The sequence below is a fragment of the Xyrauchen texanus genome, chromosome 1 (genome assembly GCF_025860055.1).
Source record: "Xyrauchen texanus isolate HMW12.3.18 chromosome 1, RBS_HiC_50CHRs, whole genome shotgun sequence".
In the NCBI taxonomy this organism is placed as follows: Eukaryota; Metazoa; Chordata; class Actinopteri; order Cypriniformes; family Catostomidae; genus Xyrauchen; species Xyrauchen texanus.
Genome location: NC_068276.1, coordinates 15,855,187 through 15,999,365, shown reverse-complemented (window position 1 = coordinate 15,999,365; position 144,179 = coordinate 15,855,187). Strand labels below are relative to the sequence as shown.

Below are 144,179 nucleotides of genomic sequence, written 5' to 3'. Positions count from 1 at the left end.
CTGACAATAGTGAAATAAACATTTTTCGAGTGTAATTGAGGGTCAAGTGACTGACAAACCTGGTTCTATCGACTATAAGCAATGCAAAAACATTCAGGGTCTTTTTTGGAAAATTTAGTGCTGACCCAAATAAAACTCCTGTGATCCCATATTTTCTTATGATCTTGCAGGAAATCGCAGTATTAGATCCTAATTTTTTTCCACCCATATTCGGACCCAATGTGCTCAATTCCAGGCAAGTGCTACCATTTAGCAAATGTTCAAGCCCTGAAAATTGGCAGCACAAAATCCACTCTTTTTCTTTATATTCAGCAACACTACATGCATTTATACCAAAAAGAATTGCACCCATTATATAATTAAGGAGCAACATTTATTATCACATATCATTATTACACAGATTCTGATTAGTCAATCGCAGCATTCTACGGTCAATTATTTTTGCATAAGCACAAGAATTTCCTACATAGCTGTACTAGTTTTATGTCCTTTGTATCACTCTTCTCATATAAAAACATTATAATATTTCAACTTAAATCAATATTGCATGTCCATTTATTTATTTATTGGTAGCCTCTGTAGGTGTAGTGGGGTCCCGCATCAGGGTCCTGATGATCTTATTACACATTATTTTAAATTTATAACAAGGCTGACCAAACATTATCCCTGTTCATAGCCTTGACTAAGTCCCAAACTGACTGTCAACACTGCCTCTGGTTCAGCCTAACTGGACAGTAAATGACTGAAGACCAAAATAGGAGTATATGACCTCATTGCAGAGTAAGAGGTGGAGCTTGTGAAGTGTTTCAGTCTGTTGAAGTCAGACTGGCAGAGGAGGGAGGCAGAGCCATCAGTGCTGGGCACAGATTGTGACTCACCATCTTACACTCTACGCATCTGCTCCCTCACTCCATGTCGTTACTCTGAAGAACAACATGTGAAGCAGCAATTATGTATAAAAATAAAAACAAAACGAGCACGCCATCTAAGATTATATCTTCATTTGAATACGTTTACTGTACTTTAAGTCAAGGAGGTATACTGAAAATGGGGTATAAAAATATGATAAATACTGTTGCTATTTCTCTTTTTTCAACATATTAATAATATGATAAATATTATTAAATATTTATAAATATATATTATGTACATTTATTTATAATGAAGATTATAAATTAATTAATTAAGCGCTACACCACTCTGTCCAATCAAATTGTCAGTAATATAATTAGCAAAGACTGCCACCTAGTTGCAGCCAATCTGTTACATCAAGTTCTTTTTTACAGTATATGTCTATTTTTGGAGGCACGCAATAACATATTTGTTTAGATGTAATTTATTCATCTCACACTTTACCATTCTATTTTTCCTATGCTGTGGAAGTGGACTGACATAAATCAGGGCTGGGGTCTGGATTTTCCTCTGTGCTTGGGTAAAGGTCTGGTAGCAATTCTATTGTTGGGGTGGCAGGTGAGTTTGAAAATGCAGGGGAGATGGTGGATATAGGAAGGGTGTATTGAGGTTCCTCCTCTGGGTCTGCCAGATCTCCACTGAGCACAAGCTCATCCAAACCCGCTCCCAGCAGCTCACCCTCCCTCGGTCCAGTGAAAAACCGCAAAACAGCTTGAACCTGCTGCAGCTCCCAGAAACTTTCCAGAACAACAAGCAAGACAACCAGCCCCAGCATCAGGTAACCTGCAAAGATAAATAAATATTCATGTCATTTCTATAGTGTTCCTCAAACATTGATTGATGATGGAAAATTCATCCAGCAACATGTGATTATCACTGTAGTCTTATTATAAACATAGGCAGGGGTGCTTTGTCCCAAACATATTTTACATATCATAACATATCTTGTCCCTGACCTTAGAGGAAAGTGTGAAAGTTGAATCAAAACATTAGAATTGTTCACAGTCTTGAGCGAGTGTTTTACTGCCATTTTGAACATATAGTGCTGTGTTATGCTGGTCAATCTTTGAAAGATTCCCAGAGTAGCATACTATATGGCAGCACTACACTGATCAGCCACAACATTAAAAACACCTGCCTAATATTGTGTAGGTCCCACTCGTACCCGAATCTCAGAACAGCATTCTGAGATACTATTCATCTCAACACAATTATACAGGGCGGTTAGCTGAATTACCGTAGACTTTGTTCGTTTGAACCAGTCTGGCCATTCTCTGTTGACCTCTCAAATCAACAAGTGTTTCCATCCACAGAACTGCCACTCACTGGATGTTTTTTTGTTTTTGGCAGCATTCAGAGTAAATTCTAGTGACTGTTGTGTATGAAAATAAATGAGAATTGTTTCACCAACACTCCACAAAATATTTCTGTCTATTTTTAAACAAATAGTTCACCCAATAATGTAAATTCTTTCATCATTTACTCACCCTCATGCCATCCCAGATGTATATGAATTTCTTTTCTCTGCTGAGTAAATCCATGTCTTCAGAATGTAGGTGTGGGTGAGAAACAGATCAATATTTAAGTCCTTTTTTACAATAAATTCTCCTCCCTGCCCAGAAGGTGGCGATATGCACGAAGAATGTAAATTGCCAAAAACAAAAAAAGAATGTGAAAGTGAAGATTCATAGTAAAAAAGGACTTGTATATTGATCTGTTTCTCACCCACACCTATCGCTTCTGAAGACATGGATTAAACCACTGGAGTCGTATAGATTACTTCTATGCTGCCTTTGCATGCTTTTTTAAGCTTTAACATGTTGGTAGCCATTCACTTGTATTGTATGGACCTACAGAGCTGAGATATTTTTCTAAAAATCTTTGTTTGGGTTCAGCAGAAGAAAGTCATACACATCTGGGATGCCACGAGGGTGAGTAAATGATGAGAGAATTTTCATGTTTGTGTGAACTATTCCTTTAAGATCTACGCATTTCAATTAACACATTTTCAACAAGCTGAAGTGAATATCTTTAAAAAGTTTGCATTAAATCAGAATAAATGTGAAGCATTTAATTAAAATTAATATGGAATTTGAACTTCACAAATGTGGTAAACTAAAGTTGTATGTTTTATACATTACAGTTTGGTAAATGGTAGAGTAACTATATTTTTAACTATGCTTTGGCATTAATTGAACTTATTTTGACTTTTGCAAAGTTCTTGCAATTCCAAAAATTATAAAACAATAATTTTAATATTTACACATTTCAATTTCATTACAAAATTCCATCAAATTTAATTGAGTTATCTTTAACAAAATAAAACAAAACAAAAGTTTTTTTTAATTACATTTTGAATAGAATTTTGTTATGAAATTGAAATAAGTACATCTTAAATACAGGCAAATATATATATATATATACAGTGTATGTATGTGTTTTTTTCTGGAGTGCAGCAATTCTCCGAGTTTCCTCCTGAAAATGTGTCACCTCGAGAACAATCTCTAAGTAACAAGTAAAATGTGCTTAGATTTGCCAAAATACTAAAATCTGAAAAAGATAAATAAGAACTCATTTAAATACATTCAGATTTATAACTTTTTACATTATTTGTGTATATTTTAGGAAATTTTAGGATTTCGGTATTTTAGGAGAAACATCTGAGGCAAAGTTGATGTTTAAATGAGACACAAATGAGAACTCCCTTATGTCTCCTGAGCTCTGAAAAACAACTTCTAATCAAAACAAATTTCCTCTGGGCTAACACTGACACAGGTTGAGCGCCACACCAATACCGAAGGCACTCACAGGAAGTGGCAAACTCCAGTCCCTGATGTGCTGCTTGGCTTTGGGTCCTTCCAGGTAGGTAGTCGCCAAATCCAATTGTGCTAAGAGAGATAAAACAAAAATACAGCGACTCCAAGTAACTCCAGTCATTCTCCAGCAGGCAGACGGCACCAGCAGGTAGAAGAAAAAACAGTGTTGCTGTACAAAAGCCGAGTACGCTGCAGTGCAGCAAAGCAGCGTGGTTATGAGACAGTCCCCAGTAGACTTGAAGGTTCTGAATAGGGGTGTGTGTTACCCAGGGCAGAAGGGCATGTGTAAGACAGGACAGCAACAGCATGGTGAGAGGGATGCCCACGAGGCAGTACAACACACAAAACAAACGACCCTCATCTGAAAGGGGTACGGTGGTACCATAGCCTGCAAAATAAACCAAAAGACCAGTAAAGATAAAGTACCTATCTTTCCCCTTAAAACTGAAGTGTGTTATTTCTGCGCCACTAGTGCCACTGAATGGAACTGCAAAAAGAAACAGCTTCCAAACAGTTTTCCGAATACGCCCCCTGTCTGCTGTTGATCACAAACCAATAGTCCCGCCCCAAACTCAATCCATCAATGCTGATGTGTCGGGCTGGACGTGTTGCTCAAACAAGCAGAACTACATTTTATAGCACCACAGAGACACAGTTTTTACAGTTTTCGAGAAAATTAACATAAATTTTGCTTACTTATAGTTATGTCTGCACATAAAAAAGTTGTTTTACTCTTCATGGAGAGGGTCCCCTCATGGGGCAGCTGCCGAATTTTACTCGCTTAATCTCAGTAACTGCCCTGTTATTGGACACTTTTACTCTTGGATTTAATTCATCATGGCTGATTGTGATAAGAGAAATTCTATAGTGGCATCTTTAACAAAAAACTATTGGGGTTGAATGATGCTGCATCTGAGTTAAAGATGACAAACATTACTGAGTGCACCTTTAAGGACATTGTGGCAAGGAGGAGGGTGAGGGGTGGGGCCGGGCCGTGATTACGCACATCCTGCCCCTAATCAGGCTAATCAAGCTGATGAGAGGGATAAAGGCGGCCAGAGGTGGCAGTTCGGCAGAGAGAGAGCTACAGGCAGCTGCCCTGTATGCGTTTGTGTTGTAAGTCTTTTGCTTTAAGTTAATCATGAAATTATTATTTATATTGTCAAGCCTGTTCTCGCCTCCTCCTTTCCCGTTCACCCTATTACAGACATCAATAGCTTACCAATATAAGTTTCTCCAAAAAGATTTTGGACACTTAAGTTACATTTAAAAATGTTCACACAGGTGCCCTAGCAGAGAAACCACAGATGTAGACACATTAATTATGGACATGTTCAAGGTTTGACAACCAAAAAGTGTCCAAATACTTCGTTTTAATTTTAAATAATAAGCTACACTGTTTTTATGTTGTTGTTTTTTTTTTTTAACCACAATAAAATTTCTTTTTTTTTTTTAATTATTTTGTTCTAATGTAAAAATATCAAAAGATTTTCATGTTTGGATTTTTTTTTAATCTTAAGTATGTAATTGGTAAACACCACAACTGAACTGCATAAATAAACATATATTTTCATATATGCATTAAAATATACAATTATGTTAAAACAGCCTTCTGATTATGACCGTCTACTGTGTTGATCCAACAAATAGTCCCGCCCCCAACTCATGCCATTGGCCTGTACTGTGTCATTATCGCTCACATATTTTAGTATATAGTTGCTTCTTAAGTTAAGAAATTATAACTTGAGCATTTATCATGCTTGACTTATTTTCTTTGTGCGTTCACAAACTTCAACCGCACAGCGTTTTTCGATCCGAGACATGCACCGGTGTTTGATTAATGTCTGACAGCTCACCTGTAGTTGTAAGAAAGGTAGTGGCGAAAAACAGCGACGAGGTGAAGTCGAAGTTACATTCATCGCTGTCTGATTTCAATGCGGCCACACCGCGCTTACTCGCCTCGATCACCTTCAGTAACAATCGATCCAACCTGCTTTCATCAACACACGGGTTATCTGCCAAAAAACGCGCTTTAAGGTCACGCACCTCTTCAACCAGCAAATTCACTTCGGGTTGCTCCAGTATCATAAGAACAGCAGCACCGACGATAATATATAGACAATAATTGATTATCATGAAGGTGAAAGCGTGAGCACGTAAAAAGTTATGCGCTTTATCGCCAAACTGAGTCATTATTGAACTGCTTTTGTTTCTGAGTCGCTCCAGTGTGGCAGAGCTTCCCTGTGTAACCAGACCTGGGCTCTGACACGATGTTAAAAGTTTAATGCAACAGGTCAGCAGACATCTGTGACACCAGCCTCAGCTTCTTGCGGCTAATTAAGATGCAGCTGCAAACTAAAACCTATATGAAAAAACTTGTTTATTTATCGTGATTTGATCATTCATAATTATGACAAATTCATCTTTTTGAGGAATAAATGCATTCCTTTTGAGAGAAAAGTTATAATTGGTAAGTTATTATAAGATCAAAAGTCATAATTATGAGATTAGATTATTATTACGTCAAGTAAATGACGTAATATCTCATCATTTTGACTTTCTATATCATAATTCTAAATTATGAATTTCTGTCATCTGACTTAATATAACATAAATATGACTTCCTATTTTAATTCTGAATTAATATCTTATAATTTTGACTTTCTATCATAATTCTGACTTAATACCTAAATTATGAATTTCTATCATCTGACTTAATATCTCATAATTATGACTTTCTATTATAATCTTAATGAATACCTAAATTATGACTTGCTATCATAATTCTGACTTAATATCTCACAATTGTGACTTTATATAATAATTGTCCTTTTATCTGATTATTTTCTCATAATTTTGACTTTTTTCATAATTCTGACTTAGAACGTCAAAATTATGAGATATCTCATAATTCTGATTTAATATATCATAATTATGACTTTCTATCATAATTCTGACTTAATACCTCACAATTGTGACTTTTTATCTAATAATTGTCCTTTTATCTTATAATTTTGTCTTTTTATCATAACTCTGACTTAATATCTCATAATTCTGATTTAATATATCATAATTTTGACTTGCTATCACAATTCTGACTTAATATCTCACAATTGTGACTTTTTATCTAATAATTGTCCTTTTATCTTATAATTTTTACTTTATATCATAAGTCTTTTTTTTTTAAGATAAAAATATTAACTTTTTATCTTAAAATTATGAATTTTTCTCTAATCTTTTTTTTTTATTATTATTAATTACCTTTTATCTCAAAAGTATACATTTCTATCTTATAATTACAACTTACACACAATTACGCACAATTTCTTTTCTGGCAGAAAATGGGCTTCCAAAACCAAATATTGACCTGTTAAATAATAAGTTTGCAGAATGAGCTCTCCTCAATGATGTCGTAAACATATTCACTTTTTAAATGTTATTTTTGGTTATATTTTCCTTATTAGAATCTAGCAAAATATCTAAAAGAGAACGCTTAACATTCATTTAAAATGATACAGATTCAGGATTTTGCTCCAAAATTATACAAATGTGTTGATTTAAACGTATTTATTAAGTAACATTTTTGAGTAATATATAAAACATAAACGTGCAATGGACATCAAAATCTTTACAGCAAAATTACTTTTGTCTGGCTGTTTCTCAGCAAAACCTATCATGCCAGCAGACTTGAAATATGACACATGAACTACTTAAAACTTTTGGGCCCCTATTAATAATAAAGAGAAGCACTATCCACTCCCATTGAAAATACAGGATTTGACATTCATTACAATGTACAGGAAAATCATACGAGTGTGAGTAATTGAATTTTTGAAAATGACAGGAGTATTAATAGGTCTACATAATTATCATAGAAAACAATACAAATACCATGTAACTACATTTCATAATGTATTTGTTTTACAGGCCCACATTACAAAAAATTATTAAATTACCAAAACAAAACTGAGATAGTCCTTTGTGGCTAGTCACTCATACACACACATAATGCAGTTGTATAGAATTAGCTTTTCAGCTTCACCCAGCTATAAATATAACACAGTAAATATAAACTGGGATCTATGGGACATTTTGGCAGCAGGTTCTATTATACTCTCTGGGATCTATTATACTACCGGCCGTAGATGCTGACATAACTGTTTTTATACCAAGCCTGAATGAATATGACTCAGAAGGGTTACAGTAAATAAGCCTTAGAGTAAAAAAATTGCTGGGGTTAGCCATTATTTCCTAGAAATAAACACCTTGAATGTCTAGATCAAAGAATTTGTTCATTAATTTCATCATTTTTAATGGTGGCACGTCACTGGGGTCAAGTTAAATGTCTCGGGATTGGCTTGATGAACGGCCTTGATGTGATGAAGAGGATCTGGAATGTGAGACAGAGGATGAGGAGGAAGATCGGGCAAGAGATCTGCAGACAGGGACAAAAGAGGCCACGTTGAGAAAGGTGCGGTTAAAATGCATTCGATCAACATAACGTGAATTGACCCTTCACATTTCAGTGGTTTAATTCCTAATTAATACCTCCCAGGAGCGGTAGCAGCCAGACTGGGTGGATGCAGTTCTGTGCGTGGGCTTACATCTTGCAGATGTTCATTTTGGCAGTGAGTTGGGGCATCTTGCGTGTACTCTCCAGATTGGTGGCACCACTCGCTGGCTCCTTCCTGCCATTTAGTGGTTGGCAAGAACCCGTAGGTGGAGCGCCACCTAGTGGTGGGTCAGTGCTGAAAAGTACAGCCAGACTGTCTCCAAAAAAGTAGTACAGCTCACAGTACATGGCAGGAAGAGAGATAGGGGTCCAGTCTTCCCATGGGCAACCAGCTCCGCCAGCTTGTAGATTGCTCGCAGTGCCGAGAGGGGGTTCAGAGAGGGGTTCAGGAGGGGGACTGAGACCAGGTGAGTGTTCTCCACTGGTTGCTTTCAAACGCTTGGTCTGTCACTTCTTTCATGGTGCTTTTTGTCTTGCTGAGTAGGCGATCGACCGGAGGAACTGAGAAGCAATCAGAAGATGAGCGCTCGTGCCTTGCAGTAAATGCGGTCATGCGGATGTGCTGCATGGTTAAAATGGCTGTCAGACAAGGTTTTTATGTAAAAGCAGTTGAGTGCTTGCAAACAGGTGTATAAAAGGGGGTATTTACACTTGGTCACCTCTTGCACCTCAGAAAGTGGTTTGAGAGGCATTCAAGGCAAAAACGTGGTCTAGTGTAAAGCCCCATTCACATCGGCAGTGACACTATCTCATTCATTTTCAATGAGAGCACAGCGGCTTCCGGCGACACAAGCTCTCGTGACCGTTGGCAACAGAGATCGCCGTGGGGAGCTACAAGACAAGTTGAGAAAATGTCAACTTTATGCAAATGACGAGTGACATTCGCAAGCGACTACCAATGAGAGTGAACTACCAACTTACGTCATCCGTCTCCAGGCAGGGTGAGTGTGCGATACTGGATTCAACACGAGTGCAGGCAAGACGGAAAAGTTCAAAGTTTCTGTGAGCAGTTTCACTGTTCTATATAATTTGTGTTTAACCACATACATAGAAATGGCCTTATAAAATGATGCATGGAAAACAGTTTCGGCATTCTGAGTGAGTTTGATTCATATAACGTTCGTGTTGTTTAATGAAATGATGCATTAAGCACTGCTGCAGGTTATATAAAACGCTCTTTTATATAAGATTCCTTGTCAAATTAGTATGATATTTTAGTTTTATTGGCAGTATCATCTGTAAACAGCATTTCAAACGCTACTATGGCCAATTGTGCAGTCCACCAGTAACGTTAGAATGGTGGCAGTAGTAGGAACGCCCACCAGCGATACAGATCGCAAAGTCTAGTGACATGCCGTCTGTGGTGTGAACAGGGCTTAAATGCATCTGAATGTGCCAGCCACATATGTAAACTTTACAATGCCCAAACAGCACTATGTCAGCTGCCGACTCATTGAGTTCTGGGAAGGACGGCTGCCTGTTCGCTTTCGCGCAGCAGCTCCATGACGCCTGCCGGAAATGGCTGTTGGTGGGGGGGAACCCGCGAAGTCGTGGAAGTGGTCGACATGGTGGTACAAGAGCAGTTCATCTCCCAACATCCCCGAGGCATGTCTGAGTGGGTCCAGTGCCACCGCCTGGTGTCGTTGGATGGAGCCGTCCAGCTGGCAGGGGACTACATGGCGCCGTTCCCAGGAGGCGGAGAAGCAGTATCTCTACCTCTCTCTCTCCACCCCCTGTGTCGTGCCCACCCCACCCCCCGTTCCCCTCACTCCCGCCCAATTCCGGCTTCTCAGAGGCCCGCCTCTGAAAACCAATCAGACCCAACCCCGGTCTAGAGGACCCTTCCCTTGTCTGCCCCTTCAAACCCCCATGTCTCCGCTATCCCCCCCAGGTTGGCGAGCCCGCCCCCACGAGTGCGGAAGGACCTGGGCCGGTCTTCTTGAGCTGCGGGGAAACCGGACACAGCCAGGAGCGGTATCCAGTGATGAAGGTGGGGTCACTGGTTCGGATCCCCGACACTCCACAGGCTGCCCCCGATCGGGCAGGAATGTATCGTATACCGGTAAGGGTGAAGGGGGTAACACATCAAGTTTTGGTAGATACAGGTTGTTCTCAAACCTCGATCCACCAACGCTTTGTGCATGGTCCCTTGCGGAGACCACCTTTCACTGTCGCAGCTGACAGATGTTGCGAGACTGCAAGCGGAGTTCGCAGACGTATTTTCTCCCCTGCCCGGTCGCACTAACCTCATAGAACACCATATCGAGACCACCCCTGGTGTGGTCGTTCGTAGCCGCCCCATCGTCTTCCTGAGCACAAGAAAAAAGTTGTTAGGGAAGAATTAGAGGCAATGCTCAAATGGGCGTAATACAAGAGTCGTACAGGGATTGGGCCAGCCCGGTAGTTCTGGTACCGAAGAGCGATGGCTCGGTCGGTTTATGTGTTGACTACCGGAAAGTGAACGCGGTGTCCAAATTTGCCGCTTATCCAATGCCGTGAATTGATGAGTTACTCGATCAGTTGGGCGCGGCTCAATTTTACTCGACCCTGGACTTAGCAAAGGGATATTGGCAGATCCCAATAAACTCCAATGTCCCGAGAAAAAAACGTTTTTTCCACACCATTCGGATTACACCAGTTTGTGACACTTCCGTTCGGTTTGTTTGGAGCCCCAGCCACATTTCAGCACCTCATAGACAAGATCCTCAGACCACACATGGCGTATGGCGGCATATGCAACATCTGAGGACCGTCCTGAGAGCGCTGAGGCGGGAGGGACTCACGGCCAACCCGAAGAAGTGTGCAATTGGGTGGGTGGAAGTTAGGTATCTGGGGTACCACTTGGGTCACGGGCAGGTGCGTCCACAGGTTGACAAAACGCAGCGATCACAGCCTGCCTGGGACCCAAGACCAAAACGGGGGTAAGGCAGTTTTTGGGGCTGGCTGGCTACTACCGAAGGTTTGTGCCTAGTTATTCTTTTTTTATTCTTACTAAAAAGGAGGCTCCCGATCCGGTCCAGTGGACAGAGTCATGCCAACAGGCCTTCCTTAAGGTAAATTCCGCACTGTGTTGGGGGCCACTTTTACATGCACCTGATTTCTCTCTCCCCTTTATTTTGCAGACTGATGCATCTGACAGGGGGCAGGGCACAGTGCTTTCACAGGAGGTCGAGGGGAGGAACGGCCAGTGCTTTTTATTATTCACAAGCTCTCCTTCAGGGAGACAAAATATAGCACCATCGAGAAGGAGTGTCTGGCTGTTCTGACGCTCTGCTACTACCTGCTGTGGCGTGCCTTCACCCTCTGCTCCGATCACGCCCCTCTGCAGTGGCTCCACCGCATGAAGGATACTAACGCGCGGATATCTGGTATCTGGCTCTCTAGCCCTTTAAATTCAAGGTGGTCCACAGGCCGGGGGCGCAGATTGTTGTGGCTGACTTTCTGTCCAGAAATGGGGGGGGGGGGGGGGTGGAGTAGGCAGGCCGGATGTTGCCCTGGCCTGAGTCAGCGGTGGGGGCATGTGGCGTGGGGACATGGTCATGTGTCGGTCTGCGGCAGAGAGAGAGAGCCTGCTTCGCTGTCTCCTGACTCCTCCATTGCCGAACAAAGTATTTGGTCAAAATACCAAATCTCAGCACTAGACCTTGCAGTGTCTGTCTGTTATGTTGTTAATATTAATCAAACAACATTATTAAATAGAAAAACACTCAATGCTTTATTATAAAGAAAACCAATCAAATGTTCTTAATTTATTTCTTGATTATTTTTTTTATTAACATTCTTACTTGAGTTTATTTTGAGTTCTTAGTTATTATAACTGTTTACCTAAATAGTTGAAAAAACTTGAACCTTGTTACTTCAGATTTACTTCACTTTGTTGGCTGATTCAGCCTGGCCAATATTTAAGGGAATATTCAGGGTTCAATACATGTTAAGCTCAATCGACAGCATTTGTGGCATTATGTTGATTACCACAATTTATTTGGACTTGCTCCTCGTTTTCTTATATATATATATATATATATATATATATATATATATATATATATATATATATATATAAATAAATACATGCATATCTGGTTTACAGTGCTTTTACAAAATTATAAGCTTCACATTTCTGCCTTAGATCCCTCCACAAATTGGCCCAATTCATTTCCATTGTAAGTGCCACACTGTAATCTCGATTTCTCGTATTCTTTTTTTTAAAGAACAGAAGGGATGAGACAAAATACTTTTTTGTGGTAAACAACATTATGCCACAAATGCTGTCGATTGAGCTTAACTTGTATTGAACCGCTGCTCTCAATACTCTGTTTTGAACCTTTCAAATCAGTGTTTTTAAAACAAATCTTTTAAGTGAACAAATCATACACTTGCTCAATTCCATTGTTTCAATGGTGAATGACTTTAGCGAATCAGTTGAGCCAATGACTAAATGACAGGATTTACCTTCCAGCCGAGAGGATGCAGGCCCACCACAACTCCATAGTGGGAACACAGAGGCCTAAACGTATCAGAGAGAACTTTTTGCAGGTACAGAAGGATCTGGTGGTACAACTCACTCACAAGATCACCATGTGTCCTACAAGAAGAATAGCAACTCTCAGATAAACAGTCACAAAATAATAAGAGCATGCTAAAGGGATAGTTCACCCAAAAATAAAAATTCTCTCATCATTTACTCCCTCATGCCAACCCAGATGTGTATGACTTTCTCTCTAAAGCAGAACACAAGTTGTGATTTTTAGAAGAATATTTCAGCTCTGTAGGTCCATACAATACAAGTGAATGGTGGTCAGAACTTTGAAGCTCCAAAGAAGAAAATAAATGCAGCATAAAAGTAATCCATGCGACTCCAGTGGTTAAATCCATGTCTTCAGAAGCGATATGATAGATGTGGGTGAGAAACAGACCAATATATAAGTTATTTTTTTACGATAAATTTTCTTCCCTGCCCAGTATGTGGTTATATGCAAAAAAATGCGAACTGCCAAAAGAAGAATGTGAAAGTGGAGATTCATAGTGAAAAAAATGACTTAAATATTGATCTGTTGCTCACTCACACCTATCATATCGCTTCATACGTCATGGATTTAAACACTAGAGTCAAATGGATTACTTTTATGCTGCCTTTCTATCCTTTTTATAGCTTCAAAGTTCTGTCAACCATTCACTTGCATTGTATGGACCTACAGAGCTGAAATATTCTTTTAGAAGTCTTCATTTGTGTTCTGCTGAAGAAAGAAAATCATACACATCTGGGTGTATCCATGAGAGTATTCTCATTTTTGGGTAATTATGAAATAATTATTTCAGTAAACATTTACACTGAGTAAAGCTATTGAATTTATTTCAAATATCTATAAATCGAGTCATTTCGAGTCACTTTGACCCAGAAGCACATGCACTAAAGTAAGAAGGAAAGTCCCAGGTGACATGTAAATGATTGTTATATCTTACCAATGCCGAGATAAGAAAGCTGAGACTTTCCCTTTTACTTTAGTGCATTAAACTCAAATTGTGTTTCTTGGTCGAATGGACTTAAAACGATGAAGCAGAACACGCATGTACATTTTGTACAAAAGTGGCATACCCCACTGATGACATAAACAAAATAAGGCAAAAGGGCAGCAATCTTCGAATTGGATTGAATGTCTAACAAAGCCACCTGTTGGGAAAAGAAGAAGAATTAAAAATATTAGCAAGAGAACACATTGTGCAGTAGTGTTTACTCTATAGAAGATTTACATGAATGATTTAGTGAAACAAAGAATACCTTCATGAGATGTGGGTCCTCTCCTAAAATTGCTCTGGTTATGTGTTGGTAATACTTCAGCAGATCATCTGATAGAGACTGAACAGCAGTGGCTACTAAAAAGAATAGACATTTTTGGTACATAAGAGAAATCATAACTTTTGCCAACATGTGATTATATAGAATCACTTGGGCCATGTTCACACAGGCAGAAGAAAAAAAAAAATCTAAATAGTTTTGGCCTGTCTGGCTCAAATCCGTTTAGGCTATTGTAGTCTTAACGGGACTAAAAAAGGCATTAAATCCAGGTAGATCAGAGTTAATGTGCTTTTTTCATCATTTGTTGTGCACTATGGGTATTTCGTCAGGTGTTGCAATGAAAAGACATAGACTGCGTAAGTGTAAACAATAATGATGGCTACACTGTTGGAACTTTACATGAGAATTTTAAATAAATAAAAGTGAGTTCACAATGACTATTTTATTACACCTTTCAGCCCCCCAACAGAGGATGGGTAAAGTCTATGAGGGGAATAGAGCATAGGGATGGTCACTTCTGAATGGAATGCACCCATATGTCATGTATATGTTACAGGGCAGCAAAAGCAGAGCAAACCGCTTTTAAAATAATACAGATATTGGCTTTACCCACCTGCAAAATAAGGAATAATTGACAAAGGACCTTGGAATTACTGAAAAATAATGCACACCTTGAAGTGGTAATGCAGCCACGAGAAGGGGCTATGACACACACCGGCTGAGAGCCAACGCAACGCAATATGGTATTGAATGTCTCATTTTGAGCAGTTCAATAGAGGACAGGGGTCCTCTTCAAGAGTCTCAATGTCTGACCCTTTTATGCTTTAATACAGGACAAAAAGCCTTCAATCCAGGACATTTTGCTGCCTGCTAAAATACAGGACAATAGGCATTCCAAATGGAACACCATAATTTCTGTCAAAATACAGGATGTCCCGGCTAAAACGGGACAGCTGTAAACTCTAGAAGCAACAAAAACTGCACATGCCATCTAACCCCTTTTTTAAGTCATTGTCTGTGACGAATGTATTAAATGAGAGTGAATAGTGGCCAGAACTTTGAAGCTCCAAAAATCACATAAAGAAAACAAAAATCCACATCTTCAGAAGGAATATAATAGGTGTGGGTGAGAAACAGATCAATATTTAAGTCCTTTTTTTACTATAAATCTCCACTTCCACATCTGAAATTCACATGTGGTTTAGTTTCACTTCCAGATCTGAAAGTGAAAGTTAAAGTGGAGATTTAGAGTAAATCTATTATATTGCTTCAGAAGATGTGGATTTAAACACTGGAGTCATATTGTTCACTTTTATGTTTCCTTTATGTCCTTTTTAGAGCTACAAAAGGTCTGATCACCATTCACTTGCACTGTATGGACCTACAGATCTAAGATATGTTTCTAAAAATCCTCATGTGTGTTCTACTGAAGAAAGAAAGTCATACACATCTAGAATGGCTTGAGGGTGAGTAAACGATGAGAGAATGTACATTTTTGGGTGAACTTTTCCTTTAATATTTGATGATATTCATGAGGGCAGTAAACAAATCGCAAAACATTAAATGTGGCAAACACTCAAGCATAGTAAACATATGCAAATTTGCATTGTTACTCTGACAACTAATGTGGATGCAAAAGCTGGCACAGAAAAAATCTGTCAACATATAACCTGCAGTTTCAAAAGTCAGTCAGTCAGTCCAAAAAAAAAAAAAAAATTAAGAGGAAGAAAACCCCCTCAAAATTCAGATAGTTGGAAATCACCTGTTCCTTCAGGTTCCATCAAGGTATGATACATTCACTGCAGAATAGATCAAATAGACAACATAGAGTTACAAAATTATGAAACTTCACAAATTCATATACATATGTATATATATATATATATATATATATACACACACACACACACACACACACAGATCAGTCACAACATTAAAACCACCTGCCAAATACTGTGTATGTCCCTCTCATGCTGTCAAACAGCGCCAACCCACATCTCAGAACAGCATTCTGAGATTATATTTTTCTTCCACAATTGTACAGTGTGGTTATCAGAGTTACTGTAGACTTTGTCAGTTCGAAACAGTCTGGCCATTCTCTGTTGACCTCTCTCATCAACAAGGAATTTCCGTCCACAGAACTGCTGCTCAGTGGATGCTTTTTGGTTTTGGCACCATTAATCCTAGAGCCTGTTGTAAGTGTAAATCCCAGGAGATCAGCAGTTACAGAAATATTCAGACCAGCCCATCTGGCACAAACAATCATCCCATGCTCCAAAACACTGAGAACACATTTTTTTCCTATTCTGATGGTTGATGTGAACATTAACTGAAGCTCCTGACCCGTATCTGCAAGATTGTATGCACTGCTTCCATACGATTGGCTGATTAGATAATCACAAGGATGATTGTTGGTGCCAGATGTTCACATCAACCATCAGTATGGGGAAAAAATGTATCCAGGCCAATGTACATGTACAATGTACATGTTCCAGGCCAATTGAACTTGGGGGCGGATCTCCTGTCAAGACAGGGTCTGACGCCTGGAGAGTGGACGTTACATCCTCAGATTATGGAACAAATCTGGAGGAGGTTCAGCAGAGAAGAATTGGACCTGTTCGCACTGTCCCCCTCTGGTTTTCTCTCTCGCCCCCATGCACCATTGGGCATCGATGCACTGATGCATCAGTGGCCGAGAGCACATCTTTACGCATTTCCAACAATCGGTCTGCTTCGTGCAGTTCTGCAGAGGGTTCGGGAAGATCGGGTTCGACTTCTGTTAGTGGTGCCGTATTAGCAATCTCAAGTATGGTTTTCGCCTTTGATCTCTGTCCTGGAAAAGATGCCTTGGGAGGTTCCAGTCAGAGCGAACATGTTGTCTCAGGCAAGTGTCTCAGGCACTTTTGAATAATGGGTTATCCCCCACTGTGGTTGATAACATTCTAAATGCTAGAGCGCCATCAACAAGGAGGCTATATACATTTAAATGGCATAGTTTTTCTTCTTGATATACAGTGCAAAGTGAAAAATCTAGTTCACTGCCCTGTCGGTACAGTGCTGAATTTTTGCAGAAGTATTTCGGGTCCGTGGTTGCCCCGGCAACGCTTAAGTTCATGTTGCCACTATAGCGGCTGAACATGCGCTTATCAATGGAGTCTCTGTCAGTAAACATTCTCTTGTTTCTCACTTTATGCGCAGGCTTAGACCTTTTTGTTCTGTCCGCGTTCCATGATAGGATTTATTCGTTGTATTAGAGGTGCTCTTGGGTGATCCGTTCCAGCCCTTGACAACAGTTATTGATACGTTTTGACTCCGAAGAAGGCACTGCTAGTGGCATTGGCATTGTTTAACCCTTTCCCCGCCAAACACGGAATTTTCCGTGTTTTATGAAAAAACGCTTCCCCGCCAAACCCGGAATTTTCCGGGTTTCCGTGTTTTAGGTGTTATACGGTAAGGAAGACCCCTCCGCATGTTTTGAAAGAGTACGGAACTCTTTGATCAAAGAAACAGACTGCGATCGTCTCAAACATGAAGAAGTGGAGTATGAGAAGCTCAAAATATCAGACATAAACATGCCTTTTTATCAGCTTTTTGTCTGAAATGTTGTTTTTTGACAAAACCTACCTCTGTTCAAGTCGCAATAAAAAAAGAACAAATGAAGATAAAATAAAATCGTTTTTTTTTTTTTTGCCTAAAAGCAGAGGCCCAGATCTTTATTTTGATATATATAGCATCTTCATATATTCATGGAAGAAAATATTCTGCGGGCCATTAAAATTTAGCGAAAATCGTCAAAAACCCTGGCGGTGGCTGGCAACTTTTTTTTTAAAACGCTGGCGGGGAAAGAGTTAAGGGAGTCAATGATTGGATTTTGTGCCAAGATATTCAAAGTTTGTGTTAAGACATCGTTTGAGTCATTTCTACATCTATAATTTTCAGGCTCTCTCATTCCCTCTTTGAGGAGCATGAATGGTTACATATGCTTTGCCTTGTTCTGGCACTGCGAGTTTGTTGACTTCACTAATTGGACCTGAATTGGGTGTCAGAATAGGGAGATATACAAGATGTGCAGTGTTGGGGGGCTCCAGGACAGGGTTTAGAACCACTGGTATAAAGGTTTCTGATGACGTGACACTCGGACGGTGTCCCATAGCGATTATATGCACTGTTTCGTTCTCCTCTGGGAACCAAGCCTACATAAGATGATTTCAGACCAATAGTGATACTTCTTTGAATGGCCAATTTTTCAATATATAAAATATTGTATTTTGATAAATGTATTGTTTTGATACATTTAAACGGAGGTACTTTTAAATGCATTTTCATGTATTTGTGCCCATCACTGACAGTGCCTCACCGGAGTGTGTAGATGACAAACTATGGTCAGAGGTTAGTTAAATACCACAGAGTTATGAAAGCCAGCAACTGCACAAGTTGAGCCTGAGCTTCATTCCACAGTAACTTGAATTGTTGTTCTCTAGATCTCTCGTTTGGAAAGTTAACTTTCGTCTCGAGACCAGAAATAGACAACAGGCAATTAGAATCATGTCACTGCCCAGCAGTTGTTCAGGAAAACTGAATAAATTAATTGTATCATATTAATAGCAGTATATTTAGCACACTCCAGCATAGCATAAAAAAAAATCTAGTCGTTAATTTGTGCATTAGGTATTTCTTTTAATACAGCTTATTAAATTAAGTCTACAACCAGAACCTTATTTTAAAGTGTCACCCATTTGATTTGAGCCAAACCGAATAATTGCGGAATTGTTAAAAGGCGTTCCTCCAAAATAACTAAAATTGCATCCCTTCTACACAGCCTTTAAAATAACTAATTTAGCATGAAAAATTCAGGACCAAACAGGTAAACACAGGAACTTAATTTTACAATATGGTTGGCATCACAACTAGAGAACTCAAGGTTCTGTATTAGTTCTAATAAAAACAGAACACACAGTTTCTTTTTTTGGTTTTATTGAGAGCAAAGAATGCTGAAGTTTTCAAATAATTTAAAATGGTTAAAATTTAAAAAGTCATACGTTAAAAACATTCATATCATAACACACACACACACACACACACACACACACACACACACACACACACACACACACACACACACACACACACAAAAAAAAGTGGCATCTCTTAAGTACATGACAGACTTGGAGAATAAACAGTAATTTGATACTAAACTCTCAAAAAGGCAGGTAAAAGCAAAGGGACCCTATACAAAATTTATAAAAAAATAAAAACCAGTTCAGCACAGTCACACGTTAACACCAACTCCGGGCACCATGTCTGGTATTTTGTCACCCCACAGGCCTCACAATAGCAGGGGTCAGTCCAGAACACCTTGAGGGACAGAACTGGCAGCTTTCTCCAGCTGCTGGAGTCTGAAGGCCAGAGGTAGCAGAAGGTCATTCAGATGCTGGCTGCTGAACATGAAGGCATTATTGGCCACCGCTCCCACTGATGAAGGTGTGGTCGGACCGGAGCCATCAGGATAAACCGGAGAGGCCAACGCAGATGCTGGTGATAAGGAAGGTGGAGACGGTGAAGAGCATGAGTCCGAAGCAGGTGAAAGGGATCCACCATTTTGCATTAGGGGAGGCCAGGGTGTGTGGTTCAAGTCTAAACCTTTGATCGAATTGGGGAGCCCATGCTGGAACTGGCAACGGGTGCCATAGAGACAGAAACCAAAAGCACTGAAGGTATGACACAAGGCACCACGAGGCTTCCACTCTTGCGTGCGTGATTGAGGTTGCCAGGCTCTCTCTTTGTCTGCGCTGTCAGATGATACAGAGCCACCCTCAATGTGCAGGAAATGGCATCTAGTGCCAAAGGGGCAAACCCCGTAGGCACGATATGTACGGCATGGCACATTCCTGCGGCGTGGGCGCACATTCCTCTGCTCTTCGAGGTTGTGCACAAACAGACAACGTGTGCCATAGACACAGTAACTGGCAGTATGGAAGGTATAACACAGCTCGGTTTTGTACTTAGGATGGCGGGAAGGGACATGAAGATCATGCAGGCCATGAGCAAACTGGCAGCGTTCGGCATACTTGCAGGTACCGGCCTCAGCGTAGCGGCTGCACAGTTCGGTCTTGTAGCGGGTGGAGCACAGCCAGGGGTTCTCAGGGGTAGATGGAGACTCAACCAGGGGAAGCAAGGCCTCAGCAAGGGAGTGACTAACAGTGCCCAAACCCTCAGGGAGGAGAGGCTCATTCTGGCCTTCAGTGGGGAACAGCAGCAGGTTATCTTGACTGGTCTAGAAGAAAAAAAAAAAAAGTAGGCCACTTAAAAACAGAGAATGATGCAGTGCTAAATAAACTGCCAGCAAGAAGAGTTCTCTTGTACAATAAACGTGGAAACGTATTATTTGGGAAATTGTAAGTGTTAAAATTAACCTTATTGTGCAGCACAACTCAGTTTTATTTCAAGAGTGCTACATAAATAACGCAACTTTGACAATTACCCGTACAAGACAAGCTCCGCATTAAAACACCATGAACGTTTAAACTAGCTTTTAGTGTGGAGCCAAAATAAATAAATGGGAATAATAGTCCAAAATATGAAAAAAAAAAAAGTGGCACTTCAAAGCAAACAAAATATAAACACGTTAACTTACCTCAAACATCCTTGTGGGCTTTTTGGTCTCCTTTATACCATTAAACAACAGTTGATCAAAACTCTGCGGTCGTTCAGCAACATAAACACCTAACACCGTTGCTCTAGGCTGTTGAACGACGCGGACACTACCGAATGACTGGCAAGTCCAGCGTACAGACAGATGCTCGCCCGGTTGTTTTAAAGCTCAGCCAGTTCCCATTCCCGCGCTCCCTTTCAAATATGAATCAGCTGTGAAGCGTCAACGTCAGCGCGTTTCTCGAACCAGCCAATCAGGATTCGGAGGCGGCGGAGCGTCAATCCCATTTGAGAGCAGACTGTCTGTGACAGTCCGCTTCTGTGACAATTTGTCTTCTGTGGGTGTTTTGAATTTGATCGAATGCGTTTAGCATTCACAATGTATCCTTGGGGGAATAAACATTGCTGAAGTAGTTTGATGGGCGACTTCAAAGGGCAAAGTCTGAATATACACCAAATACAGACCTGTCCCGTACCTCGATGTGCTTAATTGAGCGTTTGTCTGTGAAGTGCAGATTGAGGTCTTTGTGTTATGTTTATTGTGAGGCTTGGGATGAGGATATACATTTACTTGGTGCACAATAAGCCATGGACATTAAATATCTTAAAAAGATGTTACCCGACTGATTTTGACAAGGAAACGACTTGATTCATCCTATTTATCTAGAAACGCAATAAGGAGCAGTGAGGCACTAACAATGTTAGTGAATGTGGTGAGTCTGTAAACATTAAAATACTCACTATTTCGAAAGTATAACCACAAGACATAAACATTATTTGTGTTAATATTATATTAGTGTTATCAAATCTGTTCTACGTGATTTTAGTGAGATTAAAAATCTCTTATAATGTTTACCAGCGTTGCGTCATTACAGCAGCGAAATTACAATGGGATATAAGTGCTGTCGATTGAGTTTAACTTGTATTGAACCCAGAAGATTCCTTTAAATTAACACGGCGTCTGAAAAACAACAGCCCTGGCTTCAAAATAATTGTTTAAAACATTGTCCACCAGATGGCGCAGTTTTTCTCATGTTTAGCCCATGGAGCAAACACGTGTTATTTTCCTATTCTCCGTTTGCTGTATTATAGAGCGCTGCAGGCTTCACGTGACGTCACGCTGCTGCATCGCGAGAGCGCGCAATTCAGATGGAGGGCAGGAAGTGAAATAGCTGAGGATCTGCCGTCTGGCAAAATGCCAATGTTTTGTGTAGTTTACGGCTGCTCCAATTGTTCTAATCGAGAAAAGGGAAAGGGTTTTTATAGAGTACCGAAGATTGTCACTCATAAAGGTGAGAAATGTAAAAAGCTCACAGAACAACGCCGTAAAAAGTGGATTTGTAACGTACGTCTGCGGTCGGGAGGAGCAGAGTCTGTTAATGCCCGTGTCTGCAGCGACCACTTCGTCGGAGGTATGTTAGCTAGCCAACGTGTTTTTTGTGTCTGTGATATATAGCATTAGGTTGTCATTAAATGCTCATTTACTTAGTAATGCTTATTAAGTTACCGGTAGTCTAATATGGACTTCATTGGGGCTTTTTATGTTGCCCTAGCGCTCTGGGTGACGTTGAGTCGGTAGATTGGGCTAGGTTACCAAAAAACTAAGCCCAAATCAGAGGCGTCTCTTAAACGAGAGCAAAGGATGAAGATCAAGGAAGACCAACAAAGACGGTCGGAATGTGCAGATGCTATGTTGGATCTCCAACAGACAGATGAGAGCCCGGATCTGACGCAGACAGCCGAAAGCTCAGAACCGAAGCAGCCAGCTGACAACAAACCCACAATCAGAGGGGATCAGTGGGAATGGGACATTAAATGATAAAGGTAAATTATTGTACTAAGATGTGTAACCAGCATTATTATTCATTGTTATTAATAATTATTCATTGTTACACATGTTGACCAGAAAACTTGTATGTTTGTAAAAAAGATTACTTCACAACAATTCACATAATTCATATTAACTAAAATCACTCTGTATAATTGGACCAGAGAACTTGCATGTTTGTAAAAAGGTTGTCAAAATGATAACTTCACAACAATTCACATAATTCATATTCATGAATTAACTAATTATGCTCCCCACTGATATGTTGCAGGCTATGTAGATGCCGGATGCCAGACTGAGCTAACAATGGATGACATTGAGAAGATGGAGGATGTTCTGAGACAAAACACAACAGAGCTGGGAGATCTTTGAGCCAAAGCACTGGACACACAGTTCAACAAGGAGTCCTTTGAAAAAAACGAAGACAAGACAATGTTCTACACGGGGCTTCCCAACTTCTTAGTTTTAATTCAGATTTTTGAGCTATGCAAACCCTACATCAGCTGTGGTCCTATGTCTGTGCTGTCTAAATTTGAACAGTTCAGTTTAGTTTTGATGAAGCTGAGACTAAATCTCCTGCTGAAAGATTTAGCTTTCAGGTTCAAGATCTCTCTGCCAACTGCTTCTAGAATTTGGCATAAAGTAATTGACATACTTCATGAAAGTTTGGAATTTCAAATTGAGTGGCCAGAGCGACATGTTCTTCAAGCTACAATGCCAATGGGATTCAGACAGGCATTTGGATGTAAAGTTGCTGTGATAGTTGACTGTTTCGAAGTTTTTATTGAGAAGCCCTCTAATTTACTAGCCCAAGCACAAACGTGGTCAAACTACAAGCATCACCATACTGTAAAATTTCTGATTGGTGTTGCACCCCAAGGCTATGTCACATTACATATCTTGTGCCTGGGGAGGGAGAGTCAGCGATAAACAGATCACAATAGAGAGTGGCCTCCTAAAAAACCTGTTACCTGGAGATATTGTCCTAGCAGACCATGGGTTCAATATTGGTGATAGTGTGGGATTTTACTGTGCTTCACTACAGATACCTGCATTTACCAAGGGGAGAAAACAGCTGTCAGCGTATGAGGTGGCAGACACAAGAAAAATAGCGAATTTGCGTATTCATGTTGAGAGAGTTATCGGTTTAGTCAGAAGAAAATATCAGATTCTGCAAAGCAGGGCTATGCCCATAGAGCACATGGCAACAAAACAAGGTGAGGCACTAGCATTGATTGACAAGATTGGGGTTATTTGCTGTGTCTTGTCTAATCTTTCGGAGTCTATTGTCCCATTGGAGTAAGGAGGAGGGAGGGATAGGGATAATAATCAGTCAGTCCAGTACCTGAGCCCTCACACATGTAGTGTCCAATACCTGATCCCTGCTTCTTGGCTCTGATGATAAGTAAGAGGACATGGAGTAGTAGTACCTGAGCCCCGACACATATCAGTCTGTTAATATGTTTTCAACAAGTGTAATACTTTTATCCACTAGTCCAATTGTACTGGCTATATGTATTATATGTAATGAAATGGATTCTAATCTGTTATTGCACACCATGTTCTTGTTGTTATAACAATTGTTGAAAAATCTAATCTTGTAAATAAACCACCATGTATAATTCTGTCTTCTCCATGGCATTTAATCTTTTCATTTAAATTATACAACAGCCAGAACTCACAAAGACCACACTCATAACAATAGACAAAATGTAATCTTGTCTCATACAACCGTATTGATATAAAAGTAATATCACACAGCCCACTTTCAAGAGTGCCTGGATCCTTTCATTACATTACACATGTGAGTTTGTAACTTGCTGTCCCAGTATTTCTGGAAGTATACCGTTTCTAAAAAAGCACTCAACTTTAGGGATAACATCATCACAAAGTTCAAGATCGGGCAAAATCCTTTCAACAAAAATGTCATTGTGGTTCCACACAACAAAATCACAGTACTCAGCGTCTACAATGTGAAGCCGTTTGGTACCGAGGTTGTGGACCCACCCGCTGACAAAAAACTTGTACGCCTCCAGACTTTTATATGCCTTCATTTGCTGTCTGGTGTAGTACGATGTCTGAAGGACCAGATAGTTGGTGATGTCAACAGCCTCCACTGTCGGCAAATCTTCAAGTTCGACCGAGAACTCACTCATCTTCATGAGGAACGGGTCACGTCCAACATATGCGCTTACTAACTCCTTGTATCTATTTCTTGAAACAGGTTCTATATTCGTACAATACGGACTCTCCGCATAGACGTATTCTCCATGTTTACTTCCTGCCCTCCATCTGAAATCGCTCCGCCTTCGCGCGTCATCATAATCACGTGACTGAAACCCAAGAATTGAATAAATGCAGCTAAAATGGTGTTGTTATGGATGTTACAGTGTTGTTATGATCAAGACTGATGTTGGTTAAAAAAAATTAACTAATTGAAATAATATTTTTTTAGACAGACATTTTTGTCCTTTAAAAGGACCCCTAAGTAACTTTTTTTTTTTTTTTAATTGACACACAAGGGTTAAATTTGAATTGGGTGAGAATGGCCCTTTTGTCATGATGCACAAAGTGGAATACAACCTCAAAAAAAGCTCATGACATCTGAGTCATACTGTTGTTGAAACAGTAAAAGAAAAAGCACAATCTTTTAAATAATCTAAAAAGGTAAAAAAAAAATAAAAAGGCTTTTTTTTAGGACCACAAACAAAATCTTTATTCATTTTCTTATCACAAGATACAATAAAGGATACAGAGACACTGGAATTAAAAAAAAAAAAAAAAAAAGTTTGAAAAAGTTGAAACCAATTTCTTCCTTCACATCCGTGAACCAAGCCTTAAAATCAACCGGTCTTCCCTCTCCTGACCCACCACCCCACCCCACACACACCCCAATTTAGAACAATGTTAACATGTGTTTTTTCCCCACATTGTTTTTTTTACACAAACCCCCTTCATAAAAAAACTGGTGACACTTAAAAGGGGACAGGGTAACATTTATTTGTTTAGTGTGCAGTGCACGCTCCATTTGTTTAAGAAACATTACAAAACAATTTACAATGAATTTTGTGTTGACGAATCTCAACAAGCAAACAAATCTGTCAAAAAACTGTTCAGCTATTCACATCGTCCAATGTTTACAAAACAAACAAAAAAAAAACCAACTCAAATCAAGGGATTATGCATCAGTATCAGCCTGCAATTGGACCATTAGCCTACTAAATAACCTAATCAAAAACATTTCCCCCTCTCACTGCATCCTTATTGTCATTATCTATAACCGCTAACATATTCCTAGTAGCCCCCAGGATGCCATTTAGATTTTTCCCAAAACCTTTGTGAAGCCATTGCAAGCGTAGCAACATATGCATGGAAAAAGAGCAGAAGTGGTATGCTTATGGCTTTGTTCATAATGTCTTTTGTGGAAAAGGGTAAATATTGAGGTACCAAACAGGCCAAACTGATTGTAACATCTAACTTCTAAAACCTCTAGGAGGGGCATTCTTGAGAAGCTATGGGAGACCACAGGGCTCTTCAAACCTAGGTCTGCCTTACATTCAAATGAACATACTTGACACTTTACTAAATCAGAAACCTTCCTAACTCATCAAAAGTTTGTACAAAGCTAGAATCCTACAATATCTCCACATATCACTGCCTGAAGTAGATCAATTGCAGGATTTTGCAATAAAATAGTCTGCAAAACCAGGTGACTTTCAATAAAAAAAAAACAACAACATCCCAATTGCAGATCTGTTGTATAGAGAAAAATGCAGATTGTATTGCAGTCCATGATGAGTGTGTTGCTACAGGGCCTGAAAAATTTGAACCACTTGTAATGGTTTAAATAAACGGCACATCAAAATAAGTCAGATGCACCCTAATCAATTCGTCTATATAGTACAAAACCAATAAAGGAAGCAACTCGTACTCTGGTTTTTATACACAAGCGACCCAAGACGTTATGAAACAGATGGTAAAAAGACTGTATTCCCTCACACAATTTACACATTCAAACGCACAATAACACACTTTTGAAAAATGCTATTAATATTAATACAAAGACAGCTGGAGAAAAATAAAGTGTGCTTTTACACCATTTTAGAATTAACATGATTTGCTTTAAATTACACAGTTAAAAGTATTTGCAGTTAAAAAAAGCAATGGGAAATGAGGGAATTTAACCCTTAAACTGTAACACTGGGAGTAAAACACTATGGAGTCAGGTGTATGCTGGTGTAAGGATATGGGGGTTTGTCATCGGTGCATGAGTGTGTTTGCGGGTATAGGATTTGGGGGACGACAGAAGACGAGGAAGAGAGAAGAACAGCTGATGGTGGCTGGATTTAACATGCTCTGGCAAATTATGTGGTCTGTTGGAACATCGCTCAGTCCTCCAACACAATAGGCTCACTGGTGCTGGAGGGTAAGATGGGTACAGGAAGTGGCCGGGGTGGCATGGGAAGCTTGATTCTGACTGGGAGGTGTGGTTTTCTGGCTGCCCGCCTCATCTCTGCCTGAGTGAGGTGTTTCCTCAGAGCCCTGTTTCCCCCAGACACAGAATTAGTCTCAGGAAAAAGCAAAAGTTTAAGTGCAAGTTCCTGAAAAATACCTGGTGTCTTTTGTAGCCACAAACACCACTGGATTCGGTGCATCTCCTTGGCTGACCTTCTGCCTCTTAATGACTGACTGGTTGGCTGCTCTCATTCCAGATGTGAACGGTCTTCCATTGGTGGAGAAAGAATTACCTCCAACCTGCTGCCATCGAGAATGATTAGGTGAGGATACAGCATACCGTATGTGTGTACCGGTACATTATTTTCTATCACAATAGGAGTTGTGATACTCACATTTTCAAATGGCCTCTTGCCCAGTAGGGCGGATGCGCTCCGTGGCTGGTTGCCTTGGTTACGGTTGATAGGGGTTGGAGCACCTCGAGGAGCTTTAAGTTTCAAAGGAGCTTGAACAGCTGAAAAACAAGCAATATGAATATTTTCACTCCATCCATTTAATACATTAACACTGTCTTTTTGGTTATATTTTACTTTATTTCCCAGTAAAAACATAAAGCTATCAAAGATTTTTTTAAAGGAATTATTAATTCACATTCTTTGAAACAAGAAAACCTTTTTAAATAGTAATTGACCCTTCGCTAAGCTCCGCCCCTCTTGGCTACCATTACTTGCTCGGACAAGCTTTGCAAATCTCCCCATAGTAATGAAAGGGAGATTGCCATGAACAATGTTTTTTTTTATATTCTCAAATGGAATTTCTAATATTATTATGTGGGCTGGAATGAAGAGTGACATTGTAATGCATATTTATCTGATGTTTTTTGTAAAATAAATGGTTAAATTGGGGGCCCGAGTAGCTCAGCGAGTATTGATGCTGACTCCCACCCTTGGAGTCATGAGTTCGAGTAACTCCAGCCAGGTCTCCTTAGCAACCAAATTGGCCCGGTTGCTTGGGAGGGTAGAGTTACTTGGGGTAACCTCCTCATGGTCTCTGCGGTAACGCGCTCAACAAGACACGTGATAAAATGCACAGATTGACGGTCTCAGACAAAGAGGCAACTGAAATTAGTCCTCCTAGATTAATTACTACACCACCACAAGGACTTAGAGCACATTGGGGATTGGGCATTCCAAATTGGGGAGAAAAGTGGGAAACTTTTTTTTTTTTTTTTTTTTTAAAGGTGCTATATGTAATATTTTTAATGTACTAAATCATAAAATTACCATAATATGTCATTAGAGAATTAGGAAACACGCCATGTTGAAATACTGGCTTTTCCGATAACAATGCTATTGCTAGTATATTCTACTTTGAAGTTTCAATTCCAGGCCGGAATTTCTGTTTATGTTTTGGCCTGTGTGATCCCGCCCACTGCCCACTCACCAATAGCATTTCGACACCACTGTGTTGCCAGATTTGAACAAGATTACAGGCAAACAACACTGCGGGCTGCAGCAATGGAAGCCAGCAAACAACCTAAAATGCCTCGCCATCCATCTAAAAACAACCATAACCAGAGGCGTAGTAAAACAAGGATACATTTTGGAGATGCCTTTGGAAGATGGAGACAGCTTAAAGCCCAGAAATCCTTTAAAACAGATACTGAGTTGGCTAATTTGCATGTCAACATTCTGGCAACCCGCATGAGCTTCAAGTCTGGGGTGGGGCAGACAACTCTCCAATATTTTGGACTGCAGTACCCATTTCAAACACTTGTTGTCAATCTTAAATATAGCACCTTTAAATTACATTGTAATTTGATTGAAAAAAATCTGGGGACTGTGAATCAGAACAGAGGCAAATCATCATCAGTTACATAAAGAGAAAAGAGTCATTTGATAGCGTAAATGAACAGAACTGCTTGTAATGTGTCATAACACACTCACTACGATGCTGTGAACTATTTACTATTGCCTTTATTAAGACCTGAATCAATGTGAAAATTAATTAATGATAAGTTATTAGCTTTAATTTACTTGGATCAAATGTTGGTGTCCTTGCTGAAACATGTTCATTTGGGAAGGCTGACACAGTTTTGTCCATAGCATGCTCTTCTTGAGATTTAAAGATTCTTTTTAAAAAAAAAAAGGCATCTCATGTCACTATTACAAGTGACCCAGCAACAACATTTTTTGGATAATTTCTATAAAATGCCCCTTAAAACTGCTCAAACACACATCACTCCCATAGACTCGTTGGGGGGAAAAGCAAGCGCTTATCAAAGAAATGGGGCATGGCAACACTTGCCAAGATATGATTGGTCTGAAATGCTTTTAAGGTGGGGTTTAGCCAAGGGTCAATTTGGGCCTGTGCCCTGCAGCACATTGTACATCTTATCAGGGATGCAAACTCATGAGAGGTGAAAAGGTGAGTCATAGCAGGTGTTCCAGATGTATATTTTGAGTTGATTTATTAGTTGTATTTAAAATATAGCATTTTGTTTGTTATCCAAAAACAATCCTTTTTTTTATTTATCTTTTAGATTTAAAAGATTGTGCTTTTTTCTTTTACTATTATTAAAACAGCATGACTCAGATGTCATGATCTTTTTTGAGGTTATATTCCACTTGTGTCATGACAAAAGGGCCATTCACACCCAATTCAAATTTAACCCTTGTGTGGCCAAATCATTTGGGCAAATTAGCTTCAGAAAAGGTGACAAAAGCTGAAAGGTGAGTAGTGAGTATCCCTGGTGGTCTTATAAACCAGTAAAAACTGGTGATAGACAATATACATTTCTTAATTTTGAGTTCGACATCGCCCAATCTCATGTGCAACTGGCCACTTACAGAAGTGTTCTAACACACAACTAACAGAAGTGTTAGCTCCCCTTTGTATAATTTCTAAAATATTATAGCAAAAAAAATAAATACAAAATTATGTCTTCAAAAGTTTAAGCATGGACATAAGTCAAAGTAGCAATTTGGGGGCCAAAATGAAAACAGGGCTCTAAGGAATAGTAGTAGTCTGTTTAATGGGTCAGGAGGTGTTGATTGTTTCGCTTACAAAACACTGAATAATCATCTTTTCAAAAACTTAACAGTAGAAAAACTCCAGAAAACACAACTTATGAAAATCAGATGTGATCTTGCACCTTTAAGCCCAAAGTCTACTCGAGTCATCCGGGTTGCTGATCGGAACGAGTGCAGTGTGTGGTGGAAATTTCATCATCGGTAGTCTGCATACATACAGCCTAGATTTTCTCGACATGCAGACAGTCCTCATCTGTGTGTATCATCTGCGAATGTGCTTGTTGTTGACTATTAACTGAGTGTCAAAAAGCAGTCATAGTGTGCATGCGTCAAACGTGTTCATATTCACTAATGGTCCAAAGACAGGGTTCCCACTCAAAGCTAAGTTCCATGCCCAAAGTATAATTTGAATGGCTGAACGCTTGACCGACCATGTGTGAGATGACCCTGAACGCAGAAAACGACGTATACCTGAGCCTTTACACGGTACATGCCATTATACAGACTGCAAGTCCATCACAGCCTTGTTTACATGAAAGTAAAATAAAATATAGCATCTACCCTGACTAAGGTCTATATGAGAGTACATTTTGTGTAATAAGTATTCATTAGAATTTAAGCTTTTTTGTCCTATTTGCATGGCATTTTAATTTATAATATATCTGCATTATATCGACCACAGAAAAACAAATATTGGTCATTTTATAGTGAAAAAATATTAAACAATTATGAGTCTTTCAAAACATTTATCTATTTTGGTCTTAATGCTGAAGACTTACCCAATTCTTTAACTATATTGATGAGGGACGGTCGTGGAATAAGGCGGTTCATCACACCACTCTTCGCCGCTTTAGGAAGCCTTATCATACCTAAAAGAGAAGAGGAAGTCAACCAAAAACTTGAGATAAACCACACAGTTTCAGGTTACTGCATAGAAAGACCTCTACAATTTCAGAACATGTCCCCTCCACTAGATGGCACTATGACCAAGAATGGTAAAAAAAACAAAACAAAACAACAACAACAACACAGTATGACTGTAATTTTCAAAGATTGCTCACACTCTGCTTTGACAGCATTGCTGTTAATAGATGCGTAGGGGCGACGGGCTGCTCGACGAGACTGCAAGATGTCTTGGCACACCCGACGAGCGATTCGAGTGAGTTTGGTTGTCTGCAGGATGAAGGTCTGGCGGTTCTTTGCTAGAAGTTTTGCTCTTCCGGCACTGCTGGTGAACGGGGACATGCCCTGTACTTCCTGGCGGGTCATGTGACCACGTGGAGCTGCATCCTATTGGAAGAAAATGGTCAGTTCACCAATTTTCTATCCAGTGTCCAGTCTCTTGGAAATAATTTATGTCTGATGCATGAACTAACCAACAAAATTAAAATGCACCATGACTGTAAAACATTGTCAATATGAACTTCAAAATCTCAAAAGACAACATGGTTTGCATACCGAGCCAGTTCTTGTGGTACCCTCTAGTTGGGTGGGGGTTTTCAGACCACCGTACTTCTTCCAGTATGTCCAGCAGGATGCGCAGAGTCTGCACTGCATGTTGGGAGGGCCCCATGCGTACCACTGCTGAGACTGGGTAGCTGGAAGAGCAACAAGCCAAATAGATGGATGTAATGATTGTAATGCACAGGAATATTTGAGCTTGTATCCTAACATGGGGCATGATTGGGTAAAATGACTTGAGGGCACTCACTGTGGCAGCTTTCACAGCTGAGGCCTTTCTGGTAGCCAGTGGCCCCGTTCATGCCGGGCTTGTTTCCAGGAGCCATGATCTGGTTGGGGTTTGGCTTGGTGCTGATGGAGGAAGTATTGAGACTCTCAAGCAGCAGGTAAAGATTACAAAAAGCATTTGCCTGTTCAAGTTACAAAACTGCACATAGATAAAACAAGAAACCATTTTTTGTTTTTATCTGATTGTTGCAGATACAAATTAATAAAAGGTACTTCTGATATCCTAATGAAAATATGATTTTCTAAAATATTGTGTGTATTGCGGTCTATTAAACAACAGACCTGATACAAGAATAGGGTACAAAATAGGGCTTAAACTCTTAAAAATTAGGGGTGCTTAACCTTAAGAAAATGTTGTTCATCCACCTAAAAATGTTGTACCAAATATTTCATGAAGCAGCTTTAGTTTCTATGAGGTTTGCTAATTTTGCAACCCAGAATACAGTTTAAAACCCTGATTTTATTTTCTAGCAATAAACATCAGATAAAAATAAAACATGACATTGTGGGTAACAGGGACCAACTAAAGACTTTAGTTAATTTTATGTTAAGATTATTTAGATGTTAAATGTTTCACTCTCTAAAGAACATGAGATTCTTGATTAAAAAAAAGAAGAAAAATGTAATAGAACACCAAGGGTGCTTCTCAATAACCTAATTGATGCTTTCTTGTTTCCTCGCGCCTCCATCCTCGAAGCCTGTGACCCGGAAAACTACCATTCCGCCATCATTAAAAGGACGTATCTATTCTCGCACCACGAGCAGGTGAACAAGGAGGACAGAAGAAGCTCATCGAAGTGGATGCACAGGTTCATACTATGTTAAAGATTTTTTTTTGTCAAAACACCTGAAGCATGCATAAATTCTCCCCCTTTACATCTGATACAACAGTTTTATTTCATGTTTCACCTTTGCGGTATAAATGATCCATATTTCAACAGTACATCTTGAATTATTAGGATTTATTAGGAATACAATATATTCATTAATCAAGTTTCAGCAACATAACAGCAAGCGCTCCGAGGTAATGCATCTGTGTTACTAGGTTTTCACTCTTTTCAAGCCACACTTTCCCAGGACATTTTATGCACCCAACAATTTAAGTAATTTCAAATCGAGATTTATTTCGGCATTTCTGTGTTTTTGATGCTAGTTTCTCACCTCCAGATAAGCAGTTCACTATGTGGCCCGGTGTGATTATTAATCCCCAAAAAGCTGTGATTTAATGACAAACACACAGATTGAATTTTTGTCTAAATGTGTCATACTTCATGAAGTTCTGTGTTTTATAGCTCATGCCAGTTTTATGACAAGAATCAGTAATTTATTTTTGTACTAAATCAATACTTGGGCAAAGCAGAGATGACAGCAGATGTACAGAGAATGTATGTGGCAGGGATTCGTTCATGTAAGATAGCCTAAACATTGATGTTGTTTCATAATGTTCAGCCACCGGCAGTGACAAAACAATACGAATTTGTATATTTGACTCCTACGCCAAATCCTGATCGTTAAGTTGTACATCAACAAAAACCTTGTCAGCAACACAGTCAAACAGTTTTACTATATTTAAATATTTTCCAGGACAAATAATATATTTTTTGGTATTTTTAACCATTTTAGGTATTTTTCAAATTTTCCATGTCTTTTCTATGATTGGAAAACTGCATTGCAAAATTATAGGTTTTCCAGGATGTGAGGGAACCTGGCAAAGATAGTCCCTTTAAAGTGATACTCAAGTGAGCGGGACATTCTATTTTACAAATACATCTTGCTTATACACCGATCAGCCATAACATTAAAACCACCTGATATTGTGTCCCTCTTGTGCCGCCAAAACCGCATCTCAGAATAGCATTCTGAGATAATTTTCTTATGACCATATTTGTACAGAGGGGTTATCAGAGTTACTGTAGACTTTGTCAGTTTGAAACATTCTGGCCATTCTCTGTTGAGCTCTCTCATCAACAAGGCATTTACATCCACAGAACTGCCCCTCACAGGACTTTTTTTTGTTTTTGGCACCATTCGGAGTAAATTCTAAAACCTGTTGTGTGTGAAAATCCCAGGAGATCAGCAGTTACAGAAATACTCAAACCAGCCCATCTGCCACCAACAATCATGCCACGCTCCAAATCACAGAGATCAAAATGTTTCCCCATTCTGAAGATTGATGAGAAAATTATCTGAAACTCCTGACCCGTATCTGCATGATTTTATGCACTGCAGCCATATGATTGGCTAATTAGGTAATCGCATGGATGATTGTTGGTGCCAAATGGGCTGGATTATTTCTGTAACTGCTGATCTCCTGGGATTTTCACACACAACAGTATCTAGAATTTATTCTGAATGCTGCCAAAAACAAAAAACATATCCAATGAGTGGCAGTTCTGTGGACGGAGTTCAACAGAGAATGGCCAGACTGTTTTGAACTGACAGTAACTCAGATAACCCCTCTGTACAATTGTGTTGAGATTAGTATCTCAGAATGCTATTTTGAGATGCAGGTTGGCACTGTTTTGGTGGCACAAGGGGGACCTACACAATATTAGGCAGGTGGTTTTAATGTTGTGGCTGATCGGTGTATTCCCTAGTCCTCATTTCCTTGCATCCTTTCCTCATGTCCTAAGAGGGACAAGATAGGCTGAAAGGAATGGAAACAAGGAAAGGAAATAAAGATGCGCAAGTTTAGAAATCAGAAGCACCCCAATTTGCACCTTATTCATGGGAAATGCCCCATCTATAGGCAGAAAATATTTATGCCCAAAAAGTGCAGTGACACTAAATACTCACTAGGTGGGGATGTACACTTGTTTCAGTTTGCTGTCGGCCTCCGCTGCCTTCAGTCTTTTCTGGGAAGAAAACATTTAGGTTTTTTTTTTTTTACAGTTAACTGCATGCAGGAAAACACAGGGAATGAATATATATATATATATATATATTTTTTTATCGGTCCTTACTTGCTGGATGTAACGATCAGTAGTCTTCCACATGTAGTAGAACTGGACCACACTAGCCAATGACTTCCAGGGCAACTGCAGGACAAAAATAAATAATAATCAAAAACACAAAACCTTGAATATATTACACAACTGTTTTAATTTACATCAGTAGCAATTCAATTGATGTCTTTAAACTCACAAAGTCTTGGCGGATGTCATTAAAGTCTTTGCCATATTTCTCCAGAGCCTCCTCAAACAGCATGGCTTCTGAGGCGCTCCACTCCTCCATCTCATCTCTGCACAGCACTGGCCCACCCAGTGGCACCAGTGTGGACATGGCCTTGGCCAGGTCATAGCCATTCTTTTGCAAAGTGTCCATGGCATGGAACTGCACACAGATTGAACAATGTAGATGACAGACATGAAGGTTAACTGAAGCAGAGTGAGTTGGCAGTGAATAAATGGGGAATGTGTTGGTGGGTATGGGTGCTTAAGGAAGTTTCCCCATGTCGCCTTCCTCACCAGTGTGATGTCTCTAGATGCTGCAGCTGCACTCATGTGAAGACTGGGCTGGCGTATAGAACTGCTACAGTCTAGCGCACGTGCGAACGTGCCAACGGCTCTAAAAAACACATCAAATGTACACTTTAACATTATTAGTCATATTGCTACACAACAATATTTAAAGAACCCCCCCTTTGGCAAAACTATGGTTAAACAAATCCTAAATTAGTCCTAATTTTGGGTCAATTAACCTTTAAATCAGCCAAGTTAGGACATTAGTTCGAGTCATTTTTTGCTAAATATGTTTAAAATGTATAGATCAATCTAAACTGATAATTGAATTTAACACGGACTGTTTGTTTCATAACTGGCCATCCACCCCCCAGGACAGCTACATAACACTCATGTTGCAAACTACTTTATTTTACATTCGCAAATTAGACAAATTACTATGGCAATATACACCGATCAACCTCAACATTAAAACCACCTGCCTAATATCGTGTAGGTCTCCCTCGTGCACCAAAACAGCGGCAACCCGCATCTCAGAACAGCATTCTGAGACAACATTAAGCAGGTGGTTTTAATTTTGTGACTGATCGATGTATGTATCTAAAGACAGTCTCCATTACATCCTCTGCAAGATATGACATAAACCTGTGCTCATAAAAATGTTAACAGTAGAAATGCTGAACAAAGGTCAGAGTCCTCTATAGCAATCTTAATCTTATGAACAAAACCTGCATTAGTACATCTTAAGGTAACACGCTTTTACAAATACTGTCATTAAAAGATATGGATTGAGCCTGGAAGCAATTAATTATGCCTAAATTGCTACAGAAAGTTTCTAAAATTAGCTCCAATTCAGCATTCAGGATAAAAGGGAAATACTAACCGTGCCACCACCAGGAACTGGTCTATCTGAGGATCCTTCAGCTGGTTAATAGGATCCCAAACCTTTGTCTCAAGCTTCTCTTGCACTCGATTATCTGATTCACCTGCAAAAGACAAGAAAACAATGCCTTTAATTATGTAGAATTATCCCTTCAATGATCAACATGCAGCAGGACGATTTGATACTGAATCAGTTGTTTAACACTTTGTCCTAACTAGGCAACACATCAAGTTTCATTTGTCACATGAAATACTGTAAGAAGCAACAAAAATTACAGCCAATCAGCTCACATTTTGTATTTAAAATACAGTTTTGTGAAGCAGGATTTTGGACCAGTGACCACTGTTCCCCCTTGCTGAAGCACATCCAGATCATCATCGATCCTTCACCTGGTCATCTAATGGTTAAACCTAGAGAGGAGAGGCCTTCAAGCCACAGTAACTCGCACCCACTGTGAAATTTGGTGGTGGATCGGTGATGATCTGGGGTGCTTCAGCAAGGTTGCAATCGGGCAGATTGGTCTTTGTGAAGGATGCATGAATCAAGCCACGTACAAGGTTATCCTGGAAGAAAACTTGCTTCCTTCTTCTCTGACAATATTACCCAACTCTGAGGATTAGTTTTTCCAGCAGGACAATGCTCCATGCCACACAGCAAGGTCAGTCAAGGTGTGGATGGAGGACCATCAGATCAAGACCCTGTCATGGCCAGACCAATCTCTAGACCTGAACTCCATTGAAAACCTCTAGAATGTGATCAAGAGGAAGATGAATGGCCACAAGCCATCAAACAAAGCCGAGCTGCTTGAATTTTTGCGCTACGAATGGCATAAAAGTTACCCAACAGCAATGTCAAAGACTGGTAGAGAGCATGCCAAGATGCATGAAAGCTGTGATTGAAAATGAGGGTTATTCCACCAAATATAGATTTCTGAACTCTTCCAAAGTTAAAACATTCGTATTGTGTTGTTCAGAAATTAATATGAACATGTTTTGTTTGCATTATTCAAGATCTGAAAACACTGCATATTTTGTTATTTTGACCAGTTGTCATTTTCTGCAAATAAATGCTCTAAATGCCAATATTTTTATTTGGAATGTGAGATAATTGTTAGTAATAAACCAAAACTGTTAATTTTACTCAAACAAATACCTATAAATAGCAAATCCAGAGAAACTGATAATTTTCCAGAGCTCTGTGTGTGTGTGTGTGTGTGTGTGTATTATATATATATATAAATACACACACACACACACACACACACACACACACACAGATCAGCCAGAACATTAAAACCACTTGACTAATATCCCATCAAGGCATGGACTCCACAAGACCTCTGAAGGTGTCCTGTGGTATCTGGCACCAAGACGTTAGCTGTAGGTCCTGTTACTTGTGAGGTAGGGCCTCCATGGATCAGACTTGTTGGTCTATCACATCCCTTAGATGCTCAGTCAGATTGACATCTGGGAAATTTTGTCATGTTCCACAAACCATTCCTGAAAATGTTTTGCAGTGTGGCAGGGCGCATTATCCTGCTTAAAGAGGCCACTGCCATCAGGGAATACAGTTGCCATGAAGGGGTGTATGTGGTCTGCAACAATTTTAGGTAGGCGGTACGTGTCAAAGTAACATCAACATGAATGCCAGGACCCAAGATTTCCCAGCAGAACATTACCCAGAGCATCATTGCCTTCGCCAGCCTGCCTTCTTCCCATAGTGCATCCTCCTGCCATCTCTTCCCCAGGTAAACAACGCACACAGCAGTCCACATGATCTAAAAGAAAACGTGATTCATCAGACCAGGTCACCTTCTTTCATTGCTCCTTGGTCCAGTTCTGAAGCTCACGTGCCCATTGTAGGTGTTTTCGGCAGTGGACAGGGGTCAGCATAGGCACTCTTTTGCGACACAGCCTCATACGCAGCAAGCTGCGGTGCACTGTGTTCTGACACCTTTCATTCATAGCCAGCATTAAGTTTTTCAGCAATTTGTGCTACAGTAGCTCTTCTGTGGGATCGGACCAGATAGGCAAGCCTTTGCTCACCACGTGCCATTGTAATGAAATAATAAATGTTATTCACTTCACTTGTAAGTGGTTTTAATGTTGTGGCTGATCTGTGTGTGTGTGTAATATATATATATGTACACACACACATACACACACACATACATACAATATATATTTACATATAAATAAATATTTCATTTATATGTAATATAAAATATTCTGCACAGGTGGCCAAAGGTTCTGTTCAACAGAAATAGGATTTGTTCAGCAAGAACAAAAATTAGAGGTGGGCAGGGCAAATTGTGTATTCATGTGATGCTGTTGATGGTCACGGTTGGTTAGGACTTGGTGTTTAACAGTCGATTCCACTGAAGAGCATTCAATGTCAAAAAGGAACAAGGAGTTTTTAGGACACCAAGACAATAAAACCTTCTGACCTTCAGCCAGTTTGTCAGGGATCTCTGCCTGGTATTTGGATCCCACTCTGATCTCTCCCTGGTCTGCCAGCAGAGTCTTCTGCACTGGGTCAAACACCAGAGAGTAGAAGAAACAATCCTGCAGAAAACACACATTCAAAAAAACAAACACATTATATTAGTCCATTTGAAACCACAAATTTCTTTGGTGTTCACTTGGCTATCAAGCATTTTAAATGGTCTTAACCATTTTCTTTAATGTTTTAATTGTATTTTAAAAACGTTTTGCATAAAGAAAAGTTTTTTGTATCGTGTTTTTAAAATTACATTACATTTGTTATGCAAACAATTTTAAGAAAAATCTCCTTCTGTATAAGTAATTATTGAAATAAGCATATATTCAGTATGACAAATACTACCATGACATACAGTACACTGTAAATACATTACAATTCAAAACCAAAATTCAAACCCTTTTTCACATTACAGTAATGAGAATTGGGTGGAAATTAATTGAAATTAAAAGTCACATTGCAAAAAAATAAAAAATAAATCCTGATCTTAAAAATAAATCTTTTCTTTATGCAAAATAGATTTAATTCTCTATTGATTTTGGTGTGAAATAACACCCAACATTCAGTATACTTGACAGGTTACGTGAGATTTACCCAAACAGGGTTGTCATGTTTTGGCCCGTCTCTCAATGGCTTGCAAATTATAGAATTTGTAAACAGAGTGCTCTCGAACAAGCAGATGGACACTTACCTCTCTCTCTAGGTAACCTGTTAAAACATCAGTCTCATTCAAAAGTGTGACGTTGCATTTTCCTCTGTAGAAAAACAATAAGCCAAAACATATGACTTTTAACATAAAAGATGTGCGCTCACCAATATAAAGCCTTAAGCCTGGAATCTAATATGATTATGCACTTCAGTTTTTCTAAAGTGGCATGAGCGTACAGACCGTATGTGTGTGGCAGGAAGAGACTCAAACTGTCGAGACAGAAACAGTTCTCTGTGCTTGAGCTGGTGTTTCTGCTGTTCTGACATTGAAGGCTGCTTGGACTCATCTTCAAAGTCTCCTGAAACACAAACAAACACACACGAGTGCTACGGCATTGGCCTCAATTAGTTCTCCTGATTTTAACCAGATTCCTCTAAAAACACACACAGACATCCAGCCAAAGGCACAAGCATATCAATTTATGGATCATTTTAGATTATGGGCTATGGATCAATTTCACCCCCATTCAAAATATGTTATTTAAAAACACTTCATGATGTTGATTGGTCTGTATTTTTTGGAAAGGAAGGAAATCATTATGCTGCAAGTGACATCACAATTATTTGAATTGACTGCATTCCGAAACATGTACCACAAATATAAGACTTCAGTATTTGTATTATCATTAATTTAAAATGATACGGGAAAAAAATAAGATATTTCTTAAGTAGATGCTCATGTGAGGTGAGGAGATTTGGCAGGACTTTATCAGCCGATCTGTCTGTACTCCACCCCTGCACGGAGCCTAAGGAAACCCTGTCAATGAAAGGGACGGGATCTCAGACCACACCCCTTTCCATTAACCCCTCCTGCCACCCCATTGGCCCTGCCCCCTCCTTTTTCTCCCCTTGGCCAACATGTCCCTGCCAGCTTTACTGGGAAACCCTGTGCAACAAACCTGAGGCACCCATCCCCCATCGAGCAACAACCCCCCCCCATGCACAAGTACGCATTAAAAAAAAAAATAGCTCTCTTCACAGGGCAGACGTGCATTCAAGACACGAATGACAAATCCATCACACACACACACACACACACACACACACACACACACACACACACACACACACACACACACACACACACACACACACACACACACACACACGGCCTCCTCCACTCAAACACACATAACACTTTCACTTTATAACAAAGACACCAGCCAGACAGTGATAACCTAGTGTTAACCCATTGAGTACCGTGGCCTGGTGGGTCCCATGAAGGCTCTTTTGTTCTGAGAGCACGGGCCGGATGGCAGCTGAGGATAAGCACAGAGGACCCGTTCAGGAGGAGGGGGGATTGAAGGAGGAGGAAGGGCAGACGACAGAGAGAGGAGGAGGTGATGTAAATGGTACTAAGAGAGTGGAAGCCCTGATCTTGTGCAACCAGACCGTGCTGGTTTGAAGAGGTTAAGTACAGTGTTAAATGGATGGCCAAGCAGACTTTGACCTCTCCAACCACAACCAATTTGAACACGAACGCCTGCCCATTTCAATCCAATAATTTACTCAACCCTAAGCTAACTTTACACATGAATGACTCACTTAAATGTTAGTTTGCTCACAAGATATATATAGATATTAACCATTGCCGCATGAATTTAAGAAGAAACACCAGTATCAAATATAAAGAAAGCACTCTTGCCATCTTGTGTAGATAATCGTTGATTATAATGGCAACAATCTAGTATTGTTGTTCCCCGCAATGTAGATTGGGCGCAAGTCATACAGTTATGACTTGTGTAAGCCTACAGAACTTGGCAGTTTCCCACAGAACTGTAACACCTGTCATTCATAAACAGTCAACAAATCCCTCATCCCTTGAATTAGGGATGTCAATTTTCAGACATTTTCCTAAACCATCATCATAAAAATTAACAATCTATTAATGGTTAACGTTAATAACGCAAAACGCACATGAAGGACTCATATTTCACACATGCATATTTGATTTCATTAAAATTTGTGGATCGTGGGATATTTCAGACCTTTGCAATAGTATCCAGCTGCAGACCCGCAGCACCACCAGTTTCAGAACCCCAGCGCCAGAACCGGAAGTGAGGGGCTGAGCTTAGGTTCTAACTCCAGCACCATAACCGGAAGTGAGGGGCAGAGCTTACATTCTAAACAGAGTAGCGCCACCTAACGTTTTGGAGCGTAGTTTGCTTTTATTACACACGAAACATCATACTTTATACGTATGTTATAATGATACATTAAGGTACAGTACAATAAGCATCTTAAAACATTGATCTTGTGTATTATAATTGTACATAGTTATCCGTTTCATTGTATTATGAGAGTTACTTCCTGATCATAATGGTGAAAAATAATGCTTGAAACTTATGGGCATTTTATATAAATTATTAATTATTTCACAAGAACATGTGCAGCATGCATTTTTCTTTATGTAAAATAAAACATGTAAAAAAACTAAAAAAAAAGAGAGAAAATTCAGCATCGTTTTAAAAGAAACAATAAAAATGTATACAACAAATGACCAATTCACCCCTAGGCCCATTTTATCATGACAATCCTGCAGCTCAGGTAATGAGTCACCTCACTGAATCATTATATGTCTCTACAAGAGATGAAAGCGCCACACAATAATCTCAACGTAAAAAAAAACCTCAACTATAAGGTAACATTAACTCACAAACAATGCATATAACAGAGGAATTTGGAACAAACACTTTAACACCTTCACAAGATGTCTTCAAAACGTCACTGCAAGGCCCATTTACAACACGCAAAAATGTATCGAACGTAGAATTTTTTTTTAATACAATAAAGTATGACAACATATTCAAGCTTCAATAAGATGATAAAGTTAAGCACAAATTAAATATTTAGCAGATAAACGCTGAACTTAATATATGCGATAATTTTTCACCACATGATGTCAAAAACGTTAGACAACGTTACACAACTCACCATGCTCTCCGCCATGCTTGTCTCATTGTCAATAACTCCGCCCCTCACTTCTGGTTCTGGCGCTGGGGTTCTGAAACTGGGGTTCTGAAACTGGTGGTGCTGCGGGTCTGCAGCTGGATATATCTTGACCTTTGGGCTTATTTTTTTATTTTAATCTTAACATTTTAAGATGTCAGCTGAATGTACCTTTGTGCTTTCCCAGCGATTGCTGACGTAATTGTAGGTTAGGATGAAACAAGGAGAACAACATTGCTTGTTGTCATGTACTTTAACACACTATAATGGTGTGTGCGGAAATCATTAATGTTCATTTAAGGGGGCTATATTTAAGATTGACAACAAGTGTTTGAAATGGGTACTGCAGTCAAAATTCAAAATATTGGAGAGTTGTCTGCCCTGCCCCAGACTTGAAGCTCATGCGGGTTGCCAGAATGTTGACAAGCAAATTAGCCAACTCAGCATCTGTTTTAAAGGATTTCTGGGCTTTAAGCTGTCTCCATCTTCCAAAGGCATCTCCAATATTTATCCTTGTTTTACTACGCCTCTGGTTATGGTGGTTTTTAGATGGATGGCGAGGCATTTTAGGTTGGGTGGAATCGGTTATCTCTGATCCAGTTAGTTTGCTGGCTTCAATGGCTGCAGCACACAGTGTTGTTTGCCTGCAAACCTGTTCAAATCTAGCAACCCGGCGTTGTCGAAATACTATTGGTGAGTGGGCAGTGGGTGGGATCCCACAGGCCAAAACATAAATTGCAGCCCAGAATGGAAACTTCAAAGTAGAATATACTGGCTGAGTAGCCAGTAAAAATTATTTGATCAATCATTAACATCCCTACCTTGATTGTTCTTTAGTTAAATATTTTGGCTGATGAGTTTTATAATTTCAACTACCAATAAAAGTACTCTTAGCTTCATGTAACACATTCTACAATGTTAAATTCTATTCTGCAGATCTTTCCTCGAAATCAGCATAGACAATGAGCTTGTTTACATGCACACCAAGAAAACGGTGTTTACATAAGATTTGAATTAATTGCGTTATTCTCTGCTTTTGACATCAAAATGTGAAGCAGCATGCATTCAACACTAAAAAGCACTGGATAAGCCAGTAAATGTGTTCACATATAAAGTGAAAACATGGAGTCCTGAAAAAGGGAATAATCTTTATAAACAGATTCAGGCAGCAGAATGTGGCATCACTTTCTTTGCTTCTACCTTCAAGTTAAATACTTCAAATGCATAAAAAGTGATGCTTTAATACAGGGTATGATTTGAAAAAGGTTTTGGCTTGTTTATACTTTGGAAAACTAATTGACACTCATTGGTGCTTACACGCCTGTTAAAACGTTAAAAACTAGTTGATGTTTCAGTGCAAATGATAGCTCTACATAATGAAACTTTAGCTCAAGTGTCATGAAGAGATGTGGAAATTAAGGGGAGAATTGAATTGAAAAATTGGGGTACTTACTTGCATTGCTATCTGCCAGTGTGTTCAGGTTGGTAGATATATCTCTCCGCCTGAAGAGACAGACGACCTTGGCTTCTACATTTCCATTGGCCGTCTGGAGGGAGAAACAGTTCAACAAAATTAAGAACCAGCATGATCTCACTATACAGTGAGTGGACTCCCTTAAATACACTTCTGGCCACCTGTATAAAACCTGTGAATCAAGAGCCAAGCTATAACAGTCTTAATGCCCTGGATTTGGAGATGACAGTATGGTAAAACTGGACAGATTTCTATTAAATCAGAGTGGGCTTGGATGATATTGCCTATGATTTACCTGAAACTGCATCAATATTTGTGTGATATACCGGTAGTTAAAGGTTTTAGCACTCCGTTATAAGCCAAGTCTCTATTTGTTAGCTCTCAAAATGCTTTATCTGAAAATAAATAACTAGCATATACAAGTGCATGAAATGTCTATGCACAGATTTATACTTGAACGCAGACATCACTTCCATTAGTTTATCATTCCGCTGAGCTCCACAGCCCCTCAAAATAAGGTTATATAAAAGTGTTTTAATCCCTGCTCCGGGAAACAAGCCTGTGTCATTCTCTGCATTATATAAGTCTCTCATGGCTGGATCTTCATCCCAAACAGCCCAGCATGTATCGACAGACAACAGCATGATTGTTGAGCATTAACAATGCACATCAAAGGGGGCAGGTGACAGAGACAGTCTGTTATACTGCTAGGAGTGAAAAAAGCATTTGCAGATCACTGGCATATGTCAGTCATTTCACCTCCCATCTCTGTGTGGTTTAAATCTCTGCACATGCAATTGATGATGTATGACATGATCAATGATTGGTGGATGTCGAAATCCCCAACCAATCACAGGCATTATGACTCTCGGCAGTAAAGAATGGCGACATTAGATTCATCATGTTGGTCAAAAATAGCTCAAGACCAAATGAAAGCAACTGAATATAATATATTTGCATGCATTATGCAAAATTGTTTATACACCAAACATTTTACTTCTCATTATGATAGAGGGATGTTCCGAAACTCACCTTGTTAAGTTCTTCTATTCTGCGGATCAGATATGGGTTGCTGGAGGAGTTTTCAAAATACACATAATCTGTGGTAGACAAAGAAACAGTCTATAAAGCCAGAGAACTGAGCTTTATATCTAAACATATAGGTTAGTTTATGTTAAATGCACAAATAACTGCAAGCTGTAACAGAATAATGAGTGGAATGGCCGAATTTGCATACATTTGTGAGATTGTAATTTTTGCATTGTAAGTTTACTAGTGCTGGGTAAAAATTTAGAGTTTCTATCTTTATTTGAACAATTTTGAAATCTATCTTTACAATCTAAAAAGATATACTTTTGAAAGAGAGAGTATTTTAACGTTCAAAATTGGCCTCCATTCACTTTCATTATAAGTGCCTCACAGTAACCCAGATTTTTGCTTTTTTTAAAGAAGGGGCAATTAAAAATAAATTGTGATAATCAAAATTTTCATATGCTGTCGATTGAGCTTAACTCGTATTGAACCCGGAATATTCCTTAAACAAATAGCAACTGAACAGCATTGTTTGGGCCCGGTTGTACATTTTGTTAATTACTTTTTTCATAAAAGTACAAAGTTAGAAGGTTCCCTATATAATATACAACAGCTGCAAGAGAATGTCTTTCATATGTTAACAAAATGGACATTATAACTGAAATAAACCCAAAATGAGTAACAATCAAATCGGAATTTAATAAAATCTGGATCGATTTCCAGTCCTACTGAGTAGTGTTAAATGAGAGCATGTGACATAACTGCATGTTGAAATCTATTTATATTTCAGCATTGTTCATGTGATTTGTGACTCATCAATTGCAATGAATGTAATGTAAATGTAACATCATATCTGATGATTTTCCCACAAACAGCTTTCACTCTATTCTCAAACACTGGCTATTCAGTTGAAAATGATCGTTCATGGGCTTTAATACACATGAATAAGATAAATAATTTGTAGAGTCTAAAATAATTTGTGTCATTATGCAGGTGACATGAGCTTCGGTATGGGTCAATACTGAGAGAACATACGATAAGACACTGTCAACAGTGTGTGTACAGAACACATGACACCACTTCAGTTATGAAATCATTTACTCTTCTTTTTTGAGCTGGTCGGCTCTGGAAGTTCTCTGATCTTTGATCAGCCTAACGCTTTCTTTTCTCACCCCGGCTCAGCCTTGTTCTTAAACCTTACCGCAAGGGATAAATCTAAATGGAGGGTTCTCTCCCAAGTCCATGATCTTCATCAATCAGGGAGACAGTGAGGAGAGGCTGGGCCACATGGATCAATAATTTCCTTCAAGAAGAAAGAGGGTCTTGCCATCTGCTCTTCAAGCAGGGTTATGCTGTTTAGTTAGCATATTGCATCTGGTGTTCAGAGCCACCTAAATATCCTCTGAATCTTGAAGATACTGGAAGGAACAGAAACCGCAGACTAACTCAGCTTAAGGTACTTAACATGGGGGCTGAATTATGTTGCCACTTCTTGAGCTCTTTGTCTATCAATCGTACATCAAGTGCACTGCGAAGGAAAGGTATGAGTGACCCATGTCAAAACATGTGAACAGGTGATCAAATTCTTGGTTGTATAAAAGCTTCAACCACAGATTCAAACATCTGTTTCACCACTCATATGCCCTTGTAACAGATCAAATTCTGTCAATACTGCCATAGTGTGTTGTGGAGTAATGATTAGTGGTCGACCGATATGCGTTTTCCGATGCTAAATCTGATTTCTATACAGAACAGTGTGGGTGATATAAATGCTGATATACAGTGCATACAGAAAGTATTCAGAGCCCTTCATTTTTTATGTTGCAGTCGCACCAATCAAAAATAATTTTCTTTTCCACATCAATCTACTACCCCATAATGACAGCAAAAAACAGATTTTTGATAACTTTGAAAATGTATTAAAAAGAAAAAACTGAAATATCAAATAAGTATTCAAACCCATAACTCAGTACTTAGTTGAAGCACCTTTGGTCATTTTAAAAAGGACAAGCTTTCAACTGTAGATGATTCACACAAATGTAAGTTCCTCCTCAAAGCCATTTCCAAAATCTACCGACAACCTTGTAAATAGATTGTGCACATTTTCCATGTAATTTTTGCTAATTTTGAGGTTTGTATGGGTCACTGACAAACTCCCAATCAAATGCAGCCAGTCTGAGCTTTGACACAAGAAAAACATTAATCTGACAGTATGTACACATTCAGAACAGGATCCTCTTCTACCAGACGTCACCCGATATGCACATGACCAGAACTGTCTGTCTGCATCTCTAGACAAGTAGCCTCTTCTCTTTGCATTATAGGTTTCAATTAACACTCTGTGATAAACAATGTAATATTCACCAAACCAAAATGGTCTTAATTATAGTGCGGGTTTAAACCACACTTCAGCTCTCTCTTGCTGACAAAATGTGCAGCTACATATTGCCTTGTTTGAACTTAAAGCCCTACATTATGGGGGGGCCTGGGTAGCTCAGTGGTAAAGATGCTAACTACCACCCCTAGAGTTCGCTAGTTTGAATCCCAGGGTGTGCTGAGTGACTCCAGCCAGGTCTCCGAAGCAACCAAATTGGCCCGGTTGCTAGAGAGGGTAGAGTCACATGGGGTAACCTCCTTGTTGTCGCTATAATGTGGTTCGTTTTCCGTGGGAGTGTGATGAGTTGAGCGTGGATGCTGCGGTAGATTGCATGAAGCCTCCACACGCGCCATGTCTCTTTGGCAACACCTATAACAAGCCACGTGATAAGATGTGTGGGTGGACGTCTCAGATGCGCAGGCAACTGGGATTCGTCCTCCGCCACCCGGATTGAGGCGAATCACTACGCGCCAAAGAGGAATTAAAGTGCATTGGGCATTCCAAATTGGGTGAAGAAAAAAAAAAGAAAGAAAAGCCCCACATTATGGGGAGGGGACAGGCCCTCTTCTTTTGGCAAAAATGTATAAAATTTGCTTAGTCAAGTTTCTGGTGACAAACATATTATTTGAAACAAATGAAAATCGTGCTACATTACAGTGAGCAGTTCAGTTACATCATTACCCATTTTGATCCAAAACAACCCATTTGGCCAAACAGGTGCCAACAGAGGGTCAACAGTCAAGCTAAAAAGGTTCACCCCCCCGTCTCTGTCATAATTTTGGGTTCCACTTGCATTTGTCTCCAGTGGATGCATTGAATGTGCAATGATACCATGTTAGCATTTGCCTGTCGCGAACCCACAGATGCATTGTAAGAGATGGGAAGAATGTGAGCTGCTCTCTGAAGGCATTGTATTTGGACACAACAGGTAGGAGAAATGCATTACACCATAAAAATTGGGACCGCGAGCCTGCAAAGCCGCAAATTCATGTCATCACAAGCTTCCACGATTTCATATCAGTAGCGAACTGTACTTGAGTTCACATGAACCATACCCCCTTTTCATGCGGAACCGTGCGCGCATCAGAGTTTGGAAAACAGCATTCACACTATCCAAACTAACCAAACTTTTACATAATTTGACCAAGGGTGCACACCAAATGTGCTAGTGTGAAAGCTACCTTATTCTCTTGATTCATTAAATCGATCCAGCTCTCATTTCGATGCCTGATGACATAGCATTATTTACTGCTAAAAATTTGTCTGTGAGCATTCTCTGACATGGCACATTTATTGCATGAGAGGGTTGAATGAACATTACATTTATATAGTGCTTTTCTGACACTACACTCAAAGCACTTTACACAGTGAACAGGGGACTCTCTTTAACCACCACAAGTGTGCTGCATCCACCTGGATGATGTGACGGCAGCCATAGTGCGCCAGTACGTTCACCACACACCAGCTACTGGTGGAGAGGAGAGAGTGGAGTTTTAGAGCCAAATCATGGATGGGGACTATTAGGAGGTCATGATTGAGAAGGGCCAATGGGGGGGAATTTAGCCAAGACACCAGGGTTACACCCTACACTTTACGAGAAGTGCTTTAGGAATTGAATGACCACAGAGAGTCAGGACCTCAATTTAAATTCTCATCCGAAGGACGATGCCTTTACTGGGGCATTAGGACCCACACAAAGCACAGGGTGAGCACCCCCTGATGCCCTCCCTAATACCTCTTCCAGCAGCAACCTTAGTTTTCCCCAGGAGATTTCCCATCTAGGTACTGACCAGGCTCAACCCTGCTTAGCTTCAGTGGGCAACCGGTCTTGAGCTAAAGGGTGATGTCTGCTGGTTCAACACTCACTTGTATTTAACATCTGGTTACCATAATTTTTTTGTACAATTAACCACGGACCAGTGCTTCATGCAGGACGCCATGTTTGCATAGTAGGAGAGCAATGTTGAAAATGAGAGTTCAGCTACAGCATTGAAAATGTATCACAATTTTTCAAAGAAAATATATTGATAAATAAGATCAATGTGTATTAAAATCTCAATCTGTATTCAAGGACGCTCCGTGACCAACATCTGAGTCGAACCACAGTTGTTACGGTTTCTGACCATAGAGCTGGATTTGGATGAAGTGGGATATTACAGAGCTTGAGGTCAAGCTCAACAACCTACCTGTCTAAACCTGCAAAACACTAGTATAGTAAAAAAGTGGGACTGTTTAAGACTATTTGGCAAAATCTGAATGGCCATCCTTAAATTACAATCCTTTTGAGAAATGATAACCATACTCTTAAAAACACATAGATATATCAATATAAGCTCAGTGAGAAGAGGCATACTTTTCTTTTCAACTGAGTCCTGACTCATAAACTGTTATCCATTTTGACAAGCAGACTAAGTGAGCTTTTCCTTCCAGAACTCCAATAAAGTAATAAACAGCAGCATCCGTTATCGCAACACAGACTGATTGCCATGACCCATTTATGGCCGATTCCTGGATTTATGAGTATAAAAACACAATGATGTGCATGATTTCCATCTCTCGTTGTCAAAGATGTCAACACATATGTAATGCATAAAGGTAAAATGAAAGACACAGTGAGAAGCAGACAAAGCATCACTGCATCTGTCTGGCAGCAGCAAATCAAACATGAATGTACAGCAGTACATCTTATGCAAAGTATAATGCATGCTGTAATAGCCTAACATCCACCTGACAGGTATCTCCACTGACTAAAAGCAGCAGCTGTAAAAGATGTAGGGATGTGCAAAATTACCAATTTTCATAATCAACTAGTTATGTTAAAGTAATATTCTGGTTTCAATGCAAGCTAACCTCAATCAACAGCATTTATGGCATAATTATCACAAAATTATTTAGACTCGTCCCTCCTTTTCTTAAAAAAAATAATAATAAAGATTTTGGTTACAGTGTGGCACTTACAATGGAAGTGAAAGGGGCCAATTTCTGGAGGGTTTAAAAGGCAGAAATGTGAAGATTTAATAATTTTATAAAAGCCCTTAAATAAATTTTTCCGTTAAACTAATGTATTGTTTGAGCTGTAAAGTTGTTTAACTCGTAATTTTTACAGTCATTTTAGGGTTTGTTGACATTACATCATCATGGCAATGAAGTTGCAAAATTTGCAATAACTTTACACAGAAATGGTTAGTAAGTATCACACTAAAATTCTTTTAACACATATTTTTTATGTCTTGTGGCTATACATTTGAAACAGAGTATTTTAATGTTTACAGACTGGCCCCCATTCACTTCCATTGTAAGTGCCTCACTGGAACCCAGATTTGTTTTTTGTTTTTCTAAGAAAAGGGCAAGTCAAAAGAATTTTTTGTGATAAACAACATTATACCACGAATGCTGTTGATTGAGCTTAACTTATATTGAACCCAGAATATTCCTTTAAGGATAATAATGTAGGCTATAATTAGGCTTCGTTACGTTCACGTGAGCCCGTTCAGACACATTTCAGTGGGACACACGGAGGCTAAATGCAGCACTTCTACATGCTAACTAATGGATATTCAACTAAATGTTGGCTAAATATCTACAACATATCACAGCACAAAACTATCAAAGTAATAGAGGTAAGACATAAGAAAGCTTCCAAGACAGAGTGGCACAAAACCACTTATGCAAATACTGAACGCAGAATGACATGCTTCAATGTAACCAGAGTGCTTCGGGGCGATCCTCGCTGCACATTCAAAACACATAACTGCAAGATCACAATGTTGTTACACATCTACTGTAGTTCAGACATCAAGCCATTTAAACCTTATTTATGGCAACTATTTATTCAAGCAGTGTCAGACAGAATCAGCAAAAGACTTCAATCTCTCCAAAACACCTCGCAAAGTAGAAAATGAGTTACAGCAGAGGATTTAATGTCCGACAGTGATCGTCTTGTGTAGTGTTGCTGGACGATTACTTGACCACTGTCACTATGGCACATCCCTAATTAGATGCAGCGATATTAACAGATCACACCACAGATGTAACTTCAACAAAATAATGCACAATCTATATGCGAAAGTCAGTTGTACAAGTGTAAGTGTACACTTGTATTCCCAACAGCACCACGCTTCATGGAGGCTTTCAGTTTTAGATCTTTCACTGAACACTAAATCTAGTACTACTAAAAATCTACTAAATTGCATGTACACAAGGGCATAGATTTGGCTTGAACATTGCAGTGTGAAGATTTGACATGTTTCCATTGATCAAGGTATAAACATGGGGGGGGTTACTTGCTTGTTCGTTTACCTCCCCTCTACCCCCCTGGAATCTACGCCCCTGCATGTACAGCAAGTTCAAAACGTCACATTAAAGGTGCCTTTTTGCTACGTGAACTGTTAAAATAACATACTGCATCTCTATTTCTGCATCTCTATTTCCTTATACCCCCCAACATATGACAAAGATGAAAGCATTTGCATATTCCATATGCACTCCATATATGAAAGTTGTTATAAGCAGTGTTGGGTAAGTTACTCTAAATAAGTAATTACTAACACTCTTCTACATCAGATTACTGTACTAAAGTGTAATTAGATTACTGTACTAAATACTGTCTGACAAGTAATTGCATTACTTATTACTAATTATTTTCTAAAACACTGATCAACCTTGACCAGATGAAAAATACAAGGATATACATTAAACTGTTCTTTTAATTCTTTCAAATAAATCCTATTATTCATTAACTGAATCCAAAGAATTTAAGGGGGCTGCGTTAAATTAAAAAACATACATTTTAACATTAAACTTTACATTTCGATTTTAAATTCACTGTTTTATATAGAATTGTTCTAGAGTCTATACAGTATTTAACGCAATTACATAAGTAGTAACTAATTAAATGACTGAAAAATTAAGAGTAATCCCTTACTTTCACCCCAATGAAAAAAAGTAATTTACAGTAATTAATTAATAATGCATTACACCTAACACTGGTTATAAGTTTGACAGAATGGCTCACGCCTGGGAACGTACATAGAAGTAAAAATCATCAAAAGTAAATTAACACGTTTTAAAGTGACAGACATGTCAGGCTGATTTGCTTGTGACGGCTGGTCATTTTACAACGTGTCTAAAACTTATAAGCTACAACAAAAACTGTACAAGAGGACGTGTTTATTACCCAATGAAAGTTTGAACAGCTACATGTTGCGAAAAGTAAACTTAAACACACACACAAACGTATATACATAAAAAATAGTTAACCCGAAAGCAGCCGTAACGAAACTAGCCTAGCTCGCTTAGCAACGGGACTGCGCTCATTGTAACCAATGTAATGCTAATGCTAATCCAGCTGCTAATGTTAGCTGCAACAATAATACTCACCTCCAACTCGGTACATGTTGGCCGCCATTCTCTTACTCCCCTAAACAAACACAATAACGAAGGCTTCCCTTGTTGTTTGGGCAAAATGTGAATCCAAAAAGCGGCGCAGTTTATTTATATTCTCGCATGCATTGGCGTACTTCCCCCCCGTAGCGAGACAAAGCCGGGACCCGGCACGGCGCTGCCGTTGTGGCGGGTAAAAGTTTAAAGTTTCCGCTACAGTGTTTCTTCGGATGGTAGAAAAAAAACTCGCGTCTTCGTTTCGGCGCTCTCAGGCATTGACGCATTCACACAGGCATGCACACACGAGCCCTTGATAGCCAGCCTGTCTATCTCTTTCTCTTCCTCTCTCACGCCACTCTTCCTCCCATCCTCCGCTCCCTGCTTCATCCTCCTCTTCTTCACCTCCGCTCTGTTTCACTCTCACACACGCTCGCCGACGTCATCTTCGGAAGCTCATAACGTCACTTCTAATTCGAGTGACTCCCGCGAAACTTGAGCGCCTGCCTATGCAATAAAACTGTTACAGTGTAAAGTACCTCGCAAACATTCTGGGAATTCATATAGTGCACTTGTTGGTGCATCTAATAGAATCAGAATCAGCTTTATTGTATGCTTACACATACAAGGAATTTGTCTTGGTGACAGGAGCTTCCAGTGTACAACAATACAAGAACAGAAGCAAGACATAGATAATTAAAAACAAAAAAAGAATAATAAAAATAAATAATTATACATATACATACATACACTCAGACACACACCTTCATACCGACTTACACACATGTAGTGCAAATCTATTACAAATCCGTTATATAAAGAACAAAAATACAGTATATTATGTACAGTGCAATGTATGTAATGGCAGATGTGGATATGTTGGATAATATAAATAGACTTAACTGTGTATTGCACATAATTATTGCTCAATGGGGCAGTTTTAACTGTTCATGAGATGGATAGCCTGAGGGAAAAAACTGTGCCTGATGGTTCTGGTTCTCAGAGCTCTGAAGTGTCGGCCAGAAGGCAACAGTTCAAAAAGGTAGTGGGCAGGGTGAGTGGGGTCCTCAATGTCAGACTCAGTGACTGCTGAGTAGAACTGTATCAGCAGCGCCTGTGGCAGGTTGAACTTCCTCAGCTGGTGAAGGAAGTACAACCTCTGCTGGACCTTTTTCACAATGGAGTCAATGTGTGTCTCCCACTTCAGGTCCTGTGAGATGGTAGTGCCCAGGAACCTGAATGACTCCACTGCTGCCACAATCCTGTTCAGAATGGTGAAGGGGGACAATGTTGGGGTGAGACTCATCATCATCTCGGATAAGGCCGATAACAGTGGTGTCCTCTGCAAACTTCAGAAGCTTGACAGAGATCCCTCTGGTAGTGACCTTGGTGGTGCAGTCATTGGTGTAGAGGGAGAAGAATAGTGTAATTTTCTCTGCCTCACAAGCTGCTGCCTGTCCGTCAGAAACCTGGTAATCCACTGACAGATAGACGTGGGAACAGGGAGAGTTGGTGTAATTTGTTCTGGAGTATAGCTGGGAGGATGGTGTTGAAAGCCGAGCTGAAGTCCACAAAAATGATCCTTGCATATGTCTCCGGTCTGTCCAGATGTTGCAGGACATGATGCAATCCCATGTTGACTGCATCATCCACAGACCTGTTTGCTCGATAAGCAAATTGAAGGGGATCTAGAAAGGGTCCAGTGATGTCCTTCAGGCGGGCCAACACCAGTCTCTCAAATGACTTCATGACCACAGATGTCAGTGCGACAGGTCTGTAGTCATTAAGTCCTGTGATTTTTGGTTTCTTAGGGACAGGGATAATAATTGAGCGTTTGAAGCAGCATGGGACTACACACTGCTCCAGTGACCTATTGAAGATCTGTGTGAAGATGGGGGCCAGTTGGTTAGCACCGGAACGAAGGCACGCTGGTGAGACACCATCTGGGCCTGAAGCCTTGTTTGACCTTTGCTTCCGAAAGACACGGCACACATCATCTTCACAGATCTTGAGTGCAGGTTGTGTAGCAGGAGGGGGGTTGCAGGAGGTGTTAATGTTTGTGTGAAGTGAAGGTCCGAGTGCGTGTGGGGTGTGAGATTGGGCCTTTCGAATCTGCAGTAGAACACAATCAGGTCGTCAGCCTGTCGTTGGTCTACCACAGGGTTGGGGGTAGGAGTCCTGTAATTAGTAAGTTGTTTCAGGCCACTCCACACTGATGCAGGGTCGTTAGCTGAAAACGTGTTTTTCAGCTTCTCAGAGTAGCTTCTTTTAGCCACTCTGATTTCCTTATTCAGTGTGTTCCTGGCCTGATTGTACAAGGCTCTATCCCCACCCCTGTAAGCATCCTCTTTGGCATGACGAAGCTGTCTGAGTTTTCCTGTGAACCATGGTTTATCATTGTTGAATGATAAAACTGTCCTAGTAGGGATGTACATGCCCTCACAGAAACTGATGTATGATGTAACAGTGCCTGTGAGCTCGTCCAGGTCTGTAGTGAGCTGGGTCTGTAGCTGCAGCTTCAATAGGGACGGTTTCTAAGGATATCTTTACTGATGGGTTGATCTGAAGAAAGAATTGAAGAGGAAAGAACAATATAGGAATTTCAAGTACAAAGTTTTCCAAAGGAAAAATAAAACCACGGTTGTATGTTCGTTAGGAGCCAGTGAGTACAACAGTGTGTTCGATTATTTCAATAATACTCCAAAAAGCCTCAGAGGTGGAAAATAGGAAAATAAGAAAAACGAAACACGCACGCGCGCGCACACACACACACACACACACACACACACACACACACACATATGTCGTGTAACATTCGTGTTGGATCATGAAAAACTCCATGGGCGAACCAGGTTAGAACAGCGAAAATTGGTACAATATTGCCCCCTATAGATTTAAAGACCGCTTTACAGTCCCACGTTTTTAATGCATTATTTTTATTGCCCACTAGGTGATGCTAAGATATGTTGTGACGCTAAAGCTAAATGTAATGATTTTTGGAGCACATCTAGACAAAAATATGGTAACTTCAAGACATATTTATTGATTAAACAATAACATAAATGTTCACATTGTTCAAACAAGCTGTGAAAAGCTGACTTTATCTAAAAAATAAAGACGAAAAAAAAAAAAAAAAGCAATTAGGATGTTTTGGGACAGTAGACACATTCCTGAAAGAAATTAAAGTGCTGATTATCCTAGAATCTGTAACAGCAAGCTTCACAGAGACAAATGACTTTATAATGTAATTAATGACACATGTAGTAGGGTACAACGGGGCTAAATGCTCCTCTGATTTTCTCTTAAAACACTAAATAGCGTAAATAATACCACAAGACCTTCCTAAACACCTGTTTGTCTCTAAGCACTGCATTAGTTTCCTGATCCATGAATCATCATGGAGTGAAATGTCTTGATTGATTTTAAGGTCATTTGATCTAATGTTTATTAATTTTTACAATTTTTACAATTTCTGTAGCTAATGAATATCATGGAAATCATCACATTTATTTTGAGACAAAATACTTATTTGTCATTTTCAATTTTGATTATATCAAACATTTTTCAATAACCATCCAATAGGTGAAAGGATGGTTTTGGGGTAAAAAGCCCTCCAGTTGCAGTAGCTAAAGGCACCCATTAAACACATAGTTTTCTTCACTGGGGGCAGGGATTGATTATGACTTGCAAAGGCCAGAGGGCCAATTATCTCCAAAATGTGTTGACCGGGGAGGGGGTTGTTGTTTCTTTTTCATTGTTGATGGGTAATCGAGCGGGGGGATCACCAAACTGGATCGCGCAACCTTAAAGTCTAGGGCCCCCCCAGGGAGTCATAGGCCCCTGGACACTGGCCCCATTGGTCTGGTCGGTAATCCATCTCTGAGTGGGGGGAATAGATTTGATATGAAAAATTTTCAAAGTGGGCTCACATTGACTGATCCAATAACAATGGAGATTCATTTGTTTGTAGAATACATAAAATGTCAAATGTCTTGACAAATTGTGCCCTATAACTACTGGCCCTGTTATCTACACTATATATCAATATAAACTCCCTGGGGGCCTTTTTTCCCAAGTAAGGGAGACTTTTTCCCAGGTGTGAGGTAAAAGGCTCCCTCACCACCTTTTTTTAAATTCAAAACAACCTTCTGTTGTTATTTCTTTTCACACAAATTATGTTCCTCCATCATTATTCAATCAAAAGAAGTGGATTTTCCTGAATATTACAACATTTTGTGGCCAGAAAAAAAGTAGATTTTCCTTAGGGTGTGCCTGTAGCCAGAGGCCGGTTATCACGGTTAACACGAGGACGGTTATAGAATAGGCAGTAAAAAATGCTTCTCAATGACGTAACCTTATTGAATTAAGGAAGGCATGATAAATGTATTTTTTTCCAAAACATTCTCATGATACTTTTGAAATTACAAAACAATCAAATTTTTGAGACCGAATTCACAAACATTTCAAATTGAACTGCAGTTTGCTCAAATACATGTGTGAATCTTTCAAGAAATATCTGGGTCTTGTTTCCCCAAAAATTTAAATAAATAAGAAATTACATTTATTATTCTGCATAAAGAAAACAAAGCCTATTTTAGGGCCATTTAGAATTTAGGCAATGTGACATTATTTTCACGCAAAATCAGTTCTCAACAGCCTACTGTACATTTGTAAAGTAAAATATTGTGCATATATGGTATTATTTGTTGTACTGAATTTGCTGATTTCAATAAAAATAAAATTGCATCTAGATAGGATGATTTTCATTACTGTGTTGCAGAATTAAGAATACATTTCCGTAATACAGTTATTTGGAGGGAAATTGTTCTTAATTGTCATAAAAATAATGTCACTCACAATAATAAAAAAAAAATAATAATGGACCAAAAACTTCTACTTCATAAGAAGAAATCTTTCACCAGAAAAACTTCACAACATCCACAGGATTTATTCTTTCAAATTTGGCTATTTTGGTCATGTTCTCCACCCATACACTTGGATAATCACTACTTAGGTCTATATTGAAATATATAATTTCTAATGACTGATTTTGAGATAAACAATAACATGTATCTGACACAAATGTTTAAATGTCTAAAGGTGCAACACAGCATCATGGTACATTGTAACATGTCAGGTTATACAGGAATGTAGGTAGTGAATAGCTATGCATTAGTTATTAGTTCTCAATGGTAAAAGAACGTGTTACATATTTCACAAAATCTGGCAGAACCTTCCAAATGCTTAATGTCACAACACATTGTGCAGTAAAATATTTCACCCTTGCTTCATTTCCTACAATATCTTCTTGCATTTCTTGTTTTCTCTCTTTCTGGTTCTTGATTCACATTGTGTCTGTCTATGTTCCATTTTCTGGAGAGCCAGAAGAAGAGCAGACAGGAGAGAATGAGGGCACATGTTCCTTATTGTCTCCAGTCCCCGTCCTTTTAACTCGCCATTGGAGGATGCAGGTGTCTTTCCCGCCCAATGACACGAGATAACTGTCGTTAAGCGTGAAGCGTACGTTGGTCACATGACTCCCGTGGCCTTCGTACTTATAACTGGGTGCCTGAGACAGAAGTGGGGAAACTTTTAGTGTTCATTGCAGTAAACCAACAATTGTTTCCCCTGACGTACTACAGGTGCAATATAATAAATGTGAATTATTAATCTGCGTTTTTAACTCAGCATAACATAAACCACTACTTTGCAAATTTCCTCAAACTTTAATCCATTTTTGAGCAGTCTCGGTCTAATAAGATTCATTAGATATCCATTCTAAAACTCACACAAGCAGTGACTAACCTTTGGTTTAGGACAGGGATACTGGAACAGATGAACTTTACAGAAGTCATCAGCAACTGCCACCATGCTCTCACTGTGCGAGCGACACAAGGCATTGATGTCTGTCCCATCTGACCCTTCAAGCCACACACCTACAGAGCATTTACAGGGTGTTTACAAAGACTGATTGGATAGGATAACATGTACAATTGAAACACAGGACTGTAGGACCCTTGGCGGATAACATGTACAATTGAAACACAGGACTGTAGGACCCTTAGCGGATAACATGTACAATTGAAACACAGGACTGTAGGACCCTTAGCGGATAACATGTACAATAGAAACACAGGACTGTAGGACCCTTAGCGGATAACATGTACAATAGAAACACAGGACTGTAGGACCCTTAGTGGATAACATGTACAATTGAAACACAGGACTGTAGGACCCTTAGCGGATAACATGTACAATTGAATCACAGGACTGTAGGACCCTTGGCGGATAACATGTACAATTGAAACACAGGACTGTAGGACCCTTAGCGGATAACATGTACAATTGAAACACAGGACTGTAGGACCCTTAGCGGATAACATGTACAATTGAATCACAGGACTGTAGGACCCTTAGCGGATAACATGTACAATTGAATCACAGGACTGTAGGACCCTTGGCAGAGCATCAGGATTGTACGTGAGAGAATTCTATTTAAAATTCCAATTCAATTCCAATAAATTTCAATGAAGGTAACAAACAGTGCAGAATTGTAACTCAAATTGCAATTGTAATGCAAAATGAGCAAATAATTCATGTTTAAAAGCCAGGTACATTAAAAAATCAGCCTAAAAACTAGACCTGTTTTAGGTCTAATTCCCCTTCTTCAACTACGGAGGCCAGAGTTTCTTTGCATTCAAGCAGTGTACGCAAACTGTACCCATGTGCTCCAAAAACACTTGTCATCCATCTTGTTTCCCCCCCAGTGGCAGCTGGCTTAAATAGGGACATTTTCCCACTTTTCCCAATTGGAACATACCATTCTTTTAAATAAAATGAACCCTCACATCTCCATTCTTGAATAGAATATTATGGAATAAATGCAACAATTTGCTTATTGGTAAGAGATAAATGAGAGTTAAAAACAAAACCAATAAATAGGACAGATAAAAAAATTTGCACAATAAAACCACAATAAATATTGAAAATGGGCGAGTAAAACAAGAAATAAGCCCTTTAGACACATTCAAATCCTGTGATGGAGACCGAGTCACAGGCTATATGTGATGATATCAATGTTTGAAATGCCACCAATAGAAATGTGTAATGCACATACAGGTGAAACTCGAAAAATTAGAATATCGTGCAAAAGTTCATTAATTTCAGTAATTCAACTTAAAAGGTGAAACTAATATATTATATAGACTCATTACAAGCAAAGTAAGATATTTCAAGCCTTTATTTGATATAATTTTGATGATTATGGCTTACAGCTTATGAAAACCCCAAATTCAGAATCTCAGAAAATTAGAATATTACATGAAATCAATAAAAAAAAGGATTTTAAATACAGAAATGTCGGCCCTCTGAAAAGTATAATCATGCATATGTACTCAGTACTTGGTTTGGGCCCCTTTTGCATTAATTACTGCCTCAATGCGGCGTGGCATGGATGCTATCAGCCTGTGGCACTGCTGAGGTGTTATGGAAGACCAAGATGCTTCAAAAGCGACCTTCAGCTCTTCTGCATTGTTTGGTCTCATGTCTCTCATCTTTCTCTTGGCAATGCCCCATAGATTCTCTATGGGGTTCAGGTCAGGCGAGTTTGCTGGCCAATCAAGCACAGTAATACCATGGTCATTGAACCAGGTTTTGGTACTTTTGGCAGTGTGGGCAGGTGCCAAGTCCTGCTGGAAAATGAAGTCAGCATCTCCATAAAGCTTGTCTGCTGAAGGAAGCATGAAGTGCTCTAAAATGTCCCGGTAGACGGCTGCGTTGACTCTGGACTTAATAAAGCACAGTGGACCAACACCAGCCGATGACATGGCTCCCCAAACCAACACAGACTGTGGAAACTTCACACTGGACTTCAAGCATCTTGGATTGTGTGCCTCTCCATTCTTCCTCCAGACTCTGGGACCTTGGTTTCCAAATGAGATGCAAAATTTGCTCTCATCAGAAAAGAGGACTTTGGACCACTGAGCAACAGACCAGTTCTTTTTTTCTTTAGCCCAGGTAAGACGTTTGAGATTTGAAGCCCATGTCCAGGACCCGTCTGTGTGTGGTGGCTCTTGATGCAGTAACTCCAGCCTCAGTCCACTCCTTGTGAAGCTCCCCCACACATTTGAATGGCCTTTTCCTGACAATCCTCTCCAGGCTACGGTCATCCCTGCTGCTTGTGCACCTTTTTCTTCCACACTTTTCCCTTCCACTTAACTTTCTATTAATGTGCTTTGATACAGCACTTTGAGAACATCCAACTTCTTTTGCAATTACCTTTTGAGGCTTTCCCTCCTTGTAGAGGGTGTCAATGATGGTTTTCATGCTCAACTGTCAGGTCAGCAGTCTTCCCCATGATTGTGAATTCAACTGAACCAGACTGACAGACCATTTAAAGGCTCAGGAACCCTTTGCAGGTGTTTAGCTGATTAGAGTGTGACACTTTGAGCCTACAATACTGAACCTTTTCACAATATTCTAATTTTCTGAGATTCTGAATTTGGGGTTTTCATAAGCTGTAAGCCATAATCATCAAAATGATATCTTGAAATATCTTACTTTGCTTGTAATGAGTCTATATAATATATTAGTTTCACCTTTTAAGTTGAATTACTGAAATTATTGAACTTTTGCACGATATTCTAATTTTTCGAATTTCACCTGTATATTTCAGTATATTTAATACATTAACCTTCATTGTATGGAAGCCATAGAAGAAAATACAATTTTCCAGAATTAATTTTTTTGTTACAGTACATATTCACAAGAAAATGTGAGAGGTGTTTGCCTTTACAAAAGTCTCTGTCATGATGCTAAGGTGTTCTGGGAGGTTGCTTATTGGTAATATAGAGTATTTGAAAAATCGTGCATACTATTTTTATGAAAAAAGTACATATTCCACTATATGGGAGATTTGTGTGAATTTCATTCCAGGATAGCAAACTTTCAGGCGCAGGTGACCTTCCTCAGTGCTATTGGCCCAAGTCAAAAGAGCCCACCCTGAACTCTCTTTTATATTCAGCGTATCTACATACGACTCCGGTCCCACCTTCAATTTAATCTATGAGATATTATTGCTCCTTTTATAGTCCACCAGACAAATTTCTTAGAAAAGCAATAGCGCAGCTCTTTTCAACAAGCAGCGTGATTTAAGGTATAATATATGTCCATAGCACAAACAGTGCAGGACACGGCAAAAGTGAAATAGTTAGCATGCAGGTGTTCAAATCCCTAACCTTAAGTATCAGCAATACCATTAATAACTAAAAACAGTTTCTTACCCATGACATGGAAGCCAAGCACACAGGTATAGGATGCCCACTCTCGATCTTTACTCTCAAACCGGTTCCTCAACAGCTTGCAGCCGCCTGCGATATCCCCTTTCCCCAAAAAACATAACAGTTTAAATGCTTCATTTATTCCACTCATTGACTCCTATGCATTAGTGGGACCATACACATGCATACTGGCTTACAGTAGAGAATTTCATAATCGCCAGAGTTGGACATGATATATTTCCCATCTTTGGACCAGTCAAGGTGAGTAATGAAACTGGAGTGTCCCTGTAATGTTACACACAGTGAACAGTTATATCCACACAATGTAACATGCTCCTTAACACAAATAGACTGCCTTAAACTACACAAAGCTATTAATACCACAAAAAAGCACATCAAAATGCCACCTCAAACCACCATCAAAGTTTTACATAATTTTGGATACTTGACCCGCATCAGACCCAGCATGCTTTGCTTACTGTGCACTTTCCAAATCGCATGTAGCGCCGGCCTCCTTCTGTGACGTTGTAAATGTAGATGAAGTTGTCATGGGAACCAACTGCCAAAAAGCAGCCATCTGTGTTAAAGGAAGTAGTAAAATATAAGGTGCTGATTGTAAAAAGGCTTACGAGCACTGTAGGCATTAAAAATAGATACATGCAGTAAATGGTGCCATATTGAAAACCTTCTAAATGCCCAATAATGAACATCAGAACGAGTGAGGCCATAGTTTGTTTTTAAAGTAGTACATTTTATTATATTTTAAAAAAAGAGCCATTTTATGAAACTCACCATGAGTAAATGGAAACATTTCTACCAAATAATATAACTTTTTCAATACTATTTCAGTTGTTTTTAATACTGTACCGTTATTATTCTACAATTAATTTGTTGACCTCTGACCTGGAGAGTATCTCATTACGGATAACTGCTCATTGCCATCAGTCATGTCTGATACCACTTCTTTGGTTTGTAGATCCAGTACAACCCATCTATATAGATGAGGGGATAAAAACCATAATAAATCCTTTAAAAAAGGTAAACTTTCACAAGCCTACTGTAAAACTGAAGAGGTAATTGTTCTCGGCTGTGCTGTAAATGAAAGTTTTACCTTCCAGTACTTAGTCCAACAGAGACAACAGCACCATTGGGACAGAAATCAGCACACAGACCAGACTCCTAAAATATAAAAAGATTTAAGTCAAATGCATCTTCCTGTTGCAATATACAGTATATAGGATAATATTACTTTAATGTCAGTGGCATAGAAAAACCTATTTTATTCTAGATAAAGGCCCTGGCACACTCAATGAGAAGTTCTTCTTCGTTCTTCGCTCAGAGCTAAAAAGAAGTTTGAAACAGCTGAGCAACAATATACTGTTTACAAACAATCAGACATCGGCCACAGCACTTAAAGAAGCTGTTTTAACTACTTGTTGGTGATTTAAATGAATATAAAATCAGTAGATAATGTGTCATTTGTTATGTTTATATTCTGTATTCATGGCACTATGACGCTACATGTGGCCATACTATGCACCGATTATACTTTGTTATTGTTATTTAGACACTAATACTACTACTAAGACAGGGGGAATAAAAGAGAGTTAATGGGTAGAATACAGACAAAAGAATGATGATAGGCATATCTTTGGGCAGATATGTGAATGGCTTTCAGCTGCAGACAGCACATAAGTGAAGCAGCATATCAACATTTTGTAGACTAATTAAACAAAAAAAATAACATATTCTTGGGAAATGTCTTGCTAATAATTTGTGTTTTTGCTGACTGTTCACTTAATTGAGCCACTTACCGATGACATGGACCAATGGCAGTAAGAAGGTATTTAGCGAGAGTAAGGAGAGCTGCTACGAATCACCAGTACAAACTCAAAAACACCTTTGTTTTGGCCTAAATGTTGTTCCATATTATACTGATTTCGTATGAAGTATGCAGGGGCCTTTAGAGTGGTGATCCTTTATCGTGGCTGCCATGTTGAGATCAAATGACCAGCCAAATATTACTGCACCGTGATGTATCGATGCATTTTTCCACCCCTATCCAAAACCACTGTTGCAGCAGCCAGCAGAAAAAAGTTGTGCACATTTAAATACAGTTTCAAGTTTTTTGTAACCTCTCTGACCTCTAGTGTGGTGCACCAGTCCAGTTTGTGGTCCTCTGCATTCCACACATATACTTGACGATCGTTTCCACAGGTGAGAAAGATGTTCTGAGATGGGTGAGTGGCCAGACCCCACATTTCATCCACATGTCCCTGACAATTGGATCAAAAATGCTCGTAAAGTTAGATTCACTTTTACAGTTCACTGTAAGATTTAATCATGACTTCTTTACTAAAGTGTAAAACACTTTATAAATAATTTATCATTTTAGTGTTAATTGTCAACCTCTACATTTAAATCAATGACAACTAATGGCAACTCAATGTAAGTGAAAAAATATTCATATGTATATTCGCATTTGAATCCCAAACAATCTACCTGTACAATGGCCACAAATCCGTCTGAAAAAGTTCCTCTCAAGATTGCGTTTCGTGTTGTACCAACAAGCAATTCCTCACCATCTACATCAGCAATGGTGCGAACTGCCCCAAATTTCTCTGGAATCTAGAAAACCAGACATTCAAGAAGCACAACACAATGCTTTCATACATTTCTTATCCAGCTGTAAACACACAGGTCTAATATCTCATCGAGACTCATGTTTCACCTCACACTCTCTTTCAGGCGCCAGATCTGCGCTCCAGCGGATAATCTTGCGGTCCTTACCGCCACCGCTCAGTATAGCGCCGCCCTGCAGGACACACATAGTAAAAACACTGCCCTCGTGAGCGCGCGTCTGCTTCATGATCTGAAATGTTTCTGCCAGGAAGAGAGGGAAGAAAAAGCAGGAAAGTGAATTTAACGAGACAAAGAAGTACTTTATCATACCAATGTTAAAGTGATGGTATCAGATGATAATACCATGGTGCTTTGAAATACAGTATATTCCATGATTCTGAATAATTACTATGTTCATGTACAATGGTATAAACATGGCAGGCCTATTATCATGGAATAAGTCAAAACAACAAGGTAGTACCATGGTCCTGTTTTGTTAGTAATAAATGGGTATCACCTTACAAAAACGTTCTATTTTGATCATATTAGTTAATGCATTAGGAATCATGAACTCACAAAGAACAATATTTTCTACAGTATAGTATTAATCTTGGTTAACGAGAATTTATGAATAAATTACATTGTTAGTTCATAATGCATTTAATGTTAATGTATGCAATTTATGGTAAAAATTAATTAGTATATGTGGAAATTAACATTAACCAAGATAAATAAACACATTCCATACAACCATATTGTAAGGTTTTACTGATATACGTATGTTGTACCAGTGGATTAACGCATATTGAAATTTTAACTGCATCAGTTCTTAACAAAGAGTGAGAATTGTTATTGACATAAATATGGTTAACTCTTAAAAGGTGCACTCAGTAATTTTTTCCCCATTAAAAAATATTTACTCCTAAAGAAATGAATTGTAATTTTGGAGCATATGTATAAAATCATGAGCACTCATGAGATGGAGACTTCAGTCATATCAGTAACATTATAAAAGCTGTTTTATTCTACACGGGGGGGGGGCGCCCTCATGGAAGCTGCCATGTTGAGATCATATGACAGCGGAATACTACTCGCTTAATCTCAGTCACCGCCCTGTTACTGGACACTTTCACTCAAGGATTAAATGAATCATGGCTGACTTTAAATAGTGAATATCTACAATGATATCGGTAACTGAAAACTATTGCATTTGAATGATGCTGCATCCACAGTGTAAATTCAAGATGACCCATTAAAAAAAATACTGAGTGTACCTTTAATTATACAAATAAATAAAGATTGACACAGATTATCCCATTTGACCATGCCACATTTAGTGTTCTTGTGAAAAACAAAAACAAAAAACTAGAAAAAGATTCTAGAACAATCTTAGCATTTTTGAAAGATTTAATACCAAAATTGGAACGCCCAACCAAGAAGCTCTAGCGCCCAACATTCAATGAAGTCCTGCTTTAATGGTAAATGAGCTAATCAATGAGCTAATGATACAGACATTGACTGTCAATCATCTCGAGAACGTGCATGCGCATTAGCTATACAAGCCGGGAAAATTTAGTTTTTTTTGCGTAATCTGAGGTAAAGCACAATTTATGTGTTGTCAGATTTTACTGCTGATTTGAAATTTGTTCTTTGATTGTAATCTAGACCAACCGTTTTTGAGATTTGGTCTTTCCCCATTCAAGTAGACAGGAGCTGCACAGTCATGGCAGGAAATAGTGTCCTGGGAGCGTTCCAAAGATGGCCGACAGTGGACTGACTTGCTAGAAAGACGTTGATGATACTCACCGTAATGACAAATATCAATAAAAGGAAATTATGCTGCATACCCTTTGCTCCTTTTCCCAATGTTTTGATATCAGCGGCTGATTTTCCCCAAGTGAGAATGTTTCCCTCGGAGTCTCCCGTCAACACATCACCCGTGAGACTGAACACGAAGCACAGGATGAACTTGGGCTTTTTGTATTTCTATGAATAAAGCAATTACCATATCACAAATACTATACAACACATGTGAGAATTCCTTATTTTTCTCCGAGCATTTAAATCGTACAAATGAATCGTAAATTAGCACTCAACATGTATCCAAAAGAAGTACAGTGGCAGTAGCATAGTACAGCGATGATATCAGATGGACCATAGAACTTCGTCACATACTGTACAATGGTACTGAATGCTTACCATGCATACTTGGTAATATTGTGGTACTTTTTTCTTAATTAAATATCCCAGTTAAGTATCCCAGTCATTTCTTTCTAGTTTTCTAGCACGGAAAACACATGGTACTGAATTTACAGGGGAACACATATAACTTGGGGGCCAAATAAGGACTCACTCCAAAGATGCCCTGTTTCTTGGTCAAAGTCCCAGCACTCATGGTCCAGAAGTACACATGGGACTTGCCACAAGTGATGATGTTGTTGGTGTCTGTAGGGCTGAAGTCCACTGCCAAAACTGCCTCATTAGTGCTCTGAAACCAACACACATACAAGTCATGAAGAAGACACGTATGGGCTGGCACAGTGTATACTGTATGACCATGTGCCACTGCCTCCATATTATTACTGGACAACAAGCTGTAATTCAACTTCAAACATCCAGTCAATCTTCAACTGCAATAACAGCTTATGTCAGTTTCATGACAAAATGTATTATTAAAGGTGTCATATAGAAACTGTAAATAAAGAATCTTCAAAGTTATGCAGAAGATCACTTCATTTCCTATGATTTACAGATGACTCAGGGTCTAAATATTTCTTGTATAAATTGACAGCACAAATTGACTTTAAAAAATAAACCAGCTCATTAATTTCTGGCTCTCTAGATTAACTCACTCAGCAAACAGAAGTCCCTTGACAAATTGCTATGATGCTCTAAGTCCAACTACTTCCTAAACCCATTACTACTCGCACAACCCAAAAATAAAACAAGAGGAAGAAAAACTACCTTGTACAAATGCCCACTCCATAAAAATCTCACTATCAATCACATAAATCTACTGTAAAATATTTAGCTGCTCCCATAGCAACGCCCGCTCAAACCGTTCACGGAGAAGTTGGAAGAATTATTTGGGACAAACAGTCATGCAGAGCTAGACAAAGCGTTTCCCTCTGAGATCCACAATAAAACTGATATTTTCACAGTAGACAGGGCTGTATTTTTATTCAAGAACTGCTGAAATAATCACTGGATATTATTTCTTAAAATACAAAAACCATTGGGCAACAATTTACGACTCTTGGCGAGTTTGACATGATGGAAGGAACTGGGAGTTCTTGTTAAGAAATGCAAATTGGAAATATTGCTAGGCCATTATATCAAGAGAATTCAGACTAGATCTATGCTGTCGTTACTTTATAATGGGATATTTTAATGGAATCCAATGTAAATTGAGCATGCATGTGAACATACCTTGACCTCAGTATGCTTTGTGTTCTTATTCCAGTCCCACACAGAAAACATGTGTTCCTGGGAATCATCAATCACACATAGAAATGTGCCTGCATCCTATGGCAAGATAAAAACAAATTGACTCCAATCAATGACCTCATTCATGAAACACGAGCAGAATGAACTTCTGTGTAAATCAAAAAACTCAAATGCAAAATGGATTTTGCAGACCCAATGTCAAATTAGAAATTTAAAGAAACATGATGCTTTAAGTACAAGTTCCAAGATCAATACAATTTTACGGGACAAAAATTGGAATTATGTTTCAAATAAACAACAACCAAAATAAATCAAATCCTTTGCCTAGAAATGCACTCTTGAGGAATCACCCTGGAATGATTTTTAAAAAGTATTGAAGGAGTTCCCATCTATGTTGGGCACTTATTGGCTGCTTTTCTGTATTATTTGGTCCATGTCATCAATTTCAAAAACTTTTTTTAAATAAAATTTTAGTTTTATACTTAAATAAATTAATATGGTGGCACAATTATATTTTTGTCTACAAAACTCATTTCAAACATTTAAGCATACGCCTTCAGATCAAAAGATTAAGATCATGAGAAGTGTTTCAACACTTTTGACTGGTAGTATATGTACTTTTTGAATCATTCATGAAAACTTAACATTTCTGAAAGACTGCTGCATATGAAAAGTAATCTGTCAAATGTTGCATTTTGATTATGGATTTGTTAAATATTAATGAGTTTTTTCACATGGCATCTATAGTCCATCACGTTCCACATGGTAAGAATCAAAACCAGTAGACAAAACTTACTGAATTGGAAAATGCTACAGCTCCAACACCTCGCTCGAATGTGCCAAGGCCAATCTGCTGCAGTGTCACTAGCGTTTTGGAGTCCCAAATGTGCACAAATGGCTGAAGGGGCTGATACATGCATATACATACACACATTTCAGTTAAAACATGCACTAATCAGTTCATTTACAACTAAAAATCATATCTTAACTTGCTAATCAGTGGAATGGCGTCTACTCATATATTTACAGTATCTCACCTTGCCATCTTTGTCTACTCCAGCTGTCTGTCCCGATGCTATGCGCACCTTGTCTGGATGAATGGCAAGACTAAAAGCCAAGAACAAAATATATCATAAGCACATAATAATATTATAAAAAAAAGGTTCCCATTTGAGTACTCACCAACGTACGCAGTCTGTGTGTTTGCGATAATGTCGTTGCGTTCGTTTGCCTATGTGGTACAAAACCACCACACACGCAATAAAATACACAGCCTCCCCAGATGGCAAGAGGTAAAGATTAGCACGACAATCTCGCCCCCGGTAACCATAGCTGAAATAAAGGGTCAAGGAACGTGCTAATGAATCTTATCATTTATATTAACTTAACTGTATTGTCATAACTGTGGTAATAGTCTTTTGATTTAGGATACACCCAGTCCAAATCCAGTCTCTGTGAGGGAAGATCCATTTTCAGCTCCTCATAGTTTACAATGTTTGAGGGAATGTACATGGTGATTGGTCGCCCGCGAATAAACATCTTGATTGACTGACCTATAAGCAAGTGAAATGAGATTTATACAAACAAGATTTAAGGGACATAAGATAGTTTTGAGTATGCATAACATTCACATCAGAGTGTGTGAACAATGACTGAATGATTATGATATGCTGCTTAAAGCTGGTTACAATGTTTTTTTAACACTTGGTTTGTCAAGAAAGCTTCAAACCATGTCAAAGCTCTTTCAAGTTAAAATATAATCTCCGACAATAGAGCTACACTGCGCTTTGCTATTAAGTTTTCACATCTCAGCGAGTGGATCACTTACTGTGTTGTGCGTCAAAAGACTTTGCCGTTGATATGGCACTTCACCAGTAAGCAAATAACTTTCCACTTACCTGTGCTCTGGCAGACATCAATGTATCCTTTTCATACTATATTGTGTTGTTGTAATAAATATTATTACTGTGTATAGAAGCACTACAAGAGCCGTTTGCTTAACGAGGTCTTTATAAAATGGTGAGCGGCACACAGCCCCTAGTGGCACAAGCAAACCCTTGTGCGACCAGGCTCGTTGTGCGTTTAGGTGATGAACACAGTCGAACACAGCTGTTCTTCAGTTTATGAGGCGAAGGGCTCGCTTCAATGGAGTTCTGTCCACCACCGTAGCTGTGCCAGTTTTGCGTTCAGAGGTCCAAAGTCTCCTTGCCAAAGATGCAATAGAGTCTGCTCCACTGTGCATCATTCAGGATGGTTTCTACAGCCAGCATTTTCTGGTCGCTAATAAGGACGGTGGGCATCAGCCCATTTTGGACTTGAGACGCTTGAATCAGATACAGACTAGTCTGTATTCAGGATGGATCCTCAGAGACTAATTTTGTCTCATGTCTCTCCTCTGGACTGGTTTGTTATAATCAACCTGTAAGATGTGTACAGTCATGTGCAGACAGCCCTCATCATGGGCCATTCTTGAGATTCACCTTCGAGGACACTGCTTAACCAGTTCAAAGTCCTACCCGTCGGCTAGTCCCTAACTCCTTGCACATTCACAAAATGTCTCGATGTGGTGCAACACTGAGGCTGAGCAAGCAACTGGCCTGTGAGCACAGGGATCTGTTACTTGCTCACTTGGAGTTGTGACTCAATGTCAATTAGACCAAGAGTGTTTTGGTGGCCAGTCGACAGGTCTCCTTCTTGACCATGAGACTTGATGGCAATGTTGGCGCCTCTGTCCGATGAGCACAATCACTCTATTCTCCATTGCTTGACAGGTTTCAAGCTGGGGAGAGCTGGGCTCTGGGGTGGATGGCTGTGGTTGCCACAGTCACTCCGATGGGTCTGATCTAATTCCTATCTAATTCTGGGTCAAGGTGAGAATGCCTAATCACGTTGGTGACATGGTCACCAGTCTCTCATGGTGACATACCACTGCTTGGCCATGCTAGATATTTGGAAAACATCTGCATTTTATCAGGCGGGTACTGCACTAGGTCAGGTGACCAGACACAAAGTTGTGACCACGAATTCATCTGGTATGGGCTGGGGAGCCCATTGTGACGGTCATCCAGCCTTTGGCACTTGGAAAGGTGCACAGTCGACAAGGCACATATAATGCCTAGAGCTGCTAGCAGTCTTTCTGGCTCTCAAGTTTTTTCGTTCAGCCATGCAGGTTTTTCACATGCTGATTTGAACAGACAATACGGCAGTTATGGTGTACATGAACCACAAGGGGAGGAGTAAGGTTGCATCCAATGTTGAACTTGGCGCACTGGCTTCATTTTCATGTCAGAAGCCTCTCCTGACAATCCATGCATATGTCCATGTGTACATCCCTGGTCACCTGAACTGCAGGGATTTGCTCTCACGGCAGGACATCAGACAAGGGGAATGGAGAGTGCATCCTCAGACTGTTCTGAGAATTTGTGAGGTCCACCATGAAGTCCATGCATTGTCACCACAGGTACTCCATGACTCAGGCTTCGCTGGGCTTGGACACCAATGCAATTATGTGTTCTCTCCTGTTTATTTGCTGCACCAGGTGTTGTTAAAAGTTTGGGAGGACAATAAACATTGGTGCTGGTTGCGCTGGATTGCCCAACCACCCGTGGTTTCCACAGCTGGTGGTGCAGTTGGATGCCCCGAACCAACCCTACCCTGGAATATTCTACTGAGTATGACATTGCTATCATAAGCGCAGGGCATGATTTGACACCCATTTCTAGAACTGTCAAGGCTACCTGTATGGCCCCTGAATGAGGCCCGTCAGATGTAGCTGGGTTGTCACAGCCAGTGCTTGGCACCATGTTACAGGCTAGAACCCCCTCTACGAAGCGGCTGTGTACCTTAAAGTTGTGCCTTCCCTCTGATTGGTTTTCCAATGCTGCCCTTTTTACAGCAAAGCTGCACTTTTTACAAGAGAGTTTAGACGCAGGTCTGACTCCCTCCAAGCTTAATGTGTATGTGGCTGCCATACTGGTGGAACACATTACTTTGGATGGTTTGTTGCTAGGAAATCATCCTTTGCATATGATTCTTGCGAGGTGCGAGATGGCTCAGGCCCTCTCGTCCCGCTATTGTCCCAGTCTGGGACTTGTCACTTTTTTAAAGCACGCTAACGAGTTCCACAGTCACAAAATTTAAATGGACCCAAATGAGATCTGAGCTCATATTTTGGGCCAGGCACAGTATAAATGAAAAGATAATGGTGCACATTTTTTTGCATTATTCATATTTTGCTCCACTAAAAGGATCTGAATTTGATTTTTAAAAAGAAATAACTCTTGCTCATAGTTCCCCATAAATATAAAGTAAATAATACAACATTTTTTACACAAGAATTGTTTTAGGCAACAGTTACTATAGATAAGTTGAATCTACTGTATTCAAAAACCTACTTTGAGTTCCTCTCCTGGCCCCCTGAGAACCTGTTAATGGATAAAACACAAAAAAACATTATTTATGCAGCCTATCTGTGCTCCAACTGCCTCTAAAGGGAGATCACATGAGAACACCTTTCTGACTCATCGCTGTTATTGCTTGGTTATGGTTCTGGTTTGCAATGAAGTGGTAAATTAGGTTTTTAACAGGGCTTTTGTAAGGCAGGAAAACATATAAATGACAAATAAGCAAAAGCCAGAAACTCACAAGCAAGCTTGTGAGTTTGTGTCACAACTGTGCTGACCTATGAAACCTGTTATATAAAAGGGTTGCTTTGATACAAGAGGAAATGGGAATACATTGTATTCCTCGGAAGCATCATAAGCTTTTGTGTTTAATCTACACACGCCTCCAGCTGGACTCTTATGTCAATGTTATCGGACAGATGTTGCCCAGGTGACGCCAAAACAATATTCCATAAATGTGTCAGTTTTATCCCCAAGGGAAAAGACATATGTTTGATGCTGAGTGCTGTCATAATATTTAAAATAAAAAGCCTCATTTACTTTTCCCAACCATTAAAGTGTACAGTTGATTAAAATCGCACACACACACACACACACACACACACACACACACACACACACACACACACACACACAAACACACACAAACCAGGGCCAAGGCAGTTCTGTAAAAAAGTACTTTTAGCTGTGAATTTCTGGCACTCAGAGAAAGGGAAACAGACATCCATCATTCTGGTCAGAAAACTCTACCCTGGTAGCTCAGGGGTGGCAAAACCACAGAGAGCAACTTTCCAGCATAAGCACAAGCTCTGCTGTGTCTCCTGCTGGAGCAAGTAAGGCATCTATACATGTATAATTATTAAATAATAATAATAATAAAAAAAAAAATAAGAACTAAACATGAGGCCACTAAAAGCTTGTTGCTGTAATTATGATTAACCCATGCATAATTATGCAGTTCATGAATGCTTTCATGCACGGCAATATTATGCCTAATCTAAATATTATTAGATTTAAAATAAAAAATAATTATGTCATTTGACTGAATCTACCCAACTTCACCAATGAAAGTATTTTTTATGAGTCAGATGACTCACATGTTTACTTTTCACAGTGCATTTTGAACGGTGTTCTCTAATTTATGGGACTTTAAATCTTTAGAAGAACAAAAGGCTATTTAGCAGGTGAAAAATACAATGTTAAGTGTTTCATCAATATATCTCAACATTCTTGGACATTTGTTTTAGACATTATTTTTGCTGCTATGCCATTCAACTGAAGATCAAGCAATAATTAAATGATGCGTTGGTGTAAATCTTTCAACATACAATTTTGTAGTAATTAAATACACAACAATTTACACTGTAAAAGGTTATAACATTAAGGATCTATTTCTGTATTATCTATTTCAAATTGTACACTTAAAATTACTTTAGCTGGAGTAGCCTTATATAAATAAGATTTAGTTCATATTATAAATATCAAATAATATTTTACAGTTAATTTAGATGTTACCACATCCTAAGTTTGAAGATGATAGCGAGACAGACAGACATGATGTCATATTACCTGTACTGGAAATAAGGTCCTTTGCCCGGCTATGGAGACAAACACACCAACAAATGAATGAATGAATGAATGAATGAATGAATGAACAAACGAATGAACGAACGAACAAATATAAGTGTAAATGCCAAATCAAACAATATTAAAACACTCAAAAATTAACTGAAATGAAATGCACTCAAAGTCTAAAAAGGAATATTCAGTGTTAAAATACAACGTAATCAGACTGGACCTGATTCTACCAGTAAACATTTGCATTATATTTGTGAAACAGTTCCAGAAAAATATGTTTTTGCAGTTTTTAAAAAGTTTATGTACCTATATAAATAGTCCCATTTAAAAACATTTTTTGTGAAAAATGAAAACTTTACAGCTGAAATATCACACGTTTTTACTGAAGAGTTAATGTAAATACTTAAAAAAAAAAATACAAGCTTTACATTTCTGCTTTAAAGGGGTCATGTCACGAGGAAACATATTAGATATTTTGAAATATAGGAGGTCATTGTACTATAAAAACATACTGTGAATTTCAGAACTCAAACCTTAATCCCCAATGCAATACCAATATTTATTGAAACCAAGCTGCAAAAACACCTCAATCTCTACTTCCATGACTTCCATTAATTACTTTTGTATATAAACATGCACTAGACATGTCATGTTTCTCGCACCACTTTTAAAACACTGTGTCAAGTTACAACTCTGAAAAGGAAGCCCCATTCTGTTTCATTCAGCTGAGCTGCTTCTTGTTGTTTTGACCACAAATGCATCCTGGACTAGTTCTTATGCCCATCTGTGCTTTTTTAATTGTTGGTGTATGAAAACATGCACTAGATGGACATCTTTGATGGTTTTGATGCATTTCCAGCGATGTTCGCATCATTGCAGGATGATACTATATGTTTGCGTGTTTTCTTTCAGTGTGCTTTGGACTATTTTTCGGCTCACATCAGAGTGGATAATCAGTCATAACTCGATTCAAGCAACTGTTATTGAAGGATGGGGCAGTTAAAAACACTTGGACCCAATCGCAAAACCGTGAGTAAATGGTTTCATTCATGAATGTTTATATGTCTTGAATGCCTGATAGTTTATGTTGCTGATGTGCTTGAGTAACAGTTTAATATATTCAGATGCAAAGTGTTGGATGTGTGTTATGTGTAAACCCTGAAATGTAGTTTTTCTAATGTTGTGGAACTTATTCATTCTCTTCAGATTGTGTTTCAAATATGTCTGTATTTGAGGGGTTGCACAATGTTAGCCCATCATAACAGAAGGCAATACGTGGTTTAAAGTTGATAAAGTTTAAAGGAGGCACTTAGGCCAAAATCAAGCAATTCAGACCCAGAATTTAACCCAGAATATTCCTTTAAATTAAGATGATGAATGAACAGCTTAAACTGAGAGAGGCTGGACTCACTTCTCAAGACTTGGAGATCGAGAAAGTAAGTTTGTAGAGGAGGCTGCTTTCTTAGAAAGCCGCTGTTTGGTCTTGTCTTGGGGGTCTCTACTTAGTTTCTCACTGTTCCTCCTGACCCTGATATCAAAAAGACACATAGACAACAGTTTGTCACTGCATGAGGCGTGTGGTCAGATTTACAGGGTATTTGCAAACAGCTATTATTGCAGATAGGTGCACGCTACAGTAACATGCTGTCACAGAACTGACCAAATATATTTAGCGTGTTTTGATTTAGTTAAGTGCACCATCATGTCTGGACTAGTGCAGCATGCAAATGCACCCACATTATCAAACCCAACACCCACAATCACACAAACATGCAGACACATACACAAAAGAATATAAGTATACATTTTTCTTGTTATGCTCAGCTAAAAAATATTTAATAAAAATAGCTTTTTTGTGAGTGCAATATAAAACAAAGATAATAATTTAATCCCATTATGTGGTTACCCTGAATCAGTGGAGGGTTATGAGCATTATTGTGACATATGAGCTACAATTAATCTGCCCTAAAATGCTTCTATTGTGTGTGGGAGTATAAGTCTGTGCTCAGCGAAGGACTGTTTCCTCCGAAACATGGCCTATTTCCTGTTCTACTGAACACTCTTAGAGGCATCCAATAAAAGCTACATGAAACAGGAAATAACTGTGGTCATGTGATCAGTGATGATATTTGTAGTGACAGACCGAGAAGCGAAACTCAGATGATGGGGGAAGTCCATCACAATTTCAGCTGAACCCTCACCCTGTCACACTTATAGTACATTATTTACAGCTGTCAAATTTTGTGATATAATCTCATATATGGGCCAGGTTAATAAAATGCTAATATTTGACCATTTAGATATTATCAGCATTTGTGCCTGCTTGGCCGATAAAATGGTAGTTTTCAGTAAGTATTGTGTATATGTTAATTTTATATCACCAGTGGTGTCTTATTTGCAATCTACATAACTACCTACCTACCTACCTACCAATCCATCCACCCATCCATCCATACACCCACCCACCCGCCCATCCATCCATACATCCATTCACCCATCGTACGTAAAACAAGTCGCCAGAGGCAATATGAGTTACATGCAATAAAAAGTTAAAGAAGTTACGAAGATATCTGTTCCTGCAAGAAGACCACCCAAAGCATGCATGCAGATAAACCAGTAAATTAATCAAAACAGATTTATTTGTTTATGTAAATTGAGATTATTTGATTGGGTGAGTATGATTTCAAGTCCCAGGATAAGCTTTTACATTTCTGCCAAACCAAGTTACAGACAAGATTCCAAGAAGTATTTTGTCGTAGACGCTGTGTGCTGAAATTTAGAATGCCTGACTTTCCTCTCACACTAAAAGCTTTTCGGCTTTAGCAGTAATCTATTTTTCCGAATTCACCTGAAGGGCATTCAACGGGTCCTGTTGACACATTATTATTGCTGCCTTTATTTACTGCAGAATGATGCACCATATTTCTCGCAACCGTAACAATGGCCGTGCATACCAAGCTCAGCCAACACAGCAACTGTGCAAACACTAGAAACTCAAAACTTTTTTCCACAACACTGGCATCTGCCTCAACGACAAATTGCACTCTCAAGCCATTTCATGGGGTCATTCAACAACAAAAAAGAACTACCGATTTAAATAGCAATTTACATTTTTTATCCACTTCCCAGCTAGTCCTTTCTAGTCTAATATAAAAAAGAATAACATGCTCCATTCTGAAACTAACAATCTAGTCTCTAGGACCCCGAGTGAAATCTGCACTTTCTAAACGATTCCTTGACATTCCACTTTAAATAAAATTTAATATTTTTTATATAAATCTATAAATTGGTGTCAAGAACAAGTTGTAACTTTGGTTTTAGCAGCAATTGCAAGCATTAGTGTTAGGATTAGCACTAAGACCAGAGGCAGAGAATTCAAGCAGCCAGCCAATGCTTGAATATACTTGTTGAGGTCAACGCACAGTGCTTTCTCTCCCTCCTGGATGGACGAGAGGGGTCCTCCATGCAGGCTGGAGGCTGGCTCTTTCGTGGGTGCTGGGGAGGAGGACGTTGGGGTTTGAGGGCATGATCCCTGGCTGTCCTCACTGCCTTTGCTCTGTTGCTGCTGGAGTGTCCTGATAGTGGTGGGCTGGATGATGTCTTCTACTACAGAGCTCCAGGTGTGGTCCTTGTATCTCTCATCAATGTCTTCGTCCTCTCCATGGAATTTGGTCAAGGTGTCTTCCGTGAAGGGGACGCCTTCAGGTAAAGCATCCTCCAGGGACAGACTATGGACACCCTGCGTCAAGTCCAGCGGGACAGTCTCGTAATTTGGGATCCACGGATCTGTCTGTGTACACCTGTCACTAGCGCTTGATTTGTGGCTGGGAATTGTATTAGCCCCGCCCTCCCCATTTTCAGCTGTGTTTGAGATATGGCTAAAAGCACACAAACAAAACAGACCATCTGAGATAAAGGATTTCTTAACGCTAATACTAATTTCTTAATGTAATTTATATTGACAGTTACTAATTCATTAGTACTTTGACATTTCGCTCATGCTTTTATTCAAAGTGACATAAAGTTCATTATTAAAGGGACAATCCTCCTGGAGAAACCTGTGATTAGGTGCCTGTCTCAAGGGCACAATAGTAGTGGTTTATGGTTAAATAGTAAAAAGCCCTTATGGCGTTTGAACCTAAAAAATTTGGGCTACCAGCCCAGATATTTAAGTTACACCAACTCGGTTCAAAGACACAGACCTGTAGTAAACTTCAAAGAGGATTTGTAATTTTAACAAGATTTTTGTCATTTTCAAAAGAAAAAGTGAGTGGTACCTGTGCAAAATTAATAAATTGCTAAGGTGCTCTGAGAAGGGCAAATTTCTTAATACAAACAATCTAAATATCGATTCTTAAATCTCAAGAAGAAGCCATTCGAGACATCTCTCGTTAAAATGCGAGACAGTACTGATTTTTAGCATGTGTTCTACAAATCAATTTAAGTACTTTAAAATAGTATAAATTATACATTAAACAATAAACATGTAAAAATATATATATATATACTGTAGACTACCGTTCAAAACTTTGGGTCACTTACTCATTCTTTATTTAATTTTTTCCACATTTTAGAATAATAGTAAAGTCATCACCACTATGGAATAACATAAATGGAAATATGGGAATTATTTTGTGACTAAAAATCCAAAATACATCAAAACTGTTTTATATTTGAGCATCTTCAATGTAGTCACCCTTTGCCTAGATTTTGCAGACATGTACTCATGACATTTTCTCAACCAACTTCTTGAGGTATCACCCTGGGATGCTTTTTAAACAGTATTGAAGGAGTTCCTATCTATGTTGGGCACTTATTAGCTGCTTTTCTTTATTATTCGGTCCAAGTCATCCATTTCAAAAGCAATTTTTTTAAATAACATTTTAGTTTTGTAATTAAATAAATTATTATATTGGTGAAATGTTTTTTACGACCATGAGAAACATTTCAGGCAAGTGATACCAAACATTTGAATGGTAGTGTATGTTCAATATAATACCATATATAAATGGTATACATTGACTTGTACATTTTTTTCACCAAAATATAAACAAAAAATGAATACAATATTCAAATGAATATTTTCATAATGTACTGTACCTAGTTAGAAGGTCCCCTGTATAATTAACAGCATTAGCTGGGAAAGAATGCCTTTCATATGTAAGCAAATGGGACGGTATAAATTAAATATACCTATATGAATATCAAATCAAACTGAATCGAGATCGATTCGCATCAAGAGCTTGTGAATCGAAATTTGAATAAATACTGTATAAATACATATCTGTATAAGTGTTTTTGAGTGCATTGCCCACCCCCATGCTATATGATATTCTGGGCCCTAGATGTGGCTTGTCTCCCTCCTTCAATATACAACATCTACTCTATGGGTTTTTATTTACGGCTGTTTTATTGTATGTCATGCTATACTGTAATTGTTAAGCCTGATTGCTTAAAAAACCCTCTTCACATTAAGATGCATGATTTGAGGTATCAACATAAGGGTAATAATGGCTTGTTCAAATCCAAAACCTTTTGACCAATAATAATATAGACAGCATCACTAATTTAGCAACATAATAATAAGAAAGTCAGATTGGGGTAACATAATGATGAACACACATATCTAGGGGTGGACTGGGAAGAGAAATTGGCCCGGGATTTTACATAGAAACTGGCCAAAAAGTTGTAGTCGCTGTCCCTTTCTGCATATCGCGGCCCGGTTTGTGGCCCGTTTTGAATAACACACTGCTCATGTCAGCTTATCGCGGCCCATTCGGCACGTTCCGAGGCCGGCCCGGTTCTCCCGATGCCCAGTCCACCCCTGATCGGCCCCAAAGTGCGTCGGCCCACTGGGAAAATGCCTGGTATGCCAGATTACCAATCCATCCCTGCACATATCACAGTTTTCTCTCTCTGTTCCCCTTTTCCCTGGATGCTGTTCAGAATGTTCCAAACTTGCAGTCTGCCAAGGAATGCTGCACTGCCTCATTGTTTTAAACATGTGTGGGCACAAAACATTTTTATGTTGTTCATCAGCCTTTAAACATGCATTACAACTCTACATACTGTACTTTTTTTAACAGGAAATTGCAGTATTATGCTTTAAGCAAATTCTTAACAATTAGACAAAACTACCCAGGACCATATGTACCTGTTGGGTGGGTGGTGAAGTCCATCAAGAGAGCTTGTAGACATTCTGCAAGGTTTAAAGAATCCATCCACATAATAGGGCTGATTTAACACTCGAGCAGCAGCGGGGTTCACTGATGTTGTACACACAAGCACACGTTTGAGTATATAATATCCATGAAAAGGCTGACCGAAGATCATTTTCAAACACAAGATGAAACAGATGTAAAAAAAATTACATTAAACTGCATTGTTGAATGTGCTTCATGTGGTAACATCTAAATTAATTGGTAAAAAAAATAAATGGTATAGTAAAAAAACGTATTATGTTTGAATCAACCTGACTGCATCAAGTCATTTTTAAGGATCATATCAAGTAGAAATATCTCTTTAAGGTATTTCATGTTTTTATTTTTCACAGTGTGAGATCAAAGTTATGTTACACTACTCAATGTTAGCCAAAAAACAATAAAACATGTAATTAAATATTTTACAATATCTTTACAGCAGCACTCTAAAATCATTAACCTCTCACCAGCAATCAGCTGCTGTTTAAGCAAGGGTATCTGTTGGTCATGAAGGCGGAGCTTGCGTAAGGCATCGGCCAATGAGGACTTCAGTAGAGTTATTTCATCTTCCTGTGCTTGGAGGCGTACCTCCATTAAAGACAGCTTGTCAGGAAACTCTGTGCTGCTTTCTGCCGACACATCATCTACACAAAGAGAGTAAATCAGAACTGAACACCATTGTGATATAATCACTGATCAGAGAAATGCATAAGTACCAAAGACCATGTCCAGGTCAAATATAACCTCAAAATCCATAGAAAAACAAAACAAGAAAACATATTTCCTTATACAAAGAACAGCTATTTTTTTTACTCTTAAGAATGTTTTTGCATTGTGAGATTATTTTCATAAAAATTAGCACAATACCCCCCAAAAATTCTCATTATTATAATGCCAAAATTAAGTATTTATTATTTAAACAGTACAGTATGGGTAAATTATGGTAGCATTTGTTGCATTACAATTTTTTATATAATAATAATAATAATAATAAATGTGCAATGCCAATGGTATGCAGCTTCTTAAGTCTTGGAACGTAATGGAAACTGCAGGAGTGAAAACAGGACAACATAACATTCATTAGATTTAAGAGGCCTAGCAAAGGTTCTTGCTCTTTACAGAATGAGTACTCAAGTTTTGCCCTTTAGGCTTAAATATGTTTAACAAATGGGTTGTTTGTTTAATTTGTACAGTGATATAGGTCAGTTGAGGACACTTCTCTAGGTGGAAATAGACCTCACCACACACACACACACGCACGCACGCACGCACACACACATCTTTAAAGATTACTCAATTGACTACATGTTGCACTTGAGCATAGAAGATAACAATTATGATTTATGACAGACAATTTAAAGATGAAGCGTTTAATTTCTGTGGCACTAGCGACACAAAACGGTGGAATTCTAAAAGCCCAACAGTGTTCCCTACTGAAAAAAAGAAGAAAAAAGCAAAGACTGTGTCGTGAATGCTGGTTCACAACACAGGATGCTTGTGTGCTGGCTTTTGGGCGTTTTGACCAGCTTAACCAGCAATACTTGCTTGATTAACCAGCATTGCATTAGTAAGCAGGTCTTTTCAGAAGGGATTACACTTTTTCCCGAAATCAAACTCTCTGCATAATAAACAGAGTGTGACAGTGCGGAGGGCGGGGCCAGGTCATGATTCTACACACCCACCCCTTATCAGGCTAATCAAGCCTTCGAGAGGGATAAAGGCTGACTGCGGAAGGTGGTGTGACAGAGAGAGAGCGTTTACGGGCAGCTGTCCATCATATGTGTGTGTTTGTGTCTTTTGGTTTAAGTTCTTAATTAAATATAATTTATATTGTCAAGCCGGTTCTCGCCTCCTCCTTTCCATTAGTCCTGTGACACAGAGATATTAGAATGTATTTTAACATCAAAATAATACACAAAGCAGCTTTAATTTAAAGGAAAATTATCATAATACACCTCAAAACGTATCAATCCACCATGAACAGAATTCCATGTAGGTTCATGAACTCCCACACTCATTAGCAAGTAAGGTTATGTTTATGCTAAGACTTTTGTTGAGACATTTTTGCTTTGATGTCAGTTAGAGCTAAATATTTACAACAGATACTTGTTTGTGTTGGCAATTTATCTTTTTTTTCCCATCATAATCTTGACTTGAATTTTCCCTCAAATTACGTTTTTACTCCACTGATGGTTAGGTTTAGGGTTTGCATTAGGGAGTTCAGTAAATAAAATATGCATTCCTGTTGAGTGTAGTAAACCATTTACAACTAACATTACAACTCACTTTTGGCGCCACTCTGTGGACATTTCATCCAGAAACTGGAACTCACACGTGCCCTTCAGCACTTCTAGCTTCGACCAGTGGGGGGCAGTGATTCAAATTTCTTTGAGCACAGCTCGATTTCAGCAGCAAAACTTTTGACCTACTATTGCTGAATTTACTGTACAATCATGGGCATCAGCCATTTAAAACAAAATCTGGGATCATTTTTTTTTTTAAATGAGAATAAAATATAGAAAGATAATGGCACACTACACTTTCAACCATTTTAACAAAGTCAAGGCAAATTTCATACTGGTGCTGCAGGGCTCACAAATTGAAACAAAATAATGTAGTTAATACTCCAGAATTCCAGATATCCGCTCCCACACTGGACTCTCCCCTACACACCCGTTGTATTCTCTTAGTGCTTTGATCACCTGAAATTATTGACCAATCCATTTCTGGTGAAGTTTCAACCCTGAAACACTTCCTCTAATGATAACACTTTATTGACCAAGGTACACAAAACTGCTTTAGGGACAGAAGTGAGCTACAGCATGGACTAAAAGTTCAGTTTAGACACAGTAAATGGTTTAATGATGTTCGAAAAAATAAGGACATTTCTAAAATTGCATGCATACTAACGCTTTCCTTCTTTTTGTGTCTCTCTACTTTCTCTTTCTCAGTCTTTCTCTCTCACAAACACACACATAGACTCATAAACAGGACTATTTACTGCCTCTGGACCAGAACCACAACTCCTCTGCTGTCTTCCCACAATGGGTTCATTGAAGATGTGGGACGCTGCTCAGTCTGCTCTCAGCGAACTAGCATGTTTTTCTGTTTCACAAGCGCAAACCAGTGTCCAAAACCACAATCAGACTAAATACACTTAAACAGGGTTAAAGTGTTATGAATGCACAGAGCCCACAACTATGGGCCAATAGTGAATCTATAGCTCCACTGAATCATATATTTATATTTATGCATTTGGCAGACGCTTTTAACCAAAGCGGCTAACAGTGCACTTATTACAGGGACAATCCGCCCGGAGCAACATGGTGTTAAGTGCCTTGCTCAAGGACACAATGGTGGTGGCTGTGGGGATCGAACCAGCGACCTTCTGATTAACAGTTATGTGCTTTAGCCCACTACGCCACCACCACTCCAATCATAACATAAACATAAAGGTACAGTTTGTTACATGCTTTCATTTTGTTTTATTTCATTACTCTCAATTTTGGACAAGCAGCACTATGTGGAGAATGTTTAAGCTCTGAAAATCCCATGTGCTGTGCCTTTGACATCACATCCCTTTTGATATCCACCTAGCGAGTAAGTTAAAGAACAATGTTTTGGTCTGAGTGCTGTTAGGGTTTAGGGTGTGGGTTAGGTGTAGATTAATGTAGTTACTACTCAAATGTTTCCAAAAATTAGAAGAGCTGTGCCTGTGCCTTTCACGTCACATCCATTCCAAGAAGTAAGTTAAAGAAAACAGTTGCATGGATGTGCATGCGCATATATGCAGGGGTTGCGTTACCCGAACATTTTCCGTCATTTGCCTTTTTTTTTTTACAACAGTAGCGTTCCTTTTGTTACTGTTTACATCCTTGAAATGGTCTAAGTGTATATGCCCTGTTCATTGCTTGGTAATAACATGTGTTTAGGGCAATCCGATCACAAGAGGACAGGCGCCATCTTCATTTACACTTGATCGTAAAATTGATTGTCTCTTTTGACAATTTTTTTGACCACAGTGTGTTATTACATAATCATAAAGCAAAAAAGGAACAAAAAGAAAGAGTGAAAAAATCAGCTCACCATTTTTGGCAATTATATTTGCATTTAGTCTTAGCACAAACATGACATTTAGAGCAAAATTCTGTGTTACGTTAGTGGAATAACTGTTTTAAACCGGTTTGAGTATTTATATAACTGCTGAACTCCTGGGATTTTCACGCACAACAGTCTCTAGAATTTACTCAGAATGCTGCCAAAAACCAAAAACATCCAGTGAGCGCAGATCTGCAGATGGAAATGTGTTGTTGATGAGAAAGGTCAATGGAGAATGGCCTATACAATTGTAGTGAGCAGAACAGCATCTCAGAATGCACAACATGTCAAACCTTGAGGCAGATGGGCTACAACAGCAGAAGCCCATGTCGGGTCCCACTTCTGTCGGACAAAAAGAGAAAGCCGAGGCTGCAGTGGGCACAGGCTCACCAAAACAAGACAACTGAAGACTGGATAAAGTAGCCGGGTTTGATGCATCTCAATTTCTGCAGAACTGCCGCTCACTGGATTTGTTTTGATTTTGGCACCATTCTGTACTCATAAGAGATGATTTTAATTAATTTGCACATGCCTATAATTATGGTTGTTTCTGTCATTTAAGTTAGTTTGAGTTTAGATCCTCAACTTATTTTCTCTTTCTGTTTTCTGCCAATGGAAATATGGAGAACTTTGTCTTCAGTAAAAACTCTCTCTCAATTGATTGAAATTTCAACTTTGACTCCAGGTCATCATTGTAACATACTGGTCTCTCTCAAGGGTATAACTGTATTTCCTTACACACTGCTGCCACACGATTGGCTGATAATACAATCGCATGAATAAGTAGTTGTACAGGTGTACATAATAAAGTGGTCAGTGAAGTGTATGTAGTTCCAGCTTCAGTCACATAGAACAATGTAAGCTGACAAAACATTCAACCTCCTGTTACTTGTGATCAGTCGGTTATGGTTGCAGAAGGTGATAGGAAGGTCCAGATGGTATCTGCAGACTTTTCTCAAAATTTCTGTGCTTATTTTGAGGGACAATCTGCAGAACGAACTTAAAAACTCCCTTAGAATGTTCTATCCACATACCACAAAGTACGGTGGCATATTTCCACTGTTTTTTAACATCCTTAATCTACAAGGACCAAGACCGGGAATAAACTTAATAACACAAAGACTTCTAATGAACTAAGTAAGTAAAACAGAAAAAAAAAGTTAAGTACAGAGAGTCAAGATGAGGCCTCAAAGTTGGGAGATCAGATACGAAGAGCTATAGTGTTGAAATGTTATTCTAACACCCAGATAATTGTTAAGGTCTTTATACCCTCTTGGGACTGTGCCAGCAGTAATTTCCTTTCTAGGTGCAGAAAGTTCTGCACAATGATTTAATGACCCTAAGTGACAGGTCAGGCTGTTATGGCTTATAGAAGTGTGAGTGGTTTGAAGGATTTTATTTGATGACAGATGAAATGTAAAACCTTAGGCTAGTTGCTCTGCAGAACAGAGCTGCTCGTGATAACCTCTTAGCTAAAGAAGCAGGAGTTTGTGTTATAGTTGGAGAACAGTGCTGTACAATTTGTTCCTGACTATACTTATAATATGACTGATGATCTACAACACATGATTGCCCTCAGAAATGAAATTGACCCCCACATGAAGGGTTCCTCTAGTGATAATGACCTTGATTTCTTTTCCTGGGTGGGTAAGATGTTGAAATGCTGCCTGTAATACTTTAAAACAAACTGGGTCAGCAATTACTTTAATTTTAGATTTTAGATTTCTCCTGTATGCCGGTGCTCCCTTTGGTATGTATCTATGCGCTAAGATGTTCATAAAAAGGTGTGGTATATATGGACTTCCTGGAAATAGAATTCCTGATGGCCAAGAAGGGATAGTTTAATATGAGTAAGATAACATTGATGTGAGTAGTAAAGAAATAATCAATTGGGGAACTGATGCAAGTGGCTAGAGTCTTTACCATAATTTATACTTTTTGCGTATTGATATTATGCTTGAAATCAACTATAATCAGAAGCTATATAATCATATTCATATATTGATTTTTATTCATTTATAATTTTTTACAAATTAATAGTTGTTATTCCTTATACAAATCATCTGATTTATTGAAGTCATCTGCTGGATCTCACTGCATCACATGGTAACATGTGTTAAAATGAGAACTAAACTTTTAATGGGTTCCTGAAAGCATTATCAGATTGGCCAAAATATTAAACAAATGAACATACAAAGGGTGAGGGATATGTAGAACTTTGTGAATGGCAGGCATTCACAAAGAGATTTGGTGATGATTTGCATTTGTGGGCCAAGAAAAATTTTTTGTTAACAAAAGGGTCCAAAGTGAGTGATGTCAAAAATACGTATGCAAAGAAATAGCTGGGCTGCACAGGCGGTTTAGTCTGCCTTTTCAACAAATTTCAAGCAGATCAAATGCAAATAAACTATGATTTGACAACAGATCTATGGTACATTAACACAAAACCATCTAGCCTCTGGCTGAACTCCCTGTCCCCCAACATTTTCTGAACAGATTGAAGGCAGGCACATACATGCTCAAGAAAGAATAAGAAGACCTTAAAGATCTACAATATATCATCCTATTTTCACCTTAAACCAATAGAATAATTTTAGTTTTAAACTAAAGGAATTATTGTCATCTACATTTAATAGGAACCAAAGTTAAGACCACATTGTGTGTCACGTTGTCTCTCTGTGGTAGATTCAATGTGGTTACAAAACAAAAGATCTGAGTTGCCAAGAGCATGGCATGTCAGTACTAATATTGTGGTGTAATACAATACAGCTCCACCGGTTTGGACAGTAATCAAAAGAAAAGAACAAAGAAATTGCCTATTTTTGCATGGTAGGTTCTTTATTTCTCTTTGAGTTTGTGTGCGTGCATGAATGCAATAGTACTGTATTAGAGAATTTGTAGTCAAAGTATGGTATAAAACAGAGCCTCTTCCTAGAATAAGAATGCACGCATACCATCCCCATACACAGATCCAAAGTTATAACTCACCATATTGTCTAAACACCTGTTTAAGTGAGTAAAACTAAAGAGCTAATAATAAGAGACAGATGTCTTAGGAATCTGAGCTTTCTGCATTTACTTAATCCAATATCTTATTTATCCTGTGTAGCTCCCACATACTCTTATTTAATGCTCTTCTGGTGTAAATATCTTGATATTGTGTCGTATGGTTTGGCTGATGTCCAGGATTAGATTATTGCTAATGCTTTAGGATTAGCTAGGATTAGATTAAAGATATAGCTTTATTTTAATAAGAAACATTATATGATGTTTTACCTTGTGAATTTTACCTTGGTCCAAAGAGTACAGATTTCAAAATGTTTTTGGAAAAACACAGCTATTATCCGGGCCAAAGAAGACCATCCAAGCTGTTATTAGCATCAGGTCAAGAAAGCCAGTGTCTGTTTATGCCAAGGGTGTGTCAGTGCCCATGGCATGGGTAACTCGCACATCTGTCAGGACACCATTAACACAGACAGATATGTAAAAAATTTGGAGCAACATATACTGCCATCCAGCATCGTCTTTTCCAGGGATGTCCCTGCATTTTCCAGCAGGACACCTTATAACTAGATTTCAAGTGCATGGCTGTGTAAGCAGAGAGTGTGGGTGCTAGATTGGCCTGCCTGCCGTTCTGACCTGTCTCCAATTGAGAATGTGTGGCACTGTATGGTGAGCATTATGAAGCTCACCATACAGCAATGAAGACCCAGTACAATTGTGCAGCTTAAGACCTATAAAATGGATGAAAATTCAGTTTTGTAAATAGGACTTCGGGTTTGGGTTTGAAATTAATGAAAAACTAAACAGGCTTACTGAACTTGTTTCGCATACGCGCGCTCTCTCTCATAGACGCGCGAACGGAGTTGAGGTTGTTCACGCTGAACGTGTTTTTGCGTGCATTTGTTCTGTTTCCCCATTATTTTCCTGTGTGAACACAAGCAGGACGAATGTCTTTGATGTTTCCACCACGTCTCGTTTTTTCTTCAGCACCTCACGCAGGACCGGCACATTTTAAACACCATGCCAATTTAAAAAGTTTCAAATTTTCAAAAGCGCATGTTGAGACACCTGCACTATGTTTCATTCTTTATGCTGCATCTAGATAGATTTTTGCGCAGTTGTCACAAAGATTCAACATTCTAAATAAGTTCAGGCTGCATATAGGGGACTGTTGCATTGTTTCATATTATTCCAGATTGTTCTGCACCAATTTGTTTCATTTTATTCCAGATTGTTCTGCACCAACTGAAGCTTCAGCAAATAAACAGTAAGTCAATGCTTTTTTCACCTTCTGCTCTAGTGTACTAAGGGGCTGCTGTGCCTTGTTAAAACTGTATGTTTACAGTTTCAGTACTGTTATGAATGTTGCCTTTATGCTTTCATAAAATATAGCCTATTGCAATAGTACTTGCTAGGAGAAGAAATTAGATATTAAGCGATTTTGGGTTCGGGTCTGGGCTTAAAATCTGATAGTATTGTTTGGGCCACACGGTCTCACGTACAGGTTTCATTTTAAGACCCATGCAGACCTCTAGTTTTCAGTGCCCAAATTATATTAATTAATAATTGTTTTTAGATCAAATGATGATGTTTTACAGAGGAAAATGCTCGAATGTTCCAACTTTTTAGGAGCGTGTTGCAATCATCTGATTTGAAATTACTGTACATAAAAAACAAAAAAAATATGAAATTCACAGTGTAATGTGTAACTGTAGTGCTTTCAATATTATTTGTTTTAATTAGCATTTTTCATACAACTCTTTCAGAATTGGGGTTGTATTATAAATGGGGTAAATCAATCATGTCCATAGTAAACTGCTTAGTGGTTTGGTTAATCATCAATTGCCTTGTTTCAACAGCATTTACAGTTCAACTTGGTAGCCATACATGTAAAAGGCTCAAGAAATTTCAAGTCCTCCAAGTATCCTTAAAGTAGGCTACAGCCTTGCTGCTATGGTGGTCAGGAAGCACTTGTAAAATAAATTAAGGGTTTGTGTTTTGATTACACCTATTTAAATAAAATCAGGGCAGCTAGAACACAGAAATGCAAAAAATGCCAGTGACCTGGCATGGCTAGAACTAACAAGGCCACGATTATGTTGCACAGTCCGTCTGCATCTGAGAAAAAGTGGGCAAGAAAGACTGAGAAAACTTGAATTGGTCTCCATGAATTTAAACTGCTGCAACTTTAGAAACCATGAAGCATAAGAACATTTAATTTAAAGGATAGAGGTCAAAGCATCTTAACGGAGTGGTCAAAGAACGTTTGGTTTCATTAACACAAAGTCAAGATTTTGTGTGTAGAGTTTCTGTCCAAGAGTTTCAGAAAGTCAGTTGATTGTTGGTTGCTCTAAGCCACATCTATCATGGGGCGCTGTGAGTTGGCCAATTGCACTCCTGTGCACATGAGGAACCAATTAGTGGTTTGTGTTCATCTGGGGTTTCTTTCCCTACAGTTTTTTTCTTTCTCTTTGCATATGAGAGATGGGAAAACAAACTTTGTAGATGAGGATGAATGTCTGAGATAATTTTCACTCACATTTACACTATGCTAAACTTTTTCAGATGTCATTCTCCCCCAATTTAGAATGGCCAATTCCCAATGCGCTCTAAGTCCTTGTGGCGTAGTGAATCGCCTCAATCCTGGTGGAGTAGGACAAATCTCATTTGCCTCCACGTCTGAGACCGTCAATCCGTGTATCTTATCACGCGACTTGAGTGCGTTACCGCTGAGACAGCGTGGAGGCTTCACGCTCTTCTCCGCGGCATCCACGCAAAACTCACCACACGCCCCACCGAGAGCGAGAACCACAATATAGGGACACGAGGAGGTTACCCCATGTGACTCTACCCTCCCTAGCAACCGGGCCAATTTGGTTGCTTAGGAGACCTGGCTGGAGTCACTTAGCATGCCCTGGATTCGCAAACCTTTATTATTCTTGCAAAATTGGAGGTGTTAAAAGTATTGAGAGTTGTTTGTGTGTGACATGAGCTTCTAAAGCTATGTTCAGAACAATATACCACCATACTACTCTTACCATTTATGCAGGATGTATATTGTACATATTATCCACATTTTCTTTTTGCATGTGATACCTGGGTGAGCTATTTCATTTGTTGTGGAGAGCACACACTGCGCTGGATACTGAATCCAACAATGCAACATGCTCGGCTTGACCTTCCATTCCTGTATGACGAATGAATAAGGAGTAATATCATCTTTTTCTTGATACAATATTTAATCTGACAACCAAATAAAAAGATATTTTCACACAAACTTGGATTCAAAATGCAAAATAACCATATTAATTTTCGAGATAACAAATCTTTCTGAATACAGTACAGTATATACAGTATACACTAGGCAGTATACACTAGGCGTAGTATTCCATTCTGAACACAACATATCCCATTTCTTAGCAGAAAAGTTGCTAATAGGTGGAGCCTAAAACCAATTCAGTGAGTCTAGTGAGGTTTGCAGGGTCAAATAAGGACAGAGCAGGGTTTTTCATGCACTGAAAGGTTTTCGTTGGCCACCCAAGCAAGATTTTGGACTGCCGAAGCAAATTCAAAGATTTTCATCTGACTTTTGGCACTCCGGGAAATATGCTTATCATTTGAAATGTACATCTGTGCTGGTTTCACGTGAGCAACCCGCAAGTCATCGCAGAATCACTCGGCCCAATGATCTGCTCTGCGCTGTCTCTGAAGCACGCATGGACACAGGCTTCAGTCTTCCCTCGACGAGACGATATGCCACAGAATGTGTCACTTATATGATTCATATGGGACCCATTTGAATTCTACTGAGAAGATTTTAACTTTACGGCACTTTAGAAGAAACAGATGTCAAACATCTCAAACGGCTAGACAACCCCAACATTCAAACCACCACTGTCGAGGGAAATGGCCTCAACACTGTGCCATGCACCAAAATAAAGGGTTTTTAAACTACAAATCTTCACCCTTACTAAAATTGATCACAGTCAGGGAGAATCTATGACACTTAAAAGGCAAAAACAAGGGGAGACAAAAAGGTGCTTTGCACTGGGGCCTGTAAGATCCAAGTTATGTCACTGCTTAAAATATCAAGAGCCTGATGAAAAATATGTTAAGAAGTACAAACAAACATTTTCACTTAAAGCACAAACTCACCTCAGTACAGTACCTCATTCTTGTGTAGTCAGAATATTACTAGTAGCCCTACAGAAACAAGGTATTAATTATATTAAGTTTAGTTTGATTTTCCATGACACCTTGAAGTAAAAAATATTCCCGATGCTTAGATGATCAAAAACAAATTGAACATCCAATGTATACATGATGGACAACAACATAATTACTCTAAATTAAATATTAATCAATTGCTTTATGTAATTAACCAACTTTGTGTGTTTGAATGACTGTGTATGCCACCACCGAAGACCATTTTAACCCAGGAAAACCCCTGTTCAGTCTGAAAACTTTATGAACAAAGTGAACTTATTTTACCAGAAGGTTTGGTGATAGTAAGTGTATTATGAGGCAATGATAGAAGAGAGTGTGACAGGGAAAAGGAACTGCAGGAATAGCACAAAAGATTTAATTAAACAAATCTGGATTTGTTTAATGCTTTATCATAGTTTTTGTCTTTTGACATAAATGTCCTTTAAAATTAGTGAATATTTTGTCATCTCATATTCATTAGTTTTAGTCAGTTTTAGTCTGACGAAAATATCATAATTTTAGTCAATGTAAATAAAATATTTTAGTTGACGACAATGTGCAAAATGGACAAAAGATTTGTGTCAAACTGTAACAGACCAAACATTAATCAAATATTCAAACATTTAGGGAACAAATTTATAAACATTTTCTAATTTAAAAAAGTATCAAACATATAACTATACATAGCCTACTGGCCTTGTTGTGAAAAAAACTGAACTCCTAAAATAATAATGATTAAAAGACTGAAGTATTAGCTACTTTTAGAAGTTAGCCTACTGTACTCTGAATTCTTCATGCTTTAGAGACTGTGATGATGGGGGACTGGCCGTATGTCTGTCTGCAGAAGAGAGGGAATGGTGTGGCTCATCAAGCTGGATGACATGATTTCTAACAGCTGTTTCTCATTACAGTGATAACAGAGGCAGTCTCTCTGTCTATGCTAATCCGGATACATTTGAAAACGGCGTTTAACAAAAAAGTGTTAGTGTTGACAAGGCAAGAGAGACCCCTTAAAACAGCTGAAATCACCAGAGAAGAAAGAGAGAACCAGTGTGCAGCATTGCCATCTGTTTACACTGAGCGTTGAAGCTATTGAGTGTTTGTTAAGAAGTTTGAGTGAACTGAGTGAAGACATTGAAAAGAGTGCATGTGCTGCATACAAAGGTAAAGAAAATAAAAGCCTTACATGCAGCGCATCACTGCTCTCCGTATACTATTTTCTGCACACGAACCCTGACGTGGTGTCACAGAGACTTGTTAATTTTCCATGAAAGTACATTGCAGTGTTTCTTATGGAAACATGTTATTATATTTATCTACAAAGGTAATTACAAAGGCACAGTATAACAGAAAAAGTAATGACAGTCTTTCACCAAATCCGGAACATTATTAACAACAAACTGCAATTTCAGTGTCTAAATAAAAGCTCCAGGTGAAGATGAAGTATCAAAATAAAAGCTCCAGGTAAAGATGAAGTATCAAATTAAAAGCTCCAGGTGAAGATGAAGTATCAAAATAAAAGCTCCAAGTAAAGATGAAGTATCAAAATAAAAGCTCCAGGTAAAGATGAAGTATCAAAATAAAAGTTCCAGGTGAAGATGAAGTATCAAAATAAAAGTTCCAGGTGAAGATGAAGTATCAAAATAAAAGCTCCAAGTAAAGTTGAAGTATCAAAATAAAAGCTCCAGGTGAAGATCTCTTTTAAATGCAATGCAATTTGGTTTTAGACGGAAATATTCAACAGACTTTGCCTGTTGCTACTTCTTGGAAATAATCAGGGCATATGTGGATCAGGGAAGGGTGGTGGGAGCAGTCTTCCTTGATCTGCGTAAAGATTTTGATACTGTCAATCATCAGATACTCTACAGTAAACTAAATCAATATAGTCTCTCTGAGCAGACTCAAAATTGGATAAGATCTTTTTTGAGCGACCGACACCAGTGTGTACAATAATAATAATAATAACCTTTATTTTACCAGGAAAGAAGACTCACTGAGATTAAAATCTCTTTTTCGGGAGTGTCCTGGCCAAGATAAGCAGCTTAGTTTACATTTTACATCAAAGTTACAACACACAAACATAATCAGATCTCATTACGTAAAAAAAATAAAAAATACATCTGGTTAAAAACATTTACACACACTTAATTTACTCAGATGATTATCTAATAAATAGTTAAATTGACTACAAGATACTACATCTTTTAACTTCATCTCAGTCTGGAGAAGATTCCAATCCGATGCTACGGCATATTTAAAAGAGGTTTTACCCATCTTAGTTCTGGCAAAAGGCACACACAAATTGTAGGTCGATTTAGAACGTAATGAGTAATTACCAGGTGACTTCTGTTTAATAAGACAACAAAGATAAGGGGTAAATAACCCAATATAGCTTTGTAAATCAATTGGTACCAGTGCTTTTTCCTTCTAATACTCAGCGACGACCAGCCAACCATTTTATATAGGTCACAATGGTGTGTTGAAAATCTGCAGTCAGTTATAAATCTCAAAACACCATGGTACAGAGCATCCAGAGAAACAAGAAGGTAAGAGGGGGCGTGCTGATATACTACATCCCCATAATCAAAAACTGGTAAGAAGGTAGCAGACACTAGTTTCTTTCTCACGTTAAATGAGAAACATGATTTGTTTCTAAAATAGAATCCTAATTTTTTCTTAAGTTTTTGCCTCAGATATTATGTGACCCAAAACATAGTGTGTTATCAAATTAATAACATCAAATTGGCGTTTAGAGCTACCTCGATGGGAGTGCCGCAAGGGTCTATTTTGGGACCCTTGCTTTTTAGCATCTATATAAATGACCTCCCTAGAGTGTGTTCGGACGTTGACGTAATCATGTACGCTGATGATACGGTGATCTTCAATTTTGGGGAAAACGAGCTGGAGGTTAATGACAAATTATCAAAAGAGATGCAAAAAGTTACAGAATGGTTGCAGACGTCTTGTTTGACCTTAAACGTTGATAAAACGGTCTCAATGTTTTTCTCAAATAAACGTAAACTGCAACAAACTCAAGAAATTCAAGTAAATGGACAAAAAATTTAAAATGTAAATGAAACAAAATATTTAGGTCTAGTAATTGATTCGAATCTCGGTTTTAAAAGTCATATTAAAAAAATTGGTAATAAATTAAAATTTAATTTGATGAACTATAAACATATTAGAAACTCATTAACTACGGAAGCCTCAAATATATATCTCAACACTATGATTGTTCCAAATCTACTGTTTTGCATGTCTAGTTGGTCTCAGGCGTGTAAAACATCGTTAAAATTACTTGAATCATTATATAAAAGGGCTATGAAAATTCATGATAAAAAGCCTCGCCAGTACCATCATTGTAAAGTACAAAGTAAATATAACATTTTGAGTTTTGAAAACCTCATTAAATATAATCAAATTTCTGCTTTATTTAAAATTATCCATAACATCGCTGCTCCCCCTTTGAGAAAATTTGTCACACTAAATTCGGAGAGAATTTCAAGAGCCACACGGTCGACAGTCAGAGGAGAGTGCAGCTTTCCGAGACGTAGAACCACATACGGTCAACAATCGTTCTCTTATAAAGCAGCGAGCCTTTGGAACACTCTTCCAAACGATATTATTTCATATACAAACTTTAGTACTTTTATAAGCCTGACCAAACAGTGGTTATTATCAAAGCAAATCTGTACGCACTGAATGACTGTGATATGAATGATGTAAACTGTAAATGAGCGAGTGATAGTTTCCTGAAGTAGAGAGTGTTTTTTATGATGTGAGTGATTTTAATGTATTATTCTGTATATTATTTTATTATAACTTTTGTAAGTATAACATCAACCTGTCCAGGGACAGCAGGTGGAAATTAGCATTTTTTGCTATAACCTGGCACATGACATCTCTTCTTTTTTAGACTAATGTTTTTTTGTGCGTTGTCCCTGATCAAATAAAGAAATAAACTCAAAAAAAAAATTAAAAAAAAGATGAAGTATCAAAATAAAAGCTCCAGGTGAAGATGAAGTATCAAAATAAAAGCTCCAGGTAAAGATGAAGTATCAAAATAAAAGTTCCAGGTAAAGATGAAGTAACAAAATTAAAGCTCCAGGTGAAGGTGAAGTGTGACCGATTTTAGCTGACAAAACTTTACCTCATATCACCGATTTCCCAGGACATCAGTCTGGCCAAAGCAACAGTGAATGCATCATCCACATAAAATAAACAATCCCTGAAATGACTGCACTTCAACTGTGATTCACAAAACCATATGCTAAATGCAAAAATGTTTAGGTGAAAAGAACCTGTGATTCACTTGGCAAGCTCCAATCACTGATTAAGCAACAATTTCAACAAACCTTGTGAAATATCTGGCCTTAATACCTTAAACAAAATCAGTTCAGAAATCAGTTCTGAATATTATAGCTATATTAGTATAACTATATAGTTCATTTCTGTTTTCACTTTGAACCACGACATAGATGAAAGTATCATTTATTAAATGAAAATATCATAAGCCGTATGTGGTACTATTCCGCTTTGGTTCGCCCACCTCTTGTTGCTCTCTTTCCTGTCAGCTTTGCGTTGCATCTCTCATTTCTACAGCGGAAGTTCCACCTGTCCGCCCCTGCATGTTCATTCTTACTCACAAACACAATTTCACACCTCCCACGATGAGAGGTGAAACCTAAAAGTGCATCTTGATGACGCAACTTGTCAACGGAACCATCCTTAAAAAAATAAGCTATTTGTTGTCACAAAAACCATGGTGTAAGCATATAAAAATAAATAGCCAGAAATGTAAATTTGTATAACTTATTTGGCTTTACTTAATGTGCATGTGTACAACACTAAATATCAATTTTAAGGTGAAGTTTGAGAGTTGCATAAGGAAAATTAATAATCGTGAGTTCCTTGAACTTCTTTAGCTTACAAATCCATAAAATTAAGGTTTTAAGTAATATTAACTCAAACAATTATGTTCAGATCTGAGGTTGAGGGGAACACCCATAAGCCCTTGCGCTTGATGAATTTAAACATGTTTGTTTGGTTAAAATTTACTTTTGTGGGCATTTAATTATTTTTGATCAAGAATTTGTAGAGATTTTAGCTATTTTTAGTACTATTGATGTTGTTTTACTGTAAATAGCCATTTCATGTAAAGTCACCATCATGGTGAATAGTCTTCATTAGTGGTCATCTTGGATCCTGTTCAGTAATTGTTCCTTGCACATGTGAATATGTACAGCTAAAGTGCAGCTTAATGTGCACTTCTTTGGTAAGTGTGACCTCAGTCATTATTTTCTTTAGAGCCATGTAAATTAAGAAGAAACAACTTGAAAAGTGTGATGCAAAAATGCTTCATACCGTATATATTTTCAGTAAATCCAACACATATTTCTTTCAGTGTTCTCAGGTTATTTGAAAAAGAGAGCAAAATTAACTAGCTTGGAGGTTTAGTTATGTTTCTGATATCGTATTCTCCAAAAAATTTAATCTGAGTTATGATCATTTGATTTTACAAGATAAAAAGAAACAAATGTGACTGATTTGAATTTGATCCATATTTGCTCTATGAAATTGTTTCTTATAAGACTATTCAGATTTGTTTTTCTTAAGGACTCAAGCGAGTTAAGAAAAACACATTATCGTGTCTCTGAATGCACAGCAAACACTTGACTGCTTAACACCCATAAAGACTACAAAGAGAGAGAGTCTAACTCATGCGTGTATGAATTTGACATCTGCCAGGCTGAAATAATTATTTATAAAACAGTTTGACCAACTTTTGACATATGTAATCCTATGTAGATGATTCAGAAATCAAAGAAATGTGATCTCTACACAGATAATGAGAACAATGCAATTACTATTTCCATGCAGATGTCATTAAGTCTTAAAGGGATATTTAAAATCCAAAAATGAACATTTTCTCATAATTTACTCTCCCACATGCAATCTCAGATGTGTAAAACCTTCTGTCTTCTGCAGAAAACAAAGATTTTAAGAAGAATATCTCAACTCTGTAGGTCCATGCAATGCAAGTGAACGGGTACCAAAACCTTTAAGCTGCAAAATGCACATAAATGCAACATGACAAAATGTTGGCATCCATTCACTTGCATTGTGAGGACCTTAAAAGGTCATTTGAACTGTAACTTGTCTCACATCTACTATCTCATTATAAGCATACTGCACAGTCTGCAAGGGTAATCCACCTTAAAGGAATATTCATGAACATTCATCATTTACTCACCCTTATGCCATCCCAGATGTGTATGACTTTGTGTATGGCTTCAGAATTGTGGCACCCATTTACATGTATTGTGAGGTAAATATATATATGTACAGCCAACAGAGCTGATATATTCTTCTAAAAATCTTTATTTGTGTTCTGCAGAAGAAAGTCATATACATCTGGGATGGCATGATGGTGAGTAAATGATGAGAGATTTTTCATTTTTGGGTGAACTATCACTTTAAATGGGCCAAATGTTTTATATTTAAATGTATTATGTAAATGTAAACAAAAACAAAAAAAACACATAAAAAAAGACTGATCCAAGGTCTTTGCTCGCGATTCATCTAATCAAATATGCTATCAAAGGGTCTAGAATGTGCAGACAGCCAGATAAAGACATTAAAAATAAATGTTTATTCCTTTAGGAGGCCAAACGCTTCAGCTGTCAACTTGTCAATCATTGTGACTGCACAATTACCTGACTTAAAGAATTTTGACAGTCATCTCTTCTGACATGATCCAGACTTTGGGGCACTCAAGAGAGAAATGAGTCCATCACAACAAGACAAGCTGGGAGAAATTTAACATGTTTGGTAAAAGCATGGTGTGCATGCCAGCAGATGTCAGAGGGCTTCCTCCACATGACATGAACTGCCCTCCACTGGCCCAGCGGGTTACACGGCAGTAACCATAAGCACATGCCGAGACACCACTACAGACACCCCAAAATGAATCCATTCAACAATGATAATCTGTAACATCCACACTGCAAGACTCGAGACAACAAACAAGAACGCGCCCATTATAATCAACTAAGATGGCCAGACTTGCACGCGACTTCGTTGATTATTATGAATGGGTTCTAGTTCTAGCACGTCTCTTGTAGTGCACGTGAAATATCAGAGTCATTGAGAAAAAGTGCAAAACTACAATGAAGGGCAGGCCTCCTGCGAAGGAAACGAAGCTTTGCTTGATTTTCTTTTTAAAGATGGCGCAATAAACTGTTGTTGTATGTGTGTCGTTCTAGGCCGATTGGCATAAAAAAAAAAAACATGCTGACAAAATGTATGGAATATATTATTGAATAATGTAATATATAGTAGTAAATAAACTGGCTGTGCATAAATATCCACTCACGAGTAACTGAAAAAGCAACTTCAGTGTGTTAAATTGCACAAACTTACCGTGGTAACCGTAAACTTCCACCACAATAACACCGTTACTTCAATTATTATTTCTAGATTGAAACCATTAATAAATTAATATCGAATCTCTTTCAAGCTTCTTTTTTTATGCCAGAAGTGGCTACGTAGGCTACAGTTAGTGACATTAACTGTATTTATGGTATTTCGGCGAAAACGAATCAGTAATTATACGTCATTTTTTTTCCTCGAATACATTTTTGACGGTAAAAAATGCACAATAAAATATGTCAAATGAAAACAAGACGTATCTATGTGCAACTGGCCGTTTTACTGTTATAGCCTACGTATTACTTAGTTACAGTTGCATACTTAGAGTTTTGTTGCCAGCATTTTGGCCATGACCCTACACCAACATCAACAAGTCTGTAACTCTGTAACTTTAACATCAATAGTAATATGCAGTACTAGAGCAGTTTCGGGATACATTGTACGTTTTGTATGACACGTCCAAGCCTTTTGATTTGTCAACTCACCAAGACTATTCGTAGATCCATCCATGTCCGAGTCAAATACTCTTTCTTATAGATCTCTAAAATATTTGATTACACGAATAAATCCCTTTGGTAGAAACGAACGGCATTTCTCCACAGCATTGCCAAGAGCTGCAGGGACACTCACACACACATGGCAGTGTGCAGTCAGTGGAGGAGGCACAGAGGTTTGCAGAAGTTGTTATACTGTGAAATCACGAATCCAGGAAATGAGCGGTGAGTGTTTCGCGCGGGGCATTTGCACGAGCACACGGGATGGATTTGAACCGCGTCCATGTAAAGTCGGTTGATCGCGTGAGATTTCTATTTCATCCTTGTATTTGCGGAAACAGAAACACGTAAAGTAGTGTGCTGATGCTGTACAATTTCCACTCCCAAACCCTAACTCAGGACGAAGCAAAACATTTAACTTTGACAGCGATGGCAGAACTTTTCACCCAATACCTCTCTGCCATCTAGTGGTGATAGTGAGGAAAGTGAGGGCGGAACCAACGAGAGTCTGAAGTTATTCGTATTGTTTCAGGAGGGAAGACGAAAGGCGAAGGAGCAGGAAATCATGCCGGTGCCTGTTTGAAGGAGACTTGACAGCAGAATGGGATTTGAGTGCATTCAGTGATCGTGAGTGTTGATTTAATTATTACTTGGTGTCTCTTTGCAACTTGAAATTATTTTTATTATATAAGATACATGCATTTATGTTAATTTTTATTTTATAACGGTCTCAAATATATAGTTACCATTTCATTACATAAGTAGGCCCTATTAGTTGCTATTAGAAAGTCCCATTTATAGATGCCACAAATATGTTATTACTATTTAGATGGATGGATGGATGGATGAAAGGAATGGATGAAAGGAATGGATGAAAGGAATGGATGATGGATGGATGGATGAAAGGGATAGATAGATAGATAGATAGATACACACATACATACACACACATACATACATAGATAGATATGAAACATAGATAGATAGATACATAGATAGATAGATAGATAGATAAATAGATATGAAACAGATAGATAGATAGATAGATAGATAGATATGAAACAGATAGATACATAGATAGATAGATATGAAACAGATAGATACATAGATAGATAGATAGGAAACAGATAGATACATAGATAGATATATAGGAAACAGATAGATAGGAAACAGATAGATACATAGATAGATAGATAGGAAACAGATAGATAGGAAACAGATAGATACATAGATAGATAGATAGATAGAAACAGATAGATACATAGATAGATAGATAGATAGGAAACAGATAGATACATAGATACATACATAGATAGATAGATAGATAGGAAACAGATACATAGATAGATAGATAGATAGGAAACAGATACATAGATAGATAGATAGATAGGAAACAGACATAGATACATAGATAGATAGGAAACAGATAGATACATAGATAGATAGATAGATAGATAGATAGATAGGAAACAGATAGATACATAGATAGATAGGAAACAGATAGATACATAGATAGATAGGAAACAGATAGATACATAGATAGATAGATAGGAAACAGATAGATACATAGATAGATAGATAGGAAACAGATAGATACATAGATAGATAGGAAACAGATAGATACACTGATAGATGGATGAAAGGAATGAATGATAGAATAGACAGCAGAAATGTGCAGAATGTACTGTTAAGAGAACAGGTGTTACTGTATATTATGTCATGACATACATTTAGTAAGAGTTAAATAAAGTAAATTAATTATTTTTCACTACATAAAATGCAGTCAAACTGGCTGACACTGATGATTTTTTTAAATAATATTTTTATTGATGTTTCGATTCAAGGTTTACAATGGCGCTCACTGTAATTCCTGCAGTGTGGTTAACCATGAACAGCTCTTATCATCTGTTACGCACTCAGTGTGTTGGGTGTGTTGCACGTTTCTTTGGGACGCCTGTCCATAGAATATTCCTATCAGGTGGAATGCGCTTGCAGACCTCTGGATCACCGCAAAGCTATGGTCAGGTATCTGCTTAGGAAAAATGCTGCTCTATGGTTTTACATATTAGTGATCATCACTGGTGTTCAATGCTCTGTTGTTCTTTTCAATCATTGTAAAGGTGCAGAGGGCTATCCATTGCAGTTCATTATGCTCCATGAATCGACCAGATCGAACAGAACTCAATAAGGCATTCGAGTTTGAGACCCAGAATAAAGACAAAACTTTGGTCACTCATGATGATTTATTCGAGCGAGCTGCTAAAAATGTAAAGACCAAGGCTGATTTCAACAGGGTGGTGGATGTTTTCAACAAGAAGGACATTCGGCGACGGGGACATGTGGAGTTTATTTATGCTGCCCTAAAGAAAATGGCAGAATTTGGAGTAGAACGAGACATTACTGTTTATAACAAACTCCTGGATGTGTTTCCTAAAGAGGTGTTCGTACCACGAAACTTTATACAGAGGATGTTCAACCACTACCCAAGACAACAGGAGTGTGGTGTGCAGCTGCTGGAGCAGATGGAGAGTCATGGTATGTGTTATACTTGTGTATGTCATAGAGGTAGACCAATATATCAGTTTTGCAGATTGACCGATTAACGCCGATTCAAATTCATTTGTTTATCTTAAATTTGCCAGGTATCATGCCGAATGTAGAGACCAAGGTTTTGCTGGCACAGATATTTGGGGAGAAGAGCCATCCCATGAGGAAATACCAGCGTATCATGTACTGGTTTCCCAAGTTCAAGCACGCAAACCCCTACCCCATCCCACATGTACTCCCCAGTGACCCAGTGGACCTTGCTCGATTCAGTCTTACTCGCATCGCTGATGACCCAGATGCCAAAATAACAATCTATCAGGTGACTCTCTCAACTACCCTAACCAGCTCCAGTCATTGAGACATCATCAGTTACTAGCTCTTCACAAAATCTGAATTTAATGTACAATGAACAAAAAAAATTTCTGTATCGTGAAAAGAAAAGATTTTTGGCATAATAAATAGTGCTTTATTTCACTCTTTTCAGTATCCATCAACAGACATCACAAAGACAGGAGAAGGTGTCACTAGGCCCCATATTGTAGGTATGTTGCTCTAGTAGTAATAATTTATGTTCATATTGATGCTTCATTAACTGTAGTTTAATCACAATACAAATCAAAAGTAAAATAGATTTTAAAACTATATTGGCATACATTGTCTGTGACAAGTGATCCTTATACGATGTGTTTTACATTTGATTGTTAAGTTATACTACAGTAATATTTTGCCTGAGGCCATGTGTCCTATGATGATTAGGCAAGATGCGAGTGCATAAAACCCCCTGAAAGGCGAGGTAACATTTAAATTGGCATGCCTAAATTCCTCGGGCAAAGAAGGCTTGGGTGGGTGAAGCCAGCAAAAAATTAATTGCCAAGCAGCCTAAAGTCTAAAGGCCTGAGTATACTTCAATTTCCGTGTTGCGCACATAATGTGTGATGCAGATTTCGTCATCAGCACAGTCTGCACGGTCTGACAGTGTGGGGCCCAGATTTTCCCAACCCTCTTCTGTGCGCATCATCAGTGCATGCACAAAAATCACCACGCCAGAGAGCTGCCGCTTTGGGGTGTGTTTGTAAAATGCAAAGCCAGTGCATTTTTCTATTATTGTTCTATTTTCTATTATTTTTCTATTATTGTCAGTACATGAGCAATAATATCATTTTATTTATACATGATTACAGTTGGAAAGATGCCAGCTTAAAATGTACATTCAGAAAGGCAACACAGTCAGCTGGGCGCAATCCAATCTGGAACGCAGTAAAACAACATACTGTATATATGGGTGTGACAGATCTCTTGCTACTTTATTTAAAGGAGGAAGGGGGAGCCAGATAAAAGATCCAACATGAGATTTTTTTTTTTCCACTTTTTAGTGTAGCATCCAACTTTGCTTTTCATCATATCATATCATAAATAATGGCACACAAAGTCACTGCTGCGTGCGTCTCTCTCCCCCTCTGGCGGTCTGGACTCCCTTTTTATCCCTCTTCAGCTCACACTGTAACACAGAACAGCTGTTAGAGATAATTTCCCACAGGTGTCAGTCCTTAATGTTCTTCCTCTCCCAGCCTCGCTCTCCACAGACGTCGCTTGTCCACGTCCACGTTCACATCGCCTAATGGGCCTTAAAGGTGCTGTAAGCGATTTTAGCATTTTGAAGCTTTCACGTGACTTGCCGTTTAATTAGCCATGCCCCCTAATTCCAAAACTTAAATATAATTTTGAGAACAAAACCAAGTAAAAGAGCAGCATTGTTTGTTCCTGTGGCTGTCAAATTCAACAATGGCATAATACTGCCCTCTGCTTACAAACATTATGAAGCCTCAGTGATATGCTTCAAATGAGAACGAGCAAAATGATTCACAGGTGCAAAGTGTCAATGTGGACACATTTTTGTTTGCTGTGTAAAATGATTTTTATTTTATTTTAAAATCTAATTTGACACATTCAATTAGTTTTAAAACTATCCATAACTATCCATTTTATAAAAAAAATTAAAAAAGGAAACATAACTCATCTTGCCTGTTAAACAGGTATCCAAAGTCCAGACCAGCGCTCTCTTCTGGCCAAACATAATCCCTGCAGGCCCGTGTTTGTAGAAGGCCCATTCTCACTGTGGCTCAGGAAGACTTGTGTTCATTATTACCTGCTACGGGCTGACCCTATACCACCTGAAGAAAAGGTACCATCACTGAACTCATGATTTCACTTCTTATAAACTAGCACCTCTATTTGAGGAATCTGTGTATCAGATTATGTATTGGCATCATCTGATGGATTTGAAATTCCTGTAGGTGAAGGAAGAATTTGACCCAGAGCTTATGGGCCCCGAGCAGAGTTTCTTCTTCCCTCAGCATGTGGAACTCAACCTAGAAAGAGACATGGGTGATGATGACAGCTTCGATGTGGATGATGGTGAGACTCATGAATCAGTTGTGCACATGTATGCACTTCAGCCTCACTTAAAGGAGCAATATGTAAAATGTTTACTGTAAAAAAATGCTTAGTTGAAATACTGGCTTCTCTGAAAACAATGTTACAGCCAGTATATTCTACTTTCAAATGTACATTCTGGCCCGGAATTTCTGTTTGTGTTTTGGCCTGTGTGATCCCTCCCACTACCCATTTCCCAATTGTATTTTGACACCTTAGCATGTACAGGTGAAACTCGAAAAATTAGAATATCGTGCAAAAGTTCATTAATTTCAGTAATTCAACTTAAAAGGTGAAACTAATATATTATATAGACTCATTACAAGCAAAGTAAGATATTTCAAGCCTTTATTTGATATAATTTTGATGATTATGGCTTACAGCTTATGAAAACCCCAAATTCAGAATCTCAGAAAATTAGAATATTGTGAAAAGGTTCAGTATTGTAGGCTCAAAGTGTCACACTCTAATCAGCTAAACACCTGCAAAGGGTTCCTGAGCCTTTAAATGGTCTCTCAGTCTGGTTCAGTTGAATTCACAATCATGGGGAAGACTGCTGACCTGACAGTTGTGCAGAAAACCATCATTGACACCCTCCACAAGGAGGGAAAGCCTCAAAAGGTAATTGCAAAAGAAGTTGGATGTTCTCAAAGTGCTGTATCAAAGCACATTAATAGAAAGTTAAGTGGAAGGGAAAAGTGTGGAAGAAAAAGGTGCACAAGCAGCAGGGATGACCGTAGCCTGGAGAGGATTGTCAGGAAAAGGCCATTCAAATGTGTGGGGGAGCTTCACAAGGAGTGGACTGAGGCTGGAGTTACTGCATCAAGAGCCACCACACACAGACGGGTCCTGGACATGGGCTTCAAATGTCAAACGTCTTACCTGGGCTAAAGAAAAAAAGAACTGGTCTGTTGCTCAGTGGTCCAAAGTCGTCTTTTCTGATGAGAGCAAATTTAGCATCTCATTTGGAAACCAAGGTCCCAGAGTCTGGAGGAAGAATGGAGAGGCACACAATCCAAGATGTTTGAAGTCCAGTGTGAAGTTTCCACAGTCTGTGTTGGTTTGGGGAGCCATGTCATCGGCTGGTGTTGGTCCACTGTGCTTTATTAAGTCCAGAGTCAACGCAGCCGTCTACCGGGACATTTTAGATCACTTCATGCTTCCTTCAGCAGACAAGCTTTATGGAGATGCTGACTTCATTTTCCAGCAGGACTTGGCACCTGCCCACACTGCCAAAAGTACCAAAACCTGGTTCAATGACCATGGTATTACTGTGCTTGATTGGCCAGCAAACTCGCTTACCTGAACCCCATAGAGAATCTATGGGGCATTACCAAGAGAAAGATGAGAGACATGAGACCAAACAATGCAGAAGAGCTGAAGGCCGCTATTGAAGCATCTTGGTCTTCCATAACACCTCAGCAGTGCCACAGGCTGATAGCATCCATGCCACGCTGCATTGAGGCAGTAATTAATGCAAAAGGGGCCCAAACCAAATACTGAGTACATATGCATGATTATACTTTTCAGAGGGCCGACATTTCTGTATTTAAAATTCTTTTTTTTTTATTGATTTCATGTAATATTCTAATTTTCTGAGATTCTGAATTTGGGGTTTTCATAAGCTGTAAGCCATAATCATCAAAATTATATAAAATAAAGGCTTGAAATATCTTACTTTGCTTGTAATGAGTCTATATAATATATTAGTTTCACCTTTTAAGTTGAATTACTGAAATTAATGAACTTTTGCACGATATTCTAATTTTTCGAGTTTCACCTGTATTTCGACAACTTAGCATGTTGCCAGATCACTGCAGCCATGGAAGCCATCAATACATCTAGCTAACATTTGAGTTATACAAATTTATACATTGAGTTATAAAAAATCCACATGAGCTGGTTTATAATTTGCAAACAGTAAAAACATTGCAAAAGTATACATTAGCTGATCAATCAACTTGTAAGACTTGTCGCTTGCTCGTTCCTGTTGTGTCCTCAACTTGGCAACCCGTGTGAGCTTCCAGTCTTCAAGGGGGCGGGGGAGACAACTCTCTCCAATATTTTGAATTTGGACTGCAGTACCCATTTTAAACGGCTGATGTCAATGTCACATATTGCTCCTTTAACAATGTGTGTTGCATTGCATTAAATAACATCAGCTTGGATTTAACTTGATTTGAATGAAATTAATTGGATATCACAAATTGTAGACAATGGTAATGCTTAGACCCTTATAAATAATCTGTCATTAATTCTTGTGCAGTGGAAGAGGGGCTGGTTTATGCCATGTGTATGGCAGGTCAGGGTGACCAAGCTACTCTGGCACAATGGATTTCTGGTCTTCAGGAAACATGTCCCATGTTGGGCCAGATACCTACACTCTTCCGTCTGGAATCTGGACCTAGAGAATTACAAACCTCATCAGATGCTCAGCAAACCTCTGAGGAGCCTGAGCTGGGGCTTGAAACTGATCATATTATCGAGGAGGAACCACTGCACTCACAAGGAGTGAAACAGTGAGTTTAATATTTCACAATGCCAATGGATGCTTGTGTTTTATCAGGACCTCAAAGAAGATCTACTCCACTACAATCAGATCTGAGGAAGCTTATATTTAGTTTAGTAAGCATATTTTGCCATGTTTTACCAATCTGACAAAGCGTATTTGTATTGAAGGTCTGACAGATGTCTTCAAGAAAGGGATCTTATCGATTTGACACAAACTTTCAAGTAAAAAGTTCATAGTAGTAGAGCATTGTGAGGGTTTTTCAGTTGTACAGGAAATTAAATTTGTGATGAGATGACCTGTGATTAGAGATTGTTATACATTGTGAAGTTGCTCTAAGAAAATCACACCACTGCATTTGGCATGCTCCGATATGTCATAAACTGATCCAACAGTTAAATAAAATATGCATTTCTCCATGATTTAGTTTTTGTGGGCTGTTTTGTAAAATCAAAAATGTTTTCAGTCCCTTAGTACTTTTGAGATAATAAAGCACTAGTGATTGGGGTGGGGGTAGTGAACAACGAACTAGATGGCATACAAGGGACCCTCTCCGAGTGCCATGAAGTGCCAATATTTTGATTGGATCATGGTCGACTTACAAACAAATCTGCCAGCCATTAGATAAAGCTGCTTAGATACTGCCAGACACCCCTTATGGGGCAGGAAGTCCCCACATCCATCTCCAAATTGGAAGGGTCTTCTCATTGGTCCGGGAGTGGTTTCATATTGACAAAATCATCTGCCACATCTTAACTCCCATCTTAAGGTTTAAGCTAAGATGGCCATAAATGTTCCTCAGGACCTCGAGATGCATGTAAATGAATTACCTGTGTGGCAGCAGTGGCTAAAAGGTGACATGCTGAGCAATTTGTTATTAACATAGTATCACATGGACGTATAAGCTTTGAGAAAACACACCAGGTTGACTGAAGAGGGAAGCACCCATTACAACATGTATGCCAAAATTAAGATGATCTTTCATGATTCCAAGTCATCCTCGTGCTTTTTTTCAGACTTGTAGAAATAAAAAATACCAAAATGTTATACATTTCTTATAGCCACTCTGAGGTGATTGGTAAATGTGGCTTATAACCAGTAATCAACTAAAATCTGCTGATTTCAAACTAGATACAGTTGTCCAACATACATTTGATATAAACGGTTTCAGGGAAAAGGGCAATCAAATCACTTTTAAGGCAATTGGGCACATTCAAGACAATTTTAAAAGAATAGTTCACCGAAAAATAAAACTTTTGTTTACTCACCCTCATGTTTCAAATCCATTTGACTTCCTTTCTTTCGCGGAACATAAAAGTATATGTAAGGCAGAATGCTATTCATATACAGTATAATTGCATCTTTATTCCATACAATAAAAGTGAATGGTGACTGAGAGTAACGCCTCCTTTTGTGTTCCATGGAAGAAAGATACTCATATGTGTTTGGAACAATATGAGGTTGAATAAATGATGAGAATGTAATTTTTGTGTGAATCCTTTACGATCAATATAATTAAAGATTATGGAAAATTATAATTCAGTAAATCAATAATGAAACACAAATAAAGTACAAAAAGATCTTAAAATAATAGGCAGTGCAACAAAAGTTTATCATAAGAAAACAATTCATATAACAACATTCCTGAAAAGAAAAAAAAATGTAAGATTCTCAGATTACAGAGACTGATTTTATATGTTTTATAGACTGCTTTTACATTGCTCCATACCCCATTTACAACTACTAAAATGTTTTGGATATTAACAGTTTAACAGTTAACACTCGGTATTGCATCTGCAAGAAATGAGAGGAATCAGCTTTTCAATATTGTCCTATCACTAAGGAAAATATTAATATGTTATACATGCCTATATCAGAACCCCTGAAACTCAAGTAAAAAATAAAAATGAAAGATGAATGTGAAACATTTCTCCATTTGTATTTTTTATATCAAAGCATGCTTCTGTGGAAAACAAATAATAAAACTGTTCTACTGCTACATTTGCCTTAGTGTTAACTAAACAAGACCACCCAAAAATTTTTTTATTGTAGTCCATAGTTCGACTCTTGTCTATGATGGCAGTTAATAGAGTAGAATAAATGGGATTGTCTCATACAAAATCAGTCTTGGGCTGGTATCAGCACTTCCAAAGTCTTTAGTGTTACGACCCCGTCTAGGGTGAGGCTGCAACATAAAACTGGAACACAACATAATTGTCTTTTTAAAAATGTATTTACAATCACCACAGTGAAAGCAACAACTAAAGGGGTGAGCATAAGCCAAAAAAACAAACCAAATTCACACACTAACGCCTAACAACTAACAAAGAAAAGATAAAAAATACAATAAACACCCTTACTGTCTGAGTAACCCAAAACAGGAGGAAAAGGATATATACAAAAGAAAAGGGCACCCATCCCCTACAGCTTTCCAAAGGTAAACTGGCTATTTACAATATTTACACAAATTTATACAAAAGAAATTAGGTAGACAAACAATATCAACACAAGCAAAACAATGTTATTTTCAACAGTCAGAACACAGCAAGCAATCAAACAACAGCACACTTCGACAAACACTCAACACGGGGAGTTCGTGGTTTTTGTAGGTGTGGTGCTCTTTCACACTCCTGCCTCTTGGGCCACACCAATCACAGGTGGAGATCAATTCTGGCTGGTCCAATCCTGTGAAAGGTGGAGACTGGAGAGAGAGAGAGAGAGAGAGAGAGAGAGAGAACACTGGGAGAGAAAAGAAACAAAAAAAGGACAGCACAGCAATCTGTATATACAACAATACGTCACTGGACGTGACATTGGTCTGTGAAGCCTGCCACTTTTTGTCCAAGCACTTAGTCTGTACTCTCAACCTTCACTTCAATCTTGCTAGGGCATTTGGCACTCTGATCTGGAAAAAAAAAAAAATATATATTTTTTTAGAAGTAGGCTGAACTCATCAAGTGGGAGTATATGGCACAAAAGTGCCCCACATATTGCCCAACAGGCTGCTGGGCACCTTTCTCCAATTGGCAAGAATATGTCAGAGCTCTCAATTACCTGTGGAAGCCTGCTTTGTTGCCAAAGCTGATTGGAGATGAAGTGCTCTCGGACAGCCACCTGTCTATCCCAGGCATCAAGAATACCCTGATGTTCTTGCTCTCCCAATGAGAGTGTATTGGGATGTCCCTCTTCGATGTGAGTCTTCACTCCATGCACGCTGAGGGAGTACTGCTGCTCTCCGCAAACCATACACACCAACAGTGGGTTGACAGGGTCAAAGTCCATGAGGTAGACATTTCTCCACTCTGCCTGTGATAACGGTCCCTCAGTGGCATCATCACCAGGTGCAAAGCTTGATTCCTCTTCAAATAGATGTTAGTAATGTCAGTAAACAGATAAATCAGTGAGTATGTTTACATAAACGGCAATACACTTCTACCAAATATCAGCAAGAAATCCGACGATGCAAGAAAATTGTTTACTTTAAATATCAAATTTAACTTTTTTACTTTTTTCTGCTTTTGACATTAAAATATAAACACCCATGCAGACAGCACTTGTGCACATTGGACTAACTGTTAAAAATTTTGGTAAAGGGGTTTAGATGCAAAGTGAAAATGGGGAATGGGCAAAAATCTACAGTTTACAATTAAACCGTTTATGGCCTTCTCCCGACATGGAATGATGATTAAGGCGTTTCCACAACCACACGTTGTCAGCCTATTGAGCATAAATGTTGTCAGAACATGCATGTAAACTCGCTCAATGACTTGATTTAATCTGGAATAAATAAACTGTAAATTGTATGGCAAACTAAAATGGTATGTCTTGAAAATGAATAGATCTACTGTACCTTTGAGTCCAGTTTGACATGGCTCAGCTATATAGCCTAGGTGGTCCTCTGATTTTATGCTGTTTGGAAAATGAACTAGTAACATTTATTTTGACACTTTAATAAGACATGGGACATTTAAGCCAATTTCTTAATATAAACATTCACTATCCTAGTTTATTTTTAATATTCTAGTACTTACCTCAGTACTTCTGAGCAAAAGCTGGTGTTGTTGTGACCCTATGGAGATTAAGAAATTACAGTATAAGCATTACATAAGTTACATACCTCAATGACCTAACAGCAAGTGTAGCCAGCGCACAACAAATCTTTAACTCTATTATGCAGTCAGAAGTTGTGAAATCCAAGAATCTAGCTGCAACAATCCATCACATTGGCTGATCACTAAGCTACTTCTGAAGTTGACCTAACAAATTCTTCATGATTTCCCATGTCTCCATCATATTCTAGTGTATAAATATGGCTGAGGTTCCCAGGGGCCAAAGGGGCCACTGCCCTAATTTAAAAGTACCCACCCCCATGATGCAGAGATAGGTCTGGGGCATTCTCCGCCTCAGGTGGCATGCCCACAATGCACATAGTACACAGAATTGAAAACCGCTTTCTATATCAACTCAGGATTTCCACAAAACTAGTGTGCGTTGGTCTTTATCGGTCCACCAAGAAACAAAGCATGTTTACAAGTTCCAACACTGCAACAATGACTGCTTCAGAGAAGCAACTAGATACTGCATTATTCAAAGTTTGCCAAATTCACAACATCAAACTTTAAGACATTTTTTTGTTTTGTTTGAGGCACTTAGTGGAACGTAAATGGGATATTTTCGCATGTTTACCAATGGGATATGGGAAAAGTATTATGTTCCAAGCTTAGTCTACCATTTTCCAAAACATGGTTGGGTTCCAGAGTAATCCTATTTTGTTAGTTGTGTGTCCTCTCATATCAATAAGGGAAAATCAGGTTAAGTACTTTACAGACAAGGGAATATCTGCAGCCAACGGACATAAAGATAATGATACCAACAATAACATTGCAGCCGGCGGACTATTCAGCCTGCATTCGGATCACCCAAAAAAAGTGGAGAGACATGCTCCAAACAGATGTCTACCATGAGCGATGTATAGGAATTTCAGTTGACAAAGTGCACAGCATTGACCAATGGTAAGATATAATTTTCATAGTTCAATAACCGGGGTGGTTGTCTTCAAAGCTTTCTTTTCATTGAACAATTTAATCCCAAATTTGCTAAGTGGACAAGTTGTTTGCATCATGGATAGCTCAATGAAAAGAAAATGACTTTTCTATTTTTTAATGAAAGGGTTTTTGAATGATCTCTCAAGCCAATATTTAATGAACTTGAAGGCCAAATATATGGTTGCACTGTTATTGAAGCTGAATCATTGTTAGATTTACCTGCCCCTTCCTGTGACAAAAACCATGATTGGTCACTTTACATGTCAGAAAGAGAGACTCTTCCTGTCAAACTAGGCAGTTCTTTACCAACTGAAGCTGCTATAGAGACTAGGTCTGGGGCTCCCAATGGAGCCTGTGAACACAGACCCACACCCATGTTTCTATGTTACTCTGGTGCTGAGGTATGGTTGGGGCCCCAAGTTAAAAAACCACTCCCCCACATCTGTATAATATTCTGGTGCCTAGATATCCCTGGGGCTACCTTTGGGGCCTGTGAACAGTGTTCCAAGTCAAAGAGACCTCCCCTTTTAATTTGATATTCTGGTGCTAATATATGCCTGGGGCCCACATGGGGCCTGTACTCTGTCCCAATTCAAAAGAATCCATTTCAATGTTTCTATGATACTCTAGTGCTGAGGTATGGCTGGGGCCCTATATGTCAAAAGAGCCCTTCCCCATAATGTTTCTACGATATTATGGTGTCTAAATATCCCTGGAGCCCCTCAAGGGGCCTCTGCACACTGCCCCAATTCAAAAGACCCCACACCAATGTTTCTATGTTAATCTGGTGCCATTTTGGCTGAGTGGCACCATGCGAGGGTCGGACATGTGAACGGCGAGCTCTGCACACTTTGCTAGTTTTAATACGTTTTATGTCATAAACCAGTGAGATTCGATACACTCGGATTCTTAAATGTTCTAGGAAGACAATATGTCAAATAATTTAAAATCCTCTGGCTCTGGAGACATTAAAAGACATTTTCATGCTCAAGCTGAAGCCCCTGAGCAGCAGGCAGAAAACCCAGGACTCAGTTTTGGCCAGTGAGGTGAAAGAGATTAAACTTTTGAACAAGGTCGTTACTGTCTTGGAGGATCTTGCTGTAATATGTCTTTTGATCACTGCCATGGAGATGAAATTCACTGAGATGGTAACAAGAATGGCAGATGTTGAGATCAATTAATTGGAGTCATCGGAGAGAGGGAATTAGCTGATAACCCTCTTGCAACCAAGAGAGACTTGGAGCATGTATGGGAAAAGTTGGAAGACCTTGAGGATCGTAACCGGCAAAACAACATCCGAATTGTTGGAATTGTTGAGGACGAAGGCAAATATATGGTGAAATTCCTTAAACAGAGCACCTTTATTTTTTTATTTTTTTGCTGCTTCCGCCTAGTGGCTGGAGTTTGTTTTGTGGGATAACACTCCTTCGGGACGGTTTGTGGATAGCTCTGCACGTTCTTTGTGTTATGCCTCCTATTGGTTGGAGTTTGTTCTGTGAAATATTTATTGCAAAACATTGGAGTGATTAGGGCATTTGTTGCACTCATGTAACAGCCAAGTGAGCTTGACTCAATAAACATTCACTTGACTGTTTGAGGAAATATTTACCTCAGCCATTGATATTAACTACTGATGAAGATATTAGAAACATTGTGGAACCATTAGATCTCCCTAAACTGATGACTCAGCAAAAAAATAAGATGAGATAACCTTGGAGGAGCTTGGCGAGGTAATTAAGGCCTTGCCTATAGGCAAGGCTCCGGGGCCAGATGACTTTGTTTTCCATCCAATTTCCCTGATACAGCTAGATTGGGATTATTTTTTTAAGATTTTGGAAATATATGGTTTCGGGAATACATTTATTGTATGGATTAAGTTACTTTATAGACACCTGGTAGCAGCGGTACAAACAAATAGATTAAGTTCAGATTATTTTACTCTGGACAGGGGCACCCAGCAGGGTTGCCCTCTCTCTCTCTCCATTATTGTTCTAACTTGCCCTAGAACCATTAGCAGCCGTGATAAGAAAGGAAGTTGATTTTCCAGGGGTGGTGGTGGGAGGTATGGCGCATAAGCTTTTGCTTTACGGAGATTATATTTTATTATTTGTCTCCGACCCCACTAGATCTGTGCCTTGCCTCAGAATTAATAATTCCTTTTCTAAATTCTCAGGATACAGTGTCAATTGGTCTAGTTTGCCAAAAGGCACCTGAAGGACTCTCAGACTATGAGAAACATAGATTGAACTCTTTGGCCTGAACGGCAAGCGTCATGTCTAGAGGAAACCAGGCACCGCTAATCACCTGGCCAATACCATCCCTACAGTGAAGCATGGTGGTGGCAGCATCATGCTGTGGGGATGTTTTTCAGTGGCAGGAACTGGGAGACTGGTCAGGAACAAGGGAAACATGAATGCAGCAATGTACAGAGACATCCTTGATGAAAACATGCTCCAGAGCGTTCTGGACCTCAGACATGGGTGAAGGTTCATCTTCCAACAGGACAACGACCCTAAGCACACAGCCAAGATAACAAAGGAGTGGCTACGGGACAACTGCATATTTCCTTGAGTTGCCCAGACTGAACATCTCTGGAGAGATCTGAAAATGGCTGTGCACCGACGCTCCCCATCCAACTGATGGATTTTGAGAGGTCCTGCAAAGACGAATGGGAGAAACTGCCCAAAAATAGGTGTGCCAAGCTTGTAGCATCATACTCAAAAAGACTTGAGGCTGTAACTGGTGCCAAAGTTGCTTCAACAAAGTATTGAGCAAAGGCTGTAAATACTATACAGCAAGTACATACATTTTTCATTTTTTATTTGTAATTGTAACACAGTTGAAGGATGGGCAAGGAGGAGGCGAGAACCGGCTTGTCAACATAAATTATATTTTAATGAGAAACTCAAAAACACATAAACAAACACACATGACGGACATGTCCGTAATTCTCTCTCTCTCGAACAATCGTCACCGGCCGCCTTTATCCCTCGCGCGCCTCATCAGGCTGATTGGGGACCGGGCGCGCGATATTCCGACCGGCCCCGCCCCGCCCCCCCTCCGCTCCACAGTAATAAATTTGCAAATATTTCAAACAAACTTCTTTCACATCGTCATTATGGGTTATTGTTTGTAGAATTGAGGAAAATAATGAATTTAATCAATTTTGGAATAAGGCCTGTAACATAACAAAATGTGGAAAAAGTGAAGACTGTGAATACTTTCCGGATGCATATATATGTATATAATAATGTTATTATTGTCTTCCAAAATTCAGCTACCTGCTATAATCTCTCCCTGTAGATGTACCCCTCTCTTATTTCAAGCAATTTGATAAAATAGCAAACGATTGACAAAGGTGGGCTAGGCCTACCCAAGATTTTGTTTTATTATGCATTCGGTCTCAGACATTTGGCTAATAGGTCACTTCCACCTGAGTTAGCCCCTTCCTGGTTTTGTATGCACTTGTTCTTGCCCCTATTTCGCCCTTGTAAAGCCTTTCTATCAAACTAACCAGAGAAGATAAGTTACCTCGCATTTGCACTCGGTATGGACAAAAGTATCCAGAGTGTTTAATTCGGACATTTATTTAAATGTTGCCTCGAGCATATGGCTGAACCCAAAATTATGTATTAATAAGTCCCCTTTCTGCAAGACAGAGTGAACTGAGAGGGAGGTTAATACGCTCTGTGACCTATTTGAGTGTTGAGATCCTTTTGAAAATATGGTTCAACATTTTGGAATTCCCAGGTCTCAATTTTTATGTATTTACAGCTGTGCCACCTGCTTTTTATTATTCTTGGGAGTAGCATACACGCCCCTAAAGTGGCAGATACTCTGAAAGTGTCAATTACTGCATTTGAAAAAGGCCATGAGGTATCAGTGTATAAGTGTATTTAAGATTTTGCATCGATTCTATTGGACCCCCTCTAGATTGTATAGGCTGGGTCTTAAAGACACACCCACCTGCTTGAGATGTCAATCAGAAGATGGGCACACAACCAATGTTTTTTGGTGGTGTGATAAGATACAAGAATTTTGGTTGAGGGTTCAGAGTTTTATGTGTGAAATATACAGCCACTGTATATTAGGCGATGGGGCGGTCATTGATGTAGGGGATATGTACAAGAATAATTGGGTCCTGGCCGGTGTAATGATAGACAGGTCATCCTTATGGGATTTAAATTGGCTGGAGCACCTTCGTTTTGTGAGTGGTAAGTGGAGATGGGCAGGGTAGCGACATTTGAAGATTTGTCACATAGAAGGCTAGGCAACATAGATCTGTTCAGCAAGAAATGGGACAGCTATTTAGCCTTTTTAGAAGGCTCTCTGTTAGGGGCAATGGAGGTAGACATGCTGTTTTATATGAGTGTTGTAAACTTTTTGTTTTTGAATGTATACTTATGATTTATATACATACATTTACATATTTTCTACTATTTTATTGTCTGTTTTTATGTCATTGTCAATTGGCATTTGACCACTGGGGTGTCTGTTTGTGTTGGATGGGGGGTTAATGTTCAGCGGGAAGGGTTGTAAATATATATAATGTGACTCCAAATATTCTGTTATGTTTTTTTATTATTATTATTTGTTATATGGAATCAATAAAATTGTTAATAACAAAACAAAATCTGGTGCTTAGGTATGGTTGGGGCCCAAGTTAAAAGAGACCTCCCCCACATCTCTGTGCTATTCTGATGCCTAGATATCCCTGGGGCCCCACATGATAGCTCTGTACACTGCCCCAAGGCTAAAGAGCCCACCGGTCTGTTTCCATGATATTCTGGTGCCAGCATATGGCTGGGGCCCCCTAGGAAACAAAGAATGTCCTGTGCAATTATTACAGGGTTATTCTATAATGTTACATACGGTTCTTACTGTGAGCTTGCTTGTGCAATTATTATAATTTCTTATTGTAATTTCGCTTATTCTTGTGCGTCTTCTCCAGTGTGCAACCGCCTTTACTCATCCCATGCCATTTTAGCTGCAGATGTGATACCTCAAATAATTAAGCTTATTAAGGACATGTATGGTTTTACTTTTCTAAGCCAGAACCTGGTGGACAAAAATGAGAAGTGACGGAATGGTGAGCTCCCAGGACCTTGCGGTACCTTAATACGGCCTCGAGTACACAGGTGGTAAGAAGTGTCGGCTGTCACATGTTCCGGCTGAGGACGCTGTCCATTTCAGTCAGTCACACAGTTCAGGATGCCATCACTTCAATCTGGATGGATGTTTATCGGTTATCCATTTGGCAAAGTTGTTTACTTGCTATAATGCTTGGAATTGGATACAGTATGTTGTTTGGTAGGGGTAATGCTTTTATGAATCGCAAATCGCAAAATCATCTTTTAAAAATACCTCTAAATGACATTCACTGAATTAAAGGGAATTTTTTTTATTAAGTTTAATTCAGTAAAGAAATGCACTGCAATAAAATAAATCCTATTGTTATCAAGTTTTTTTCTTGTTTTCCATTTAAAATGGTCTAAAAATCCTTAAAACGAGATACATTTACTTGAGAAGCAACATAAGCTATTCAGACTTGCTTTAAGAGGATGTTTTTTGTAAATAAGTATTTTTTCACTTGGTTTATACTTCTGCGAGTGCAGCAAAGACAAAATATACTTATATTCAAGATTTATTCTCTAAAAGCAAGTATAAATATCTTATATGCTGCTACTCAGATGAATGCATCTTTTTTTTTTTAAAGGATTAAAAAACATATTTTTTTTATATTATATTCAACATTCTCAGAAAACAAAGCTGCTAATGAAAATGTACGTTGTTTTAAAAGGAGTTTTAGAGATTTATATTGGAAAACAAGCCAAATCAAATCATAAATGTATTTTGTTGCAGTGTATAATGGGGTGAAGTCTACCCTCTCTTACTTTGTTCACTTCAATCCATCTTTAACTCATAAAAAAATAAAAAAAACTCTCTCTTATTAATAATTGACATTGACAATTTTCTTCATATTATGATTCAATAAGTCATGAGCCATAACATTATAATCTATATGCAGCAAGCATATGCAGTTTCAACCTCTCCCCCTTAAATCGGGACATTTGCACAACTCACAAAAGGCGCTGACCGCACAGAGAAATGCCACTTTCGGAGTTTGTAGTTAATTACATGATCTGCTTCCGTATTATTTGAACTTTAATAAAGCTATAATTCATTAAATATTACTGCATTTATGATGTAATGTCGGGGTGTTTCCTTTAAAGACGCTTGAAACGAAAGTTTTGCTTCAGTGGACCAGCAGCTCTAGCTCTACTTATTCCACAATGAGTGTTTCTGTATTTACTTATTTGGTATTTTAGCATTATAATTCCCCCATACTTTGTGATGTACATCACCTGAAGCTGTTTGGAAGGTTTAGAGTGCATCTGGACTGTGAGCTGCGTTTTCTTCCTCTCCTCAGTCTTGCGCAAACTGCAGTGCTGCTCTCATGTTGCGTTAAATGAGATCAAACAACTTTTTTTTTGGCAGCAATTTAACGTTGAATAATTGTTTCAGCCCTAATGAATATGTGTGTGTATGTGTGTATATATATATATATATATATATATATATATATATATATATATATATATTAGTAAAAATGGTAAAAGGTCTGCACTTATATAGCACTTTTTTTAACCTTAAAGTTTACCAAAGCACTTTACACTGTGCCTCATTCACCCATTCGCACACACATTCATACACCAACTTGGGGTTCAGTGTCTTGCCCAAGGACACTTCTGCATGTGGAGTCGTGTGGGCTGGGAATCGAACCGCCAACCCTGCGATTACCAGCCGACCCACTCTACCACCTGAGCCACAGCCGCCACACACAGCTACACATGTTAAATTTGGTTTTTACAAAAATCAGCAAAATCTAAAATGTTGTGGCGGTTATGTGGTTCTCAACCTTTTTGACTCCTGGACACCTCTTGCCACTGACTAGAGTGGGATGGAAGTCTGAATATTTCAATATGGCCCATCTTAAATAATTTTGAGGTCCCCTGGTTGGGAACCACTGGACTGCACATCTACACATGCTCTAATTTTCCTCACCTGTGGATGAATGGGACCCAAGTCGTTGAACACTGTCTGGTGAAACTTTCTATCATGTCCTGCATTTCTTGCTCTCTGCTCTTGTTTTTTTATCCTCCAGCGCATGCGCCTTCTACGTATAACTTCCTCTGACTCTTCTTCTGCATTTGGGGTTGCTGTGATGTGGCTTCTCTTAGTTTTTGATTCACCAAAGAATGGATCTATTAGCTGTGTTTTTGGACCTGCAGTTTTTGTGCATCTTTTGGTTTTCTTCTGCATGAGAATCTGCCTGAATGTTGCAGTGTCCTGGGACATGTCTTGCATGACAGTTTGGCTCGAAGTGTGTGAAAACTGGGTCTGCCATGGTTTTTCCTGATGAGCCTGTGATGCCTGATCTTGTGGTTCTTTTACTGGCAGTAGCCTTTGTTCCTTTGAAGGATGTTGGTTAGAGATGATAGGACTCACCAGGATAGGAGTAAGAGGTGCAGTGACAGCAGCATTAACATAATGATTATTGGAGATGACAGTGTGGCGTGTGGAGCTTTGTGATGCAGCAGAAGGTGAATAGTGAATTCGACTTCTGCCACCTTTAACCTGTTCTGGCTAAAGAATTTAAAATGCAGTTATAATTTTTTTTCCAACAATTATTGTTTTCATCATTGTAAAAATTGCACTCTGATCTTAAAAGCAAAGATTTGTTCTGGATCTAAAAAAGGCCACTCAACTTACAAAGCTCAGGGTGGCGCAAAGCAAGATCCCTATTGCCTCGATTGTCATAGAAATTATTTTATATTAATGAGGACACGTGTTGAGGAGAGCTAGTCAAAAAACTACTTTGTTTGGCAATCCTATATTTCAGCAAGTTTTTGAAGACAATAGTTTTCAGCTAGCACCCCCAATCTATTGATAACCTGCTTCCTAACAATTCTGAACAAGTTATGTTAAAGCTTTAAATCAACAAAAGACTAACCTGAAACCCTCTCATTATTTACCCCACTGCCAATCAACCAGCATTTGTCCCACTTGACTCAAGACTCTGCCCTTTGATTAATGCCCTAGCAATATGACACTAACCTGTGAAGTCAGACTGTGAAGAACCGCATCTTTGCTGCCCTGTCTTCTATTGGCATTTCTGGCCCTCTGTTGTCTCTTCATTAAACGCCAATATTCCCGCTTTCGTTGAAGCTCTTTGTTTTTATCGAGCTGTTGCTCTTCCATGGACTGTAAAGTGCAGCACTGATCAGGACCTCTTCTATCATCACAATGTTTCTGGGCGTCTCTGCACATATGTTGCATTTCCACTTGAGAAAGGGCATGAGTTTGATCTACAGCCTCTTGACTTAAGTTATGAGAGTTATACTGGCTGATGTCTTCAGAAGATAACCCTAATGCCTTTGAGGGCGAGTGGTAAATCGATGGACTCAATTTGATGTCTTTTTCAAGGATTGTATTCGTTGAGATGTCACATTCTAATAAGACATTCGGTTGTACATTTGATTGTACTTCTGTCTCAGTATATTCAGAACTAAGGTCATCTTCAGTTTTACAAGGAAGTGGTTCATTTTCACACTTAACATGCACAATTGTGGCATTACTGTCTTCCACGTTGCTAATAGATTCCTCCACAAGCTTTTTAATGGAGGACACAGCCTGAAGAGTGAAAGCATTTTGGTCGGCAACTGCTGGAGGCTCAATGCGTGACTCTGAGGGTGAACAGGATGAAGGTTTGTTGTTTGTAGCAATAATACATGGAGTAATTTCTGGGATAGAAAATACAGTCTGTATAGAGGGATAGATGTGTTCTTGTTTTCTTGTGGCAGTAAGAAATGGGGCACTGGCTGAGGAGTCACAATTTGTTGCATCAACAGATGAAGAAATACTGTGTGGAGGCAAAATTAAATGGTAACCTTTGGTTGACATCTGGTTTGGCCTTCTCTGTTTTAACACTGAAACCTTTGACTTAAGCAGACCATTCGTGAGCCGAGTAACCCGACTAGCTCTCTGCTCTCGTTTCCTTATTCTCCAGTACTCCCTCATTCGGGCTACCCGCTCCTCTTCTGTTAGGCTGTCAGACTGGATGGTCACTGTCATACTGCCCATCAATGCACCTTTGGCTAACTTAGACTTACCCTGAGAGGTGCTTGAAAATTTGTGCTTAATAGACTTTTTGTGAGCATTTATGAAATTACTAGGAATGCTGCATGAAGCAGCCCTTTTCCAAACATCAACTAACTTCGGTGACTTTGTGACTGATGGAGATGGATATAGGGGCGAACTAACCTGAACCTGAACTTTTAACTCTCCAATGCATTTCTCATTTGAATCACCATGACTTGCAGCTAGAGAAGCTTTGGGAGTAGTCTTTGAAATGGAGACGGTTACCGAATCATCATCTTTGATAAAACCACCAATGATCTCAGAGGCACTTGTCAATGCTTTTTCTGTTGATCGGTCAGCTTTCTGGCAGCATGCTTGATCCCCGCACATTTCATTATTTTGGAATAGTTTAACGTGTTGCTTGCGTGCATCTTGATCCTTAAATTGGACTTTCATCTCTGCAGAGAGCCTTGCTCTCTGTTCACGCTTTTTGATTCGCCAGTACTCTTTCTGCTTGGCATGCCCATCCTCCGGATTCTCACCTATGGAAGCACTAAGAAGAGAGGTTTGCATTTGACGGTGTCTCCTTGGAGTATGTTTATGCACACTGGATTTGTTAATAGTATGGATAGCACTTGAAGACTTCTGTGAAAAGGTGGATAAAGATGGTTTGGTGCCCTGAACATTATAGCGTTTTGAGTTCATTGCAAATGATGTCCGAGATCCCAGAACTTTTAATCCCAATGACTGCTGATTGATGGATACAGGTTTTGCAGAGTTGTGGTTGATTCTTCTCAAGGCCTTACTGTTAACAAGAGATAAAGCCTGTAATGTCCCAACACAGGATGGTTGTCCAAGTCTCCTTTCTCTGTCCATGGCCAGAATTACAGCATGCTTTGCTCTCTGCTCTCGCTTTTTAATGCGCCATTTTTCTCTACGCTTAGAAGCCATCTCTTCTTCAGTCTTTGGCATTCCAATGGTTCTAGCTCCAACGGTGTTCTGCTCTGACACAAAGGCACAGCTGTTTTTCTTTGTGATAGGACTTTTGCTGCCAAGGTAACTCTGGTTTTTGTAAACTGTATAATCCGCATTGGTCAAGAGTCTGAATGGTAAACATTTTTTAATCGGAGACTTATTTTGATTGTTGTGTACAGGTAACACCATGGATACAAGGCTTTGCCGAGACATTTCTAAATGGTTGCCATTAAGGGGAGACATTCTTGTTTTTTGAGTAAATGTGCATTTTGGATGTAACTCAACACATGCATTAAGCCCTGAACAGCCTGTTTGGCAGAGAGACTCACTGTGTTTGACCGTTGTAGCATCTGTGTTTGATGACCCCGTAACTGAAGACCTTACTACTTTATTATTGCCCGTTACACCCTTCTGGGACTTTGTGCTTGTTTCTGGGAACTGAGGTAAGACATTGCTGAGTTTAGACTTCTGCAACCATCTTTCTTTTTGGCATGGCAATGTATTAACATTACTCTCAGATACTAATAGACCTAAGCTGGAGGAGTTTATAGGAGTATCAACATCTTCCAGTTTGCATGAAACTTCACTATTATTCACTGGACGATCACTTGCCACTTTAGGTATCAGTGAGGAGTGTTCATCACAAACAGTGGACATGCCAACTGCATGTTTACATGTCCCCAGATTTCCATTTCTGATCCTCTTCTTGGCCAATGACTTTCTCGCTCTTTGCTCTCTTTTCTTGGTCCTCCAGTACTCCCTTTTTTTGGCAAGAGTGACTTCATCAATCTCTGCTGCAGGCTGATAATGCAGTTTAGTAGAAGCTTTATTAGACATGGTTGCTGTTTGATTACACCATCTTTAATGGTTGAATAAAATCAGCTGCTGGACGCAGTGTTATTAGACATGGCACAACCTGCCTTGCACAGGATTTCAGTGAGGTCACATTTTAATTTAAATGCAAATCTCTCTCATGGTCTTGCTATTTAGATTGCTTTTGCATGGGATGGTCGATTCCCCACTTGACATTTTTATGGGGGGGGAAACAAGAGCAGGTGACCTGTAGATAAAACAAAGCATATAGAAGTAATTTTAATGAAAAAGTATCACAAATATTAATCTTAAACTAGATTTGAATTTCTTGAAAGGAAATACCAGCGCAAACTATCATTTTACCTAAACTTTTAACACTATTCCTTTCATGCATTTTAAGCAATAGTGTTAAAGCTTTAGGTAAAATTATAGTTTGAAAAGCCCAAATATAGAGTGATTAATATTACTATACAATGTGGATGGATAAACACATGTAGTAAAGCAGTGGTGTCAAACTCAAATTTCAGCCATGGGCAACATCAGCGGATTGTGGGCCCTCAAAAAGCCATCTGAAAATGTGGCACCGGCATCTGATCTGGTAGCACCCTTGCGATAACCAATAATACTGGATATTTTGTGAATTGAAATATACACTCACCTAAAGGATTATTAGGAACACCTGTGATTTAAGCAATTTTGAGCATGGCATGGTTGTTGGTGCCAGACGGGCCGGTCTGAATATTTCACAATCTGCTCAGTTACTGGGATTTTCACGCACAAACATTTCTAGGGTTTACAAAGAATGGTGTGAAAAGGGAAAAACATCCAGTATGCGGCAGTCCTGTGGGCGAAAATGCCTTGTTGATGCTAGAGGTCAGAGGAGAATGGGCCGACTGATTCAAGCTGATAGAAGAGCAACTTTGCCTGAAATAACCACTCGTTACAACCGAGGTATGCAGCAAAGCATTTGTGGAGCCACAACACACACAACCTTGAGGCGGATGGGCTACAACAGCAGAAGACCCCACCGGGTACCACTCATCTCCACTACAAATAGGAAAAAGAGGCTACAATTTGCAAGAGCTCACCAAAATTGGACAGTTGAAGACTGGAAAAATGTTGCCTGGTCTGATGAGTCTCGATTTCTGTTGAGACATTCAGATGGTAGAGTCAGAATTTGGCGTAAACAGAATGAGAACATGGATCCATCATGCCTTGTTACCACTGTGCAGGCTGGTGGTGGTGGTGTAATGGTGTGGGGGATGTTTTCTTGGCACACTTTAGGCCCCTTAGTGCCAATTGGGCATCGTTTAAATGCAACGGCCTACCTGAGCATTGTTTCTGACCATGTCCATCCCTTTATGGCCACCATGTACCCATCCTCTGATGGCTACTTCCAGCAGGATAATGCACCATGTCACAAAGCTCGAATCATTTCAAATTGGTTTCTTGAACATGACAATGAGTTCACTGTACTAAAATGGCCCCCCACAGTCACCAGATCTCAACCCAATAGAGCATCTTTGGGATGTGGTGGAATGGGAGCTTCGTGCCCTGGATGTGCATCCCACAAATCTCCATCAACTGCAAGATGCTATCCTATCAATATGGGCCAACATTTCTAAAGAATGCTTTCAGCACCTTGTTGAATCAATGCCACGTAGAATTAAGGCAGTTCTGAAGGCGAAAGGGGGTCAAACACAGTATTAGTATGGTGTTCCTAATAATCCTTTAGGTGAGTGTATATTTGACAGTAAAGCATCGATTTTGAGGATGAGATTCAGATGTGAATTATGATTTTAACAACAACAACATCTAAAAAAAGTTAAATAAATTAAAATATTATGACAGTGCAACTAAGCTGGGTCTCCTTCACAGATTCCTTTCATCAGGCTCCAACTGATTAAAGTACATTAATCTCTTGGAATTTCTTTGAGGCAAACAAAACCAGTTACATTTTCCCACAAACAGAGAGCATTAAAAGAGAACAGTTTTTACACACAAGGAAAACTGATAGTTTGGTCTACAATAATTATGAATATTTGCCATAATTCTTCCATAGTATCCATAGTTCTAACAATGGTTTTTGTAGTAAGACCATGGTAACCACAGGTAATACCAAGCATGACTCCTCACTACCACAGTTAGTAACTATGGTTTCTATATAAAAACAAGGCAATTTTTATAATAAAAAAAAAGTAGTCTTAAAACATTTAAAAACTATGTCTGCCAAAATACTATAATACAGTTAGTGTTACTTTAGTAAATATTTGGTTATTTTTGTAAGGTTTGCAGTGGACTGAAAAGCCGTATAATTTATGTTGGTGCATGGCACAGTTTTTTCTCTTGTTATCTTTGTCAGTCCTGTTTAGAATGTTTAATTTGTAAAGGCTGTTCAATTTAGTTTTAAACTACTTGAATCACCGAAACATTTGGAGTTTTGCAACAGAGAATTTTGTGCCACATTTAAAGGCGTTTAGCGATCAGCTCCACGCTTCTCACTGGTTCACAAGCGCATTTCTAATGGTCAGCGGTGCATGGCCGAGACCGTTCCATAAGTAAACACATCTGCTCTGCGTTCTCGCCACTCTACCTTTTTGAGCCTCGCTGGTAATTCGTACAAATTACGCAGTTTTGTTCCAGTTTTGGAGGGAGCAAAATGTGCTAAAGACATCTTAATAATGCAGGGGCAGCTCTGTGTCCCCTTCAAATTCTTTGTAAAGATGCAATGCTTTGTCAAAAGCTGCCAGCTCTGACCCATCTCACACCCTAGTATCGGAGGCATCTTTTATGCTGATTTAGATTGTAAATAATATCAGAGCCACCATAAAAGGTGCTATTTTTTTTAGTTGAATGGCATGCAGAACATGTCCCCGTTACCTGACACATATGTATCCCGAAATACCACACCTTTCTCTGTGATGGCATTAATCTCTGTAAAAGGCAAACTACAAAGTGACAGCAGGCCATGGTTTGACTCTTTGAGGACTTTGAGGCCATTTCTGCCTGTCAATCATATTGCACATTAACAGGCTAGACTACAAATAGGAAACAGGAAGTTGAGAGCGTAGCTGACGCAGATCATTTAAGTCAATGCACGCATGGTACACCATAATGGCTTGAGGTGGTCATTGGAAGTGTTGAAGCTGCATGTCAAGTTTAGTATGTTCTGTAACACAGCCTAAGCTCGGTGTTACAGTTCAGCAAAGTGAAGATAAGATTCTACACTAATAAAAACATCTATAGTTTAAAACTTACCTAGCAATGCCATGGCAAACACTCAGAACATTCTAGCAATGCCCTAGAAACTATCCAGAGCACCCTAGCAAGAACATAGCAACTGCCTAGAAATCAACTAGAACACCAAAGCATCCATTTATCAAGAAATCAGAGCATCCTGCCAATGTCAACAAAAGGCCTAAGTAAACTTGAAATGTAACTCAAGTTTATTAAATTGTTCATGCAATGTTTTGTCAAGCCAACATTCAAAGTTCATCTTAACAAACTTTAATTTTCTAGTTGGTATTGAAATTTGATTAGTAAACCTGTTCCAGACTGTGCTAGAGGATGAGTCCTCCATAGCATTTTGTTGGGGGTAGGGAAAGGATGGGCTCTTCCATTGAGTTTGTTTTTCAGATGGGGAAATCTGTTTGAGTACATAATCTTGTAACAACAGTGGCAATTCTGGGGGCCTGTGCTCCTTCAGAGGCATGGTTGGGACTCTGAGAAGGGGCCCTCCATTAAATTTTGGGCTACAGAATATGTAAATACATGAAAAAAATAAGGGCTCATGTGTTGTTTCAAAGAAGTGATTGGTACTGGGGGATGGGGCCCTCTATGTGGGTCTGGGGCCCCAGGGCATGTGCCCCACATGCGTTGTCGGCAATCCTGCCAGCTACCTTGCAGGCACTGCAGTAAGAGTTGACAATGATTATTTGATTAAATTTAGATCTAGGCTACAGCACAGAAAGCTTTGAATTCTTTATAAAAATAAAATAAAACATTTTAAAATCACAAAAGACTGTATTTAGTCATTCTTGTCACAAATTTAGAAAACATCAACTTGCAAATGGTTTTTGAAGCGAGTGCTAAGAATCTACGTACAGTTGAACGCTAGCCTTTCAAAGTATACTTCTTTTGACTGTGCATGCATAAACAGACTGTTGGCATATGGACGCTACGACAGCTATGAGATATGGATTATAACTCTTCAGGAGTTTAGACCCATAAAGATTTATTTATATTCCTCCAGACTCAAGCTATTCAAATACATGAACTCTTCAGATTCGTGTTCTTGATGTGCATATCCACGGTTGTTGTTTCCACCTTCATCTCCATATGTTTAGTGGCAATTTTCTAGCACTTCTTTGTGACAGCAATGGCGCAACTGTGAGTGCTGCCACCCTGTGGACCCACTAATTAGTGCAAATAAATCCAGACGAACGCGCATTCTGTGCATTTAGAGTACATAAGCTAGAAAAATCAAACTGCACATGTTAAATGCTTGAGTCGAGCACAATGCCGATGACAAAATTTGTATCACACGCCCTGTACAGGCTTCCGCATCTGACCGAAGCATCTAGCCTACTTTAGGTTTAACGGATCAATTTTCAAGAAAAGTCTTTGGACAGAACTCTTGGAGCACTTGATCTACAACCTTTTTTGCACTTACAACACTTTCTATTATAATTAATAAATCTACTCTTTACTAATTCTCTCATGCTTTGTTACACCTTTCTTTGTACTAGCTCGTTCTTTTCAAGCCAGTTTTGGCCATTTTGCAGCACTTCTTATGATACTACTGCCTGTAGCAGCATTCCTCATTTGCAGGTTCCTTTGTATAAAACATCTGCAAAATATATGTAAATATGAGTTCATGGGATGAAAGTAGCATGTACAACAGGCAAGAATATTACATATTGATCTTATTAATCTATTTATCCCACTTCATTCTGAGAGCTTAAAATTATTACATGCATCTAAGTGATGCATCTTTAAGCACCAAGTTTGAATAAACAGAAGTGTAGATGAGATTAGAAAACTACAGCAGAGGGGAAAATTCAGCGATTTCGGCCTGTTCCAAAGCCATGTATGTAGTAGCATCAAAATACTTACAGTGCATGAGTTGAATGGAGTACTTTTATGGTGCCAATGTGCTTATGTCACACGAGAGGCCGTGTGACCTCGACCCTCATTAATTTTTTGTAAAAAAGTTCAATATTGAGCTTTTCTTACACATACACCTAGCGCTTCACTTCAGAAGACATTAATGAATCCACTGGAGTTGTATGGATTAATTTTATGATGCTATATGTGCTCTTTGGAGCTTCAAAAATGTTGGCACCCATTCACTTGCATTTTATGGACCTACAGAGCTGAGATATTGTACTTAAAATCTTCATTTGAGTGCTGAAGAAGAAAAAGTGAAACACATCTGGGATGGCATGGGGGTGAGAAAATTATGAGAGATCAGCAGTTACAGAAATACTCAAACCAGCCCGTCTGGCACCAACAAGCATCCACGTTCCAAATCACTGAGATCAAAAATGTTCCCCATTCTGATGGATGATGTGAACATTAATTGAAGCTCCTGACCCATATCTGCATGATTTATGCCCTGCACTGCTGCCACATGATTGGCTGATTAGATAATCGCATGGATGATTGTTGGTGCTACATGGGCTGGTTTGAGTATTTCTGTAACTGCTGATCTCCTGGGATTTCCACCCACAACAGTCTCTAGTATTTACTCAGAATGGTGCCAAAAACAAAAAACATCCAGTGAGCCGCAGTTCTGCAGAAGAATAAAAACACCTGGTTGATGAGAGAGGTCAACAGAGAATGGTCAGATTGGTTTGAACTAACAAACAAACTAACTAACCTACGGCAGGGGTCAGCAACCTATGGCACAGTAAAAAACAGGAGGTATGCCTTTAAGGGTTAATTAGGCTACACCGGTGTTGTGCTCATTGCTAGTAAAAAGTATTTCTTGTTTTAAAACGTTATGTAAACGGAGAATGTGATTAGATAAACTTAATAGTAAAGTAATTTTAAATAATCCTAAGCGAAGGACGTGCAAAATGAGGAACAAACACGTTACTGTCACTTTAAGCCATGTCTCACAACCAAAAGCTGAAGATACCATTTCTATTGTGTCTGTCTTAACCTGACGATTTGAATTGAATTGATGGTGTCGCAAAGTCCAAACGAAGTATATCAAATTATTAATGTAAACGCATCCTACAAAGGCACATTTTGGGAGTGATTTTACATATTCACTGCCGCTGTCTCTAGTGCAAGACAGAGACAATTCACAATGTCCTCTTCCTAACCTGTCCTCATGAGCTACTGCTGTGTGTCTGCGCTGAACTGTCGTAGCTTTGTAGTAAAAGCACGCTGCCACATATCAATACACAATGCGCAAAGTATGCATTTGGGTTTTTACCTGGTAGTCACCCGTTACTTTCCGGGACAGTTTGAGAGCGCTTGGACTTTTAGATCACCTCACACTGCAATAGCTTCCCCATGCATCCGTATTTTTCTTGACAACGGTAAAAGTACCAGGATGTAGGAATCTACTGCGCGCGCGCGTGCGTGTGTTTGTGTGTGACAGATAAAGCAGTAGCGTCTGCACTCACTAAAAACGATTATGTTATTAATTTAAGGAACAGACATAAAGGCAGGTGCAAAGATGACTAATTATCGGTCTATTATATTTAAAGCTAAATTATCAGTCCATGTGCATAATAAAGGCAGGATTGTTTCCATTTTAAAGGCCATCCACTGTGAACAGGGCCATAGCTAGTGGGGTGAAATCCAGTAACAATTCTAGGGGCCCAAAGGTCCAGGGGGCCCACAACAAATTTCAAAACTGTATTATTTTAATAGGTCAGAGGCCCAGGGCAACATATAGTCAGGGGGCACAGAATACCTTGCTACAGCCCTGACTGTGAATGATGAGGTAGGCTAGAGCTGTGAAATGGGTCATAAAACAATAGACTTACCACTCAAATCTATGACAAAAAGTGAGCCTGTTTACATGCACACCAAAATGCAGATAACTTCCAAAAATCAGCTAATTTAAACAAGCAATTTTACAGGTTTACATGCAAACCTATGAATCAGCAATGCAAGAAAACCACAATTACATGACACTTGAAGTCATCTGGTTATTCTCTGCTTTTGACATCAAAATGTAAACCGTCATGCACACAACAACTGCACTCATTGGATAAGCCGGTAAGCACGCCGGTTAAGGTGTTTACATGCAATGTGAAATTTTTAAATTTACCCGTGTTGATCGGTTTATTCGGATGCCGTTTATGATCTTTATCACATACATTAATAAAGGAAAGCCATTTAATGCATTTACAGGACAACAAATCAATTGTCAGTTTGTTAAGCATAATCAGTGTAAGAAGTGCATGTAAACGTGCTCATTGAATGTGCCATAAGCCGACAGCGTGTGTGGTCATGTAAACCCATTATATGGCGTTCCTTTATCGGTGTTAGGCCATAAACGGCGTAAGAACAAACCGATTGACATGGGTAGATTTTTTCCATTTCTCAGATTATTGTTGTCATGCAGTGTTATTCTCTGCTTTGACGTCAGAAGCAGAGAATAACACAATTGTTTTAAATCTCATATAAATGCAGATTTCTTGCTTTGTCTGACTTTTTAAAGTGGTGGTGAAAATGAAAGCATTTCATTTTATCATAAAAGAATATCTTCTTTCGATCTTATACAAAGCATTTTGTCATGTCCCTGAGAAAATTCACTGAATTTGTACCTAGAAAATAATTAATAAAATGAACACACTGTCTATCCCCCAATAATCAAAACAGGCAAGTACAAACACCCCCCAAATCTACACCCTTGACACTCTCTATAATTTTTTTGTCATTAATGTAAACATTTATTTGTGTTACTTTGCTGAGAAAGATATTCTACCAAAAAAAGTAATATGTGAAATTATTAACCAGATGTTTCTTCAAAAGCGTGGTGCAGAAACAGGTTAGAAATATCATCATTTGTATTCATTGTTTGAAGTGTATTATGGACAGATGAGTATCGTTAAGCTTAACAACTCAACCCGTCACATCAAAATTAAGATATTAAATCAGTACTTTTCCATATGGCAATTTTAATACATGCACTGGCACAGATTTTGCTGTTTTGGAAGGAAATTATTATTTTAATTCACCAAAGTGGCATTCAGCTGATCACAAAGTATAGTCAGGACATTACTGATGTAAAACAGCACCATTATTATTTGAAAAGTTATTCTTGATCAAATCTAGAAAGGCCCCATTTCCAGCAGCCATCACTCCAACATTATCCTTTTCCTTGAGTAATCATGATAAACTACTAATTTGGTTCTAGAAAATCACTTGCCATTATATCAAACACAGCTGAAAGCTATTTGGTTCATAAAATGAAGCTTAACATTGCATTTGTGTTTGTTTTTGAGTTGCCACAGTGTGCAATAGACTGGCATGTCTTAAGGTCAATATTAGGTCAAAAACTGCACACACAAAAAAAAAAAACAGCTTTCTCTAGAAACACATCAGTCAATCATTGTTTTGAGGAATGAAGGCTTTACAATGCTTGAAATTGCCAAAAAACTGAAGATTTCACACAAAGGTGTACACTAAAGTCTTCAAAGACAAAGGGCAACTGGCTCTAACAAGGACAGAAAGAGATGTGGAAGACCAGATGTACAACTAAACAAGAGGATAAGTTCATCAGAGTCTCTAGTTTGAGAAATAGACACCTCACATGTCCTCAGCTGACAGCTTCATTGAATTCTACCCGCTCAACACCAGTTTCACATACAACAGTAAAGAGAAGACTCAGGGGTGCAGGACTTATGGGAAGAATTGCAAAGCAAAAGCCACTTTTGAAACAGAAAAACAAAAAGAAAAGGTTAGAGTGGGCAAAGAAACAGACATTGGACAACAGATAATTGGAAAAGAGTGTTATGGATCTTAACCCAATTGAGCTTTTGTGGGATCAGATAGACTGTAAGGTGTGTGAGAAGTGCCAGACAAGACAGCAACATCTATGGCAAGTGCTACAGGAAGTGTGGGGTGAAATGTCATCTGAGTATCTGGAAAACTGACAGCTAGAATGTCAAGGATCTGCAAAGCTGTCATTGATGTACGTGGAGGATTTTTTTGGATGAGAACTCTTTGAAGTAGTTTTTTCAAGTTCTAATTTCAAGTTTTCATGTTATTAATGTCCTGAATATCCATTGTGATCAATGCGGGTGCAAGCAGCCTAGTGATGGGAGAGTTGTGACGTGGTTGAGATGATAGTGATGGTATTGGATCATTAAAATGAGAACACAATTAAAAGTCAATGTCATTTTTGCTGAGCATGTTGAGGGCGAGCACACACAAAACAAGTTGTGATTTTACTTAAAAATCTTAATTTAAAACATTTTTAACAAAAATAATGAGACCACACAGAATTTGCCTATTCGTAGCTTCATTACAAAAACACGAGAATACTGTCATAAATGTTATTTGTTGTCATTAAATTGGTATGAAGGACACATGAGCAGTAGGTAGAAGTTTATTTTTATAACCAGTATTGTGTAGAATAATTTGCAAACCATTTTCATTATGTCAGCGATGGGGTGAGAACAAACAGTGTCCAAATCAGACAAAATAATAAAAAAGGGCTTGGATGCCTGAGGTGGGAAAATATGATTTGTAGGAGGGTTTAACGTGTACCCAATGTTGTGGAGTATTCAGACAATTAATCAAAAGTAGTTAAACAAACAAAAGAACAGTTGTAATTCAGAGTCGAAATATGACCAAATCACAAGAATTACCCATTTATGTTATGTAGCTATTAAAATAGAACAGATGGACCCCATGATGCACCCGTTGCTACACGACAGCAGCTACTGTCTCTTTAAATTTACCCAGGAGCCCCTAAAGGAGCCCCAGGGGCCCCTAGCTCGGCTCTCCACCCTAAAGACGAGCAGAACATCTAAACTTAACGACCATTTGACAGGATTTTAGAACAGCTTCGACCAGGCTACGACTTAAATCGACACGTAAAAGTTAAGTTTACTTAAACCAGAAACACAACAGCGGTGTGGGCTTCAGTGCAGACACAGACACTGCACACACTGAAATGGGTGAGTGCGCGTTTCAGATATTTATCCAACCAGCCGACGAATGCATCTACAAAAGCCTACGGTTGTGACACTGCTACGTACAAGAGGCGCGATTCCTGTGCGTTAAAATACCGAAACGCGGGTATGGAGGGAAACGAGACCAAAGAGTGCGTGCTCAAAGCTGAGCAGACAGAAACGGGCTCATTAATAATAAAAACGGAACGTGGGGAAGCGACACCTACACGAGGACACATGGATGACCTATCAGAAGGTAAGTGTTCTGTTAAGCATTGGAGTTCGGCCATTTTATCGATGGCTCTCTGTTTGCAGCGTTAAACCCCGTTACGAACAATAGCAAGCTGCGGCATGGCCCCTGGTTTTATGGGCTCCACTATAAACAAAGGCAAAATAACCATGCTGGATCTGTAGACGTGATGCGTTGGCGCCCTCTAGCGGATATTCATCGGGGTCACACTATACCGCCTCCCCCTTGTGCACAAATAGGCTTTGAAATACTATGTTAATAGTTAAATATTCATTTAAATGATGATTAATTATTATGTGTTAATATTTTTTCTGAAATAAAAATAATATTACTATTTTCAGGTTATTAAATTCGCAGTGGCCTTATGATTACAACATCTGAAAATGACTTTTTGTTTGTAAGCAACATTTATGATGTGATAATTGTTGTGATGTGTACACACACACACACACACACACACACACACAGGCCTATTTCTAAGATCTATGCATCTTAATTTCATAACAAAATGACATCCATTTATTTATTCAATTTGATTTGTTAGGAAATTAAAATGCATAAACCTTATTTCATTGGTAAAAAATGGCCTACATTTACATTTAGTAAAACAATACTACATTTCCACCCAAATATTAATCTAAACATTTTCAAATTATAATTACTTTACAAATTTACAATACTAAATAAACAAATGGACTGTTGCCATACTGTTGCAACATTTGAGAATGAGCTGTAGACTATCATTAACAATCCTAATATTTTTAAATAATAATTATATATATATATATATATATATATATACACACACACACACACACAGTATATAATACTGTCATACCTTAATACTATAAATATTACTAAATAATTATATATGTATATAATTTCTAAAGTCTTTATGCAGCTTTAAATAAACTGTTAAATACATTTTAAAATGAATATTCATCTCTATCATGTTTGGTTTGATTATTTCCCTTTAATAGAAAATGTATTGTAATATTTTTTTCCCCATTACCAAATATGAAAATTGCCTTACAATTAAAACCTCTTAGAATGACTCCTTTACCAGCAGTTTATCAACAGTTTATCAGTAATATGACAAATATGTCCATTTGACAAAGTTTTCCTCCCTTATTTTTTACCCTGTATAACAAAGCACAGATGAAATGTTTAAATATGCAATAATTTATTAGTCTTATAAAGCTAGTGCCCCTTTCATATTTATGTCCTCCTCAGGTGAAGTGACCAATGGTTTCAGACCTCATGCTAGCAAAGAAGGTCCTCTTAGCCCTGTGCACTCCCCAGGCACCAGCTACTGGTGCGTGTCTGAGAGCCCAGACTCTCCCTTCCTTCTGTCTCCTGTCCCAGGGCCGTCTACGCAGGAACCCCCTCCAGTAAAACCCACACCTGGACGAGACCACCGGCGCTATTACCATGATTACTGGCGCAGCGAGTACCTCATGGACTTTGACCTACAGAGACAGGGGATGTTATGCATGGTGTGTGGCAGTTCACTGGCAACCTTGAAGTTGAGCACCATCAAGAGGCATATCAGACAGAAGCACCCATACTCCCTGCTTTGGAGCGAGTCAGATAAGGAGGTGATCAGGTTGGGCTGGGACAGTCACTTGAGTCTGGTGAATGGACAGAGGCCAATATGCACTGATCCAGCCATCGCTTCAGAGTCAGAGAAAATGCTGGACTCTGATCAGCCCCCTGCAGGTCTGTGTGTATACTTGATTGTGCCTGTGTTTGAGAAGTCTATGGGTGACTCTTACGAAGCCTGTGAAAACCCATCTGGGACATATTTAACCTAGAAATTAAGACAAAAAAATTATATTTTGCATTAAGAAATGTAAGCCTATGTATAGTACTGTTAAGATTTTTAATTTTGTGACATTATTTTCACATACACACACAAAAAAATCTTATTCTCATCACTGTAATACACCATTTTATTTTTTACACTATTTTAATTATATACCTTGGTAGTATTTGTTTTACGGTTTTAAAAGAAAAAAGTCAGCACATCACAGCTCAAATAGATAATTAAATATATTCCCACATTGGAATGGTGTCTATTAGGTGGGAATATAATTATCTAATTTAAAAAAGGTTAAGATATCTATTCTCCATGTCATATAGGCAAACCTGGGGATGCTGTCAGTCCAGCACCTGAACTCCCAGTCAGCACCCAGTATGGGTCTAACAGGGTCACACCTTCCCCTCCTGCACCCTCAGTCCAGGAGCTACCAGCCCCTAATGCTCAAGTGATGGAGCGCTACCTGAATGACTCATTGCACGCCTGGTTCCGTCAGGAGTTCCTGATGGAATACCAGGTAGAAGCGGGCCGTCTAGTATGCATGGTATGCAGCTGTCCGTTGCCTTCGCTGCACCTGGATCACATCAAGAGCCACGTTCTGGATCTGCACCCGAACTCTCTGCTGTGCAGTGCTGAGGAAAAGCACTCCATCCTGCAGACCTGGGCCAAGGCTAACGGTGAGGGCAATGATGAAACAGAACAGACAGAAAAAGGGAGTTTGTTAGAGAAGACTGTACACAGAAAGGATTTGTGAAAGGGGAAAAGGGGAATAGATAGACAGACATATTGTGTCAGGGCGGGGATGGGTCATGATTCTGCACATCCGGCCCCTAATCAGGCTAATAATTACGACACTTGTGTGTGTGTGTGTGTGTGTTTGTCTTTTTGGTTGAGTTTTATATTAAACTATTATTTATATTGTTAAGGTGGTTCTTGCCTCCTCCTTTCCATTAATCCCTTTACATTGGTGCCGAAATAATAGTTTAATATAAAACTCAACCAAAATGACAAACACACACACAGGTGTTGGACAGCCGCCCCTTAAATCTCTCTCTCTCTATCGCACTGCCGTCTTCGGTTGGTCCTTATCCCTCTCAAGGTATAATTAGCCTAATTAGGGGCCAAGTGTGTGGAATCACGACCCGGCCCCGCCCTTCGCCCTGCCACACAGACATATAGATACATAGGAAAGTAGAAAACATGGATGGATGGAATGGATGATAGATGGACATGTGGATGGATATAATGGATGAAATATGGGTGGATGGAATGGATGATAGATGGACATATGGATGGAATGGAATAAATGATGGATGGATGGATGGATGGAATGGATGATAGATGGACATATGGATGGAATGGAATAAATGATGGATGGATAAGATGGAATGGATGATAGATGGACATATGGATAGATGGAATTGATGATGGATGGAATGGATGGAATGGATGATGGAATGGATGATAGATGGACATATGGATGGATGGAATAGATGATGGATGATGGAATGGATGATAGATGGACATATGGATTGAATGGATGGATGAATAGATGATGGAATGGATGATAGATGGACATATGGATGGATATAATGGATGAAAGATGGGCATATGGGTGGATGATAGATTTATGGATGGAATGGAATAAATGATGGATGGAATGGATGATAGATGGACATATGGATGGAATGGAATAAATGATGGATGGATGGATGGAATGGATGATGGAATAGATGATAGATGGACATATGGATGGATGGATGGAATGTATGATAGATGGACATATGGATGGATGGAATTGATGATGGATGGATGGATGGATGGATGGAATAGATGATGGAATGGATGATAGATGGACATATGGATGGATGGAATTGATGATGGATGGATGATAGATGGATATATGGATTGAATGGATGGATGAATAGATGATGGAATGGATGATAGATGGATATATGGATTGATGGAATGGATGATAGATGGATATATGGATGGATGTAATAGATGGATGGATGGATGGAATGGATGATAGATGGACATATGGATGGATTGAATGGATGATAGATGGATGGATGGATGGAATGGATGATAGATGGATATATGGATGGAATAGATGATGGATTGATGTATGGATGGATGGAATGGATGATAGATATGAGATTGATTTAGCCCTAAATATCATGGTTGTTCTGAATAGTTCTGTGAAACTTGTGTTTAAATGCAGGTTTGTTTTTTCTACATGTGTTTCCTATTTGTCTTTACTATTTGTCACACAGAACCTGATGCGTTACAAATTGTCAAATCGGAGCAAGATACCAAAGAGGTAAAGATAGCTGGTTCAGCCCCGTTTTTCCATCTGGACACAAATCCCATCGAGGGAAACTTGGAGAGTTACACATTAGGAGCTGACAATCCACCAAACACTGGCCAGAGGCCCCAGTCTGAACCATTCCCCAGAAAGAGGAGACTGAAATACGGCACCCCCTGGCGTCTCCGCCTTGATTATTTAGTGGCGTATGGCCCTCCGGATAATCCACTCTGCTACTGTATGGTGTGTTCTGAGCATCTGCCTGTGCCAAGAGTCAGCAACTTCCGTAAGCACATCCAGGCGTGCCATCCTCAAACAAGTGAACTCAGCCGAATTGAGAGAGATGCTGTGATCAGTGCCTGGACGAAAGAGGAAAATACTGACTCTGCTCCACCGATGGAGGATGGTAAGTACAAATACAGACAACCATAGAAATAACACTAATATACCATGCACATCAAATATAGAGAGAAGTGGACCAGAAACAGAATGTCATATTAATCATTTTGCACTAAAAGAAAATCGTAATTTAAGAAACACTTGTTAGAACTGGAAGGGAAGAACAGATAATTCATAAATAATACTAATCTATAATAATAATGATTATTATTGTGTCTGCAAAGTTGCTCCCAAAAGCTGTTTATCAAACTATTACTCAACTGTAAAAAAAAAACCTAACAAACAGCAACAATAAAAATACTTAATTTAAATAATTTACCAATTTCAGAACTGTTTTTGTAATGATTAAAAATGTAAATAGGCAAAAGAAAGAAATATGAAAGCTAAAATACATTTGCTACAACCATAAATATCTGCATCTGGATTCTCCAAACCTTCTTAATAGCCCAGAGCTTTTACATTTTAAACTCTGTCAATCACATATCTCATTTTAGTTATTCTGTTGTAAAGTCTCGTCTATTTGAGAGTTTGTCCAATCATTATATTTTTCTACAGCAAATAGTGCTCATGAAGCTTCCACAGACTCCCAGAGAAGTATGGCATCTGGACAGGACCCAAACATATGTGTTTGGAGTTTTTTATCCAATCAATATCAATCTTTTCCAGCATTGATTTGAATGGTACAGGTATAGTTGAAATCAGAAGTTTACATATATCTTAGCCAAATAATTTAAACTCAGTTTTTCACAATTCCTGACATCGTAGAAAACATTCCCTGTCTTAGGTCAGTTGGGATCTGTACTTTATTTTAAGAATGTGAAATGTCAGGGGCCTGGGTAGTTCAGCAAGTAAAGATGCTGACAGACCACAACTGGAGTCACAAGTTCAAATCCAGGAAATGCTGAGTGAATCCAGTATAGCTTCCTAAGCAACCATTTGGCCAAGTTACTAGGGTGGGTAGAGCCACATTGGCTCCTCGTGTTCGCTATAATGTTGTTCTCACTCTTGTTTGGGCGCATGGTGAGTTGTGCATGGATGCGGCGGAGAATAGCGTGACGCCTCCACATGCGCTATGTCACAGGGCTTTATGATGGCCACTCCAATTCCTTGACTTTGTTGTCCTTAAGCCATTTTGCCACAACTTTGGATGGATGCTTGGGGTCATTGTCGATTTTGAAGACCCATTTGCGACCGAGCTTTAACTTCCTGGCTTCACGGTTGGGATGCTGATCTTCGGCTTGCAAGCCTCACCCTTTTTCCTCCAAACATAACGATGGTCATTATGACCAAACAGTAAAATTTTGTTTCATTAGACTAGAGGATATTTCTTCAAAAAGTATGATATTTTTCCCTATGTGCACTTGCAAACTGTTTTCTGGCTTTTATATGGCAAAAGCGCTCTATGGGCCATGCAACCACTGACTTCTATGGACATATTCGTATAGAAATATTTGTATTACATTACTTGAATAAACATGGAAAGCTTTTTGAAAACAATGTTTATTTTTGCCATTCCGTTTGTTGGCACTAGTGGCGCATAAATTACTCAGCTTCAATGAGTATCTTTGACTAATTTTCCAGTAAAAAAATAGCATCCTTAAAAAAAATATAGAAATTAATTAATTATCGGAAACAAGTACTAGAAAACAAGACAAAGATACTGATTAAGATTTTTTGCTGTGTGTGTGTGTGTGGTGTTATATGACTGATCATATTTAATTGTTTATACTTTGTGTCTATCCGTTATATATACATTTCTCATTACATTGTACTTTCCATTTACATTCTTTTCAATAGTAACCATTATTTATTACTTTTGCTCTTTTTGTGTGTGTTAATTTCCCCCTGCCACCCATACATAATTCATCAAATAAAATAAAAATAAAAAAACAAATAGTGCATGCAAATGAAGAAGTGAAGGTTAAATGTGACACATATCTCACAAAATAATTTTTTAAAGGACTTTGTAAAGAAATTCCATTTAACTCATATTTTAAATTCCATTTAACTCATATTTCTCTTTTTTTGGTTTATTTTCGCTAATAAAGACCTACAGAGTGTCACTGTCACCGAGAAAGTCATTGCTGATGCGCAGGTGGCACCTGTGAAAATCACAGAGCAAGGAAGCAATGAAACAGAAGACAAAAACAACACAAACATCACACCATCAGCACCTACGGTTGGGCGGAACAGACACTACCCGGGTAAGGACCAGCGGCGTAATTACCAGGCACGCTGGCGGATGGACTTCCTGATGGACTACAACTGCAGGAAGCATGGATTGATCTGCATGGTGTGTGGCGCTTCACTCGCTACCCTTAAGGTCAGCACAATCAAAAGACACATCCTACAGGTGCACCCTCACTCCCTGGACTACGGCCCAGATGAGAAGCAGCTGGTCCTCCTTAGCTACAACCAGATCTCCCTGCACTTTCATTCTGATGACTGTTTTTCAGGCTCAAACCTCATCCATAAAGAGAATGCTAATGAGTATGATAATGCAAATTTAAGTACTGGACACACTTCGAGCCAGAGCACAAATGAAAGAGAAGAGGTCGGGATGAGTTTTTGACATCCCGTTTTTTTGTTTCCTTCACTCAGGAAATGACATAGTTTGACAATAATTGCACTTTCTGTCTCTTACAAAGTAAGTTCAAACATGTTCAGTAAGTTTAAAAGGTTTATTTATGTTTAACATGAGGCAGAATCTGAAATGTTCCTAATAGCTAATTTAGCTGAACTTATGTTATTTCTGTGGACAAACGCTCTTATATGCATCTCTTTTTGTACAACATGGACTGACAATACTGTTATTGATGCTGCACACGTGATATTTTGCATGAAGTCACACTTTACAGTGGACAACATTATTTTCTTAATGTACCGAAAATTGTACTGGGTACAGGTGTTTTGGCACTGTTATCAAGCAGGCATACATTTTGCAAGGGCAGAAAATGTCCAATGATTTCACTTACCATGTCTTGTATCTCATTTTACCAATCTGAAAGAAAAATGAGCAAAAATATTGAGAAATATAATTTCTAATAGTAAAGTTAAATAATATATAACCCAAAATGGTTCAGTTCACCGAAAGGTAATATTGAAATAAAAATCTTTATTTACTGTATGCGGAATTCCTGTTTAGGCAAAGTGTAATTTCTATTGAGCCATATGTAAAGGTCCATGTCTCAGGGAGCATGTCTCATCATTGGTAACTTAATATAATAATATTTTGCATTTATGACAATTTGTTTTGCATCAACAGTTATATTCAAAATGAGTCTTTACTGAGTCAACAGACAAGAGATGTGCACTTTCATCTGCAGATCACAAGCAAAGATTTTTAGAAGAATTTAGAAGCACTGAAGGTCCATACAATGCAAGTGAATGGTAACCATATTTTTTACGCTCCAAAAGTGCAGGAAAGCAGCATAAAAGTTACCTATACAACTCCAGTGGTTAAAAAAAGCTATTTGATAGGTGTAGGTGAGAAACAGATAAATATTTTAAGTCCTTTTTACTATCAATCTCCACTTTCACATCCTTCTTTTGTTTTGGGCAATTTGCCTTCTTCGTGCATAGCACTACCTTTTGGGCAGTGAGGAGAATTAATTGTAAAAAAGGACTTGAATATTGATCCGTTTCTCACCCACACCATAGATTTAATCTCTGGAGTCTTATGTATTACTTTAACGCTGCCTTTATGTGATTTTTGGAGCTTCAAAATCTTGGTACCCATTCACTTGCATTGTATGGAACTACAGAGCTGAGATTTGTTTCTGAAAATGTTTGCTTGTTAATCAGAAGAAAGTCACACACATCTAGGATGGTGCATGAGGGTGAGTAAATGATGAGACAATTTTCATTTTTGTTTGAACTATCCCTTTAATGCTATGCCATACAATGTCATTATATATATAATGACATTGTATGGCATAGCATTAAAGCATAGCATTTTCTATTACAGCATATGATATTCATCTGCACCTGAGCACAAAACAAGATCTATCTACTGTAGACATGGTTTACTGAGTCTAGTGTGGAAGAACTTTAAGGTGCCCAGACCAGAACCTCACTGAACACCTTTGAGATCAATTGAAACTCTGACCATGATCCGTCCTCTCCAAACTGTTGCAACAAAGTTGGAATCTCACGGTTGTCTAGAATATTGTTATTTGGAGTAGAATTAAGATTTGTTTTCATTGGAATTCATGGAATATCCAAACCTGTTAATTAGTACTTTTGGCAATATAGTGGATGTTCTCTCTTTAATCATTAACACGTCCTTGTTACATTTACAGTATCTAGAGAGATAAGGTATGAAAGCGAAATGGATCATTAACAAATTCCCTTTGTGCTGATATGCTAAGTACTCACCATTATAGCTTTGGACATCCGCATGTCTCTAGCAAACTGTTGTGTCGCCTGGCACAGTGAACTGATATTCACGTGTCAGCAACTCTGTGGGTTTGAAATCACATGAGGACAGCAAATGTTGTTTCACCTCTTCTTTTAATGGCCCTGCAGGTTTCGAGCCTGCCAAAGCTGATGCTTTTAAAAGGTACAGTATATTCCTGGTTCAATACAAGTTAAGCTCAATCGGCAGCATTTAATGTTGATTACCACAAAAAATTTCGACTTGCTCCTACTTTTCTTTAAAAAAAAGCCAAAATGTTGGTTACAGCAAGGCACTTACAATGGAAGTGAATGGTGCCATTTTTCTTTCCAAGGCTTAAAGGGATAGTTCACCAAAAAAAATTAAGAATCTCATAATTTACTCACCCTCATGCCCTCCCTGATGTGTATGACATTCTTTTATCTGCTGAACACAAACAATGATTTTTAGAGGAATAGCTCAGCTCTTTAGGTCCATGCAATGCAAGTAAATGGGTGCCAACATTTTGAAGCTCCAAAATCCACATAAGGGCAACATAAAAGTACTCCAGTTGACTTCATATCTTCAGACACAATATGATTGTGTGGGTGAGATATAAGTGAATATTTAAGTTTTTACTATAAATTCTCCCTGCTCAGTCAATCTCCATTTTAACCTTCACATTCTTCTCCTGTTTTTGGTGATTCACGTTCTTCATGCATACACCCCACCCCCACCCCCACCCCCACCCCACTGGGCAGGGAGGATAATATATGATAAAAAATGACTTCAAAATGTATCCGTTTCTCACCCACACCTATCATATTGTGTATGAAGATATGGATTTATCCACTGGAGTCATGTTTATTACTTTTCTGCTCACTTAATGTGGATTTTGGAGTTTCAAAATATTGGCACCCACTCACTTGCATTGTATGGACATACAGATCTTAATTTCTTTTCTGCATTAGAAAAAACACACACATCTGGGCTGCCAGGAGTAAATCATGAGAGAATTTTCATTTTTGTGTGACCTACCCCTTTAAAGGCAGAAATATGAAGCTTATAATTTTATAAAAGCACTTAACTGATCTTAATTTGTTTTGAGCCCTTTAGATCCCTTGAGCCCAGAATGTTCCCTTTAAATGATGGTGTGAAAATCCATTCAAAAATATAATGTCAATAGGGGCGTGAAACCCCTATTGGTCAGTCTTCAGTGGACATTCTGCTCTTTGTTTCAAAGAACAAATCACTTTTGAACCAAATAATCAAAGGAGAATGAAACTTGTGCTATCACATTACAGCTTTGGCAGACCTTACCTGTTTGGTTGAGAGAGCTTGTTTTCATTCCCATATGCGTTCTGGAAGTATTTGGACTGTGGAAGCATTTGCGGCATTTCAAACACTCACATTCCCTCAACCCAGGAGATTCCAGGAGGGGGTCATGCTAGCTACACATGCTTCTTTGTCACTGAATATGTGATTTTGTATCATCTTTTAACCACAAAATCAACACAAAGTGTTTTTCACTTTGATACTGAATCAGTTATTAGTAGATATTTTTGAATGGCTGTCTCAAAGCACTTACAGTGAATCTGTTGGTTTAATATCCAGACACGTATGCTTTACCTTGGATGTTAGATTATGGGGAGAGGTATCGAATTATGTCTAGTAGTAACATCAGTTAGATTAAGTTATGTATTTGTGCTCACATGTACATACCCTTTTTTGTATGGAGCTAACAGTCGGTTGGATTCCCATACCATTCTGAAATATAATTAACTGCAACTTCAATAAACAATAAGCAAAAGCATCCATTCTATCTGTGTACAGTATATTGAAATAAGTCGAAGGGAGTACTTCTGCATTATATGGTACAAATACTGGATTCAGACATATTCAAACATGCTAACTTTTAATGATAACAATAATATGAAATATTATTTTCAGGAAAAAAAAAAGCAAGCTCAAGCACTTCATCTGCTTTTGGCATTTTTATTAAGTTCACTTTGACATCATTACAGGGACCACAAGTTTTCCTGTTTGCATCTTTACCCCACCAAAAGCTCCCACATATTATCTTAATTCAAAACTAACAAACTGAATGTAGATGTTAGTCATCACATCTAGTTTATTTATTATTTT

At 38.8% G+C, this 144,179-nt stretch overlaps 7 protein-coding genes, 1 long non-coding RNA gene and 1 pseudogene across 12 annotated transcripts in view; 3 read left to right on the top strand and 6 right to left on the bottom strand.

Annotated features, from left to right (window-relative positions):
- Positions 1–1,369: 1,369 nt before the first annotated feature.
- LOC127645027 (potassium channel subfamily K member 1-like) lies at positions 1,370–5,921 on the bottom strand. The gene is made up of 3 exons (XM_052128523.1): positions 5,585–5,921; positions 3,721–4,116; positions 1,370–1,695 (listed from the first exon to the last, which is right to left on the bottom strand). The coding sequence occupies exons 1-3, from the start codon at positions 5,919–5,921 to the stop codon at positions 1,370–1,372; spliced, it is 1,059 nt and encodes a 352-aa protein (XP_051984483.1).
- Positions 5,922–19,364: 13,443 nt separating this feature from the next.
- Positions 19,365–20,815, bottom strand: LOC127657190 (mRNA decay activator protein ZFP36L2-like; annotated as a pseudogene).
- A 1,070-nt stretch (positions 20,816–21,885) lies between these two features.
- On the top strand, positions 21,886–23,902 carry LOC127657272 (uncharacterized). Its single transcript, XR_007972265.1, has 3 exons — positions 21,886–22,101; positions 22,243–22,513; positions 22,789–23,902. It is a non-coding gene; the product is annotated as an uncharacterized LOC127657272 (long non-coding RNA).
- A 1,398-nt stretch (positions 23,903–25,300) lies between these two features.
- On the bottom strand, positions 25,301–52,950 carry LOC127656924 (metastasis-associated protein MTA2-like). 2 transcript variants are annotated; one of them, XM_052145520.1, is made up of 18 exons: positions 52,516–52,950; positions 44,760–44,827; positions 43,707–43,800; positions 39,486–39,603; positions 39,288–39,351; positions 38,544–38,661; positions 36,098–36,200; positions 35,221–35,320; positions 34,898–35,086; positions 34,717–34,791; positions 34,550–34,608; positions 31,716–31,816; positions 31,463–31,602; positions 31,066–31,294; positions 30,784–30,873; positions 27,368–27,486; positions 27,130–27,275; positions 25,301–27,059 (listed from the first exon to the last, which is right to left on the bottom strand). In XM_052145520.1, exons 1-18 carry the CDS (start codon positions 52,541–52,543, stop codon positions 26,906–26,908), a joined length of 1,995 nt encoding a protein of 664 aa, XP_052001480.1. In that variant the 5' UTR covers positions 52,544–52,950; the 3' UTR covers positions 25,301–26,905. The 2 variants fall into 2 exon arrangements, with proteins under 2 accessions (XP_052001480.1, XP_052001564.1); XM_052145604.1 differs by having other exon boundaries at positions 25,302–27,059; positions 27,130–27,272.
- LOC127657045 (evolutionarily conserved signaling intermediate in Toll pathway, mitochondrial-like) lies at positions 45,900–107,179 on the top strand. Of its 2 annotated transcripts, XM_052145794.1 has the most exons (11): positions 45,900–46,215; positions 74,756–74,872; positions 88,375–88,411; positions 99,808–99,902; positions 101,120–101,300; positions 101,396–101,810; positions 101,918–102,141; positions 102,307–102,364; positions 103,856–104,004; positions 104,117–104,237; positions 106,522–107,179. In XM_052145794.1, exons 5-11 carry the CDS (start codon positions 101,127–101,129, stop codon positions 106,776–106,778), a joined length of 1,398 nt encoding a protein of 465 aa, XP_052001754.1. In that variant the 5' UTR covers positions 45,900–46,215; positions 74,756–74,872; positions 88,375–88,411; positions 99,808–99,902; positions 101,120–101,126; the 3' UTR covers positions 106,779–107,179. The 2 variants fall into 2 exon arrangements, with proteins under 2 accessions (XP_052001754.1, XP_052001682.1); XM_052145722.1 differs by lacking the exon at positions 88,375–88,411.
- Positions 55,335–99,799, bottom strand: LOC127656634 (echinoderm microtubule-associated protein-like 3). Of its 2 annotated transcripts, XM_052145074.1 has the most exons (24): positions 99,267–99,799; positions 80,511–80,687; positions 79,998–80,109; positions 77,266–77,721; positions 75,255–75,371; positions 73,835–73,863; positions 72,257–72,286; positions 69,295–69,415; positions 69,045–69,194; positions 68,900–68,969; positions 68,659–68,769; positions 67,845–67,940; positions 66,769–66,903; positions 66,263–66,401; positions 64,525–64,676; positions 64,296–64,421; positions 63,938–64,069; positions 62,905–62,972; positions 62,697–62,785; positions 62,273–62,370; positions 61,991–62,078; positions 61,797–61,895; positions 58,321–58,451; positions 55,335–58,084 (listed from the first exon to the last, which is right to left on the bottom strand). In XM_052145074.1, the coding sequence occupies exons 1-24, from the start codon at positions 99,289–99,291 to the stop codon at positions 57,875–57,877; spliced, it is 2,961 nt and encodes a 986-aa protein (XP_052001034.1). In that variant the 5' UTR covers positions 99,292–99,799; the 3' UTR covers positions 55,335–57,874. The 2 variants fall into 2 exon arrangements, with proteins under 2 accessions (XP_052001034.1, XP_052001112.1); XM_052145152.1 differs by lacking the exon at positions 77,266–77,721 and having other exon boundaries at positions 99,267–99,795.
- A 1,183-nt stretch (positions 107,180–108,362) lies between the features above and the next one.
- Positions 108,363–129,282, bottom strand: si:dkey-28a3.2 (uncharacterized). 2 transcript variants are annotated; one of them, XM_052135445.1, is made up of 7 exons: positions 129,184–129,282; positions 119,928–122,985; positions 118,875–119,456; positions 110,796–110,833; positions 110,615–110,673; positions 109,819–110,123; positions 108,363–109,669 (listed from the first exon to the last, which is right to left on the bottom strand). In XM_052135445.1, the coding sequence occupies exons 2-7, from the start codon at positions 122,760–122,762 to the stop codon at positions 109,634–109,636; spliced, it is 3,855 nt and encodes a 1,284-aa protein (XP_051991405.1). In that variant the 5' UTR covers positions 122,763–122,985; positions 129,184–129,282; the 3' UTR covers positions 108,363–109,633. The 2 variants fall into 2 exon arrangements, with proteins under 2 accessions (XP_051991405.1, XP_051991413.1); XM_052135453.1 differs by lacking the exon at positions 108,363–109,669 and having other exon boundaries at positions 109,977–110,123; positions 110,615–110,689.
- Positions 129,283–132,744: 3,462 nt separating this feature from the next.
- LOC127650209 (zinc finger translocation-associated protein-like) lies at positions 132,745–140,785 on the top strand. The gene is made up of 5 exons (XM_052135480.1): positions 132,745–133,139; positions 134,367–134,852; positions 135,276–135,629; positions 137,229–137,666; positions 139,708–140,785. The coding sequence occupies exons 1-5, from the start codon at positions 133,013–133,015 to the stop codon at positions 140,229–140,231; spliced, it is 1,929 nt and encodes a 642-aa protein (XP_051991440.1). The 5' UTR covers positions 132,745–133,012; the 3' UTR covers positions 140,232–140,785.
- A 3,228-nt stretch (positions 140,786–144,013) lies between these two features.
- LOC127644303 (uncharacterized) overlaps positions 144,014–144,179 on the bottom strand; it is a 33,983-nt gene continuing 33,817 nt past the window's right edge. Inside the window, exon 9 of the mRNA XM_052127428.1 lies at positions 144,014–144,179. This exon is cut by the window's right edge and continues 2,064 nt beyond it. The gene's annotated coding sequence lies outside the window, so the exon portion shown is untranslated.

Bases quoted from the DNA above. Each gene is read 5' to 3' on its own strand.
- LOC127656924 (XM_052145520.1), bottom strand. From the start codon at position 52,543: ATGGCGGCCAACATGTACCGAGTTGGAG. The intron at 38,662-39,287 runs GTAAGTGTCCAT...TGTTTTCTGCAG, and splicing joins CAGGTTACCTAGAGAGAGAG to GATTGTTTCTTCTACTCTCT. The intron at 27,276-27,367 runs GTGAGTATCACA...TCTCGATGGCAG, and splicing joins GCAAGAGGCCATTTGAAAAT to CAGGTTGGAGGTAATTCTTT.
- LOC127650209 (XM_052135480.1), top strand. From the start codon at position 133,013: ATGGAGGGAAACGAGACCAAAGAGTGCGTGCTCAAAGCTGAGCAGACA. The intron at 134,853-135,275 runs GTCTGTGTGTAT...CATGTCATATAG, and splicing joins CTCTGATCAGCCCCCTGCAG to GCAAACCTGGGGATGCTGTC. The intron at 137,667-139,707 runs GTAAGTACAAAT...TCGCTAATAAAG, and splicing joins TGCTCCACCGATGGAGGATG to ACCTACAGAGTGTCACTGTC.
- LOC127645027 (XM_052128523.1), bottom strand. From the start codon at position 5,921: ATGACTCAGTTTGGCGATAAAGCGCATAACTTTTTACGTGCTCACGCT. The intron at 4,117-5,584 runs GTGAGCTGTCAG...TTTATTTTGCAG, and splicing joins TACCTTTCTTACAACTACAG to GCTATGGTACCACCGTACCC. The intron at 1,696-3,720 runs GTGAGTGCCTTC...TTATCTTTGCAG, and splicing joins ACTGGAGTTTGCCACTTCCT to GTTACCTGATGCTGGGGCTG.
- si:dkey-28a3.2 (XM_052135445.1), bottom strand. From the start codon at position 122,762: ATGTCTAATAAAGCTTCTACTAAACTGCATTATCAGCCTGCAGCAGAG. The intron at 110,834-118,874 runs GTGAGGAAAATT...TAATCTCCATAG, and splicing joins TGGGTCCCATTCATCCACAG to GGTCACAACAACACCAGCTT. The intron at 109,670-109,818 runs GTAATTGAGAGC...TTTTTTTTCCAG, and splicing joins AACAAAGCAGGCTTCCACAG to ATCAGAGTGCCAAATGCCCT.
- LOC127657045 (XM_052145722.1), top strand. From the start codon at position 101,127: ATGGCGCTCACTGTAATTCCTGCAGTGTGGTTAACCATGAACAGCTCT. The intron at 101,811-101,917 runs GTATGTGTTATA...TAAATTTGCCAG, and splicing joins GGAGCAGATGGAGAGTCATG to GTATCATGCCGAATGTAGAG. The intron at 102,365-103,855 runs GTATGTTGCTCT...CCTGTTAAACAG, and splicing joins CACTAGGCCCCATATTGTAG to GTATCCAAAGTCCAGACCAG.
- LOC127656634 (XM_052145074.1), bottom strand. From the start codon at position 99,291: ATGGATGGATCTACGAATAGTCTTG. The intron at 69,195-69,294 runs GTATCCTAAATC...CCTTTATTTCAG, and splicing joins AGACTGGATTTGGACTGGGT to CTATGGTTACCGGGGGCGAG. The intron at 62,371-62,696 runs GTCAGAGGTCAA...CCTTTAACACAG, and splicing joins CGTAATGAGATACTCTCCAG to ATGGCTGCTTTTTGGCAGTT.